Source organism: Conger conger, chromosome 5 (genome assembly GCF_963514075.1).
Source record: "Conger conger chromosome 5, fConCon1.1, whole genome shotgun sequence".
In the NCBI taxonomy this organism is placed as follows: Eukaryota; Metazoa; Chordata; class Actinopteri; order Anguilliformes; family Congridae; genus Conger; species Conger conger.
Genome location: NC_083764.1, coordinates 62,394,151 through 62,529,150, shown reverse-complemented (window position 1 = coordinate 62,529,150; position 135,000 = coordinate 62,394,151). Strand labels below are relative to the sequence as shown.

At 44.7% G+C, this 135,000-nt stretch overlaps 5 protein-coding genes and 2 long non-coding RNA genes across 15 annotated transcripts in view; 1 reads left to right on the top strand and 6 right to left on the bottom strand.

Annotated features, from left to right (window-relative positions):
- The window catches only part of LOC133129121 (cullin-3), a 20,969-nt gene extending 8,634 nt beyond the window's left edge, over positions 1 to 12,335 (bottom strand). The window contains exons 1-7 of the mRNA XM_061242966.1: positions 12,060 to 12,335; positions 5,542 to 5,739; positions 5,092 to 5,205; positions 3,841 to 4,001; positions 2,336 to 2,450; positions 1,068 to 1,296; positions 294 to 439 (exon numbers count right to left, since the gene is read on the bottom strand). Coding sequence (XP_061098950.1) covers positions 294 to 439; positions 1,068 to 1,296; positions 2,336 to 2,450; positions 3,841 to 4,001; positions 5,092 to 5,205; positions 5,542 to 5,739; positions 12,060 to 12,122 — 1,026 coding nt within the window. The 5' untranslated portion in view covers positions 12,123 to 12,335. The remainder of the gene's footprint in view (positions 1 to 293; positions 440 to 1,067; positions 1,297 to 2,335; positions 2,451 to 3,840; positions 4,002 to 5,091; positions 5,206 to 5,541; positions 5,740 to 12,059) is intronic.
- Positions 12,336 to 16,849: 4,514 nt separating this feature from the next.
- LOC133129641 (major histocompatibility complex class I-related gene protein-like) lies at positions 16,850 to 20,018 on the bottom strand. Its single transcript, XM_061243865.1, has 5 exons — positions 19,944 to 20,018; positions 18,717 to 18,956; positions 18,235 to 18,519; positions 17,565 to 17,837; positions 16,850 to 17,124 (listed from the first exon to the last, which is right to left on the bottom strand). The coding sequence occupies exons 2-5, from the start codon at positions 18,841 to 18,843 to the stop codon at positions 17,027 to 17,029; spliced, it is 783 nt and encodes a 260-aa protein (XP_061099849.1). The 5' UTR covers positions 18,844 to 18,956; positions 19,944 to 20,018; the 3' UTR covers positions 16,850 to 17,026.
- Positions 20,019 to 47,392: 27,374 nt separating this feature from the next.
- LOC133129773 (zinc-alpha-2-glycoprotein-like) lies at positions 47,393 to 100,531 on the bottom strand. 2 transcript variants are annotated; one of them, XM_061244061.1, is made up of 6 exons: positions 100,387 to 100,523; positions 49,964 to 50,203; positions 49,491 to 49,775; positions 48,782 to 49,054; positions 48,214 to 48,337; positions 47,393 to 47,863 (listed from the first exon to the last, which is right to left on the bottom strand). In XM_061244061.1, the coding sequence occupies exons 1-6, from the start codon at positions 100,493 to 100,495 to the stop codon at positions 47,794 to 47,796; spliced, it is 1,101 nt and encodes a 366-aa protein (XP_061100045.1). In that variant the 5' UTR covers positions 100,496 to 100,523; the 3' UTR covers positions 47,393 to 47,793. The 2 variants fall into 2 exon arrangements, with proteins under 2 accessions (XP_061100045.1, XP_061100046.1); XM_061244062.1 differs by lacking the exons at positions 47,393 to 47,863; positions 48,214 to 48,337 and adding an exon at positions 48,346 to 48,614 and having other exon boundaries at positions 100,387 to 100,531.
- Positions 68,549 to 85,553, bottom strand: LOC133129643 (major histocompatibility complex class I-related gene protein-like). 3 transcript variants are annotated; one of them, XM_061243869.1, is made up of 6 exons: positions 85,244 to 85,553; positions 71,196 to 71,435; positions 70,732 to 71,016; positions 70,013 to 70,285; positions 69,447 to 69,570; positions 68,549 to 69,096 (listed from the first exon to the last, which is right to left on the bottom strand). In XM_061243869.1, exons 2-6 carry the CDS (start codon positions 71,320 to 71,322, stop codon positions 69,051 to 69,053), a joined length of 855 nt encoding a protein of 284 aa, XP_061099853.1. In that variant the 5' UTR covers positions 71,323 to 71,435; positions 85,244 to 85,553; the 3' UTR covers positions 68,549 to 69,050. The 3 variants fall into 3 exon arrangements, with proteins under 3 accessions (XP_061099853.1, XP_061099851.1, XP_061099852.1); XM_061243867.1 differs by lacking the exon at positions 85,244 to 85,553 and adding an exon at positions 73,582 to 73,828; XM_061243868.1 differs by lacking the exon at positions 85,244 to 85,553 and adding an exon at positions 73,470 to 73,572.
- LOC133129772 (major histocompatibility complex class I-related gene protein-like) lies at positions 90,029 to 115,144 on the bottom strand. 4 transcript variants are annotated; one of them, XM_061244058.1, is made up of 7 exons: positions 114,779 to 114,889; positions 112,220 to 112,465; positions 105,458 to 105,697; positions 105,003 to 105,287; positions 104,279 to 104,551; positions 90,908 to 91,031; positions 90,029 to 90,557 (listed from the first exon to the last, which is right to left on the bottom strand). In XM_061244058.1, exons 2-7 carry the CDS (start codon positions 112,461 to 112,463, stop codon positions 90,512 to 90,514), a joined length of 1,212 nt encoding a protein of 403 aa, XP_061100042.1. In that variant the 5' UTR covers positions 112,464 to 112,465; positions 114,779 to 114,889; the 3' UTR covers positions 90,029 to 90,511. The 4 variants fall into 4 exon arrangements, with proteins under 4 accessions (XP_061100042.1, XP_061100041.1, XP_061100044.1 ...); XM_061244057.1 differs by lacking the exons at positions 90,029 to 90,557; positions 90,908 to 91,031 and adding exons at positions 102,457 to 103,362; positions 103,713 to 103,836 and having other exon boundaries at positions 114,779 to 114,888; XM_061244060.1 differs by lacking the exons at positions 90,029 to 90,557; positions 90,908 to 91,031; positions 112,220 to 112,465; positions 114,779 to 114,889 and adding exons at positions 102,457 to 103,362; positions 103,713 to 103,836; positions 115,092 to 115,144.
- On the bottom strand, positions 91,607 to 98,897 carry LOC133129774 (uncharacterized). 2 transcript variants are annotated; one of them, XR_009708851.1, is made up of 4 exons: positions 98,710 to 98,897; positions 92,657 to 92,896; positions 92,193 to 92,477; positions 91,607 to 91,746 (listed from the first exon to the last, which is right to left on the bottom strand). It is a non-coding gene; the product is annotated as an uncharacterized LOC133129774 (long non-coding RNA). The 2 variants fall into 2 exon arrangements; XR_009708852.1 differs by lacking the exon at positions 98,710 to 98,897 and adding an exon at positions 95,243 to 95,353.
- On the top strand, positions 96,997 to 98,140 carry LOC133128046 (uncharacterized). Of its 2 annotated transcripts, none has more exons than XR_009708705.1 (4): positions 96,997 to 97,133; positions 97,417 to 97,446; positions 97,745 to 97,911; positions 98,010 to 98,140. It is a non-coding gene; the product is annotated as an uncharacterized LOC133128046 (long non-coding RNA). The 2 variants fall into 2 exon arrangements; XR_009708706.1 differs by having other exon boundaries at positions 97,417 to 97,456.
- Positions 115,145 to 135,000: the final 19,856 nt, after the last annotated feature.

Sequence of the window (135,000 nt, the reverse complement as noted above, 5' to 3'; positions counted from 1 at the left end):
GACAGGTGACGGCACCAACGATCACTGCAAAGACCAACACTGACCGCCTGCATGCATTGCTTCTCTCTCACCGCCACGAAGCATCCTGTACGGTGAACTGCCCTGCCGAGGCGACCCAAACACCAGGTGGGGTATCTGGACTGAGGACGAGCCCAGAGACCATTCTTTCAACGCGCTTAGAGAGCGCGTGCGTACGCCAGCTCATCAAAACGGACAGACCGCATTTACAGCGGCATTAGGACGCGACCGGGCGAAGCTGAATCGAGAGAGGCGACTTCCTGCGGGGGCGTTACCTGGATGTAGTCGACGGGGTTCTTGCCCTCGCCCTCCTCGGACACCAGAGCCTTGCCCTGCTCCCGCAGGTACGAGCTCATGCACTCGCACATGGTCTTCAGCCCGTTAGGGACACGGCTGAACAGCTTGTACATGCAGGCCAGGTCTGCAACACACACACAGACACACACAGACACACACAGACACACACAGACACACACAGACACACACAGACACACACAGCTGAAGAGCTTAGAAATGCAGAGCGTAATTACAAAAATGCAATCAAACAAACATGATTTACATGTTTGGTTAAGTGAGGTGCTTAAACTGTTGACACACTTGTGTTCAGGATTCAGAGTGCTGGACATTTAAACCAGGGTGTTGACCGTTAAAACGACCGGATTCAGCAATTGCGGTTTTAAACGCATGGTACATTAACCCCTCTTCCCAGCCAATTGTTTTGGAAAAAACCTGTCATTTTCAGACGATTAAAAAAAAATTATATTTAATATAGCATTTTTTATGCTGATTATGAAAAAGAACTTGCATTTCATTTTTTTCCCATTTTTGTAGTTGAAATTTTGTTTTGAAAATAAAAGTGTTTAGACGGGAAGGGGTTAACCCTGGCTTCCCCGAACGCGAGACCCCTCCAGCAGCATAAAGACGAGCGGAAGAGAAGTTCCACCGCAGTCGTCTTGCATTGACAGCAACTTCACAACCACGGGCGTAAGTACCAGCAGAGAAGTGACCGAGGAAAGGAAACCGCATCGGGAGGGGGGGGGGAGAGTTACCCTCCGTCTTGCCGTTCTTCAGCATGTGCACGAGGCCCGAGTTCTCCATCTCCACGATGGTCTTCATGTGCTTGGAGATGAGCTCCCGCTCCACCACCTTCACGATGGGCTCCTCCGTGGACTTGTCCAGGCAGTGCATCACGCGCTCGATCTCCTCGTTGATCCGCGCCTCCACCTTCTTGATGTACACGCTCGCGCTGTTCTCCGCCAAGAACTTCTGGCTCTCCATCTGCGGGCCAAACGGCGCCGGAGCGGGTCTTTGAGAGGCGACGCATTCTTTCAGCGCCCGTGCACGACCGCTGTATTACTCATTCACAAGCACTGCATAGGCGCAGACGTCAAAAAACCTCAAATTGGCATATTTGGCGTTATGCCAACATTGATGACGTGCATCGTGTCATTTCACTCGATATGACATGCTAATGTCACTTGCTGCCATAGTTGACACTCCATATGCCCATTTGCGGTTATTGATACAAGTGCTTATGAATGCTTATGCAGTGCTTATGAATGTGCTATGTCGTGCTTATGAAGGACAATAGCGCTTACGTAGGACCCTTCAAATTCAACAATGATGACAATGAAAACATGATTTCTTCATGTAACACCATAGAGCAGGGGTGTCAAACCCCAGTCCTGGAGAGCCGCAGTGTCTGCTGGATTTCAGTGCGTCCAATACAGGCCTGCTTCTTCTCCCCTCACACCTGACTCCCAGGTAAAGGGAGGGTGGTCACACCTGACTCCCAGGTAAAGGGAGGGTGAAAACACCTGACTCCCAGGTAAAGGGAGGGTGAACACACCTGACTCCCAGGTAAAGGGAGGGTGGTCACACCTGACTCCCAGGTAAAGGGAGGGTGGTCACACCTGACTCCCAGGTAAAGGGAGGGTGAACACACCTGACTCCCAGGTAAAGGGAGGGTGGTCACACCTGACTCCCAGGTAAAGGGAGGGTGGTCACACCTGACTCCCAGGTAAAGGGAGGGTGGTCACACCTGACTCCCAGGTAAAGGGAGGGTGGTCACACCTGACTCCCAGGTAAAGGGAGGGTGGTTACACCTGACTCCCAGGTAAAGGGAGGGTGGACACGCCTGACTCCGAGGTAGAGGGAGGGGGAGCACACCAGACTCCCAGGTAAAGGAGTAAGTTCTCAGCCCTTGAGGATCATGAGTTGCTGATCCCTGCCATAGAGTGTATAATGTGTAATAATACATAAGGGCGTATGATCGCTATTGACGGCGGACAAATCCGGGCATTTATCTTGAACAAACCTGGAAGAATTCCGCAGACATCTCTAGAAAAGGGGCCTCGAAGTCCTCCTCGTAAACGGAGCGGCCCTCCAGCCCCAGGATCATCAGCATCTGACAGGCGTTCCGGATCGCACCCCTGGGAGGGGACAGAACTTAAACTCATTTTTCTGCTCCAATGAGAAAGACGTTCAGGTTTCGCTGACCAATCGGGGGGTCTTTCTCTGAAAACGCCTGGATTAGCGGCATCAACTTGCATTACATTATTGGCATTTGGCAGACGCTCTTATCCAGAGCGACGTACAGTTGATTAGACTAAGCAGGAGACAGTCCTCCCCTGGAGCAATGCAGGGTTAAGGGCCTTGCTCAAGGGCCCAACGGCTGGGCGGATCTTATTGTGGCTACACTGGGATTAGAATCACCGACCTTGTGTGTCCCAGTAATTTACCTTAACCACTACGCTACAGGCCGCCCACTTACCCGGGGCAGCCACGATAAGACCCCCACCATTGCCCCCTGCTTCGTCTAATCAACTATAAAGTCACTTTTGGATGAAAGTGTCAGCTAAATAATGGTAATGTAGAATGTCCAACGCTGCACTGCAAACTCTGCCTAGACGGCTGCCACTCATACCATTAATCGATCAGTGCACTGTAGGTCAAATCAAAAACAAACCAGATGAATTAATTAGCTGCAATCAACCTTTTCAGTTTGCGAAACATGTTACTGACAGCGCCTTTAGCCATGAGTCTAAGGCGAGTAACATGTAAACGCGTCCAGAAATCATTGCCAAATGAGTTTGTTACAGTTAATCAGGAACATTAAAAGCCACCAGAGTGCGATCAGAAAACGTATTTCCTGGGTGATTTTACTTGAGCGCTGCCATGCTGCCAGAACAGCAGCCGGACAAGGCAACATGTGTGGGTCGCATCCCGAGCAGCATCACAAAGACATATACTGGGGAGCAAACGTACAGGTCAGATCGCAGGCTGCAGGACAAATATGGACCAAGCACCCGTTACGTCACCCACTGAGTGCCCATGGGCTGGCGACAACCAAGGAAGCGCAGAGAAACGTCAGGTTTCTGGGGTTCATGAGCACATTCATGCCTTTATGATTCATATCCATATCCACGGGTAGTATCGGTGAAACTACTAAGATTGCGTGGCGACATCCGCGTACTGCATCTTCAAAACCGGCAAGTTACTCAGAACAGCAGTGACAACGGTGAACCACATTCAACTTCCTGTGAAGACAAAACGGCGGATATCAAACAAGTGGTATTATTCACATCTACAACGGTGCGTGCGGAGCTCCTTTAAAAAGGAGTGAGGTCACAAACACGCAATTAGAATGTTCTCAACCGAACATTCCAACGCCGGGGTAACGGCCAAAGCGACGGGTGTTCTAGAACACTGGCTTCTAGAACACTCCAGAAAGGCCTACTCTTCAGAAGTGCCACGAGGAGACGGGCGAGAGGAGGGAACAGGAGAACGCGGAACCGCGGCCTCCTTCGAAGACCCTTTTACCTGTCCACCACCTCTCCCTTGCGCTCCCGCGCGATCATGTCAAGCAGTGTCTGCCGGAGGTGGTCCCGGATGCAGCCGTACCGGACCACCTGGTCCCTGAAGATGATGAGACCCAGGTTGTACACATTCTCCACGTTGTTCTGCTGCACGTAGACGCGGTCCTGCGGAGGAAGAGGAAGATGAAGGCGACCAGACACACCACTCAATATGGTGTTACCAGACCGACGACACCTTTTTGCTGTCCACAACTTTAATAGATGCATTCCACTCAAATATTTACCAAAAAAGTAGTATTACCTTTGATCAGACTAGTCGCACGCACGCATGCAGACACACAGAGATGGAGGCACCGTGTCTGTGCACGTCTGTGCCAGTTGGAAAGGCGAGGAGCTGCACCCTCAGTATACTTGGGGGGTCATTATGGGTACAACCCCCTCCCCCCCACACAAATGTTCTGTGTAGAGTACCAATTAGGCAAGGCTCTCTAGACCAGACGCACCTCAGCGCCGATGCCAACCAGCCAGTTACCACACACGACACCACCCCACATCACATCACATGACCACACCTCATTCGGGTGAATGGCGGGTATTGGGAAGGAGCACTCAGCGGCTCACGATAAGTCCATCAGTCCATCACAGCTCGTTCTCCCCACGACCACAGACCGCGTTCACAACGCGGGACCGGTTACAGCGTTTCGCAAGGCGCTCTCGGCGACGAGGCGATGGCCCAGTTCGCCCAGGAGTGCTGAAGGCCAAGGCTGCACGTTCTCCACGAGACTAACACTCATAGCCCTCGCCATTTTAAAGTGTCATTTTAACAGCAATTTAAAGGTTGCACTTCCGATTCCCACGTCAAGACACTGCCAGTGCACCTTTCAGTAAGGTACCTGCATAGCTTCAGAATGCATCCAGCTGTAAAAACGCACCATGTATAAATAAAACGCACGCACGCACGCACGCACGCACGCACGCGCGCACACGCGCACACGCGCACACGCGCACACGCGCACACACGCACACACGCACACACGCACACACACAAACACACACACACACACACACACACACACACACACACACACACACACACACACAAACACACACAAACACAGACAAACACAGACAAACACAGACACACACACACAAACACACACACACACACACACACACACACACACACACACACACACACACACACACACACACACACACACACACAAGGTATGTAGGGAGGAACAGACAGACATACCATGTACATTAAGATGTCTCTGATCATGACCATGGCTGTCTGGTGGTCATTCCAGGCTTGATTCAAGGTCTGCAGAAAGTTGTTATTTAATGAGTTGAGGACATCTTCTCGTACCTGTGAGGAGAGGGGAAAGAGGAGCCCGGTCATTGGCTGGAGGGTGTCGCCACACACAGGAAGCCATCACTAATCCCAACGAGCGATGCTGTGGAACTAAGCACCGGATTGGCCGTTCGGGCCCGTCATTCAAAGTAAATTACGGTATCGATTTCCACCGGAGAACACCATTCCCACTGCACAACACACTAGCCCTAATCAGGGCGTTTAATTCAGCTTCATCACACGGGCCACTCCATGAGCCAACCTGGAGTCCACATCAGCTACGGGACAGCCTAAAACGGTCTACAGTCCCCTCTCGACAGGGTTAAAGCCCCGGGGCGGGCGCTCCCTCACTTTGTTGATGAGGTGCTCGGTGACCACTTCCCGTAGGCCCGTGTACAGCTTCTCCCCGTGCTTGTGCAGCACCATGGTGTAGGCGTTTCTGTACAGCTCCTCGAAGCTCAGGCCACTGTTGTTCTTGCGCTGGATTTCCTGGATGGCGTTCTTCAGGAGGTCCCATATGTTGTTGACATATTTTTCGTCCATCGTCATCTGCGTGGGGAAAATAAAGAAATTAATTCATTTAAAAATTTCATTTAAAAAAAAAAAAAAAGGAAAAGTTTGCAAACCCTTGGCCTTCTGAATCATGACGATGTTCCACCCTGAGACTCAGGTCATTACATTACATTACATTATTGGCATTTTGGCAGAAATATCCAGAGCGACATACAGTTGATTAAACTAAGCAGGAGACAATCCTCCCCTGGAGCAATGCAGGGTTAAGGGCCTTGCTCAAGGGCCCAACGGCTATGCGGATCTTATTGTTGCTACACCGGGATTAGAACCACCGACCACCCCAGGTCATCCGTTAGAACATTTATCAACGCTCATATGAAATGGAATAACGCAAGCAGCAAAGTTTGCACCAACATATTTATGGAAGACCACGCACAAGAAAGCTTGAGGGATCGTCTTACGCATGGATCCACATCCACAAGTAATTTCCAGAACTTTCTCCCCAATTTACCTACTACCTAATGCAGCAGTGGTTGTCACGGCAACGGGATGACTAGCCACTGGTCTTGACATGGCATCATGACGTTCAAAGCATAAGCTTTTTTAAACCAAACTATTTCACTTTTCAGAAGTCAGATTTTGAGGGAAAAGATATTTTCTTTCTCTCATAAAGTGAGAGTAAAGGGTTAATTATGAATGATGAATTTCAGTGATGGGCTACACCAATATTTCACACCCTCCGCCTGGCAACAGGAAGCCCCAAAGAACCGTCTTTTGCGACTGTGTGATGTGAGGTCACAGAGAGGCCGCAATGAAACTCGTGCTGAAACATGTCCCATCACAGTGCACATGCCCAGCTAGCGCAAAATGTTCTCACAACGTTGCTACCATGGAGTGGCGACGCTGTAACGTTGACAAAACATCCCAGTAACGCTGCAAGAACATTTTGTGTTCCCAGGGTATCGTCACTGATACCATTGCAATACAAGGGAAAAGCCAAATCATCTCTCAACCTAACAACTTGATGGAACTGGTTATAAAAGTCATATGCACTGGAGGCAGAAACACTGGGGGCTTTCAAGACGAGGCTTCATACGGTGCTAGGCACCACCGAGCTGGCCTGTTAGTCATTATGTTATGTTAAAATAAAACTGGGTGTGTGTTCGCTAAAAAGTACCTCTTAAAATGACCTAGATCCATAACTGTAGGTCAGGGCTGCCCAACCCTGTTCCTAGAGATCTACCGTCCCCTTGTAGGGTTTCACTCCAACCCTAACAAAGCACACCTCACTCAACAGCCAGAGCAGGGCTGCCCAACCCTGTTCCTGGAGACTTTCATTCCTGTCGGTTTTGGTTAAAAAAATCTGAAATGACTCAGCAAAGTCAACAGACAAACAGACCCTTCCTCCCGGCAGAATCTCCTTAAACGGGGATCTAATTAGTTTACAGCTGTGTGAAAGGCCACTGAGCAGGGGACAGGCTGAGGCACTGGCATCCGAACTGACGAGAAGACTCGACACCAGCATGCTCACAGAGACCAGCAGAGCTGGGCTCAAACACCATCTGCTTTGGACTACTTCTCTGTGCTCTACTGATCTTGCCTGGTGCATTTGTGCCTGGAAGGAGGAGCGGATGGGCGGGGTTTACACTTTTGGGATCACTTAACTTTGTTCCACCACACCAGGCGAGCTTAGTCAAATGCCGAGAAGCATTTGAAGCCGGGTCTGGTGCGAGCGACTGTGCTCCAGGAGGAAGAGAACTCTGGCAGCGCCGCACTGAGCAAGCGGGATGCACTGAAGAGGAAACTGCAGCTAAATCTCCAAAAATGCCACAACCGAGGCGCTGCCGGCAGCAGAACGATGAGAAAGACGAACCGAGAGGAAGAGACTCGGTTTCAACCTCCCGAAAAGAGAAGCGAAGGTTGTATTAAATTTTAAAACGTTTTTTTTTGTTCAGCTCAAAAAGTGTTTGGTCGACAGTGCTCCGGCTGGGAATTACACCTGCAACCCGGTAGTCGGGAGTTCCCGGAGTTCCCAGAGTTCCCAGAGTTCCCAGAGTTCCTATTCAAAAGACACTTTTGTGGAGTTTTCAGAAAGAAAGACCTGCGCATGGCCACACATCATAACCATGGAGGTTCCAACAAGTTCTGGGTCAGTGTGCGATTATAACCCTGGTGGAGCAACAGACCGAGGAAGAGGAAAAACGCGCAACAACATACATTTCTGCCTCTCAGCACAAAGCACTCCGCGGCGGCAGGCAGCTGGATTACGCGCCTGATTGGTTAAATAAGGACCTGGTCTGGAAGGCCAGGACGCCAACATGAATGACCGTATAGAGGGCCCGCTTCTCGACCGCCGCACTCGAAGAACAACGATATCCCAGCCGCAAGGCTCAAGCCAAAAAGCTGAAGCAACTCAAGACAATGGGTGGAACAGCAGCGGAAAAAAAAGCGACTCGTTTTAAGCTCTAGACTGCTACGAGGATCAGGGAACCAAACCCAATGTCTCGGTACGGGCTTTCTAAAGAGAGAGTGGAACGGGCAGAGAAGGGGCTGTATATTTCAATCTACTCTCATCAGGTTCTGGAAAGGATTTAGGCGACACACACTTCACTCATTACATCAGTCATGTCTTTACATTCCACGCTGGGGGCACCACTCCACCTTTTACAATGCTCCACTTTGCACTAGCCGTAATTGTACACAAAGAAACAAATTCTTACAACGCCAAAAGTAAAACAGTCCTTCAGACCTAGGGATCACAGTCCACATTGCATCCCTAAACAATGCTTTCCACAATACCGGGCCTACATCATATGGTACATGCTCCACTATTGAAACAATCAATGCAATTGTATAGTAACTTTGCCATCTACCATCCAGCACAGTGGAGTAAAATATGGGCAAGGCAATATTCCTTAATATACGTACCATCGAAAAATAATTATGCGGTACTCCTTTGAATAACTAGCTTGTCAAAAGCCCGTTCAGGAGGAAGAGTTAAAGTCTGAGTGATCACACTGAAGCTCTCTCCCATGCTACTGACTTCAGGGAAGAGATTTGTCAACATCAGTCAGACCGCGAGAAGAGGACAACACCAACAGTCGTCCAAGCTACTGGATTAATAATGCCAAACCAATAAGGTTAAGTGGCCAAGACCACACGTTTGACTAAAGTGGGCCACTTCCTTTCCCGACATGCATGAAAACGATATTCCAGTTCTATCTATAGCTAACAGACAGTTTGTAAAAGTAATGGATAGTGGAGAGGTGCGATAGTTTGGAAGGGGCAGTAACAAAATATGACTGTCAACAAATGTCAACCACCATGTAAACTACCTCAGAGGAAAAATGACAAGATAGATAGATCTTTATTGTCTACAGAGAGCAAAAATTAATTCCACGAACTTCTCCTGAAAACCAGTGCAGTGCAAGTGAGGCTTTTTTTTTTTTTTTTTGACAAACACGGTCACCGTTCACAACCGTACAGTTGAGGAAGACATCCTGAATGCTGAATGTGTCAGTAATTCCCTCTCCCATTCATCAAACGTGCAAATGGCCCAAAAGCCTGTGTACGCTATAACTCTGGTGAACTGGTTACCTCTAGTGAATTCGCTTCAAATCATCTCGCTACATGAGCGCTGCTCGACTCCACGTCCTACGGGCCGCAGTGTCTGCAGGCGTTTGCTACGACCGTGCGCTACACCACCTGATCGAACCAACTCGCTTATCTGAACGAAGCAAGGCAAAATAACGAATAATTTGTGAAATCAAAGATACCTGCACACCGCGGCCCGTAGGGCGTGGAGTCCAGTAGCACCGCTCTATATCCAGACACAGAGGTCAACCGCAGACCCGATGAACACACTTCTTTCCCTTCACACATGGTCAGACCGGTCCATCCGTGCCTCTGCAGCTAAAGCGGCCTCTGGCCCTGAATAGACAGAGCAGATTTGCCTGTGCTTGTCATTTCAGGCTTGCAGGCAGCTCCAGCTTTTCGTGGTGACACTGGTCTGGGTCAGAGCCACCGCCACTGGCACGGACCCCAGAATGACTGTGGGGGGTGGGCGGGCACAAATGGGGGACTCAAACAAGACTCCAGCAATGGCTGAGCGAACAAGAAACGGGTTCAAACGTAACGGCACTGAACGTGCCGTTAAACAAACACCCGCAAAAGGCTTCCCAGTATTCCAAGCAGACCCAAAACCATGGAAACGCGAAGCCGTGTTTGGGGCTCTGTAAAGGCCAAACACTGATTGGCGATCTGAATCAATGCCAGCGTAATTATGGATTCCTTTTGCCACAGTGCAACTAAACCGGTCAACCCATCGGTCAACCCATCGCTCGTTTCACCCAAACCTACTGAACCCAAGACAAACATGTCAATGGTTGTCACCGTATCATGCAAGACACACACACACGAGTTCATTCGCTCATTGCTAAACGAAAGAAATCCTCAAAATCATAGAAACAAGATGTTTGTTTTACCTGCCATCTCTTGCGAAAAGGATAACGTGCAATTCTCCAGTCGGTGTTAAGACACATTATTTACACTAAGAACTAGCATGTAATGTTGGACGTTCAGTAGTCGAAATATATGTGTAACGCGTAATGGTAAAAAATAAATAAATAAAAAATAGAAACACTGGTCAATTCATAGCAGATTCTGGTAAAATATGGGCGAGAGAAAAAAAACGTACTGAAATCATAAATGTGTTGTCTAGCCTGCTCCAGCGTATCAACGCGCAAGAGATAACGGTCAGTTATTAACTCCCCGTTTTGACTCAATATCGAATTGCCTATTTATTTATGTAATGTTTCTACGTTACAGTGCAGGTTCATTCAAGCCCATCATAGATTTTAAGTAATAATAAAGTTACGCCTATATAACGAGCTCCGTTTCAAAGAGTGCAAAGCTGACAGCATTTCAAGAAAACCTTTATCTCACCGACGGTTTTAGAAATCGTTATCTTTTTCGGTACTGTGCTACGATTTACAGTCGTGCAATCACCAGCTCATACGCGTTTTAAAACATCACACCACATGCATGAGCTGACGTTACTGTAATACGTTAGCTGGCTGAGTAAATAGAAAAGTTCATGTTGTGTCCATTTTCTCATTATCTTTTCGGTAAATGACTGGCATATGTCATATTTAGATTCAGTTTGCATGTCAGTAAACCAATCTGTCCGTATATCCTATTAAGTATTGCACTTGAGTTCATGTCTTCAAAAATAAATAAATAGACATACAGTTACACTTCCTACATGGTCACACACTAGCTAGCTGACTGAATGAAACAATGCCGGCACATGAAGCCACAAACTCAGCTGTCCAACCATGGCACTTGCTAACATTGGTATACCTATTTTAGAGGTTAACTTACACAGTAGTACTTATACGTGTGCCGCACCTGGCTAGCGAGTTAGCTCGCAAGCTAATAAATACCCTGCATGCGACAACCATTTTGCGGACATATTCCGGTTAGGCTATGGTGCGTTAGCTTGCTAAATAGACATTAAATGTTTGCTGCTCTTACGAGCAAAACACCCAAAAGTACACATGACAATTACCCAACAATGTAAGTTACCTGGCCTACATCATATGGTACATGCTCCACTATTGAGACAATCTATGGAATTGTATAGTAACCGTCTAACGTTAGCCAATTATATTTATGCACATGACTAACGTTACCCGTTTTCAGACGAGAACAAAAACAACGTTCCGTACTCGGATTCATTGCACACAAACCTTAGCTTAGCTACCGGTAACGTTAATCCTTGCACGGTAGAGGTTGTCACGCAAGCTAGGTAGCCATTTAGCTAGCTAAATAGGGCAACGTTGGCAAATATTATTATGCACTTGGTTGCACTGTGTAGGCATGTGACATGGAACTTCAAAAACAAATAAAGCAGACTATATTACACAACTCCCACTTCCTCGTTTATGCAGCAACTAGCAAGCTAGCTAGCTGACAGATCTATTCATAACAAGTGTCAAAAAGGCCACACGGTCAGGTAACGTTAGAGCTAGCTATCTTAGTCAACAAAGCTATGACCCTGATAGCTACTGTAGTAGCTAGCCACGTTAGCAAACTAGCCAAGTACACTAGCCAGCCAGACTGAGTCAAGCTAGCAAGCTAACAAGCTAAACGTTTGCGTTTTATTCTGACAAATATTTGGTTTGCCAATACATTAGCGTGACTTCATATATAACAAGTGAATTGGTGACTGGAATCTCCGTACGCCATTGTTTACTACGAAACAGGCCTCTGCTTTGGCATAGCCCAATCAAATCCCCGATTATCGAGTCTCCACGCCGACCCGTCTCGGAGCCCTGTCTCCGGCTAGAACTTACAGGAAAGGCTCGTATCCTCATCTTGGTGTCCTTCTTGGTGCCGCCTTTGCTGAGGTTGGACATTTATAGTGATTTATTCGGTCGTCTCTGTGTTTACATGAAAGACTTTGTTTGGGCCGTTGCAGGGAAGCATGCAGGTGGAAAGCTCAACAATTTCCCCCCCTAAACCTTTCCCCAAGTCTGAGTCCCTCTCGCTTGATATTGTCACTTAACCACCACAGAACACACTCAACTCCTGGCTAGTTATCTATGCACAGCGATGGCGGACAGTTCCCACTGCGCAGGACTCGCACACAGAAATTCACGCGAGATCACGGAATCAGAAAAAAGTTGAAAGAGAGGAAAAGTTTGATCTCCCAATTTTAATTTTTTTTTTTTTGTGGTTCGGTGGTGATACGTCTGTTGACAATTATTTGCCTTATATTAATTGAAAAAAATAGTCATACTTATATTTCTCTGCGTCAGGGGTGGTAGTGGTTATAAATTACACATTATAATTGGAGTCACTAGCTCAAATCCGAGAAGGGGATTGTACAGTTGGGCAAAGGCTGTTTGTATTTGTGAGTAGTATAGGCTACTTGCATTTCAGACGCCAAATTGTTGAAGAAGGTAAGTACTCTGCAAAGACTGATAAATGTTTGAATGCTAATATTTTGTATGCATCATGTAAAACAATTACATATGCTCTTTTATTCATTGCACTTAATTGATTCATTTTAAAATGCCTTTTTTCTGCTAACAGAGGGTACGTGTATATGTTACTAGAATTAAAATGAATAAAATGAATGTAAAATGAAAATTGAAAAATAATAGCTTTAGCTGAGCACTGTAAACACAGATTTACTTTACTTAACACAGTCTTTTATGTATGTTTAGCTTACTTCGCTTTCATGCTTGAATATTTATGGATGCATCTGTCAGCATTTTTCGTTATCATAACACGTCTTTACTTCAGATCCTAAATGGAGCACTGTCACGCTTGTTTCAGTTGAGATTATTTTGATTAAATTCTTATGTGTGAATCAGAGCTGTCAGTCATATCGCTCAGGCAAGCCAAGTTAGGTGATCGTGTGATGCCCACTAAAATGTGATCACATTAGTGATGTTGTTTTTGCGAGCTTATAGTTTTGTTTTATAGGTGAAATCTGTCTATTTTTTTCACGATAATGATTTGACCGAAGTTGCCTGTAATTGCAATTATACGACACCAGATGGCACTGTGACATGGTTGAGTCTAGGTATTGGACTTGACGAGGGCTCTCCATAACTTTGAGAGACTTCGTGAAAACAGGTCAAGTCTAACTGACTCTTCGTTTTTGTGACTGTTTTCCAGGTTAGTAAAGTGTCACAAGCACCATGTATTGTGTAATTCAGTTTTATAAAATCAGTATAGAGTTTGATTTACGTTTGTCAGATTGGTGAATGTCCAGTTTGTCTAGTTTAGTGTAAATTAGCTAATGTAGGCTAACTAAGATGTGAGAAGTTAGCTAACGTTCGCCAGTAATGTTATGAATGCTCCGAATGCTAGCTAGCTATATAACTTATTTCAATTCATTTTACCGTTACTAAGCAAAGTTAACGTTAGCAAAAAATTTACGTATTCTCTTCTTCAATTAACGTTATGTGTCGTTGTTGTAGAGACAACAGGATTCAGCACTCGGTGCTGATAGCTTTGTATCTTGTCGTGTAAATGGCTCCATGTATCCCATTCCTTTTAATTTTATATTTTTGGCTGGCTTAATAGTTTCAAGTTTAATGAAGGGTTCAATTGTTTAAACTATAGAATAATATGCAAGTTAATTATTCATCACTGCGATGCATGTCCGAGGATACTGGGAAGTATGTAAAGTGCATTGAGGATGCTGATGCAGAATATAGACACATGTTTAGGAATGACCATTTATTTTGAGTGTCTATAAACAAGATATAAATGTCTAGTGAATAGAGATATGGAAAGTGTATGGGGAAGATATTGTTTTTGATAGTGACCATTTTATTTTGAGTGTTCTATGAACAAGAGATAAATGTCTAGAGACAGAGACAATGGTTATATCTGTACAGCAGTACAAGTAACTCTATTAAAGGGACAGTGCAGGCAGGGGTGATCATTTTAATACTTGTGATAATTTTAATACTTGTGATAATTTTAATACTTGTGATAATTGTAATAATTGTGATAATTGTAAATAAAGATAACTTTGAGAGACTTTGTGAAAACAGGTCAAGTCTAACTGACTCTTCATTTTTGTGACTGTTTTCCAGATATTTAAAAATATCACTGTCTATGCGTACCACGCCCAGTACGTGTAACAATCGCCTGGATGGGTGGCAGTCTATAAACCAGCCTCTGCGTTCAAGGGTGGAGTTTGAGCACCCGTTACCTTCCGGGAAACACAGCCAGGAGATTCAAGCCATTTGCCCTGGGAAGCTTTGCCCCATATTTATGAAACGGCTACACTGATGGTGATTTTAAAAAGGCCCACACACATAATCTAAGCATTTAATCCAAATAAACTCAACTCAAACAACCGTGACAGTGGTCCTTTAACTTCAGGGTGAAAACATTGAAAGACACGAATCCAACAAGTTAGGGAGTAACTGCAGCCCATTAATTCTACAATGCTGATATTATACTTTACCTACATTTAGCAGCGACATTATGATCCAGAGAGACTTTCAGTGTAAACGCCGGTGCAAAGATCAGTCCTCCATTACAGTACAGGGGGACAGTGTGGCCCCCAGAGATCAAGTGCAAGAAGTGCAGACTTGCTGGAAGTGACAACATGATATTCAGGCTGACATGCATGCAGAGACCTATAGGCTTGATGGTGACAGGAAAGAGTAGAGTGTCTCCGGCGTCGCCATTGGTAACACAAGCCACGAGCGCAGATGACAGGAACAAGGAATGTGGTGTGGAGGGATGAGAGGAGGGGACCAAAGACAGAGCCCTGGGGGACACCTGTAAACCAAGACGCCAGAGGTAGCTATTCTTTTTGCAAACATTATGGTGTATCCCTTCACTTGTCATTTCCCTCTTTGTAAATAGAGTAACTACTGTTTCCCAGCATTTCTAAACAGCCTTTTTCTTGTTAATACACAGGAAGATAATAAATTGCCAAATGCATATATTGCTGAAATGAATAAGAGAAATGGATAAAACAGCAAGAGAAAAAAAGGCTAAAGCAAATGGTAATTCAGGATCAAACTATCATAATTGCCCTTGATTTCACAGTGAGCAAAAGCTGGAATCTAGACCTCTAGATTGTGGAAACATTTTAGGGACATTTTAACAGAAAAACTACGTAGCTGGATTTTCACTTGAATGACGAGATTCATTTCATGAAGGCATTTCACCTATTTTTAATGAATAAATGTTCACAGGGATGTTCCAACCCTCAGGTTGAAATCAGTCCATGCATGGTTGCATGGTTGCATGGAGGAAAACAAGTTATCTGGACGACTTAGATTAGATTAGTAACAGTACTTAAATATTGTAAACAATGGTCCGTTATAAAAATATATATAAAACTAGGCCTACTTTAGTAAATGTACTTAATGTAAAATAATGTGACTGTAAAGTGTCTTGTGTGACTGTAAAATGTCTTGTGTGACTGTAAAGTGTCTGGTGTGACTGTAAAGTGTCTGGTGTGACTGTAAAGTGTCTTGTGTGACTGTAAAGTGTCTTTTGTGACAGGCTTCTGTGAAAAGCGCGTATAAAATAAATTGAATTGAATCAATACTTTAACCCGTATAACCTGTATGGATTGAGGGCGTGTAGCAGGCCAGTGTCTTTAGGCATTTCTCCAGGCCTGGAGAGTTTAATCGTACTGGCTCTCAGGCAGTGTTGGAGCTGAGCCAGGAGAGAGGCAGTGTCTGCAGAGTCACAGAGTGGCCCATCCTCCTGTACATGGTACAGTGTAGAGATCCTGCCCTCAGGTTCTGAGATCCTCTGTGTTAACTGGACACAGTCAGTGCAGTTAGGAAGAGGCCAGGGGGGGTTCTGCGGGGTCTACCCCACCAGATAGCCTTCGGTCGGGGCCATTTTGTTCTCCGTAAAAAGGGCTGCAGGACTTTGCTCCAGGTGCCAGAGGGGCCTCCAGTTAATTTGTCCTCCTGCTCTTCTTCTTGTAGTTTTGAATGGCCACCCAGCTGCACGGTCACCTTGTGGTGTCTGTGGCCCCAGTCGTACCTTCAGGTGCACTGGCATGGTCACTCTTTTGTCACATTTAAGTGAGGGAGCTGGGTTTCATTCAATTCATTCCTCCGTGCCATGATATAGCTGCAGGGGAAAGGAAGTGGAGGTAGACCTTTTAGGAACATTGGCCATTTACGCTTACCCTTCACAAAACTCATTTCTTTAGTACCAACAATATCTTTACAAATGGGGTCTCTTACAATGCACCGATATAGTTTTTTCTTACTTGTGTTTTGGCCAGTACATAATTCATCCATCCATCCATCCATCCATTATCTTAACCTGCTTATCCTGAACAGGGTCGCAGGGGGGCTGGAGCCTATCCCGGCATACATTGGGCGAAAGGCAGGAATACACCCTGGACAGGTCGCCAGTCCATCGCAGGGCACACACGCCATTCACTCACACACTCATACCTAGGGCAATTTAGACTCTCCAAACAGCCTAACCTGCATGTCTTTGGACTGTGGGAGGAAACCGGAGTACCCGGAGGAAACCCACGCAAACACGGGGAGAACATGCAAACTCCACGCAGAGAGGCCCCGGCCGACGGGGATTCGAACCCAGGACCTCCTTGCTGGAGGCAGCAGTGCTACCCACTGCACCATCCGTGCCGCCCAGTACATAATTCAGAAAATCGAAAGTTGCAAAATTTCAATCAGCCATCTCTCCTTTACTGCACATATAATTCATTCAATTGGATAACAGACTAGATAAGATGCTAGGAATGCGACTTTAGGGTCATAACGGCATGGAGAATATCTCCTGTTTCTCACCTGTGTGTGAGTGTCAGTGTGAAAATAAGAAACACTGCAAACGGCACTATAAGGACATCGTGATGTCTAGTGATATGGCCCCATATCACCCCATCTGCAAAGGCAACAAGTAAATGGTAAATGGTTGGCATTTATATCGCGCCTTTATCCAAAGTGCTGTACAATTGATGCTTCTCATTCACCCATTCATACACACACTCACACACCAACAGCGATTGGCTGCCATGCAAGGCGCCGACCAGCTCGTCAGGAGCATTTGGGGGTTAGGTGTCTTGCTCAGGGACACTGACACAACCCGGGCGGGGGATCGAACCGGCAACCCTCCGACTGCCAGACGACTGCTCTTACAGCCTGAGCCATGTCGCCCCTACAAGTACAGCAATATTATCATTTTATATTCACACGAATGGTTCAGGCCACACTTTTGAACAGTGGTCATTAGATGCGGTCACTATTTTGTGCCTACAGCAATAATAATCTGATCTGATTTTGTAAGTGGCATTAGTGGAAACGGGTTACAATAGGTGGCTTTACCCCATTTGACAGTGAGATTTGTGGAGTGGACTCCACAGCTGTATGGTGCCTCAGTGCTGTTAGAGATGTCCAGGCTCTTTCTCAGCTGGCAGGTCCCGTCCCCGTTCGGTCTGATCCCAGAGGACCAGAGGCCGTCGTCTTCAGTCAAGATGTCTTCATCCCGATAAACCTCCACCGTCATGTTCCTGCAGCGAAATCCTGAAACCAGGCAGGTCAGAATAACCTTCCCAGGGTTCCGGGACAGCTTGGCAAACACCGAAGCATTGGGCTGAACTGAAACGAGAAAAAGAAAAAGGCACATTTTTTAACAAAGAAAGGCCCCTTGTCTAATTTCAATCAATGATGTGAGCAGTAACACAGGTCTGTATTTATATTTTCAGGTAGCTTGCATTGAAATGGGAAAAGGAAACTTTATTCTGTTTGTGTCTGTTTTAATGTTGGTCAAACCCCTTGAGGTCACATTTTAAATATACGAGAAGAAACATCATTAAATCTCAAATACACGTCAACAAATGTGCTGGTGAGTACTCCCTGGGGTTTCTTCTGGCTCACTGATCTCACAATACCTAAAAGCGGCACGAACGTGAATAACCCCCATGTACTTCATACTTTGTTCTGTTGTGATAATATTCCATTTCAGTATACTGCAGTAAGGGACCGTGGTACTAACATGTCTTCTGGCTCTCCTTTTCTTCCATGGACAAACTGCGCAAAAGATTAGACACACAGATGTCCTTCATGTATTTCTCAGTTTCCATGATGTTGTCCTGGTCCCTGTTCCACTTCTTTGCAATGGGGAGAGCGGACTCTGCTGAAGCCACCCACTGATGCCTGGTGAGCTGGAAGTACAGGAAGTCTTCTCCGTTCAATCCGTACTGAGCAAAGGCCTCTGTAACGCTCACATGAGGCTCCCGCTCGATTCTACAGCCAAATCTCCCCTGCAGGACCACAGCACCTGAAACATGGATGCACACGATGCTGCAGTTACCTCCATGTACAGCCTGGCACTTTCATGGCACATTAAACATGGCGGACATGGTATGTTTAAATGATGAATAATAATAATTTCACTTAAAAAAAGATCACTCACTCCACTCACTCAACTCACTCACTCACTCCACTCACTCAACTCACTCAACTCACTCAACTCACTCATGTAAGGTCCTGTGTGGTTGAAGATATCCGCCATGCCTCTGTCCCATTGCTGCATATTTAGGCCTTTGGTTGAGTTCCAGATATAACGGCCAGGTCCTTCACGCATCCAGGCTCGACGGGGCATGCTGACCACGCCACTGCTACTGTAGGAGTCCAGTGGCTCGCCGTCAAGGTACAGGACGGCAGTGTACTCACGAGTACTCAGAGCAGTGTAGGTACCAACAAGGGAGTGAGGAACTGAACGACAAGGAGACAAGTCAAAAGGTCAAGGCCAGGAATCCAAGAGACAGGGTTTTTTTTATTTTTTTTATTTTTTTTATTTTTTTAAACCCCATCTGGCTACCACAAAGAAAACCATCACAATCTGTAATATCCCATCTTCTCTCTGAGTTGATCAAGGGCCCTGTCTGAAATGGCTTCATTTCCTACTGTTGAGAATACAAGCTGTATACAGCGTGAATGTAACTTCTATACTCAGTAGTAGGTAATGTAACATACCGAGCCAACCATGTGTAATCAAAGAAAGTTACGTTTAATTTCTTAATTATTAAATGTGGGCAATATTTCCACAATGAACCCGTCTTAATTTTCCAAAAGCATTTTCCATAAAATAAAATAAAATAAAATAAAACACCTGACCTACTCACCGGTGAGTTCTTTAACTAACTGAAAATTGAGCACTTCAACCAAGGAATTTACCTTACTTCTATATAAACTCAAACAGCACGTGCCCTGCATTCACATATTTCAGAATACACCATGTCTTAATGACACCAAAACATCCATCCATCCATCCATTATCTGAACCCGCTTATCCTGAACAGGGTCGCAGCGCAGAGGGCTGGAGCCTATCCCAGCATACATTGGGCGAAAGGCAGGAATACACCCTGGACAGGTCGCCAGTCCATCGCAGGGCACACACATCATAGAATATATGTTCTTCACAGTCAGTTTGTCAGTGTCCAGAATTGTCCCGTCACTTTCCTCAAAGTGTAGCCTATTTAATCTGTGGCAGGGTAATACTCACGAACCACACCGTCAGTGCAGGGAGGGAGGGGGAGGGGGAGAGGGAGAGAGAGAGAGAGACTTTACTTATGAGCTGGCGTGGTGAAGCCTCCAATGTCAATCTCAGAAGGCGACGAGACAATAATGCTTTTTCAGTTTCTAATCTCATTGAACAGTTCGCTAATTAGTGAGGATATTTCACCTCACGAAACGACGTACTTTTCTCGACGGCAGCAAAGAAGTCTTCAAAGTTGATTGAAGTGTAGTCTCCTCTTCGAGACGGCGACTCTAACCGTAATTCTTCCGGAAAACAGAAAACAACGAACCTCACTTTCTAAACTTCCTCTCCGTCTCTCCTAGTCCCACCCTCTCCGTACTCCCGATTGGGCAGAGCACCAACTTTGCAATCACTGATTGGCTGGCCTATTGCCTTGTCCTGTGGCGCTATTGGGTGTTGGTTTTAAAGAGGAGATTTCGCAAAACTGTTATTTCATGACTGATTTCAACCTGAGGGTAGGAACTTCCCTGTGAACATTTATTCTTTAAAAATAGGTGAAATGCCTTCATGAAATGAATCTAGTCATTCAAGTGAAAATCCAGCTACATTTGGTAAAACCGGAGCTATAGCGTGCTCAACGTAGTCTGTTTCTGTTAAAATGTCCCTGAAATGTTTCCACAATCTAGAGGTCTAGATTCCAGAAACATAGGCGGCACGGATGGTGCAGTGGGTAGCACTGCCGCCTCACAGCAAGGAGGTCCTGAATTCGAATCCCCGTCGGCCGGGGCCTGTAGGTGCGGAGTTTGCATGTTCTCCCTGTGTTTGCGTGGGTTTCCTCCCACCGTCCAAAGACATGCATGTTAGGCTGATTGGAGAGTCTAAATATAAGGTATAAGTGTGTGAGTGAATGGTGAGTGAATGGTGTGTGTGCCCTGCGATGGACTGGCGACCAGGGTGTATTCCTGCCTTTCGCCCAATGTATGATGGGATAGGCTCCAGCCCCCCTGCAACCCTGTTCAGGATAAGCGGGTTCAGACAATGGATGGATGGATTTCACAAAAGTCATTGCATATAAAGAAATATGTCCACACTCTAGGTGTCTAGGTGTACCACTACAGTAAGTAAGCTGATTTGGAAAGTCTGCGAAAATTACCTAGCATTAAATCTTTTGAGACAGCCAGCTTCACAGACACAGATTAAGGCTAGTCTGAGATTCTCCATGCAAAACTGCTTAGTCCAGGACTAAACTTAATCTGTGTCTATTAACTGGCACTTACAATGTTACATGTTTTTGTATGATATCCATTAGAACACAAGAATGTGTTCAGTCGAAATGGAGGACTACTTCAAAGATTTGCATATACTGTACCTCTGCCCAACATGTAAAATATGAGAATCTGCACTTTGACCACATATGAATTGCTTGATTACAACAGTGGAAATAAAACATTCATCAGAAAAGGCAGAAAAGGCAAGGGTGTCCAAACCTCTGACTGGTACTGTGTATCAATAACAATTTAAAAAAATAGTAATAATAACGAACAAACCCCTCCTCACGTGATCTCTCAAAATGCATTCATGTTAATTCTGATGTTATTACCAACAAGGATGAAATGCTAAACTGTTTTAACCAACATTTTCTCTCATCTGGAACTTTATTTCAGTACCTAACTCGTCTATCCATGGTGTGTTTGACGTACAAGCATCATACTCCACGTGATCCTACTAACTTTACAGTAGCTAGCAGAGAAATTCACTTCACGGAGCATTTACGCCAGTTGGTTTAGCTTACTATTGTGAGCGCTGTGACTGACGAAAATATTGTCACACGTGCAATGTCTGTTTGTATTTTGGAGAAATGTAACTAAAGGAAAATAATTCAAATTCAGCACAAATTTATCAATTCAAGTGTGCAACATATCTACACGAATTATACACAAGACACGGAGCAAGCTAGCTATCATTTGATTCTGTCAGACGTGATTTAACTTAACGTCAGTGTACCGCTGGTGACTTGGCGACACGACCCAGGTACACATGCAGACTGGCGCTGGTGCCAAAGCTCTCGTTCTCAAAAACTGCTCAGCGTAAAAATGTGAACTTCGTACGGAAAAGCTAAAAAAAAACCCTTCAGCTAGTCGGAAATATAATGACATATCAGGTATTGTTGTCAAAAGATATAGCTAATGAAAGTTAAATACCATATTCCCGCTGTGTTTTGCTTACTTCCGAGAACAGCGAACGTTACAGTCCAGCCGACACATCGCAGATCGAATTTTCAGAGGCTACATTCAGAGTAGCTCATTGATGAGTAAGACAATACTTGCCAGTTTCAATGCAGCAAATAGCGTAGATACCGAAGAAAACTGTAGAAATATCCCCCAACATGTTACACAAATTAATCCACGGCCGTCTCATCAGAGACCCGACTTGGCCACAAAGTCCATTTGATCCAAGATTGGACTGAATAAACAACGCGTGCAGCTTTTAAAGTATACGCGGACAAAAAGGTTGGCATGAATGCCCCCTCGCTGCCATCCGGTCTGTAGCGAGGGGGGTATATACTGTAAAAGCTGCACGCGTTGCTTATTCAGCGATTGGCTGCCATGCAAGGCGCCGACCGGCTCGTCAGGAGCATTTGGGGGATCCGACAACGTCATCAAAAAGATTTGTCATGTCATTTGCCTCTTGGTAAATAGCTTTGGAAATGCCCAGTATGATACGGAGGAAAAAAAGGGGGGTTGTTTTGTCTATTTGGTACTTGAGTTGAAAAAGGAGTTTGAGTTTGTGTTTCATATCAATATTTGATTTGAGAAGAGAAAAAAAAGGAGGAAATGTTTTATGGGTCAATCATATTTCTGTTGGAAATGATATGTTGTATAACATGTTATATTGCTGTACCTGGTTTATGGATACATGCACAGTATGTTGGTAACATTCTAAATGTACCATTTAGCTAAAAGGGGAGGGTGTGTAATGTACTTGCAAAGAGCAGGAACTATTTTATGCTGCACTGATACACGGCTATAATGTAGGCACGTATGCTGCGCAGTGATATGTTTTTACAGTTCGCCCAGTAAACGTGAAAGTGAAACGTTATCTTTGCTCCGTGCTTTATTATTTTATGTAGTTGTGTTGCAAAGGCCAGACACAACAGAAACATTTTAGGGACATTTTAACAGAAACAGACTACGTTAAGCACGCTATAGCTCCGGTTTTACCAAATGTAGCTGGATTTTCACTTGAATGACTTGATTCATTTCATGAAGGCATTTCACCTATCTTTACTGAACAAATGTTCACAGGGATGTTCCTACCCTCAGGTTGAAATCAGTCATGAAATAACAGCAGCTTTCAAGTTTATTAAACTCAGTTCAGAAAAAGGAGATGCAGGTAAAGGAGGAGGATATACAGTGGTGTGAAAAAGTGTTTGCCCCCTTCCTGATTTCTTATTTTTTTGCATGTTTGTCCCACTTAAATGTTTCAGATCATCAAACAAATTAAGTTCAATTTCTCTAGCCTCACCCAGGCCTGATTACTGCCACACCTGTTCTCAATCAAGAAATCACTTAAATAGGACCTGCCTGACAAAGTGAAGTTGACCAAATGATCCTCAAAAGCTAGACATCATGCCGAGATCTAAAGAAATGCAGGAAAAAGAAAGAAAGAAAGAAAGAAAGAAAGAAAGAAAGAAAGAAAGAAAGAAAGAAAGAAAGAAAGAAAGATCGATCGATCGATCGATCGATCTATCAGTCTGGAAAAGGTTATAAAGCCATTTCTAAAGCTTTGGGACTCCAGCGAACCACAGTGAGAGCCATTATCCACAAATGGCGAAAACATGGAACAGTGGTGAACCTTCCCAGGAGTGGCCGGCTGACCAAAATTATCCCAAGAGCACAGCGACGACTCATCCAAGAGGTCACAAAAGACCCCACAACAACATCCGAAGAACTGCAGGCCTCACTTGCCTCAGTTAAGGTCAGTGTTTATGACTCCACCATAAGAAAGAGACTGGGCAAAAATGGCCTGCATGGCAGAGTTCCAAGACGAAAACCACTGCTGAGCAAAAAGAACATTAAGGCCCGTCTCAATTTTGCCAGAAAACATCTTGATGATCCCCAAGACTTTTGGGAAAATACTCTGTGGTCTGACAGGACAAAAGTTGAACTTTTTGGAAGGTGTGTGTCCCATTACATCTGGCGTAAAAGTAACACCGCATTTCAGAAAAAGAACATCATACCAACAGTAAAATATGGTGGTGGTAGTGTGATGGTCTGGGGCTGTTTTGCTGCTTCAGGACCTGGAAGACTTGCTGTGATAAATGGAACCATGAATTCTGCTGTCTACCAAAAAATCCTGAAGGAGAATGTCCGGCCATCTGTTCGTGACCTCAAGCTGAAACGAACTTGGGTTCTGCAGCAGGACAATGATCCAAAACACACCAGCAAGTCCACCTCTGAATGGCTGAAGAAAAACAAAATGAAGACTTTGGAGTGGCCTAGTCAAAGTCCTGACCTGAATCCTATTGAGATGCTGTGGCATGACCTTAAAAAGGCGGTTCATGCTGGAAAACCCTCCAATGTGGCTGAATGACACAATTCTGCAAAGATGAGTGGGCCAAAATTCCTCCACAGTGCTGTAAGAGACTCATTGCAAGTTATTGCAAACACTTGATTGCAGTTGTTGCTGCTAAGGGTGGCCCAACCAGTTATTAGGTTTAGGGGGCAATCACTTTTTCACACAGGGCCATGTAGGTTTGGATTTTTTTCTCCCTTAATAATAAAAACCTTCATTTAAAAACTGCATTTTGTGTTTACTTGTGTTGTCTTTGACTAATATTTAAATTTGTTTGATCTGAAACATTTAAGTGTGACAAACATGCAAAAAAGAAATCTGGAAGGGGGCAAACACTTTTTCACACCGCTGTATATGTTGCACACTTGCAAGGACGACGCTTACAAGGGTGTTGTGTAGTTCATTTTATTCTCCATCTGTTAGAAATAAAATCGTTGTACAGAGACGCTGTATCAGTGTGGTTTACATTCTGCTCAACTTTCATCTGCCAACCAATAAAAACAAGAGCGCCAATAAGTCCATTCATTCCGAACACGCTTAGCCTAGCTCACAGCTAACATAGCTACATATAGAAATCCATTAACGGGGGTGGGTGTATCAAAAATAAAACATACATACCTCTCATATTTACAGAGTGCTATCACACTACAAACATAGCTAGTAAAAGGGGTTAAACAGACTGTATTACGCATAGAGACAAGTAACGTCACCGTTAGCTACAGACTGAAATTATTTCCGCGGGAGTTCAGGTAGTAACAGTTGGCAACTAGCGAACTAACCGTCACTTTGCTAACGTCAGTTATAACGTTACCGTACTTTTATGAATCAAAATAAATAGGCGATTCGCTTCGTGGATACTTCTAATAGGCCACGTTATCCCACATACAAATCCTATTTCAAGTTCATACCTTTCTATAAGCCTAAACAGTCTGCATACCTGTTAGAAATAACATCATTGTACAGAGACGCTGTATCAGTGGGGGTCGTACTTCCCTCTAGGGTCTTCCAGCGAACTTATCCCTGGTTATGGGTATGCACTTTGTTGTACGTATGCCAATAATGTAATGTTCACATTCTGCTCAACTGTCATCAGACGACTCCGACCGAGCGCAGTGGAGTCAAGCCGAGCGTCCGAACCCGAATGTCCTAGCAATCCTATAGCGCCCTCCTGTGACAAGAACTAGTATCGCTATAAATAAATAGTTCTCCTTTACTGCTATGCTGCCTGTACAATGAAGGTATTAAATAAATTTTAAACATTCATTACATTTGTAAAATAAAAAATTAGATGGGGGGCCACTTAATCCCAGGTTCCCCACATATAGCATACATTTATATAAATTTTCTAATTATTTTCCCAAACCTTGCTTCCTTCCGCATAACCAGCGGCAATACCCTCCCCCTCTTGGTAGTATTAGATCAGTCAAAGACAAATAAGTACATAAATAAACAAATACATAAAACTACAATCATATGGACATTACAGAACTTTCATCATCTGATGAGGCAGCAGAGGTTTGTTTAGCACCAGAAGATTGCAGGACATGATCGCCATCTACTGGGCGCCGAGAGACTTACATTACCTGGAATTTGGCTGACTGACGATGCCAGTGACACTGGTGAACGGGTTTGGTTGCAAGGAGGAAAACAAGGTAACTGGACGACTTCGATTAGATTAGTAACAGTACTTAAATATTGTAAACAATGCACCGTTATAAAAATGATTTAAAAAACCTCTCATCATTAGGCCTACTTTAGTAAAAGTACTTCATGTAAAACAATGTGACAGTAAAGCATCTTTGTGACTGTAACGTGTCTTTTGTGACAGGCTTCTGTGAAAAGCGCGCTACAAAATACAGTCAGGTCCATAAATATTGGGACATCGACACAATTCTCATCTTTTTGGCTCTATACACCACCACAATGGATTTGAAATGAAACGAACAAGATATGCTTTAACTGCAGACTTTCAGCTTTAATTTGAGGGTATTTACATCCAAATCAGGTGAACGGTGTAGGAATTACAACAGTTTCTATATGTGCCTCCCACTTTTTAAGGGACCAAAAGTAATGGGACAAACTAACAATCATAAATCAAACTTTCACTTTTTAATACTTGGTTGCAAATCCTTTGCAGTCAATTACAGCCTGAAGTCGCATAGACATCACCAGACAAAAAGATGAGAATTGTGTCGATGTCCCAATATTTCTGACTGTAAATTGAATTGAATCAATACCTTAACCTGTATGGATTGAGGGCGTGTAGCAGGCCAGTGTCTTAGGCATTTCTCCAGGCCTGGAGAGTTTAATCGTACTGGCTCTCAGGCGGTGTTGGAGCTGAGCCAGGAGAGAGAGGCAGTGTCTGCAGAGTCACAGAGTGACCCATCCTCCTGTACATGGTACAGCGTAGAGATCCTGCCCTCAGGTTCTGAGATCCTCTGTGTTAACTGGACACAGTCAGTGCAGTTAGGAAGAGGCCAGGGGGGGTTCTGCGGGGTCTACCCCACCAGATAGCATTCGGTCGGGGCCATTTTGTTCTCCGTAAAAAGGGCTGCAGGACTTTGCTCCAGGTGCCAGAGGGGCCTCCAGTTAATTTGTCCTCCTGCTCTTCTTCTTGTAGTTTTGAATGGCCACCCAGCTGCATGGTCTCCTTGTGGTGTCTGTGGCCCCAGTCGTACCTTCAGGTGCACTGCCATGGTCACTCTTTTGTCACATTTAAGTGAGGGAGCTGAGTTTCATTCAATCTGGGTTTCATTCAATTCATTCCTCCGTGCCATGATATAGCTGCAGGGGAAAGGAAGTGGAGGTAGACCTTTTAGGAACCAGCAAGTGGCCATTTACGCTTACCCTTTACAAAACTCATTTCTTTAGTACCAACAATATCTTTACAAATGGGGTCTCTTACAATGCACCAATATAGTTTTTTCTTACTTGTGTTTTGGCCAGTACATAATTCAGAAAATCTAAAGTTGTAAAATTTCAATCAGCCATCTCTCCTTTACTGCACATATAATTCATTCAATTGGATATAATATAAATGTATAAACTTATTATTTGGTCTAACAGACTAGATAAGATGCTCGGAATGTGACTTTAGGGTCATAACGGCATGGAGAATATCTCCTGTTTCTCACCTGTGTGTGAGTGTCAGTGTGAAAATAAGAAACACTGCAAACGGCACTATAAGGACATTGTGATGTCTAGTGATATGGTCTTGTCTTGTTTCAGCCAGGCCCCATATCACCCCATCTGCAAAGGCAACAAGTACAGCAATATTATCGTTTTACATCCACACAAATGGTTCAGGCCACACTTTTGAACAGTGGTCACTATTTTGTGCCTACAGCAATAATAATCTGATCTGATTTTGTAAGTGGCATTAGTGGAAACGGGTTACAATAGGTGGCTTTACCCCATTTGACAGTGAGATTTGTGGAGTGGACTCCACAGCTGTATGGTGCCTCAGTGCTGTTTGAGATGTCCAGGCTCCTTCTCAGCTGGCAGGTCCCGTCCCCGTTCGGTCTGATCCCAGAGGACCAGAGGCCGTCGTCTTCAGTCAAGATGTCTTCATCCCGATAAACCTCCACCGTCATGTTCCTGCAGCGAAATCCTGAAACCAGGCAGGTCAGAATAAGGTTCCGGGACAGCTTGGCAAACACCGAAGCATTGGGCTGAACTGAAACGAGAAAAAGGAAAAGGCACATTTTTTAACAAAGAAAGGCCCCTTGTCTAATTTCAATCAATGATGTGAGCAGTAACACAGGTCTGTATTTATATTTTCAGGTAGCTTGCATTGAAATAGGAAAAGGAAACTTTATTCTGTTTGTGTCTGTTTTGAAAATGTTGGTAAAACCCCTTGAGGTCACATTTTAAATAAAACACCATTCTTACTTTTAAGAGCACTAAGCGAGAAGAAACATCATTGACAGCTTAAATCTCAAATACACGTCAACAAATTTGCTGGTGTACTCCCTGGGGTTTCTTCTGGCTCACTGATCTCACAATACCTAAAAGCGGCACGAACGTGAATAACCCCCATATACTTCATACTTTGTGAAGTTCTGTTGTGATATTGTGATAATATTCCATTTCAGTATACTGCAGTAAGGGACCGTGGTACTAACATGTCTTCTGGCTCTCCTTTTCTTCCATGAACAAACTGCGCAAAAGACTAGACACACAGATGTGCTTCATGTATTTCTCAGTTTCCATGGTGTTGTTCTGGTCCCTGTTCCACTTCTTTGCAATGGGGAGAGCAGACTCTGCTGAAGCCACCCACTGAAGCCTGGTGAGCTGGAAGTACAGGAAGTCTTCTCCGTTCAATCCGTACTGAGCAAAGGCCTCTGTAACGCTGACATGAGGCTCCCGCTCGATTCTACAGCCAAATCTCCCCTGCAGGACCACAGCACCTGAAACATGGATGCACACGATGCAGCAGTTACCTCCATGTACAGCCTGGCACTTTCATGGAACATTAAACATGGTGGACATGGTATGTTTAAATGATGAATAATAATAATTTCACTCAAAAAAGATCACTCACTCACTCACTCCACTCACTCCACTCACTCAACTCACTCCACTCACTCCACTCACTCAACTCACTCAACTCACTCAACTCACTCAACTCACTCAACTCACTCATGTAAGGTCCTGTGTGGTTGAAGATATCCGCCATGCCTCTGTCCCATTGCTGCATATTTAGGCCTTTGGTTGAGTTCCAGATATAACGGCCAGGTACTTCACGCATCCAGGCTTGACGGGGCATGCTGACCGCGCCACTGCTACTGTAGGAGTCCAGTGGCTCGCCATCAAGGTACAGAACGGCAGTGTACTCACGAGTACTCAGAGCAGTGTAGGTACCAACAAGGGAGTGACGAACTGAACGACAAGGAGACAAGTCAAAAGGTCAAGGCCAGGAGTCCAAGAGACAGGGTTTTTTTTTTTTTTAAACCCCATCTGGCTACCACAAAGAAATCCATCACAATCTGTAATATCCCATCTTCTCTCTGAGTTGATCAAGGGCCGTGTCTGAAATGGCTTCATTTCCTACTGTTGAGAATACAAGCTGTATACAACGTGTATGTAACTTGTATACTCAGTCGGAGGTAAGTAAGCTGATTTGGGAAGTCTGTGAAAATGACCTAGCATTACATCTTTTGAGACAGCCAGCCTCACAGACACAGATTAAGGCTAGTCTGAGATTCTCCATGCAAAACCGTTGAGTCCAGGACTAAACTTAATCTGTGTCTTTTAACTGGCACTTACAATTTAAAAACAACATTAGTTTATTGTTCATGTCAAATTTAAAAAATTGCAGTATACAACATATTGCACCACTTTACTGCCTTGGAGATGAGTTAGTCCCCTGCAAATATGTTAATTGATGATAATGTTTTTGTATGATATCCATTAGAACACAAGAATGGCCTTGTTCAATCGAAATGGAGGACTACTTCAAAGATTTGCGTATACTGTACCTCTGCCCAACATGTAAAATATGAGAATCTGCACTGTGTGACCACATACGAATTGCTTGATTACAACAGTGGAAATAAAACATTCATCAAAAAAGGGAGAAAAAGGCAAAGGTGTACAAACCTCTGACTGGTACTGTGTATCAATAACAATAAATAAAAAAATTAGGAATAATAACTAACCAACCCCTCCTCAAGTGATCTCTCAAAATGCAGTAATGTTAATTCTGATGTTATTACCAACAAGGATGAAATGGTAAACTGTTTTAACCAACATTTTCTCTCATCTGGCACTTTATTTCAGTATCTAACTCATCCATCCATGGTGTGTCTAACGTACACGCATCATATACGCGATCCTACCTCCTAAATTTTGCAGAAATGCAACTAAAGGAAAATAATTCAAATTCAACACGCCCGAGTTTTTATCAATTCAAGTGTGCAACAGGTCTACACAAATTATATACAAGACACGGAGCAAGCTAGTGTAGGAAAAATTCACAGAACAAGATGTTCTTCCCCCGTTTTATGACAATCGATCACAAGTCAAAATCAGACTAAAACATCAAACCGTTAGAGTTCAGCATGCTGGTTCCTCCAAAACTCTCAAAGCTAAATGCCAAAAAGTATACCATAATAGAATATAAACTCCGCATCAGCGACCATTATATAATATCAGCTCCGCATCAATCAGCGACCATGCTATAATATCAATATATAATAAAGCCAAACAAACAAATAAACAAACAAACAACAAAGCAAAGGTGACGAAACTTAACTATCCAAACACTGCTTACCTAGCCAACTAAAAATACCGATACACAAAGTATGCGGACTGGCGCTGGTGTCGAAGCTCTCGTTCTCAAATACATTTTTAAAAAATCGTAAAAATGTGAACTTGGTAAGGAAATGCTCAAAAAACCTTCAGCTTGTCGGAAATATAATGACATATCAGGTATTGTTGTCAAAAGATATAGCTAATGAAGGTTAAATACCCTATTCCCGCTGTGTTTTGCTTACCCCCGACAACAGCGAACGTTACGCTCCAGTCGACAGAGGTAATAAAGTAGGCACATCGAATTTTCAAACGCTACATTCAGAGTAGCTCATTCATGAGTAAGACAATACTTGCCTGCTTCAATGCAGCAAACAGCGTAGATACCGAAGAAAACTGTAGACACACAACTAAACATGTTACACAAATTAATCCACGGCCTACTCATCAGAGACGACTCGCTGTCATCCAGTCTGTAGCGAGGGGGCGTGTATACTAAAAAAGCTAGGCAGGCAATCGCTATGAATTGCTTTGGAAAAACCACACATACAAAAGTCAGTTCAAATGTAACACTGTATCGGTCAATGATTTCTCTTCTTTTGAAGTGCTCATGTTTACTCTGTATTGCAATGCTCCTGTTCCGTGTGTGGTGGTTTATCGCCCCCCCAAACCAAACAAGGATTTTATTTTAGAATTCTCATTTCTTTTATCTTTTTTGGTGTTAAAATATGACAAATTGATTATTGCTGGAGATTTCAATCTTCACGTGGATGACGTATCAGATTCGGCTTCCACCGAATTCTTGGTGGAATAACCTAGTGCAACATGCGTCAGGTGCAACGCACAATAAAGGGCACAAGCTATATTTAGTGTTTACGCTTGGTCTCGAACTAAATAGCCTTGAGAAGAAAGACATTTGTGTCTCAGATCATCTCAGCATTTTATTTGATGTCCAACTTCCAGTTATATGTACAAATGATAAATGTGTTTTTCGTTCTCGATTCATCAACATACAAACAGCTGAAATGTTTTCTTCAGCATTTGAAAACCGTATAGTTAATTGTACCCCGCTATTAGACACAGAGGAATTAGTAAAACATTTTAATAGTGTATGCTTGGGCATACTAGATGATATCTCTCCTTTTAAAATTCAACCGTAAAGAGACTCCCTTGGCTTTTCGATAATGATTTACAAAATTTAAAGAAAGAACGAAGGCAAGCTGAACAAAAATCTAATTTACTTCCTGACTATCTTCAAATGAAAGATTTGTTTACAAAATTCAACCAGGCAGTTAAAAATGCAAGGGAGAAGTATTTTTCGAACTTGATATCTGTCAATAGTCGTAAGCCAAGATGTTTGTTTCAAACTATCGACTACATTTTAAATCCCTCTCCGAATGTTTTTTCTGAATCCTTATCTGAGCTCTGCCAGAGGTTTTTAACATTTTGTATTGAAAAGATCGATAATATCAGAATTAGAATCACTCCCTCTGCTCACATTATGAATGTTTCTTGCCATACCTCTGCTACATTTAGCTCATTTGAATCCACTGCAATGGTAGACCTTAATGATATTATTTCTGATATATCCTCCAGTCCTATGGATGTCATCCCGGCTAAACTCCTGAAGGATGTTCTAGGAACGATAGGTCCAGACATTGTTTTGATTATAAATAGCTCATTGGCCTCAGGGTGTGTACCCTCTCATTTTAAATGTGCTTCAATCCAGCCTCTTCTTAAAAAAACAAATTTAGATGCTTCACTTTTAAATAATTTTAGGCCTCATTCAAAGCTTCCTTTTATTTAAAAAATTCTAGAAAAGGTGGTCTCTAAACAATTGATAGCATTTATGAACAAAAATAGCCTGTTCGAAAAATTCCAGTCAGGTTTTCAGGCATGTCACAGCACAGAGACTGCCCTTTTAAAGGTAGTTAATGATCTACTGCTGAATGCAGACTCTGGTGAAACATCCATTTTAGTTCTTCTTGATCTTAGTGCAGCGTTCGATGGGGTTGAAAATCTAAAGTTGTAAAATTTCAATCAGCCATCTCTCCTTTACTGCACATATAATTAATTCAATTGGATATAATAAAAATGTATAAACTTATTATTTGGTCTAACAGACTAGATAAGATGTTAGGAATGTGACTTTAGGGTCATAATGGCATGGAGAATATCTCCTGTTTCTCACCTGTGTGTCAGTGTGAAAATAGGAAACACTGCGAACGGCACTATAAGGACATAGTGATGTCTAGTTTCAGCCAGGCCCCATATCACCCCGTCTGCAAAGGCAACAAGTAAATGGTAAATGGTTGGAATTTATATAGCACCTTTATCCAAAGCGCTGTACAATTGAGGCTTCTCATTCACCCATTCAGGAGCATTTGGGGGTTAGGCGTCTTGCTCAGGGACACTTCGACACCGCCCGGGCGTGGGATCGAACCGGCAACCCTCTGACTGCCAGACGACTGCTCTTACTGCCTGAGTCAAAGTAATTGGGGGAAAAAGGTCATAGGAATTACCAAAAAAAAAAAAAACAGCGGAGGTGTGCAAAACTGCTCATAGAAATGTGCACATATAAAAGGCATAACGCCCTCCTGTGTGGCTTCGTTTCAGCCCTGGCCAAACCGCCAGCCCGTGAGAGGAAGCAGATTTTTTATTGCCGCCCAGCTGTGAAACCGCAGTAGTAGCAAACGCCTCGTCTTGGGTTGATGGGTTTCAGTGCCGGGGTTAAAACTCTCCGTGTTTGTAATGTGACTCACAAATACTCAAAGTATTTGTCTGCTGGTCTTAGTGAGTCAGACCTGCGTCCAACCGCCACTACAAAGACAATAACTATTTAGTCACCAGTAAATTTCCTTCAGGTTGCTAGTATACGTATGTCAAGAAATATTCAGTATTCTCACCCATGTTTAGAACAAAAATTCTGTTTCTTTTTGATGTTGTACATTCTTGTTATCCTTACGGAGGTGAAATACTCAAAAAATGTATCGATGTGAAATTTTGAATCAAGGTATTAACCTGCAGCACTTCTCAGTATATACAGGCATGAGGATTAAGTTTAGTCCTGGATGGAATTCAGTTTTGTGTGGAGAATAACCATTCAAAATGGTTATTTTGTTATTTAGCTGACGTTTTATCCAAGCGACTTACAGTTGATTAGACTAAGCAGGGTACAATCTTCCCCTGAAGCAATGTGGGGTTAAGGGTCTTGCTCAAGGGCCCAACGGCTGTGCAGATCTTACCATGGCTGCACCGGGGCTTGAACCAGCAACTTTCCAAGTCCTACTCATGTACCTTAGCTGCTAGGCTACAGGCTGCCCCAAATTTAATATACTACAGTTTTACAGTCACTTTAGTGCTGATCCCACAAGTTTGTGTACAATTTGACACAAGACTCAAAACAGTCAGCACTTGTAACACAGCCCGTTTGCCTGTTCAAAGCATGCATTGTGCATTCATATCTTTTAAGACATCTACTATAATGCCACTGGTTGTTAGTGTTTTTCAGATCATTGTTCTTTGACTGACAGAAAAATCTTGTTGGAAGAAAACTAGTGCTGATGTTTTGATGCTGTGTTTAATACTTGCGCATGTGTGCAGTGTTTTGGTAGTTTTGGTGCATTGTGTGCATGAAATTAACTATTGTGCCAAGCTGAAGGAATTGTAGTCACAGAAATCCTCACCTGCAGTGAAAGACATTGACATTTTATTGACCTCCTCCTCTTCCCCCTCCTCTCACTGCTTGATCTCTATTCTAACATGGATCACCTGCCAACTCGGGTCAAATAGCCCTGTCGTCAAGGATGATGATGAAATATCACATCCACAGATAAAGCAGTAAAGTCGATCATGTCCCAAAGTAATTGCCGTCAATCAATTTCTTTATCCTAGAGCAGGGGTCACCAACCTTTTTGAAACTGAGAGCTACTTCATGGGTACTGAGTCATACTAATGGCTACCAGTTTGATACACTCTCAAATAACAAATTTGCTCAGTTTGCCTTTAGTTATACATTATTAATAATGATTAATGATACTCATCTACGTGAAGACACTGATCACGTTAACGGTTTCTCACAATAATTATCAACAATGACAACAAGGTGGGAAACAGATATCAATATTCAGCACTTTATTTCTATTAATCTCAGCAATTGTTAATGATCACTTACATCACTACATTTCATAGGTAAATGTCCCATTTTCACTAGCCACTGACAAACCCTTTTAACAAATCATGAACTATGTTGCCCCATGTTTCAAAAAGTCATCAATTATGTAATGTTAAAGAAAAATCAACTTACAAATTTTTAAATAAATCTTGTCACATTTTGAACTAATTACCAAATCTACGGCATTTTTAACAAAATTATAACTGTTACATGTCATGAACACACTTTTAAATTGAACACAATTCTTCAATATTTTAATTCAACTTTGCCATGGCACTGCCATGTTGCCACTGACAACATCTCGTATCTGTTTCTTTGTTAGTGGGAAGACTGGCATTGCATGCTGTTCACCAGTGTACTGTAATCTGGTGTGTAACTTGACACTGCAACTGTGAGTGAGTCTTTAAGATGTGCATCAGTGAGGCGTGTTCTGTGTTTGTTCTTGATGAAGTTCATGTCAGAAAACGCTGATTCACAGAGATAGGTTGAACCAAACAGGCTTCATAGCTGCTGTGCATACACTACTGTACTTCTCTGTGTCAACAAGGCACCAAAAGTTTGGTGCAGCCTGGTAGGCTTTGAGGTGGAGGTCATTTTGCAATGTTATGATTTCAATCTCCACCTGTCCAGCATCCAAACTGAATGTTGCACTTAGTTGCTCAGCAAAGCATGTTGTGTTCACATTCATGAAAGGATTGTAATGTTGGGGGTGACGGAGAGCCAGTTGCGACTAGGAGAAAACCCCTTCCAAAAGCGCACACGCGAACGTGTTCGCCACTAATACTCCCAAAACACAACGGAACTGAATACTTTCCTTCTCCCGAGACAGAGGGAGGAACAAAAACAAACCCGAAGGCGACTCAGAATAACTAAACAGAAAAGAAGCCCAAAAACTGGCTGAGGAGAAAATAAAACAACCCTTTAAAACTGGGCGAAATAACAAACCAAACTTGGTGCTTGTGAACCCTCAGTGATGTAGTGGACTGAGGAAATCCCGAAAAGAAAATACAACCTAGCGAAAAAAATGCTAGGCACAATAAAATAAAACCCACGAGACGCAGCTCGGGAATAAAAGACAAACAAAAATACAGTTACCGGGGACACCGTCCCTCTACCCACGACTCACACGAGTCTCAAATAAAAAGAACAAAGAACCTTAAAGGAAGGCGCCAGTGAACAAGAGCGACCAACTGTACGCCAACCTTACCCGTAATAGCAATCACAATACTACCAGCACAATACCGGACTCATAGAGCAAGAGTCTACCCTGTGCTTTTACCGGCTTGGTATAAGAGCAAACAGTTAAATACACAAGCACTGAACGGAAGGCAGGACTGGGTTTAAATAGTCTCCCGGGAGGTAATTCCCCTGAAGTAAATGAGGATCAGGTGAAATCAATGATCCTCAGCCCTCAGGTGGTGACCAGGGGTATTACCTCCCACCCTGACAAGGATTGGAAATGAATGACACACATAGCTCAAGCTGATCAAGGTCACAAAACCTATTCTCAAACTCTTGCCCAAGTCTGTTTATGACTTCACAGTACTTTTCTGCAACTTTGTCAAATGTCTCAGATGCAGAAGCATTGTCTTTCAGCACCGACTGCACAGAGGGAAAGTGCAGCACCTTTTTTCTCTGTAAATCCACAGAGAAAATGTTCATCTTGGCTTTAAATGCATTTAAAGCACTTATCATATCAACAACAGTCTTACCTTTGCCTTGCAGCTCGCAGTTCAAGTGGTTTAGTTTCCCAGTAATGTCCGTCAAAAATGCAAGGTCAAGTGTCCACTCTGCAGTGAGACGTCTTCGCCTTTGGACTGCATGAACTCGAACAAAAAACGAAGTAAAACTCGTCCTCTGCTGAGCCAACGGATCTCTGTGTGTAGCATCAGGTCACCATATTCAGCTGACATCTCCTCCAATGGCGCCTTGAAAATCCTGTGCTGTTTTGCTTTGGAGCGGATGTTGTTTATGATTTTCACAACGGGAGTCATCACGTGCCCAAAGCCGATCACTTTTGCACATAACGCCTGCTGGTGAATGATGCAGTGGTAATGCAGAAATTTTGGGAAGTCTGGGTCACCTTAACAGTGAGCGATGAAACCTGTATGTCGGCCGATCATAGCAGGAGCCCCGTCTGTAGTCACCGCTACCAGCTTTTCCAATGGTACCTTTTTCTGCACAAAAACTCCTTCACCGAGTTATAAATGTCAACTCCCCTCGTAGTTGTCTTTAAGGGCAGTAGTGTCAGGAGTTCTTCTCTTGTGGAGAAATCTTCAAACACCATCCGGATAAAAACCAACAGCTGCGCTGTACTGCTGCTGTCCACGGACTCCTCGCACTGGATGCTAAACCACCTGCACTTCGCCAGATCCCGGTCCAGCTGATCGGCCAAGTTACCAGACATAGCTGACACTTGTCTAGCCATCGTAGATGCCCCTAGTTGGACGTCGGAGAGAGTGGAGATTAGATTGGTTCCATTTTTCACATCTTTAAGTACAGTGTTAGCAATTATCATCATTGCTTCTTTGACAACTTCTCCGTCTGAAAATCCCTTCTTCTTGATCAGAAAATGTGTAGCTCTAAACGAGGCTTCGGTTGCTTTTTGTGACTTTTTCGCCGGCCTCGTGAAAAAAGACTGTTGCTTACCCAAAGTTGCCTTTAGCTCACAGGCTTTTTCTGCCCGTAGTGTGCTTCCCAGTGGGTAGTTAGCATGTTGGCTTTTGTGACACGTAGTGAAGTGTCTCTCCACATTGTGCCGCTTTGCCGTCGCCACAGTCGCCCCGCAAATGAGACACACGCAAGTTTCTTTCACAGTCGTAAAAAAGAACTCCTCCTCCCATTCGTTGTGAAAGTGATAATTTTTCTTTCTTTTTTCTGCCATGTTTTTGCGGTAAGAAACTGCATTCAGCGCCCATCTAAGCTGACAGTATTGTATATCTAAACTTCATGTATAATAAACATATTTTTAAGATATTGTCATTTTTAAATCTATATAAATGCAAGTGTGATAAAAAAAAAAAATAGCAACAGAATAAAATTAAATTTTAGATGCGGCTCACTAGTGAGTTGTGCTATTTTTAGAACAGGCCTGCGGGCGACTCATGTGGTCCTTGGGGGCGACCTGGTGCCCGCGGGCACCGTGTTGGTGACCCCTGCCCTAGACCCTCTTGTGACACATCGCAGTGGAGGATAAAGGGCTTTTCAACGTCTGGGTAGCCCAACACTGGTGGCTGAGAGAGGAAGTCAATCAGCTGGCAGAGGACCTGTTGATGTTCAGCTGTCCACTTCACTGGATGAGAGGAGGGCAGGTGGGAGCCCCTTCTTCCCTTGTCCTTTCTCTTTTGTTTGGGCTTTCCCTCCGCTGTCTTCTCCGGAGTGAGGAGATCATAGAGAGGCCTTGGAATTCGGGAAAAGTTAGGGATGTAGGGCCGGTAATATGATATAAATCCCAACATTTTCCTGAGCTCTCCGATGGCCGTTGGTTTCCTATCCTTCAGTGCGTGGACAGGGGCCACATCATCGAGGTCCATTGTGTAGCCAACCTTTCTCACAAGCCTTCCTAAGAACCTCACTTGGGTTCTGAAGAGTTCACATTTTCTTGCCGTCAGCTTGATCCCATGGCTCTTGTAGCGATGTAAGACTCTCCTTAGGTCCCGAAGGTGATCATCGAATGTGCTTGAGTGGACCAGATTGTCATCTAGATAGGGCTGACAAATTTCATCCCTCAGCCCTGTCAAGACATTCCTCCATGGACCTCTGGAACTCTGCTGGTGCTGAAGATAGTCCGAATGGGATCCTCACCCATTCATATAATGCAGCGAGTGGGCGGCTAGACTCTTCAAGGAACCCCTGGAGATATGCCTTCCCCTGATCCAAGACAGAAAACCAGGCGCTCTCCTTCAGACTGTCGAGCGTGTCTTGGATGCATGGTATCGGATGGCGGTCAGGGATGGACTTCTTGTTCAACTCCCGATAGTCACAGCAGAGGCGGAGGCTTCCATCCTTTTTCCGCACACACACGATTGGGCTTGAGTAGGGTGACTTTGACTTTGTTATCCAGCCTCTGTTCAGCAAATCCTCGAGGTACTCCTTCACTTCTTTGTGAAGCGGCTTTGGAACGGATGTGTATGTCCGTCTCACTGGTGTTGAATCACTCAGGCGGATTTTGAGCTGGAGTGATGGAATAGTCCCCACGTCATGGTCATCCCGTGCAAACACACTGCTCTCCTCCCGCAGAAGCTCTCTCACCTTTCTCTGTTGTTCTGGTGTTCGATGGTCCAGAGGGACAGGCGGGTCCCATAGTAGCCCTGTTGCATTTCTGTTTACAGGTCTGAGTTCTGCACTTGTTGTGGAGGAGGTCTCGGGGTTTGCTGGGTCCATTGCAATAGCTCCATCCACTTCCAGTGGCTTCACGGCTGCAGGGTAGACGGCTTTTATCCTTTGGGTCTGCCCCAAGAGAGTCCGTGGCGGGAGTGTGACGTCATGAGCCGTGTTGTTGGTCACTGGGACAGTGATGCGTTCCCTTCTGTAAACATACAATGTTTTCATCTACCTTCAGGCCCTCTGGCCACTTTGGGTTTACATTAGGCTCAAAAAGAACACTGATCTGTTTGGAGGGGCCCTGCTCTCACACCACATTTCACCGTTTTTGTCTGGCCCGCAGGAATAGTCATACTCTCTCGCCCCACTTTAACCATCCCCTCACCTTCCATATCATCTCTGCTCTTGATCAGCTTTACGAAGACTTCTGCCTTCTTGCAGTCAATAGAGAATGTGACGCTCGGTGCCTTTGTGATTACACTTGGCGGCTGTCCAGCTCCAGACTCTAGCAGCTGTTTGTGGGGACTCCTGACTGTCCTGTTTGATGTTAATTAGTTGGTGGTATTGTGGCACCCCTGCTCCTGCATGTTGTGCCACGTGGAGAACCCTGGAGGGACCCGCGCAGAGCAACCGCGCAGACGTCACGCATTAGGAGAGGTCTGGGAAGGAGTGTATCTTCCTAGAGAGGTGATGGGAAGATCAGCACCTTGGAGAGAGATCCCTCTACCTGCAGTCCAGGACCCCGGACAGTGCACATGAGTGAGCAGAATGGAAAGGTACTGACTCAGCTACAGCCTGTTTCCTAACGAGCAGGGAATGGTATTTAAGGCGCGGTCGAGGCTGCAAACAGGTTCAGTCAGCACCCTTCCTGAGCGTGTGAGAGTGTGAAAGGCAGAGAGAGGAAGGACCGTCTATGCCCTGCTGTACTGACCCTGAAGGAGACCCCACTTTTACGAACGGCAACCCCAAAGACCCGGAACGGACGCCGGACACGTGAGCCAAATAAAATCCCATTCTACTTACCCTATATCTTTGTGTTTCCCCCACCCAGCCCGGACGCGGCTGAAGAGGGAAGGAGGGAGGAGGCCCTGGAGCATACCCCGGTCTGGGAAGAACCTTAGTTTATTTTTGCCTGAACGGCCCCTTTTATTTCTCCAGTTTTCCCCTACCCTTGCCCTGAGGGGGGGGCGCTATCACCAATACCCCGGAAAAAAAAACACAGAAAAAATAAAAAGAATAATTTTTTCTGATATCTGCTATCTCCTGTGTCTGGTTTCCAGCTGCGCCCACCCACTGCACCTCAGGATCCACCCCGAGGCACCACAGTATATGTCCACAGAGCTATCCTCTTTGAAATTGCCCTTCAGAATGGTCCTCAGTTGAGGGAGGGCGAGTTCAGTTTTGATCTCAAGCATATCACGGAGATTCAACCCAGGGCTGATGGCTCGGATTACAGCCTCCATTATCTCCAATTCACTGTGGCCTTTTCTCACCCCCATGTCAATTTGGTGCATCAGATTTGTGTAAGACAACTTGTCTTTCTGCCCCCGTTCTCCTATTTGGCCATTTATCTTAAAGTCTCGGCGTATGGTCACTTCAGGGGGTTGGATTACTGATGGGGTTGGGTTTAAAGGTTGTCTAGGTCTACTGGGTTCTTTAAGACTTATTTTTGCACTGAGGCGTGTGATCTCTTCCCCCAGCACTTTTGTGGATGCAGTAAAGTTGGAATGTAAGGCCTGGTATTGTTCCTGTAAACTCGCCAGTTACCGCAGCATCCTTACTAGTACTGTCTGTGCCAGCCTGTGACTCTGCCTCTCTCTTTAATTTCACTAGAGAGGCCCACCAGTTTGGACAGGAACCGGCGTGCTACTTCCTCCTCCTCAATTGCTGTATCCACTGCTTTACTTATAAGTCGGATCAGTGCATGCCTCCTTACCTGGTCTTCAGTGGGGATTTTTACAAAAACACACACCTCTCTTAACTGGTCCAGCCCTAACTGCAGGAGGGTCTCACTCAGCCCGTCTTGCAGCTGCTCCAGTTCTATGGTCACGTGTTCTCACTCTGCTCCCCCGCGAATCTTCGGTTAGATGGCGACAGCGGCACTGATCCCGGGTTTCGGCACCAAGATTTGTTGCACACTTGCAAGGACGACGCTTACAAGGGTGTTGTGTAGTTCATTTTATTCTCCATCTGTTAGAAATAACATCATTGTAGAGACGCTGTATCAGTGTGGTTCACATTCTGCTCAACTGCCTTCTGACCACCAATAAAAACAAGAGCGCCAATAAGTACATTCATTCAGAACATGCGTAGCCTAGCTCACAGCTAACATAGCGACATATAGAAATCCATTAACGGGGGTGGATGTATCAAAAATAAAACATACATACCTCTCATATTTACAGAGTGCTATCACACTACAAACATAGCCAGGGCTGGACTGGGGCAAAAAATAGGCCCTGCCATTTGGCTCAGAGCGGCCCACCACAATCGGTCGGACACCGCCCATCACTACAACATAGTAGTTGAGGTCCTGCTTGCTCTCTCTTTCCTGTTCCTGGCTTACCTCTCTCTCCCTGACAGTCTCGTTTTCTGGGGAGGGCAGCTCAACCTGGTTCAACAACAAGACATGTTTTGATCTTGAAATTCAATCTATGCTTTCTCAAGTTCAATTTGTTTATTTATATAGATATAGCCCCTATATCACACTTGTTTCAAAGGGCTTCTTCACCGAGAAGGCAAAGCCCTTTTTAATACACAGGTCAATGGAAAATAATTTTCCAAATATGGCACCACAATTCTACAAAATCACTACAGTAGTAGCATGATGATAGCCAGTAGCCACATTCCAAAAAATGATAGCCATATTAAAAATAACAGAGCTAGTTTGCTACAACAACAACTATTACTACTACTACTAGCCTACTACTACTACTACTACAATTAGTCTGCTACGGGGTATAGTCTAATGACCCGGCGTTAGCCTACGTCAGTTGCATCAGACGCTCAAGCTTCCAGGCTAGTTAGCTACATTTTACATCAGTCTAGTCGCTTTAATTCCTCGATCGCGTCGACAATAGTTAATAATAACAGCACATAATATTGTTCCTGAAACCCCCTGCGATAACGTACGATACTGTACTAAATAAATCTGTGAAGGGACCGGTTTGAAAAGAACGCTCAAATGGTCTGTCAAAATCAGCGCGCTCGCGCTGTTGTTGGACTAGGCTCATCTTGAGTTAGCAATAGCATTAGCCATTAGCCAAAAAATTATGCTTACGTAACGTTGCTTAGTGAGACCGAGTGACTGACTGACCGAGTGACTGCTTAGCTTACCTCTTTAGTGCTAGCTATATCCTCCACTGTCACAACTGACTCCGAGTCTGTGTCACTGTCCGACTCGCGTTGCTGCTGACTAACGTTAACGTTAACGTTACTGCTACTGTTACTGCTACTAGCAGCAGTTGCAGAGAACATTTGTGTAATCTTTCTACATTTTGAGGCATCCTCTGCCAACTTTTGGACTTTCTTGTCTCTAATTTTCTGGGCACCTTCTTTGCGCTTTCGATCCATTTCGATCCATTTCTCAACTGACAACAACTTGACAACAGGGAGGAGGGGTCAGGGTTGAGCCTACCAGACGGGAGGGGTTGGGCTTAAGCATGTGATTGGGCCAGCCCACTGTCAGTATAGACAATAAAAAAGATTTTGGGGGCCGCTCGATAACAAAAACATTTAAAAAATTTTTTAGACCGGCCCACATGCCCGCGGGCATGTAGACTATATAGCCAGTCCAGCCCTGAACATAGCTAGTAAAAGGGGTTAAACTGGGTGTCTCGGTGGCGCAGCCTGTAGAGCACTGACCGCATGCTCACCGTCTGACATTTGTCGCATGTCTTTCCCTCTCTCTCTCTCCCATTCTTCCTGTGTCTCTATACTATACTGTCCAATAAAGCCTAAAAAATATCTTTAAAAAGAAAAAGAAAAAAAAGGGGTTAAACAGACTGTATTACGCATATAGACAAGTAACGTCACCGTTAGCTACAGACTGAAATTATTTCCGCGGGATTCAGTTAGAAACTAGCGAACTAACCGTCACTTTGCTAACGTCAGTTATAAGCGGAGTCAAGCCGAGCGTCCGAACCCGAATGTCCTAGCAATCCTATAGCGCCCTCCTGTGACAAGAACTAGTATCGCTATAAATAAATAGTTCTCCTTTACTGCTATGCTGGCTGTACAATGAAGGTATTAAATAAATGATAAACATTCATTACATTTGTAAAATAAAAAATTAGATGGGGGGCCACTTAATCCCAGGTTCCCCACATATAGCATACATTTATGTAAATTTTCATATTAGTTTCCCAAACCTTGCTTCCTCCCGCATAACCAGCGGCAATACCCTCCCCCTCTTGGTAGTATTAGATCAGTCAAAGACAAATAAGTACATAAATAAACAAATACATAAAACTACAATCATATGGACATTACAGAACTTTCATCATCTGATGAGGCAGCAGAGGTTTGTTGAGCACCAGAAGATTGCAGGACATGATCGCCATCTACTGGGCGCCGAGAGACTTACATTACATGTAATTTGGCTGACTGGAAGGAGGAGGAAAACAAGTGAACTGGACGACTTCGATTAGATTAGTAACAGTACTTAAATATTGTAAACAATGCACCGTTATAAAAATGATTTCAAAAACCTCTCATCATTAGGCCTACTTTAGTAAATGTACTTCATGTAAAATAATGTGACAGTAAAGCATCTTTGTGACTGTAAAGTGTCTTTTGTGATAGGCTTCTGTGAAAAGCGTGCTACAAAATACAGTCAGGTCCATAAATATTGGGACATTGACACAATTCTCATCTTTTTGGCTCTATACACCACCACAATGGATTTGAAATGAAATGAACAAGATATGCTTTAACTGCAGACTTTCAGCTTTAATTTGAGGGTATTTACATCCAAATCAGGTGAACGGTGTAGGAATTACAACAGTTTCTATATGTGCCTCCCACTTTTTAAGGGACCAAAAGTAATGGGACAATTGGCTGCTCAGCTGTTCCACGGCCAGGTGTGTGTTATTCCTTCATTATCTCATTTACAAGGAGCAGATAAAAGGTCTAGAGTTCATTTCAAGTGTGCTATTTGCATTTGGAATCTGTTGCTGTGCGGCACGGATGGTGCAGTGGGTAGCACTGCCGCCTCACAGCAAGGAGGTCCTGGGTTCGAATCCCCATCAACCGGGGCCTCTCTGTGCGGAGTTTGCATGTTCTCCCCGTGTCTGCGTGGGTTTCCTCCGGGTACTCCGGTTTCTTCCCACAGTCCAAAGAGGCTGATTGGAGAGTCTAAATTGCCCATAGGTTTGAGTGTGTGAGTGTGTGAGTGAATGGTGTGTGTGCCCTGTGATGGACTGGCGACCTGTCCAGGGTGTATTCCTGACTTTCGCCCAATGTATGCTGGGATAGGCTCCAGCCTCCCTGCGACCCTGTTCAGGATAAGCGGGTTAAGATAATGGATGGATGGATGGGATCTGTTGCTGTCAACTCTCAATATGAGATCCAAAGAGCTGTCACTATCAATGAAGCAAGCCATCAATCATTAGGCTGAAAGAGAGATAGCAAAAACATTAGGTGTGGCCAAATCAACTGTTTGGAACATTCTTAAAAAGAAAGAACGCATCGGTGAGCTCAGCAACACCAAAAGACCCGGAAGACCACGGAAAACAACTGTGGTGGATGACAGAAGAATTCTTTCCCTGGTGAAGAAAAACCCCTTCACAACAGTTGGCCAGATCAAGAACACTCTCCAGGATGTAGGTGTATGTGTGTTTTCGAAGTCAACAATCAAGAGAAGACTTCACCATTTATATTATATGAAGACTCACAAGAGTATGGAGAAGGAAAGGAAATGCTCATGATCCAAAACATACCACCTCATCAGTGAAGCATGGTGGTGGTAGTGTGATGGCGTGGGCATGTATGGCTGCCAATGGAACTGGTTCCCTTATATTTATTGATGATGTGATTGCTGACAAAAGCAGCAGGATGAATTCTGAAGTATTTCAGGCAATATTATCTGCTCATATTCAGCCAAATGCTTCAGAACTCATTGGACGGCGCTTCACAGTGCAGATGGACAATGACCCGAAGCATACTGCGAAAGCAACCAAAGACTTTTTTAAGGCAAAGAAGTGGAATGTTATGCAATGGCCAAGTCAATCACCTGACCTGAATCCGATTGAACATGCATTTCACTTGCTGAAGACAAAACTGAAGGGAAAATGCCCCAAGAACAAGCAGGAACTGAAGACAGTTGCAGTAGAGGCCTGGCAGAGCATCACCAGGGATGAAACCCAGCGTCTGGTGATGTCTATGCGACTTCAGGTTGTAACTGACTGCAAAGGATTTGCAACCAAGTATTAAAAAGTGAAAGTTTGATTTATGATTGTCCCATTACTTTTGGTCCCTTAAAAAGTGGGAGGCACATATACAAAGTGTTGTAATCCCTACACCGTTCACCTGATTTGGATGTAAATACCCTCAAATTAAAGCTGAAAGTCTGCAGTTAAAGGACATCTTGTTCGTTTCATTTCAAATCCATTGTGGTGGTGTATAGAGCCAAAAAGATGAGAATTGTGTCAATGTCCCAATATTTATGGACCTGACTGTAAATTGAATTGAATCAGTACTTTAACCCGTATAACCTGTATGGATTGAGGGCGTGTAGCAGGCCAGTGTCTCATTTCTCCAGGCCTGGAGAGTTTAATCGTTCTGAATCTCAGGCGGTGTTGGAGCTGAGCCAGGAGAGAGAGGCAGTGTCCGCAGAGTCACAGAGTGGCCCATCCTCCTGTACATGGTACAGCGTAGAGATCCTGCCCTCAGGTTCTGAGATCCTCTGTGTTAACTGGACACAGTCAGTGCAGTTAGGAAGAGGCCAGGGGGGGTTCTGCGGGGTCTACCCCACCAGATAGCCTTCGGTCGGGGCCATTTTGTTCTCCGTAAAAAGGGCTGCAGGACTTTGCTCCAGGTGCCAGAGGGGCCTCCAGTTAATTTGTCCTCCTGCTCTTCTTCTTGTAGTTTTGGATGGCCACCCAGCTGCATGGTCTCCTTGTGGTGTCTCCACTCCACTCCTCTGTCCCATTGCTGCATATTTAGGCCTTTGGTTGAGTTCCAGATAGAACGGCCAGGTCCTTCACGCATCCAGGCTTGACGGGGCATGCTGACCACGCCAATGCTACTGTAGGAGTCCAGTGGCTCGCCATCAAGGTACAGAACGGCAGTGTACTCACGAGTACTCAGAGCAGTGTACAAATGATAGCTAGTGTCGTGTCTAGGAAATGACAGAATTCTAAATCCAATCTCTAATTTGTCGAAAAACACAAAGACACCACGACAGTAAGCTCTTCAGGGAAATTCCCCCTCTCGCTTTCTGAAGAAAACATCCATTTTAGTTCTTCTTGATCTTAGTGCAGCGTTCGATACGGTTGACCACTCAATCCTCATCTGAAGAAAGCGAGAGGGGGAATTTCCCTGAAGAGCTTACTGCTTTGGCAAGCCAGATACCAACCGTGCCGGAATCAGTGTGTGACAGTAGAATCTGTGTGTAACTGTACGAGTAATGTTTTGACTCCCCAGTGTAATAATTTATTTTGAAATGTTTAAGAAATGTTTTGTCAAAAACAACAACAATGCACATGGCTAGCTGGGAGTCAGTAATGTGATCTCAGTCGCTTATTTAAAATATATTACAATTTAAAGCATACATCATGTAACTTCCCATATTCTCAAACCTTGCGATTTGGTTGCATCTTTATTTTGACTGTGTTTTATAAAGTATTGTCAGTTTGGTATAATACAATTTGAATTAACTGTTGTTTCATAATAATATTTATCAGAGAAAGAAGGATCTCCTTGAAATAGGAATTGTAGGTTTGGGTAAGAGATTCAATGTGTTTATGCATGCTTTGTAGCTTTGTCCTGTCATCCATCCATCGCTGCCTAGCTGTGGCTTTCATCCTGCACCCCCTGGTGTACTGGCACTGGGCAAATTAATGGCATTACTGGAGATGCACTTTCTAATGTACATCACTAACAACCATAATAACTATGGCACCTATTTGGGCTGGGCTGCTTGTAATCGTAGTTAAACAGCATCTCATTTCAATGCTTGATTGACACAAACACTGAGGTTTTTTTAAGTTGACTTTATTTTAGGTACGTCTCTGCAAAGGTCCCACCACCGCCTCCCCCCGCCTCCACCTCCAGCCACCGCCGGCGGAGAAGAGGAGGGACAGGCCCAAGCCACAGCCTCCTTGAGCTGAACCAGCGCACTCTCTCCCAGGGTTAAGTGGTGGCACGATGCAGAGCTTGTATGCCGTAATCCTGTGATGTGAAACTTTCTGCTGACTGACATGCTAACATGTGGTGTTTATCGCTCTCAGGTTCTCCCCGGAGGCCGAAGGCGTGGGAGAGAGCTGTGCTTCAGCAGGACGTGGTGGGTACCCGCGTCCCTGCCATTGCGTACCAGCAGCTGCCTCCACCACGGCGGCTCCTTCAGGGTGACGAGGCGACCGGACAAGCGGCCTTTGTCTTTGTCACCCCAGAAAACCGATCGCGCGTAGCCACCCAGCGAGGAAGGTGCACGGTCTCCTTGTGGTGTCTGTGGCCCCAGTCGTACCTTCAGGTGCACTGCCATGGTCACTCTTTTGTCACATTTCAGTGAGGGAGCTGGGTTTCATTCAATCTGGGTTACATCTGTGCATCAATGAATTCCAGAGGCATCCCCGACTCTTCCATGCCATGATATAGCTGCAGGGGAAAGGAAGTGGAGGTAGACCTTTTAGGAACCAGCAAGTGGCCATTTACGCTTACCCTTCACAAAACTCATTTCTTTAGTACCAACAATATCTTTACAAATGGGGTCTCTTACAATGCACCGATATAGTTTTTTCTTACTTGTGTTTTGGCCAGTACATAATCCAGAAAATCTAAAGTTGTTGAATTTCTATCAGCCATCTCTCCTTTACTGCACATATAATTTATTCAATTGGATATAATATAAATGTATGAACTTATTCTATGGTCTAACAGACTAGATAAGATGTTAGGAATGCAACTTTAGGGTCATAATGGCATGGAGAATATCTCCTGTTTCTCACCTGTGCCTTCTGCACCTTAGTGTCAGTGTGAAAATAAGAAACACTGCAAACGGCACTATAAGAACATCGTGATGTCTAGTGATATGGTCTTGTCTAGTTTCAGCCAGGCCCCATATCACCCCATCTGCAAAGGCAACAAGTAAATGGTAAATGGTTGGCATTCATATCGCGCCTTTATCCAAAGCGCTGTACAATTGATGCTTCTCATTCACCCATTTATACACGCACTCACACACACCAATGGCGATTCGCTGCCATGCAAGGCGCCGACCAGCTTGTCAGGAGCATTTGGGGGTTAGGTGTCTTGCTCAGGGACACTTTGACACAACCCGGGCGGGGGATCGAACTGGCAACCCTCCGACTGCCAGACGACTGCTCTTACAACCTGAGCCATGTCGCCCCTACAAGTACAGCAATATTATCATTTTACATCCACACGAATGGTTCAGGCCACACTTTTGAACAGTGGTCATTAGATGTTGTCACTATTTTGTACCTACAGCAATAATAATCTGATCTGATTTTGTAAGCGGCATTAGTGGAAACGGGTTACAATAGGTGGCTTTACCCCATTTGACAGTGAGATTTGTGGAGTGGACTCCACAGCTGTATGGTGCCTCAGTGCTGTTAGAGATGTCCAGGCTCCTTCTCAGCTGGCAGGTCCCGTCCCCGTTCGGTCTGATCCCAGAGGACCAGAGGCCGTTGTCTTCAGTCAAGATGTCTTCATCCCGATAAACCTCCACCGTCGTGTTCCCGCAGCGAAATCCTGAAACCAGGCAGGTCAGAATAACCTTCCCAGAGTTCCGGGACAGCTTGGCAAACACCGAAGCATTGGGCTGAACTGAAACGAGAAAAAGGAAAAGGCACATTTTTTTAACAAAGAAAGGCCCCTTGTCAAATTTCAATCAATGATGTGAGCAGTAACACAGGTCTGTATTTATATTTTCAGGTAGCTTGCATTGAAATGGGAAAAGGAAACTTTATTCTGTTTGTGTCTGTTTTGAAAATGTTGGCCAAACCCCTTGAGGTCACATTTTAAATAAAACACCATTCTTTCTTTTAAGAGCACGAGAAGAAACATCATTAAATCTCAAATACACGTCAACAAATTTGCTGGTGTACTCTATGGGGTTTCTTCTGGCTCACTGATCTCACAATACCTAAAAGCGGCACGAACGTGAATAACCCCCATATACTTCATACTTTGTGAAGTTCTGTTGTGATATTGTGATAATATTCCATTTCAGTATACTGCAGTAAGGGACCGTGGTACTAACATGTCTTCTGGCTCTCCTTTTCTTCCATGGACAAACTGTCCAAAAGACTAGACATACAGATGTGCTTCATGTTTTTCTCAGTTTCCATGATGTTGTTCTGGTCCCTGTTCCACTTCTTTGCAATGGGGAGAGCAGACTCTGCTGAAGCCACCCACTGATGCCTGGTGAGCTCGAAGTACAGGAAGTCTTCTCCGTTCAATCCGTACTGAGCAAAGGCCTCTGTAACGCTGACATGAGGCTCCCGCTCGATTCTACAGCCAAATCTCCCCTGCAGGACCACAGCACCTGAAACATGGATGCACACGATGCTGCAGTTACCTCCATGTACAGCCTGGCACTTTCATGGAACATTAAACATGGCGGACATGGTATGTTTAAATGATGAATAATAATAATTTCACTCAAAAAAGATCACTCACTCCACTCACTCAACTCACTCAATTCACTCAACTCACTCAACTCACTCAACTCACTCATGTAAGGTCCTGTGTGGTTGAAGATGTCCGCCATGCCTCTGCCCCATTGCTGCATATTTAGGCCTTTGGTTGAGTTCCAGATATAACGGCCAGGTCCTTCACGCATCCAGGCTCGACGGGGCATGCTGACCACGCCACTGCTACTGTAGGAGTCCAGTGGCTCGCCATCAAGGTACAGAACGGCAGTGTACTCACGAGTACTCAGAGCAGTGTAGGTACCAACAAGGGAGTGACAAACTGAACGACAAGGAGACAAGTCAAAAGGTCAAGGCCAGGAGTCCAAGAGACAGGGTTTTTGAAGAATTTTTTTTAATTTTTTTTTTTAAACCCCATCTGGCGACCACAAAGAAATCCAGCACAATCTGTAATATCCCATCTTCTCTCTGAGTTGATCAAGGGCCGTATCTGAAATGGCTTCATTTCCTACTGTTGAGAATACAAGCTGTACACAACGTGTATGTAACTTGTATACTCAGTAGGAGGTAAGTAAGCTGATTTGGAAAATCTGTGAAAATGACCTAGCATTACATCTTTTGAGACAGCCAGCTTCACAGACACAGATTAAGGCTTGTAGGAATTTGGTCCTTTGTGAAGTAAAACAAGTAGTCCGATATTTAGGTAAAAGCAAGGCAGTTCAATTACAAACTCATGTTAGAAAGGAATGAGCTTTTATGCCCCAAGCCTCCTGATGTAAAATACAGGTAGTTGTCCCTGATTGGGTGACAGGCAGACGAATACACATTATTTTGTCTGCATATCATGTGAGCAAGGAACCCAAATGGTCATTGTCAGCAAAGCAGACAGTGAACCCCCCTTGATCATTCAGTATGGGCTTCCTAACCCCCCTTGATCATTCAGTACGATTGAGGTGTTAGGTGACCATCCAAGAACGATGAAGCAGGAAATGTATTCTTCCCTCCAGGATAGTCTGAGATTCTCCATGCAAAACTGTTTAGTCCAGGACTAAACTCAATCTGTGTCTATTAACTGGCACTTACAATTTAAAAACAATGTTTGTTTATTGTTCATGTCAAATTTTAAAAATTGCAGTATACAACATATTGCACCACATCACTGCCTTGGAGATGAGTTAGTCCCCTGCAAATATGTTAATTGATGATAATGTTTTTGTATGATATCCATTACAACACAAGAATGGCCTTGTTCAATCGAAATGGAGGACTACTTCAAAGATTTGCGTATACTGTACCTCTGCCCAACATGCAAAATATGAGAATCTGCACTGTGTGACCACATACGAATTGCTTGATTACAACAGTGGAAATAAAACATTCATCAAAAAAGGGAGAAAAAGGAAAAGGTGTACAAACCTCTGACTGGTACTGTGTATCAATAACAATAAATGAAAAAATTAGGAATAATAACTAACCAACCCCTCCTCAAGTGATCTCTCAAAATGCAGTAATGTTAATTCTGATGTTATTACCAACAAGGATGAAATGGTAAACTGTTTTAACCAACATTTTCTCTCATCTGGCACTTTATTTCAGTATCTAACTCATCCATCCATGGTGTGTCTAACGTACACGCATCATATACGCGATCCTACCTCCTAAATTTTGCAGAAATGTAACTAAAGGAAAATAATTCAAATTCAACACGCCTGAGTTTTTATCAATTCAAGTGTGCAACAGCTCTACACAAATTATATACAAGACACGGAGCAAGCTAGTGTAGGAAAAATTCACAGAACAAGATGTTCTTCCCCCGTTTTATGACAATCGATCACAAGTCAAAATCAGACTAAAACATCAAACCGTTAGAGTTGAGCATGCTGGTTCCTCCAAAACTCTCAAAGCTTCATGCCAAAAAGTATACCATAATAGAATATAAGCTCCGCATCAATCAGCGACCATGATATAATATCAATATATAATAAAGCCAAACAAACAACAAAGCAAAAGTGACCAAACTTAACTATCCAAACACTGCTTACCTAGCCAACTGAAAATATCGATACACATGGTATGCGGACTGGCGCTAGTGTCAAAGCTCTCGTTCTCAAATAATTTTTTTTTTAATCGTAGAAATGTGAACTTGGAAAGGAAATGCTCCAAAACAAAACCTTCAGCTTGTCGGAAATATAATGACATCAGGTATTGTTGTCAAAAGATATAGCTAATGAAGGTTAAATACCCTATTCCCGCTGTGTTTTGCTTACCCCCGACAACAGCGAACGTTACGCTCCAGTCGACAGAGGTAGTAAAGTCGGCACATCGAATTTTCAAACGCTACATTCAGAGTAGCTCATTCATGAGTAAGACAATACTTGCCTGCTTCAATGCAGCAAACAGCGTAGATACCGAAGAAAACTGTAGACACACAACTAAACATGTTACACAAATTAATCCACGGCCTACTCATCAGAGACGACTCGCTGTCATCCAGTCTGTAGCGAGGGGGCGTGTTTACTAAAAAAGCTAGGCAGGCAATCGCTATGAATTGCTTTGGAAAAACCACACATACAAAAGTCAGTTCAAATGTAACACTGTATCGGTCAATGATTTCTCTTCTTTTGAAGTGCTCATGTTTACTCTGTATTGCAATGCTCCTGTTCCGTGTGTGGTGGTTTATCGCCCCTCCCCCCCAAACCAAACAAGGATTTTATTTTAGAATTCTCATTTCTTTTATCTTTTTTGGTGTTAAAATATGACAAATTGATTATTGCTGGAGATTTCAATCTTCACGTGGATGACGTATCAGATTCGGCTTCCACCGAATTCTTGGAACTAACAGATTCTTTTAACCTAGTGCAACACGTGTCAGGTGCAACGCACAATAAAGGGCACACGCTAGATTTAGTGTTTACGCTTGGTCTCGAACTAAATAGCCTTGAGAAGAAAGACATTTGTGTGTCAGATCATCTCAGCATTTTATTTGATGTCCAACTTCCAGCTATATGTACAAATGATAAATGTGTTTTTCGTTCTCGATTCATCAACATACAAACAGCTGAAATGTTTTCTTCAGCATTTGAAAACCGTATAGTTAATTGTACCCCGCTATTAGACACAGAGGAATTAGTAAAACATTTTAATAGTGTATGCTTGGGCATACTAGATGATATCTCTCCTTTTAAAATTAGGTCAAAGTCAACCGTAAAGAGACTCCCTTGGCTTTACGATAATGATTTACAAAATTTAAAGAAAGAACAAAGGCAAGCTGAACGAAAATCTAATTTACTTGCTGACTATCTTCAAATGAAAGATTTGTTTACAAAATTCAACCAGGCAGTTAAAAATTCAAGGGAGAAGTATTTTTCGAACTTGATATCTGTCAATAGTCGTAAGCCAAGATGTTTGTTTCAAACTATCGACTACATTTTAAATCCCTCTCCGAATGTTTTTTCTGAATCCTTATCTGAGCTCTGCCAGAGGTTTTAAACATTTTGTATTGAAAAGATCGATAATATCAGAATTAGAATCACTCCCTCTGCTCACATTATGAATGTTTCTTGCCATACCTCTGCTACATTTAGCTCATTTGAATCCATTGCAATGGTAGACCTAAATGATATTATTTCTGATATATCCTCCACTCCTATGGATGTCATCCCGGCTAAATTCCTGAAGGATGTTCTAGGTCCAGACATTGTTTTGATTATAAATAGCTCATTGGCCTCAGGGTGTGTACCCTCTCATTTTAAATGTGCTTCAATCCAGCCTCTTCTTAAAAAAACAAATTTAGATGCTTCACTTTTAAATAATTTTAGGCCTCATTCAAACCTTTTATTTCAAAAATTCTAGAAAAGGTGGTCTCTAAACAATTGATAGCATTTATGAACAAAAATAGCCTGTTCGAAAAATTCCAGTCAGGTTTTCGGGCATGTCACAGCACAGAGACTGCCCTGTTAAAGGTAGTTAATGATCTACTGCTGAATGCAGACTCTGGTGAAACATCCATTTTAGTTCTTCTTGATCTTAGTGCAGCGTTCGATGGGGTTGAAAATCTAAAGTTGTAAAATTTCAATCAGCCATCTCTCCTTTACTGCACATATAATTAATTCAATTGGATATAATAAAAATGTATAAACTTATTATTTGGTCTAACAGACTAGATAAGATGTTAGGAATGTGACTTTAGGGTCATAATGGCATGGAGAATATCTCCTGTTTCTCACCTGTGTGTGAGTGTCAGTGTGAAAATAAGAAACACTGCGAACGGCACTATAAGGTCATAGTGATGTCTAGTTTCAGCCAGGCCCCATATCACCCCATCTGCAAAGGCAACAAGTAAATGGTAAATGGTTGGAATTTATATAGCACCTTTATCCAAAGCGCTGTACAATTGAGGCTTCTCATTCACCCATTCAGGAGCATTTGGGGGTTAGGTGTCTTGCTCAGGGACACTTCGACACTGCCCGGGCGTGGGATCGAACCAGCAACCCTCTGACTGCCAGACGACTGCTCTTACTGCCTGATTCAAAGTAATTGGGGGAAAAAGGTCAAAAGAATTACCAACAAAAAAAAAAAACAGCAGAGGTGTGCAAAACTGCTCATGGAAATGTGCACATATAAAAGGCATAACGCCCTCCTGTGTGGCTTCGTTTCAGCCCTGGCCAAACCGCCAGCCCGTGAGAGGAAGCAGATGTTTTATTGCCCCTCAGCTGTGAAGCCGCAGTGGTAGCAAACGCCTCGTCTCTCACTGTCCCAACCGCTCTGTTACCCCACCCCCATATCTATCTTTCCATCTATCTATCTTTCACTTTAGCTTTTTTTATTTCTTTTGGGGGGGGGGGGTGTGAAATCTTTCTTGCAGCTTCTATCGTCTTTTTCCCTCTCTTTCTCTCTCACCCTCGCTCTTCTCCTTTTTCTGTCTCCCTGTTTGATTAGTGCCGGGGTTGATGGGTTTCACTGCCGGGGTTGATGGGTTTCAGTGCCGGGGTTAAAACTCTCCGTGTTTGTAATGTGACTCACAAATACTCAAAGTATTTGTCTGCTGGTCTTAGTGAGTCAGACCTGCGTCCAACCGCCACTACAAAGACAATAACTATTTAGTCACCAGTAAATTTCCTTCAGGTTGCTAGTATACGTATGTCAAGAAATATTCAGTATTCTCACCCATGTTTAGAACAAAAATTCTGTTTCTTTTTGATGTTGTACATTCTTGTTATCCTTACGGAGGTGAAATACTCAAAAAATGTATCGATGTGAAATTTTGAATCAAGGTATTAACCTGCAGCACTTCTCAGTATATACAGGCATGAGGATTAAGTTTAGTCCTGGATGGAATTCAGTTTTGTGTGGAGAATAACCATTCAAAATGGTTATTTTGTTATTTAGCTGACGTTTTATCCAAGCGACTTACAGTTGATTAGACTAAGCAGGGTACAATCTTCCCCTGAAGCAATGTGGGGTTAAGGGTCTTGCTCAAGGGCCCAACGGCTGTGCAGATCTTACCATGGCTGCACCGGGGCTTGAACCAGCAACTTTCCAAGTCCTACTCATGTACCTTAGCTGCTAGGCTACAGGCTGCCCCAAATTTAATATACTACAGTTTTACAGTCACTTTAGTGCTGATCCCACAAGTTTGTGTACAATTTGACACAAGACTCAAAACAGTCAGCACTTGTAACACAGCCCGTTTGCCTGTTCAAAGCATGCATTGTGCATTCATATCTTTTAAGACATCTACTATAATGCCACTGGTTGTTAGTGTTTTTCAGATCATTGTTCTTTGACTGACAGAAAAATCTTGTTGGAAGAAAACTAGTGCTGATGTTTTGATGCTGTGTTTAATACTTGCGCATGTGTGCAGTGTTTTGGTAGTTTTGGTGCATTGTGTGCATGAAATTAACTATTGTGCCAAGCTGAAGGAATTGTAGTCACAGAAATCCTCACCTGCAGTGAAAGACATTGACATTTTATTGACCTCCTCCTCTTCCCCCTCCTCTCACTGCTTGATCTCTATTCTAACATGGATCACCTGCCAACTCGGGTCAAATAGCCCTGTCGTCAAGGATGATGATGAAATATCACATCCACAGATAAAGCAGTAAAGTCGGTCATGTCCCAAAGTAATTGCCGTCAATCAATTTCTTTATCCTAGAGCAGGGGTCACCAACCTTTTTGAAACTGAGAGCTACTTCATGGGTACTGAGTCATACTAAGGGCTACCAGTTTGATACACTCTTCTCAAATAACAAATTTGCTCAGTTTGCCTTTAGTTATACATTATTAATAATGATTAATGATACTCATCTATGTGAAGACACTGATCACGTTAACAATTTCTCACAATAATTATCAACAATGACAACAAGGTGGGAAACAGATATCAATATTCAGCACTTTATTTCTATTAATCTCAGCAATTGTTAATGATCACTTACATCACTACATTTCATAGGTAAATGTCCCATTTTCACTAGCCACTGACAAACCCTTTTAACAAATCATGAACTATGTTGCCCCATGTTTCAAAAAGTCATCAATTATGTAATGTTAAAGAAAAATCAACTTACAAATTTTTAAATAAATCTTGTCACATTTTGAACTAATTACCAAATCTACGGCATTTTTAACAAAATTATAACTGTTACATGTCATGAACACACTTTTAAATTGAACACAATTCTTCAATATTTTAATTCAACTTTGCCATGGCACTGCCATGTTGCCACTGACAACATCTCGTATCTGTTTCTTTGTTAGTGGGAAGACTGGCATTGCATGCTGTTCACCAGTGTACTGTAATCTGGTGTGTAACTTGACACTGCAACTGTGAGTGAGTCTTTAAGATGTGCATCAGTGAGGCGTGTTCTGTGTTTGTTCTTGATGAAGTTCATGTCAGAAAACGCTGATTCACAGAGATAGGTTGAACCAAACAGGCTTCATAGCTGCTGTGCATACACTACTGTACTTCTCTGTGTCAACAAGGCACCAAAAGTTTGGTGCAGCCTGGTAGGCTTTGAGGTGGAGGTCATTTTGCAATGTTATGATTTCAATCTCCACCTGTCCAGCATCCAAACTGAATGTTGCACTTAGTTGCTCAGCAAAGCATGTTGTGTTCACATTCATGAAAGGATTGTAATGTTGGGGGTGACGGAGAGCCAGTTGCGACTAGGAGAAAACCCCTTCCAAAAGCGCACACGCGAACGTGTTCGCCACTAATACTCCCAAAACACAACGGAACTGAATACTTTCCTTCTCCCGAGACAGAGGGAGGAACAAAAACAAACCCGAAGGCGACTCAGAATAACTAAACAGAAAAGAAGCCCAAAAACTGGCTGAGGAGAAAATAAAACAACCCTTTAAAACTGGGCGAAATAACAAACCAAACTTGGTGCTTGTGAACCCTCAGTGATGTAGTGGACTGAGGAAATCCCGAAAAGAAAATACAACCTAGCGAAAAAAATGCTAGGCACAATAAAATAAAACCCACGAGACGCAGCTCGGGAATAAAAGACAAACAAAAATACAGTTACCGGGGACACCGTCCCTCTACCCACGACTCACACGAGTCTCAAATAAAAAGAACAAAGAACCTTAAAGGAAGGCGCCAGTGAACAAGAGCGACCAACTGTACGCCAACCTTACCCGTAATAGCAATCACAATACTACCAGCACAATACCGGACTCATAGAGCAAGAGTCTACCCTGTGCTTTTACCGGCTTGGTATAAGAGCAAACAGTTAAATACACAAGCACTGAACGGAAGGCAGGACTGGGTTTAAATAGTCTCCCGGGAGGTAATTCCCCTGAAGTAAATGAGGATCAGGTGAAATCAATGATCCTCAGCCCTCAGGTGGTGACCAGGGGTATTACCTCCCACCCTGACAAGGATTGGAAATGAATGACACACATGGCTCAAGCTGATCAAGGTCACAAAACCTATTCTCAAACTCTTGCCCAAGTCTGTTTATGACTTCACAGTACTTTTCTGCAACTTTGTCAAATGTCTCAGATGCAGAAGCATTGTCTTTCAGCACCGACTGCACAGAGGGAAAGTGCAGCACCTTTTTTCTCTGTAAATCCACAGAGAAAATGTTCATCTTGGCTTTAAATGCATTTAAAGCACTTATCATATCAACAACAGTCTTGCCTTTGCCTTGCAGCTCGCAGTTCAAGTGGTTTAGTTTCCCAGTAATGTCCGTCAAAAATGCAAGGTCAAGTGTCCACTCTGCAGTGAGACGTCTTCGCCTTTGGACTGCATGAACTCAAACAAAAAACGAAGTAAAACTCGTCCTCTGCTGAGCCAACGGATCTCTGTGTGTAGCATCAGGTCACCATATTCAGCTGACATCTCCTCCAATGGCGCCTTGAAAATCCTGTGCTGTTTTGCTTTGGAGCGGATGTTGTTTATGATTTTCACAACGGGAGTCATCACGTGCCCAAAGCCGATCACTTTTGCACATAACGCCTGCTGGTGAATGATGCAGTGGTAATGCAGAAATTTTGGGAAGTCTGGGTCACCTTTACAGTGAGCGATGAAACCTGTATGTCGGCCGATCATAGCAGGAGCTCCGTCTGTAGTCACCGCTACCAGCTTTTCCAATGGTACCCTTTTCTGCACAAAAACTCCTTCACCGAGTTATAAATGTCAACTCCCCTCGTAGTTGTCTTTAAGGGCAGTAGTGTCAGGAGTTCTTCTCTTGTGGAGAAATCTTCAAACACCATCCGGATAAAAACCAACAGCTGCGCTGTACTGCTGCTGTCCGCGGACTCCTCGCACTGGATGCTAAACCACCTGCACTTCGCCAGATCCCGGTCCAGCTGATCGGCCAAGTTACCGGACATAGCTGACACTTGTCTAGCCATCGTAGATGCCCCTAGTTGGACGTCGGAGAGAGTGGAGATTAGATCGGTTCCATTTTTCACATCTTTAAGTACAGTGTTAGCAATTATCATCATTGCTTCTTTGACAACTTCTCCGTCTGAAAATCCCTTCTTCTTGATCAGAAAATGTGTAGCTCTAAACGAGGCTTCGGTTGCTTTTTGTGACTTTTTCGCCGGCCTCGTGAAAAAAGACTGTTGCTTACCCAAAGTTGCCTTTAGCTCACAGGCTTTTTCTGCCCGTAGTGCGCTTCCCAGTGGGTAGTTAGCATGTTGGATTTTGTGACACGTAGTGAAGTGTCTCTCCACATTGTGCCGCTTTGCCGTCGCCACAGTCGCCCCGCAAATGAGACACACGCAAGTTTCTTTCACAGTCGTAAAAAAGAACTCCTCCTCCCATTCGTTGTGAAAGTGATAATTTTTCTTTCTTTTTTCTGCCATGTTTTTGTGGTAAGAAACTGCATTCAGCGCCCATCTAAGCTGACAGTATTGTATATCTAAACTTCATGTATAATAAACATATTTTTAAGATATTGTCATTTTTAAATCTATATAAATGCAAGTGTGATAAAAAAAAAAAAAGCAACAGAATAAAATTCAATTTTAGATGCGGCTCACTAGTGAGTTGTGCTATTTTTAGAACAGGCCTGCGGGCGACTCATGTGGTCCTTGGGGGCGACCTGGTGCCCGCGGGCACCGTGTTGGTGACCCCTGCCCTAGACCCTCTTGTGACACATCGCAGTGGAGGATAAAGGGCTTTTCAACGTCTGGGTAGCCCAACACTGGTGGCTGAGAGAGGAAGTCAATCAGCTGGCAGAGGACCTGTTGATGTTCAGCTGTCCACTTGACTGGATGAGAGGAGGGCAGGTGGGAGCCCCTTCTTCCCTTGTCCTTTCTCTTTTGTTTGGGCTTTCCCTCCGCTGTCTTCTCCGGAGTGAGGAGATCATAGAGAGGCCTTGGAATTCGGGAAAAGTTAGGGATGTAGGGCCGGTAATATGATATAAATCCCAACATTTTCCTGAGCTCTCCGATGGCCGTTGGTTTCCTATCCTTCAGTGCGTGGACAGGGGCCACATCATCGAGGTCCATTGTGTAGCCAACCTTTCTCACAAGCCTTCCTAAGAACCTCACTTGGGTTCTGAAGAGTTCACATTTTCTTGCCGTCAGCTTGATCCCATGGCTCTTGTAGCGATGTAAGACTCTCCTTAGGTCCCGAAGGTGATCATCGAATGTGCTTGAGTGGACCAGATTGTCATCTAGATAGGGCTGACAAATTTCATCCCTCAGCCCTGTCAGACATTCCTCCATGGACCTCTGGAACTCTGCTGGTGCTGAAGATAGTCCGAATGGGATCCTCACCCATTCATATAATCCCCACGGGGTGATGAATGCAGCGAGTGGGCGGCTGGACTCTTCCAAGGAACCCCTGGTGATATGCCTTCCCCTGATCCAAGACAGAAAACCAGGCGCTCCCCTTCAGACTGTCGAGCATGTCTTGGATGCGTGGTATCGGATGGCGGTCAGGGATGGACTACTTGTTCAACTCCCGATAGTCACAGCAGAGGCGGAGGCTTCCATCCTTTTTCCACACACACACGATTGGGCTTGAGTAGGGTGACTTTGACTTTGTTATCCAGCCTCTGTTCAGCAAATCCTCAAGGTACTCCTGCACTTCTTTGTGAAGCGGCTTTGAAACGGATGTGTTTGTCCGTCTCACTGGTGTTGAATCACTCAGGCGGATTTTGAGCTGGAGTGATGGAATAGTCCCCACGTCATGGTCATACCGTGCAAACACACTGCTCTCCTCCCGCAGAAGCTCTCACAAGTTCTGCACTTGTTGTGGAGGAGGTCTCGGGGTTTGCTGGGTCCATTGCAATAGCTCCATCCACTTCCAGTGGCTTCACGGCTGCAGGGTAGATGGCTTTTATCCTTAGGGTCTGCCCCAAGAGAGTCCGTGGCGGGAGTGTGACGTCATGAGCCGTGTTGTTGGTCACTGCGACAGTGATGCGTTCCCTTCTGTAAACATACAATGTTTTCATCTACCTTCAGGCCCTCTGGCCACTTTGGGTTGCAAACAGGTTCAGTTGGCATCCTTCCTGAGCGTGTGAGAGTGTGAAAGGCAGAGAGAGGAAGGACCTTCTATGCCCTGCTGTACTGACCCTGAAGGAGACCCCACCTTTACGAACGGCAACCCCAAAGACCCGGAACGGACGCCGGACACGTGAGCCAAATAAAATCCCATCCTACTTACCCTATATCTTTGTGTTTCCCCCACCCAGCCCGGACGCGGCTGAAGAGGGAAGGAGGGAGGAGGCCCTGGAGCATACCCCGGTCTGGGAAGAACCTTAGTTTATTTTTGCCTGAACGGCCCCTTTTATTTCTCCAGTTTTCCCCTACCCTTGCCCTGAGGGGGGGCGCTATCACCAATACCCCGGAAAAAAAAAACACAGAAAAAATAAAAAGAATATTTTTTTCTGATATCTGCTATCTCCTGTGTCTGGTTTCCAGCTGCGCCCACCCACTGCACCTCAGGATCCACCCCGAGGCACCACAGTATATGTCCACAGAGCTATCCTCTTTGAAATTGCCCTTCAGAATGGTCCTCAGTTGAGGGAGGGCGAGTTCAGTTTTGATCTCAAGCATATCACGGAGATTCAACCCAGGGCTGATGGCTCGGATTACAGCCTCCATTATCTCCAATTCACTGTGGCCTTTTCTCACCCCCATGTCAATTTGGTGCATCAGATTTGTGTAAGACAACTTGTCTTTCTGCCCCCGTTCTCCTATTTGGCCATTTATCTTAAAGTCTCGGCGTATGGTCACTTCAGGGGGTTGGATTACTGATGGGGTTGGGTTTAAAGGTTGTCTAGGTCTACTGGGTTCTTTAAGACTTATTTTTGCACTGAGGCGTGTGATCTCTTCCCCCAGCACTTTTGTGGATGCAGTAAAGTTGGAATGTAAGGCCTGGTATTGTTCCTGTAAACTCGCCAGTTCCACAGCATCCTTACTAGTACTGTCTGTGCCAGCCTGTGACTCTGCCTCTCTCTTTAATTTCACTAGAGAGGCCCACCAGTTTGGACAGGAACCGGCGTGCTACTTCCTCCTCCTCATCCTCAATTGCTGTATCCACTGCTTTACTTATAAGTCGGATCAGTGCATGCCTCCTTACCTGGTCTTCAGTGGGGATTTTTACAAAAACACACACCTCTCTTAACTGGTCCAGCCCTAACTGCAGGAGGGTCTCACTCAGCCCGTCTTGCAGCTGCTCCAGTTCTATGGTCACGTGTTCTCACTCTGCTCCCCCGCGAATCTTCGGTTAGATGGCGACAGCGGCACTGATCCCGGGTTTCGGCACCAAGATTTGTTGCACACTTGCAAGGACGACGCTTACAAGGGTGTTGTGTAGTTCATTTTATTCTCCATCTGTTAGAAATAACATCATTGTAGAGACGCTGTATCAGTGTGGTTCACATTCTGCTCAACTGCCTTCTGACCACCAATAAAAACAAGAGCGCCAATAAGTACATTCATTCAGAACATGCGTAGCCTAGCTCACAGCTAACATAGCGACATATAGAAATCCATTAACGGGGGTGGATGTATCAAAAATAAAACATACATACCTCTCATATTTACAGAGTGCTATCACACTACAAACATAGCCAGGGCTGGACTGGGGCAAAAAATAGGCCCTGCCATTTGGCTCAGACCGGCCCACCACAATCGGTCGGACACCGCCCATCACTACAACATAGTAGTTGAGGTCCTGCTTGCTCTCTCTTTCCTGTTCCTGGCTTACCTCTCTCTCCCTGACAGTGACAGTCTCGTTTTCTGGGGAGGGCAGCTCAACCTGGTTCAACAACAAGACATGTTTTGATCTTGAAATTCAATCTATGCTTTCTCAAGTTCAATTTGTTTATTTATATAGATATAGCCCCTATATCACAGGCAAAGCCCTTTTTAATACACAGGTCAATGGAAAATAATTTTCCAAATATGGCACCACAATTCTACAAAATCACTACAGTAGTAGCATGATGATAGCCAGTAGCCACATTCCAAAAAATGATAGCCATATTCAAAATAACAGAGCTAGTTTGCTACAACAACAACTATTACTACTACTACTAGCCTACTACTACTACTACAATTAGTCTGCTACGGGGTATAGTCTAATGACCCGGCGTTAGCCTACGTCAGTTGCATCAGACGCTCAAGCTGCCAGGCTAGTTAGCTACATTTTACATCAGTCTAGTCGCTTTAAATCCTCAATCGCGTCGACAATAGTTAATAATAACAGCACATAATATTGTTCCTGAAACCCCCTGCGATAACGTACGATACTGTACTAAATAAATCTGTGAAGGGACCGGTTTGAAAAGAGCGCTCAAATGGTCTGTCAAAATCAGCGCGCTCGCGCTGTTGTTGGACTTGGCTCATCTAGAGTTAGCAATAGCATTAGCCATTCTGTGCTAACATTCATAAGACCTAGCCCAAAAAATTATGCTTACGTAACGTTGCTTAGTGAGACCGAGTGACTGACTGACCGAGTGACTGCTTAGCTTACCTCTTTAGTGCTAGCTATATCCTCCACTGTCACAACTGACTCTGAGTCTGTCACTGTCCGACTCGCGTTGCTGCTGACTAACGTTAACGTTAACGTTACTGCTACTGTTACTGCTACTAGCAGCAGTTGCAGAGAACATTTGTGTAATCTTTCTACATTTTGAGGCATCCTCTGCCAACTTTTGGACTTTCTTGTCTCTAATTTTCTGGGCACCTTCTTTGCGCTTTCGATCCATTTCGATCCATTTCTCAACTGACAACAACTTGACAACAGGGAGGAGGGGTCAGGGTTGAGCCTACCAGACGGGAGGGGTTGGGCTTAAGCATGTGATTGGGCCAGCCCACTGTCAGTATAGACAATAAAAAAGATTTTGGGGGCCGCTCGATAACAAAAACATTAAAAATGTTTTTTTTTTTTTTTTTTTATAAATAAATAAATCATACCGGCCCAAAACTAGACCGGCCCACATGCCCGCGGGCATGTAGACTATATAGCCAGTCCAGCCCTGAACATAGCTAGTAAAAGGGCTTAAACTGGGTGTCTCGGTGGCGCAGCCTGTAGAGCACTGACCGCATGCTCACCGTCTGACATTTGTAGCATGTCTTTCCCTCTCTCTCGCTCCCATTCTTCCTGTGTCTCAATACTATACTGTCCAATAAAGCCTAAAAAATATCTTTAAAAAAAAAAGGAAAAAAAGGGGTTAAACAGACTGTATTACGCATATAGACAAGTAACGTCACCGTTAGCTACAGACTGAAATTATTTCCGCGGGATTCAGTTAGAAACTAGCGAACTAACCGTCACTTTGCTAACGTCAGTTATAACGTTACCGTACTTTTATGAATCAAAATAAATAGGCGATTCGCTTCGTGGATACTTCTAATAGGCCACGTTATCCCACATACAAATCCTATTTCACTTTCCTACCTTTCTATAAGCCTAAACAGTCTGCATACCTGTTAGAAATAACATCATTGTATAGAGACGCTGTATCAGTGGGGGTCGTACTTCCCTCTAGGGTCTTCCAGCGAACTTATCCCTGGTTATGGGTATGCACTTTGTTGTACGTATGCCAATAATGTAATGTTCACATTCTGCTCAACTGTCATCAGACGACTCCGACCGAGCGCAGTGGAGTCAAGCCGAGCGTCCGAACCCGAATGTCCTAGCAATCCTATAGCGCCCTCCTGTGACAAGAACTAGTATCGCTATAAATAAATAGTTCTCCTTTACTGCTATGCTGCCTGTACAATGAAGGTATTAAATACATTTTAAACATTCATTACATTTGTAAAATAAAAAATTAATCACTTAATCCCAGGTTCCCCACATATAGCATACATTTATATCAATTTTCTAATTATTTTCCCAAACCTTGCTTCCTTCCGCATAACCAGCGGCAATACCCTCCCCCTCTTGGTAGTATTAGATCAGTCAAAGACAAATAAGTACATAAATAAACAAATACATAAAACTACAATCATATGGACATTACAGAACTTTCATCATCTGATGAGGCAGCAGAGGTTTGTTTAGCACCAGAAGATTGCAGGACATGATCGCCATCTACTGGGCGCCGAGAGACTTACATTACCTGGAATTTGGCTGACTGACGATGCCAGTGACACTGGTGAACGGGTTTGGTTGCAAGGAGGAAAACAAGGTAACTGGACGACTTCGATTAGATTAGTAACAGTACTTAAATATTGTAAACAATGCACCGTTATAAAAATGATTTAAAAAACCTCTCATCATTAGGCCTACTTTAGTAAAAGTACTTCATGTAAAACAATGTGACAGTAAAGCATCTTTGTGACTGTAACGTGTCTTTTGTGACAGGCTTCTGTGAAAAGCGCGCTACAAAATACAGTCAGGTCCATAAATATTGGGACATCGACACAATTCTCATCTTTTTGGCTCTATACACCACCACAATGGATTTGAAATGAAACGAACAAGATATGCTTTAACTGCAGACTTTCAGCTTTAATTTGAGGGTATTTACATCCAAATCAGGTGAACGGTGTAGGAATTACAACAGTTTCTATATGTGCCTCCCACTTTTTAAGGGACCAAAAGTAATGGGACAATTGGCTGCTCAGCTGTTCCACGGCCAGGTGTGTGTTATTCCCTCATTATCTCATTTACAAGGAGCAGATAAAAGGTCTAGAGTTCATTTCAAGTGTGCTATTTGCATTTGGAATCTGTTGCTGTCAACTCTCAATATGAGATCCAAAGAGCTGTCACTATCAATGAAGCAAGCCATCAATCATTAGGCTGAAAAATCAAAACAAACCCATCAGAGAGATAGCAAAAACATTAGGTGTGGCCAAATCAACTGTTTGGAACATTCTTAAAAAGAAAGAACGCACCGGTGAGCTCAGCAACACCAAAAGACCCGGAAGACCACGGAAAACAACTGTGGTGGATGACAGAAGAATTCTTTCCCTGGTGAAGAAAAATTCCTTCACAACAGTTGGCCAGATCAAGAACACTCTCCAGGATGTAGGTGTATGTGTGTTTTCAAAGTCAACAATCAAGAGAAGACTTGACCAGAGTGAATACAGAGGGTTCACCACAAGATGTAAACCATTGGTGAGCCTCAAAAACAGGAAGACCAGATTAGAGTTTGCCAAACTAAAAAAGCTTTTACAGTTCTGGCACAACATCCTATAGACAGATGAGACAAAGAACAACTTGTACCAGAATGATGGGAAGAGAAGAGTATGGAGAAGGAAAGGAAATGCTCATGATCCAAAACATACCACCTCATCAGTGAAGCATGGTGGTGGTAGTGTGATGGCGTGGGCATGTATGGCTGCCAATGGAACTGGTTCCCTTATATTTATTGATGATGTGATTGCTGACAAAAGCAGCAGGATGAATTCTGAAGTATTTCAGGCAATATTATCTGCTCATATTCAGCCAAATGCTTCAGAACTCATTGGACGGCGCTTCACAGTGCAGATGGACAATGACCCGAAGCATACTGCGAAAGCAACCAAAGACTTTTTTAAGGCAAAGAAGTGGAATGTTATGCAATGGCCAAGTCAATCACCTGACCTGAATCCGATTGAACATGCATTTCACTTGCTGAAGACAAAACTGAAGGGAAAATGCCCCAAGAACAAGCAGGAACTGAAGACAGTTGCAGTAGAGGCCTGGCAGAGCATCACCAGGGATGAAACCCAGCGTCTGGTGATGTCTATGCGACTTCAGGTTGTAACGGACTGCAAAGGATTTGCAACCAAGTATTAAAAAGTGAAAGTTTGATTTATGATTGTCCCATTACTTTTGGTCCCTTAAAAAGTGGGAGGCACATATACAAAGTGTTGTAATCCCTACACCGTTCACCTGATTTGGATGTAAATACCCTCAAATTAAAGCTGAAAGTCTGCAGTTAAAGGACATCTTGTTCGTTTCATTTCAAATCCATTGTGGTGGTGTATAGAGCCAAAAAGATGATAATTGTGTCAATGTCCCAATATTTATGGACCTGACTGTAAATTGAATTAATTCAATACTTTAACCCGTATAACCTGTATGGATTGAGGGTGTGTAGCAGGCCAGTGTCTTAGGCATTTCTCCAGGCCTGGAGAGTTTAATTGTACTGGCTCTCAGGCGGTGTTGGAGCTGAGCCAGGAGAGAGAGGCAGTGTCTGCAGAGTCACAGAGTGGCCCATCCTCCTGTACATGGTACAGCGTAGAGATCCTGCCCTCAGGTTCTGAGATCCTCTGTGTTAACTGGACACAGTCAGTGCAGTTAGGAAGAGGCCAGGGGGGGTTCTGCGGGGTCTACCTCACCAGATAGCCTTCGGTCGGGGCCATTTTGTTCTCCGTAAAAAGGGCTGCAGGACTTTGCTCCAGGTGCCAGAGGGGCCTCCAGTTAATTTGTCCTCCTGCTCTTCTTCTTGTAGTTTTGAATGGCCACCCAGCTGCATGATCTCCTTGTGGTGTCTCCACTCCACTCCACTCCTCTGTCCCATTGCTGCATATTTAGGCCTTTGGTTGAGTTCCAGATATAACGGCCAGGTACTTCACGCATCCAGGCTTGACGGGGCATGCTGACCATGCCACTGCTACTGTAGGAGTCCAGTGGCTCGCCATCAAGGTACAGAACGGCAGTGTACTCACGAGTACTCAGAGCAGTGTACAAATGATAGCTAGTGTCGTGTCTACGAAACGACACAATTCTAAATCCAATCTCTAATTTGTCGAAAAATTACTTCACGAGGGAAATTACTTCTTCAGGGAAATCCCCCTCTCGCTTTCAGCGCGAGGGGGATTTCCGCCGTGGTGTCTTTTCCCTCGTGAAGTTGTTTTTCGACAAATTAATGAAATGAATGGACGGACTAATAACTTTCCAGGTGTATAAACACATTATGCATGTATTTTTCCACTAGACATATATCGTAAGACAAAGCTGGCATGTCGCACATTTCGTTTTAATTGTAAAACGTAATATTATTTTGCTTGCAAGGTGGATAGCTGCTTTGGCAAGCTAGCTACCGACCGAGCCGGAATCATCGGTGTGTGACAGTAGAATCGGTGTGTAACAGTACGAGTAATGTTTTGACTCCCCAGTGTAATAATTTAAGAAATGTTTTGGCATAAACGACAATGCACATGGCTAGCTGGGAGTCAGCAATGGCATCTCAGTCGCTTATTTAAAATATATTACAATTTAAAGCATACTTTATGTAACTTCCCATATTCTCAAACCTTGTGATTTGTTGTGTATTGTCAGTTTGGTATAATACAATTTGAATTAACTGTTGTTTCATTGTAATATTTATCAGAGAAAGAAGGATCTCCTTGAAATAGGAATGGTAGGTTTGGGTAAGAGATTCAATGTGTTTATGCATGCTTTGTAGCTTTGTCCTGTCATCCATCCATCGCTGCCTAGCTGTGGCTTTCATCCTGCACCCCCTGGTGTACTGGCACTGGGCAAATTAATGGCATTACTGTAGATGCACTTTCTAATGTACATCACTAACAACCATAATAACTATGGCACCTATTTGGGCTGGGCTGCTTGTAATCGTAGTTAAACAGCATCTCATTTCAATGCTTGATTGACACAAACACTGAGGTTTTTTTAAGTTTACTTTATTTTAGGTAATCTAATCTCTGCAAAGGCGATCCTGCTGTCGTAGAGGTCCCACGCCCACTCCGCCCGCCTCCACCTCCACCTCCCACCACCGCCTCCCCCCGCCTCCACCTCCAGCCACCGCCGGCAGAGAAGAGGAGGGACAGGCCCAAGCCACAGCCTCTTTGAGCTGAACCAGCGCACTCTCTCCCAGTGGTAAGTGGTGGCACGATGCAGAACTTGTATGCCGTAACCCTGCGATGTGTAACTTTCTGCTGACTGACATGCTAACATGTGGTGTTTATCGCTCTCAGGTTCTCCCCGGAGGCCGAAGGCGTGGGAGAGAGCTGTGCTTCAGCAGGACGTGGTGGGTACCCGCGTCCCTGCCATTGCGTACCAGCAGCTGCCTCCACCACGGCGGCTCCTTCAGGGTGACGAGGCGACCGGACAAGCGGCCTTTGTCTTTGTCACCCCAGAAGACCGATCGCGCGTAGCCACCCAGCGAGGAAGGTGCACGGTCTCCTTGTGGTGTCTGTGGCCCCAGTCGTACCTTCAGGTGCACTGCCATGGTCACTCTTTTGTCACATTTCAGTGAGGGAGCTGAGTTTCATTCAATCTGGGTTACATCTGTGCATCAATGAATTCCAGAGGCATCCCGACTCTTCCGTCCCATGATATAGCTGCAGGGGAAAGGAAGTGGAGGTAGACCTTTTAGGAACCAGCAAGTGGCCATTTACGCTTAGCCTTCACAAAACTCATTTCTTTAGTACCAACAGTATCTTTACAAATGGGGTCTCTTACAATGCACCGATATAGTTTTTTCTTACTTGTGTTTTGGCCAGTACATAATCCAGAAAATCTAAAGTTGTTGAATTTCTATCAGCCATCTCTCCTTTACTGCACATATAATTTATTCAATTGGATATAATATAAATGTATAAACTTATTCTATGGTCTAACAGACTAGATAAGATGTTAGGAATGCGACTTTAGGGTCATAATGGCATGGAGAATATCTCCTGTTTCTCACCTGTGCCTTCTGCACCTTAGTGTCAGTGTGAAAATAAGAAACACTGCAAACGGCACTATAAGAACATCGTGACGTCTAGTGATATGGTCTTGTCTAGTTTCAGCCAGGCCCCATATCACCCCATCTGCAAAGGCAACAAGTAAATGGTAAATGGTTGGCATTCATATCGCGCCTTTATCCAAAGCGCTGTACAATTGATGCTTCTCATTCACCCATTCATACACACTCACACACACCAATGGCGATTGGCTGCCAAGCAAGGCGCCGACCAGCTTGTCAGGAGCATTTGGGGGTTAGGTGTCTTGCTCAGGGACACTTTGACACAACCCGGGCGGGGGATCGAACTGGCAACCCTCCGACTGCCAGACGACTGCTCTTACAACCTGAGCCATGTCGCCCCTACAAGTACAGCAATATTATCATTTTACATCCACACGAATGGTTCAGGCCACACTTTTGAACAGTGGTCATTAGATGCGGTCACTATTTTGTACCTACAGCAATAATAATCTGATCTGATTTTGTAAGCGGCATTAGTGGAAACGGGTTACAATAGGTGGCTTTACCCCATTTGACAGTGAGATTTGTGGAGAGGACTCCACAGCTGTATGGTGCCTCAGTGCTGTTAGAGATGTCCAGGCTCTTTCTCAGCTGGCAGGTCCCGTCCTCGTTCGGTCTGATCCCAGAGGACCAGAGGCCGTCGTCTTCAGTCAAGATGTCTTCATCCCGATAAAGCTCCACCGTCGTGTTCCCGCAGCGAAATCCTGAAACCAGGCAGGTCAGAATAACCTTCCCAGGGTTCCGGGACAGCTTGGCAAACACCGAAGCATTGGGCTGAACTGAAACGAGAAAAAGGAAAAGGCACATTTTTTAACAAAGAAAGGCCCCTTGTCTAATTTCAATCAATGATGTGAGCAGTAACACAGGTCTGTATTTATATTTTCAGGTAGCTTGCATTGAAATGGGAAAAGGAAACTTTATTCTGTTTGTGTCTGTTTTGAAAATGTTGGTAAAACCCCTTGAGGTCACATTTTAAATAAAACCATTCTTACTTTTAAGAGCACTAAGCGAGAAGAAACATCACTGACAGCTTAAATCTCAAATACACGTCAACAAATTTGCTGGTGTACTCTATGGGGTTTCTTCTGGCTAACTGATCTCACAATACCTAAAAGCGGCAGGAACGTGAATAACCCCCATATACTTCATACTTTGTGAAGTTCTGTTGTGATATTGTGATAATATTCCATTTCAGTATACTGCAGTAAGGGACTGTGGTACTAACATGTCTTCTGGCTCTCCTTTTCTTCCATGAACAAACTGCGCAAAAGACTAGACACACAGATGTGCTTCATGTATTTCTCAGTTTCCATGGTGTTGTTCTGGTCCCTGTTCCACTTCTTTGCAATGGGGAGAGCGGACTCTGCTGAAGCCACCCACTGAAGCCTGGTGAGCTGGAAGTACAGGAAGTCTTCTCCGTTCAATCCGTACTGAGCAAAGGCCTCTGTAACGCTCACATGAGGCTCCCGCTCGATTCTACAGCCAAATCTCCCCTGCAGGACCACAGCACCTGAAACATGGATGTAAACGATGCAGCAGTTACCTCCATGTACAGCCTGGCACTTTCATGGAACATTAAACATGGCGGACATGGTATGTTTAAATGATGAATAATAATAATTTCACTCAAAAAAGATCACTCACTCCACTCACTCAACTCACTCAACTCACTCAACTCACTCAACTCACTCATGTAAGGTCCTGTGTGGTTGAAGATGTCCGCCATGCCTCTGTCCCATTGCTGCATATTTAGGCCTTTGGTTGAGTTCCAGATATAACGGCCAGGTACTTCACGCATCCAGGCTCGACGGGGCATGCTGACCACGCCACTGCTACTGTAGGAGTCCAGTGGCTCGCCGTCAAGGTACAGGACGGCAGTGTACTCACGAGTACTCAGAGCAGTGTAGGTACCAACAAGGGAGTGAGGAACTGAACGACAAGGAGACAAGTCAAAAGGTCAAGGCCAGGAGTCCAAGAGACAGGGTTTTTTTTTTTTTTTTTTTAAACCCCATCTGGCGACCACAAAGAAATCCATCACAATCTGTAATATCCCATCTTCTCTCTGAGTTGATCAAGGGCCGTGTCTGAAATGGCTTCATTTCCTACTGTTGAGAATACAAGCTGTACACAACGTGTATGTAACTTGTTTACTCAGTAGGAGGTAAGTAAGCTGATTTGGAAAGTCTGTGAAAATGACCTAGCATTACATCTTTTGAGACAGCCAGCTTCACAGACACAGATTAAGGCTTGTAGGAATTTGGTCCTTTGTGAAGTAAAACAAGTAGTCCGATATTCAGGTTAGCAACAATGTATTAAGATAGCAAAAATAGTCTTTAATTACAGTATGAAGCATACCGGGTAAAAGCAAGGCAGTTCAATTACAAACTCATGTTAGAAAGGAATGAGCTTTTATGCCCCAAACCTCCTGATGTAAAATACAGGTAGTTGTCCCTGATTGGGTGACAGGCAGACGAATACACATTATTTTGTCTGCATATCATGTGAGCAAGGAACCCAAATGGTCATTGTCAGCAAAGCAGACGGTGAACCCCCCTTGATCATTCAGTATGGGCTTTCTAACCCCCCTTGATCATTCAGTACGATTGAGGTGTTAGGTGACCATCCAAGAACGATGAAGCAGGAAATGTATTCTTCCCTCCAGGCTAGTCTGAGATTCTCCATGCAAAACTGTTTAGTCCAGGACTAAACTCAATTTGTGTCTATTAACTGGCACTTACAATTTAAAAACAACGTTTGTTTATTGTTCATGTCAAATTTTAAAAATTGCAGTATACAACATATTGCACCACATCACTGCCTTGGAGATGAGTTAGTCCCCTGCAAATATGTTAATTGATGATAATGTTTTTGTATGATATCCATTAGAACACAAGAATGGCCTTGTTCAATCGAAATGGAGGACTACTTCAAAGATTTGCGTATACTGTACCTCTGCCCAACAAGTAAAATATGAGAATCAGCACTGTGTGACCACATACGAATTGCTTGATTACAACAGTGGAAATAAAACATTCATCACAAAAGGGAGAAAAAGGCAAAGGTGTACAAACCTCTGACTGGTACTGTGTATCAATAACAATAAATAAAAAAATTAGGAATAATAACTAACCAACCCCTCCTCAAGTGATCTCTCAAAATGCAGTAATGTTAATTCTGATGTTATTACCAACAAGGATGAAATGGTAAACTGTTTTAACCAACAATTTCTCTCATCTGGCACTTTATTTCAGTATCTAACTCATCCATCCATGGTGTGTCTAACGTACACGCATCATATACGCGATCCTACCTCCTAAATTTTGCAGAAATGCAACTAAAGGAAAATAATTCAAATTCAACACGCCCGAGTTTTTATCAATTCAAGTGTGCAACAGGTCTACACAAATTATATACAAGGCACGGATCAAGCTAGTGTAGGAAAAATTCACAGAACAAGATGTTCTTCCCCCGTTTTATGACAATCGATCACAAGTCAAAATCAGACTAAAACATCAAACCGTTAGAGTTCAGCATGCTGGTTCCTCCAAAACTCTCAAAGCTTCATGCCAAAAAGTATACCATAATAGAATATAAGCTCCGCATCAGCGACCATTATATAATATCAGCTCCGCATCAATCAGCGACCATGATATAATATCAATATATAATAAAGCCAAACAAACAAATAAACAAACAACAAAGCAAAGGTGACGAAACTTAACTATCCAAACACTGCTTACCTAGCCAACTAAAAATACCGATACACAAAGTATGCGGACTGGCGCTGGTGTCGAAGCTCTCGTTCTCAAATACATTTTTAAAAAATCGTAAAAATGTGAACTTGGTAAGGAAATGCTCAAAAAACCTTCAGCTTGTCGGAAATATAATGACATATCAGGTATTGTTGTCAAAAGATATAGCTAATGAAGGTTAAATACCCTATTCCCGCTGTGTTTTGCTTACCCCCGACAACAGCGAACGTTACGCTCCAGTCGACAGAGGTAATAAAGTCGGCACATCGAATTTTCAAACGCTACATTCAGAGTAGCTCATTCATGAGTAAGACAATACTTGCCTGCTTCAATGCAGCAAACAGCGTAGATACCGAAGAAAACTGTAGACACACAACTAAACATGTTACACAAATTAATCCACGGCCTACTCATCAGAGACGACTCGCTGTCATTCAGTCTGTAGCGAGGGGGCGTGTATACTAAAAAAGATAGGCAGGCAATCGCTAAGAATTGCTTTGGAAAAACCACACATACAAAAGTCAGTTCAAATGTAACACTGTATCGGTCAATGATTTCTCTTCTTTTGAAGTGCTCATGTTTACTCTGTATTGCAATGCTCCTGTTCCGTGTGTGGTGGTTTATCGCCCCTCCCCCCCAAACCAAACAAGGATTTTATTTTAGAATTCTCATTTCTTTTATCTTTTTTGGTGTTAAAATATGACAAATTGATTATTGCTGGAGATTTCAATCTTCACGTGGATGACGTATCAGATTCGGCTTCCACCGAATTCTTGGAACTAACAGATTATTTTAACCTAGTGCAACACGTGTCAGGTGCAACGCACAATAAAGGGCACACGCTAGATTTAGTGTTTACGCTTGGTCTCGAACTAAATAGCCTTGAGAAGAAAGACATTTGTGTCTCAGATCATCTCAGCATTTTATTTGATGTCCAACTTCCAGTTATATGTACAAATGATAAATGTGTTTTTCGTTCTCGATTCATCAACATACAAACAGCTGAAATGTTTTCTTCAGCATTTGAAAACCGTATAGTTAATTGTACCCCGCTATTAGACACAGAGGAATTAGTAAAACATTTGAATAGTGTATGCTTGGACATCTCTCCTTTTAAAATTAGGTCAAAGTCAACCGTAAAGAGACTCCCTGGGCTTTACGATAATGATTTACAAAATTTAAAGAAAGAACAAAGGCAAGCTGAACGAAAATCTAATTTACTTGCTGACTATCTTCAAATGAAAGATTTGTTTACAAAATTCAACCAGGCAGTTAAAAATTCAAGGGAGAAGTATTTTTCGAACTTGATATCTGTCAATAGTCGTAAGCCAAGATGTTTGTTTCAAACTATCGACTACATTTTAAATCCCTCTCCGAATGTTTTTTCTGAATCCTTATCTGAGCTCTGCCAGAGGTTTTAAACATTTTGTATTGAAAAGATCGATAATATCAGAATTAGAATCACTCCCTCTGCTCACATTATGAATGTTTCTTGCCATACCTCTGCTACATTTAGCTCATTTGAATCCATTGCAATGGTAGACCTAAATGATATTATTTCTGATATATCCTCCAGTCCTATGGATGTCATCCCGGCTAAATTCCTGAAGGATGTTCTAGGTCCAGACATTGTTTTGATTATAAATAGCTCATTGGCCTCAGGGTGTGCACCCTCTCATTTTAAATGTGCTTCAATCCAGCCTCTTCTTAAAAAAACAAATTTAGATGCTTCACTTTTAAATAATTTTAGGCCTCATTCAAAGCTTCCTTTTATTTCAAAAATTCTAGAAAAGGTGGTCTCTAAACAATTGATAGCATTTATGAACAAAAATAGCCTGTTCGAAAAATTCCAGTCAGGTTTTCGGGCATGTCACAGCACAGAGACTGCCCTGTTAAAGGTAGTTAATGATCTACTGCTGAATGCAGACTCTGGTGAAACATCCATTTTAGTTCTTCTTGATCTTAGTGCAGCGTTCGATGGGGTTGAAAATCTAAAGTTGTAAAATTTCAATCAGCCATCTCTCCTTTACTGCACATATAATTAATTCAATTGGATATAATAAAAATGTATAAACTTATTATTTGGTCTAACAGACTAGATAAGATGTTAGGAATGTGACTTTAGGGTCATAATGGCATGGAGAATATCTCCTGTTTCTCACCTGTGTGTGAGTGTCAGTGTGAAAATAAGAAACACTGCGAACGGCACTATAAGGTCATAGTGATGTCTAGTTTCAGCCAGGCCCCATATCACCCCATCTGCAAAGGCAACAAGTAAATGGTAAATGGTTGGAATTTATATAGCACCTTTATCCAAAGCGCTGTACAATTGAGGCTTCTCATTCACCCATTCAGGAGCATTTGGGGGTTAGGTGTCTTGCTCAGGGACACTTCGACACTGCCCGGGCGTGGGATCGAACCAGCAACCCTCTGACTGCCAGACGACTGCTCTTACTGCCTGATTCAAAGTAATTGGGGGAAAAAGGTCAAAAGAATTACCAACAAAAAAAAAAAACAGCAGAGGTGTGCAAAACTGCTCATGGAAATGTGCACATATAAAAGGCATAACGCCCTCCTGTGTGGCTTCGTTTCAGCCCTGGCCAAACCGCCAGCCCGTGAGAGGAAGCAGATGTTTTATTGCCCCTCAGCTGTGAAGCCGCAGTGGTAGCAAACGCCTCGTCTCTCACTGTCCCAACCGCTCTGTTACCCCACCCCCATATCTATCTTTCCATCTATCTATCTTTCACTTTAGCTTTTTTTATTTCTTTTGGGGGGGGGGGGTGTGAAATCTTTCTTGCAGCTTCTATCGTCTTTTTCCCTCTCTTTCTCTCTCACCCTCGCTCTTCTCCTTTTTCTGTCTCCCTGTTTGATTAGTGCCGGGGTTGATGGGTTTCACTGCCGGGGTTGATGGGTTTCAGTGCCGGGGTTAAAACTCTCCGTGTTTGTAATGTGACTCACAAATACTCAAAGTATTTGTCTGCTGGTCTTAGTGAGTCAGACCTGCGTCCAACCGCCACTACAAAGACAATAACTATTTAGTCACCAGTAAATTTCCTTCAGGTTGCTAGTATACGTATGTCAAGAAATATTCAGTATTCTCACCCATGTTTAGAACAAAAATTCTGTTTCTTTTTGATGTTGTACATTCTTGTTATCCTTACGGAGGTGAAATACTCAAAAAATGTATCGATGTGAAATTTTGAATCAAGGTATTAACCTGCAGCACTTCTCAGTATATACAGGCATGAGGATTAAGTTTAGTCCTGGATGGAATTCAGTTTTGTGTGGAGAATAACCATTCAAAATGGTTATTTTGTTATTTAGCTGACGTTTTATCCAAGCGACTTACAGTTGATTAGACTAAGCAGGGTACAATCTTCCCCTGAAGCAATGTGGGGTTAAGGGTCTTGCTCAAGGGCCCAACGGCTGTGCGGATCTTACCATGGCTGCACCGGGGCTTGAACCAGCAACTTTCCAAGTCCTACTCATGTACCTTAGCTGCTAGGCTACAGGCTGCCCCAAATTTAATATACTACAGTTTTACAGTCACTTTAGTGCTGATCCCACAAGTTTGTGTACAATTTGACACAAGACTCAAAACAGTCAGCACTTGTAACACAGCCCGTTTGCCTGTTCAAAGCATGCATTGTGCATTCATATCTTTTAAGACATCTTGCACTTCCAAAGTTATTGGTTCAAATACCTAATTTTTTTTTAAACATAATTTCTCAGTCAGGCCGAGCCACCAAAAAACTATACATTTCTACCGCCCAATTGCCTGACTCAAAAGACTGCATCTACTATAATGCCACTGGTTGTTAGTGTTTTTCAGATCATTGTTCTTTGACTGACAGAAAAATCTTGTTGGAAGAAAACTAGTGCTGATGTTTTGATGCTGTGTTTAATACTTGCGCATGTGTGCAGTGTTTTGGTAGTTTTGGTGCATTGTGTGCATGAAATTAACTATTGTGCCAAGCTGAAGGAATTATAGTCACAGAAATCCTCACCTGCAGTGAAAGACATTGACATTTTATTGACCTCCTCCTCTTCCCCCTCCTCTCACTGCTTGATCTCTATTCTAACATGGATCACCTGCCAACTCGGGTCAAATAGCCCTGTTGTCAAGGATGATGATGAAATATCACATCCACAGATAAAGCAGTAAAGTCGATCATGTCCCAAAGTAATTGCCGTCAATCAATTTCTTTATCCTAGAGCAGGGGTCACCAACCTTTTTGAAACTGAGAGCTACTTCATGGGTACTGAGTCATACTAATGGCTACCAGTTTGATACACTCTCAAATAACAAATTTGCTCAGTTTGCCTTTAGTTATACATTATTAATAATGATTAATGATACTCATCTATGTGAAGACACTGATCACGTTAACGGTTTCTCACAATAATTATCAACAATGACAACAAGGTGGGAAACAGATATCAATATTCAGCACTTTATTTCTATTAATCTCAGCAATTGTTAATGATCACTTACATCACTACATTTCATAGGTAAATGTCCCATTTTCACTAGCCACTGACAAACCCTTTTAACAAATCATGAACTATGTTGCCCCATGTTTCAAAAAGTCATCAATTATGTAATGTTAAAGAAAAATCAACTTACAAATTTTTAAATAAATCTTGTCACATTTTGAACTAATTACCAAATCTACGGCATTTTTAACAAAATTATAACTGTTACATGTCATGAACACACTTTTAAATTGAACACAATTCTTCAATATTTTAATTCAACTTTGCCATGGCACTGCCATGTTGCCACTGACAACATCTCGTATCTGTTTCTTTGTTAGTGGGAAGACTGGCATTGCATGCTGTTCACCAGTGTACTGTAATCTGGTGTGTAACTTGACACTGCAACTGTGAGTGAGTCTTTAAGATGTGCATCAGTGAGGCGTGTTCTGTGTTTGTTCTTGATGAAGTTCATGTCAGAAAACGCTGATTCACAGAGATAGGTTGAACCAAACAGGCTTCATAGCTGCTGTGCATACACTACTGTACTTCTCTGTGTCAACAAGGCACCAAAAGTTTGGTGCAGCCTGGTAGGCTTTGAGGTGGAGGTCATTTTGCAATGTTATGATTTCAATCTCCACCTGTCCAGCATCCAAACTGAATGTTGCACTTAGTTGCTCAGCAAAGCATGTTGTGTTCACATTCATGAAAGGATTGTAATGTTGGGGGTGACGGAGAGCCAGTTGCGACTAGGAGAAAACCCCTTCCAAAAGCGCACACGCGAACGTGTTCGCCACTAATACTCCCAAAACACAACGGAACTGAATACTTTCCTTCTCCCGAGACAGAGGGAGGAACAAAAACAAACCCGAAGGCGACTCAGAATAACTAAACAGAAAAGAAGCCCAAAAACTGGCTGAGGAGAAAATAAAACAACCTTTAAAACTGGGCGAAATAACAAACCAAACTTGGTGCTTGTGAACCCTCAGTGATGTAGTGGACTGAGGAAATCCCAAAAAGAAAATACAACCTAGCGAAAAAAATGCTAGGCACAATAAAATAAAACCCACGAGACGCAGCTCGGGAATAAAAGACAAACAAAAATACAGTTACCGGGGACACCGTCCCTCTACCCACGACTCACACGAGTCTCAAATAAAAAGAACAAAGAACCTTAAAGGAAGGCGCCAGTGAACAAGAGCGACCAACTGTACGCCAACCTTACCCGTAATAGCAATCACAATACTACCAGCACAATACCGGACTCATAGAGCAAGAGTCTACCCTGTGCTTTTACCGGCTTGGTATAAGAGCAAACAGTTAAATACACAAGCACTGAACGGAAGGCAGGACTGGGTTTAAATAGTCTCCCGGGAGGTAATTCCCCTGAAGTAAATGAGGATCAGGTGAAATCAATGATCCTCAGCCCTCAGGTGGTGACCAGGGGTATTACCTCCCACCCTGACAAGGATTGGAAATGAATGACACACATGGCTCAAGCTGATCAAGGTCACAAAACCTATTCTCAAACTCTTGCCCAAGTCTGTTTATGACTTCACAGTACTTTTCTGCAACTTTGTCAAATGTCTCAGATGCAGAAGCATTGTCTTTCAGCACCGACTGCACAGAGGGAAAGTGCAGCACCTTTTTTCTCTGTAAATCCACAGAGAAAATGTTCATCTTGGCTTTAAATGCATTTAAAGCACTTATCATATCAACAACAGTCTTGCCTTTGCCTTGCAGCTCGCAGTTCAAGTGGTTTAGTTTCCCAGTAATGTCCGTCAAAAATGCAAGGTCAAGTGTCCACTCTGCAGTGAGACGTCTTCGCCTTTGGACTGCGTGAACTCGAACAAAAAACGAAGTAAAACTCGTCCTCTGCTGAGCCATCGGTTCTCTGTGTGTAGCATCAGGTCACCATATTCAGCTGACCTCTCCTCCAATGGCGCCTTGAAAATCCTGTGCTGTTTTGCTTTGGAGCGGATGTTGTTTATGATTTTCACAACGGGAGTCATCGCGTGCCCAAAGCCGATCACTTTTGCACATAACGCCTGCTGGTGAATGATGCAGTGGTAATGCAGAAATTTTGGGAAGTCTGGGTCACCTTTACAGTGAGCGATGAAACCTGTATGTCGGCCGATCATAGCAGGAGCCCCGTCTGTAGTCACCGCTACCAGCTTTTCCAATGGTACCTTTTTCTGCACAAAAACTCCTTCACCGAGTTATAAATGTCAACTCCCCTCGTAGTTGTCTTTAAGGGCAGTAGTGTCAGGAGTTCTTCTCTTGTGGAGAAATCTTCAAACACCATCCGGATAAAAACCAACAGCTGCGCTGTACTGCTGCTGTCCACGGACTCCTCACACTGGATGCTAAACCACCTGCACTTCGCCAGATCCCGGTCCAGCTGATCGGCCAAGTTACCGGACATAGCTGACACTCGTCTAGCCATCGTAGATGCCCCCAGTTGGACGTCGGAGAGAGTGGAGATTAGATCGGTTCCATTTTTCTCATCTTTAAGTACAGTGTTAGCAATTATCATCATTGCTTCTTTGACAACTTCTCCGTCTGAAAATCCCTTCTTCTTGATCAGAAAATGTGTAGCTCTAAACGAGGCTTCGGTTGCTTTTTGTGACTTTTTCGCCGGCCTCGTGAAAAAAGACTGTTTACCCAAAGTTGCCTTTAGCTCACAGGCTTTTTCTGCCCGTAGTGCGCTTCCCAGTGGGTAGTTAGCATGTTGGCTTTTGTGACACGTAGTGAAGTGTCTCTCCACATTGTGCCGCTTTGCCGTCGCCACAGTCGCCCCGCAAATGAGACACACGCAAGTTTCTTTCACAGTCGTAAAAAAGAACTCCTCCTCCCATTCGTTGTGAAAGTGATAATTTTTCTTTCTTTTTTCTGCCATGTTTTTGCGGTAAGATACTGCATTCAGCGCCCATCTAAGCTGACAGTATTGTATATCTAAACTTCATGTATAATAAACATATTTTTAAGGTATTGTCATTTTTAAATCTATATAAATGCAAGTGTGATAAAAAAAAAAATAGCAACAGAATAAAATTAAATTTTAGATGCGGCTCACTAGTGAGTTGTGCTATTTTTAGAACAGGCCTGCGGGCGACTCATGTGGTCCTTGGGGGCGACCTGGTGCCCGCGGGCACCGTGTTGGTGACCCCTGCCCTAGACCCTCTTGTGACACATCGCAGTGGAGGATAAAGGGCTTTTCAACGTCTGGGTAGCCCAACACTGGTGGCTGAGAGAGGAAGTCAATCAGCTGGCAGAGGACCTGTTGATGTTCAGCTGTCCACTTGACTGGATGAGAGGAGGGCAGGTGGGAGCCCCTTCTTCCCTTGTCCTTTCTCTTTTGTTTGGGCTTTCCCTCCGCTGTCTTCTCCGGAGTGAGGAGATCATAGAGAGGCCTTGGAATTCGGGAAAAGTTAGGGATGTAGGGCCGGTAATATGATATAAATCCCAACATTTTCCTGAGCTCTCCGATGGCCGTTGGTTTCCTATCCTTCAGTGCGTGGACAGGGGCCACATCATCGAGGTCCATTGTGTAGCCATCCTTTCTCACAAGCCTTCCTAAGAACCTCACTTGGGTTCTGAAGAGTTCACATTTTCTTGCCGTCAGCTTGATCCCATGGCTCTTGTAGCGATGTAAGACTCTCCTTAGGTCTCGAAGGTGATCATCGAATGTGCTTGAGTGGACCAGATTGTCATCTAGTAGGGCTGACAAATTTCATCCCTCAGCCCTGTCAGACATTCCTCCATGGACCTCTGGAACGCTGCTGGTGCTGAAGATAGTCCGAATGGGATCCTCACCCATTCATATAATCCCCACGGGGTGATGAATGCAGCGAGTGGGCGGCTGGACTCTTCAAGGGACCCCTGGTGATATGCCTTCCCCTGATCCAAGACAGAAAACCAGGCGCTCCCCTTCAGACTGTCGAGCATGTCTTGGATGCGTGGTATCGGATGGCGGTCAGGGATGGACTTCTTGTTCAACTCCCGATAGTCACAGCAGAGGCGGAGGCTTCCATCCTTTTTCCACACACACACGATTGGGCTTGAGTAGGGTGACTTTGACTTTGTTATCCAGCCTCTGTTCAGCAAATCCTCAAGGTACTCCTGCACTTCTTTGTGAAGCGGCTTTGGAACGGATGTGTATGTCCGTCTCACTGGTGTTGAATCACTCAGGCGGATTTTGAGCTGGAGTGATGGAATAGTCCCCACGTCATGGTCATCCCGTGCAAACACACTGCTCTCCTCCCGCAGAAGCTCTCTCACCTTTCTCTGTTGTTCTGGTGTTCGATGGTCCAGAGGGACAGGCGGGTCCCATAGTAGCCCTGTTGCATTTCTGTTTACAGGTCTGAGTTCTGCACTTGTTGTGGAGGAGGTCTCGGGGTTTGCTGGGTCCATTGCAATAGCTCCATCCACTTCCATTGGCTTCACGGCTGCAGGGTAGATGGCTTTTATCCTTTGGGTCTGCCCCAAGAGAGTCCGTGGCGGGACTGTGACGTCATGAGCCGTGTTGTTGGTCACTGGGACAGTGATGCGTTCCCTTCTGTAAACATACAATGTTTTCATCTACCTTCAGGCCCTCTGGCCACTTTGGGTTTACATTAGGCTCAAAAAGAACACTGATCTGCTTGGAGGGGCCCTGCTCTCACACCACATTTCACCGTTTTTGTCTGGCCCGCAGGAATAGTCATACTCTCTCGCCCCACTTTAACCATCCCCTCACCTTCCATATCATCTCTGCTCTTGATCAGCTTTACGAGGACTTCTGCCTTCTTGCAGTCAATAGAGAATGCGACGCTCAGTGCCTTTGTGATTACACTTGGCGGCTGTCCAGCTCCAGACTCTAGCAGCTGTTCGTGGGGACTCCTGACTGTCCTGTTTGATGTTAATTAGTTGGTGGTATTGTGGCACCCCTGCTCCTGCATGTTGTGCCACGTGGGTGGAGAACCCTGGAGGGACCCACGCAGAGCAACCGCACAGACGTCACGCATTAGGAGAGGTCTGGGAAGGAGTGTATCTTCCTAGAGAGGTGATGGGAAGATCAGCACCTTGGAGAGAGATCCCTCTACCTGCAGTCCAGGACCCCGGACAGCAACCCCAAAGACCCGGAACGGACGGCGGACACGTGAGCCAAATAAAATCCCATCCTACTTACCCTATATCTTTGTGTTTCCCCCACCCAGCCCGGACGCGGCTGAAGAGGGAAGGAGGGAGAAGGCCCTGGAGCATACCCCGGTCTGGGAAGAACCTTAGTTTATTTTTGCCTGAACGGCCCCTTTTATTTCTCCAGTTTTCCCCTCCCCTTGCCCTGAGGGGGGGCGCTATCACCAATACCCCGGGAAAAAAAAAACACAGAAAAAATAAAAAGAATAATTTTTTCTGATATCTGCTATCTCCTGTGTCTGGTTTCCAGCTGCGCCCACCCACTGCACCTCAGGATCCACCCCGAGGCACCACAGTATATGTCCACAGAGCTATCCTCTTTGAAATTGCCCTTCAGAACGGTCCTCAGTTGAGGGAGGGCGAGTTCAGTTTTGATCTCAAGCATATCACGGAGATTCAACCCAGGGCTGATGGCTCGGATTACAGCCTCCATTATCTCCAATTCACTGTGGCCTTTTCTCACCCCCATGTCAATTTGGTGCATCAGATTTGTGTAAGACAACTTGTCTTTCTGCCCCCGTTCTCCTATTTGGCCATTTATCTTAAAGTCTCGGCGTATGGTCACTTCAGGGGGTTGGATTACTGATGGGGTTGGGTTTAAAGGTTGTCTAGGTCTACTGGGTTCTTTAAGACTTATTTTTGCACTGAGGCGTGTGATCTCTTCCCCCAGCACTTGTGTGGATGCAGTAAAGTTGGAATGTAAGGCCTGGTATTGTTCCTGTAAACTCGCCAGTTCCGCAGCATCCTTACTAGTACTGTCTGTGCCAGCCTGTGACTCTGCCTCTCTCTTTAATTTCACTAGAGAGGCCCACCAGTTTGGACAGGAACCGGCGTGCTACTTCCTCCTCCTCATCCTCAATTGCTGTATCCTCTGCTTTACTTATAAGTCGGATCAGTGCATGCCTCCTTACCTGGTCTTCAGTGGGGATTTTTACAAAAACACACACCTCTCTTAACTGGTCCAGCCCTAACTGCAGGAGGGTCTCACTCAGCCCGTCTTGCAGCTGCTCCAGTTCTATGGTCACGTGTTCTCACTCTGCTCCCCCGCGAATCATCGGTTAGATGGCGGCACTGATCCCGGGTTTCGGCACCAAGATTTGTTGCACACTTGCAAGGACGACGCTTACAAGGGTGTTGTGTAGTTCATTTTATTCTCCATCTGTTAGAAATAACATCATTGTAGAGACGCTGTATCAGTGTGGTTCACATTCTGCTCAACTGCCTTCTGACCACCAATCAAAACAAGAGCGCCAATAAGTACATTCATTCAGAACATGCGTAGCCTAGCTCACAGCTAACATAGCTACATATAGAAATCCATTAACGGGGGTGGATGTATCAAAAATAAAACATACATACCTCTCATATTTACAGAGTGCTATCACACTACAAACATAGCCAGGGCTGGACTGGGGCAAAAAATAGGCCCTGCCATTTGGCTCAGACCGGCCCACCACAATCGGTCGGACACCGCCCATCACTACAACATAGTAGTTGAGGTCCTGCTTGCTCTCTCTTTCCTGTTCCTGGCTTACCTCTCTCTCCCTGACAGTCTCGTTTTCTGGGGAGGGCAGCTCAACCTGGTTCAACAACAAGATATGTTTTGATCTTGAAATTCAATCTATGCTTTCTCAAGTTCAATTTGTTTATTTATATAGATATAGCCCCTATATCACACTTGTTTCAAAGGGCTTCTTCACCGAGAAGGCAAAGCCCTTTTTAATACACAGGTCAATGGAAAATAATTTTCCAAATATGGCACCACAATTCTACAAAATCACTACAGTAGTAGCATGATGATAGCCAGTAGCCACATTCCAAAAATGATAGCCATATTCAAAATAACAGAGCTAGTTTGCTACAACAACAACTATTACTACTACTACTAGCCTACTACTACTACTACTACTACAATTAGTCTGCTACGGGGTATAGTCTAATGACCCGGCGTTAGCCTACGTCAGTTGCATCAGACGCTCAAGCTGCCAGGCTAGTTAGCTACATTTTACATCAGTCTAGTCGCTTTAAATCCTCAATCGCGTCGACAATAGTTAATAATAACAGCACATAATATTGTTCCTGAAACCCCCTGCGATAACGTACGATACTGTACTAAATAAATCTGTGAAGGGACCGGTTTGAAAAGAGCGCTCAAATGGTCTGTCAAAATCAGCGCGCTCGCGCTGTTGTTGGACTAGGCTCATCTAGAGTTAGCAATAGCATTAGCCATTCTGTGCTAACATTCATAAGACCTAGCCCAAAAAATTATGGTTACGTAACGTTGCTTAGTGAGACCGAGTGACTGACTGACCGAGTGACTGCTTAGCTTACCTCTTTAGTGCTAGCTATATCCTCCACTGTCACAACTGACTCTGAGTCTGTGTCACTGTCCGACTCGCGTTGCTGCTGACTAACGTTAACGTTAACGTTACTGCTACTGTTACTGCTACTAGCAGCAGTTGCAGAGAACATTTGTGTAATCTTTCTACATTTTGAGGCATCCTCTGCCAACTTTTGGACTTTCTTGTCTCTAATTTTCTGGGCACCTTCTTTGCGCTTTCGATCCATTTCGATCCATTTCTCAACTGACAACAACTTGACAACAGGGAGGAGGGGTCAGGGTTGAGCCTACCAGACGGGAGGGGTTGGGCTGCATGTGATTGGGCCAGCCCACTGTCAGTACAGACAATAAAAAAGATTTTGGGGGCCGCTCGATAACAAAAACATAAAAATTTTTTTTTAAATATAAATAAATAAATCATACCGGCCCAAAACTAGACCGGCCCACATGCCCGCGGGCATGTAGACTATATAGCCAGTCCAGCCCTGAACATAGCTAGTAAAAGGGGTTAAACTGGGTGTCTCGGTGGCGCAGCCTGTAGAGCACTGACCGCATGCTCACCGTCTGACATTTGTCGCATGTCTTTCCCTCTCTCTCGCTCCCATTCTTCCTGTGTCTCTATACTATACTGTCCAATAAAGCCTAAAAAATATCTTTGAAAAAAAAAGAAAAAAAAGGGGTTAAACAGACTGTATTACGCATATAGACAAGTAACGTCACCGTTAGCTACAGACTGAAATTATTTCCGCGGGATTCAGTTAGAAACTAGCGAACTAACCGTCACTTTGCTAACGTCAGTTATAAGCGGAGTCAAGCCGAGCGTCCGAACCCGAATGTCCTAGCAATCCTATAGCGCCCTCTTGTGACAAGAACTAGTATCGCTATAAATAAATAGTTCTCCTTTACTGCTATGCTGGCTGTACAATGAAGGTATTAAATAAATGATAAACATTCATTACATTTGTAAAATAAAAAATTAGATGGGGGGCCACTTAATCCCAGGTTCCCCACATATAGCATACATTTATGTAAATTTTCATATTAGTTTCCCAAACCTTGCTTCCTCCCGCATAACCAGCGGCAATACCCTCCCCCTCTTGGTAGTATTAGATCAGTCAAAGACAAATAAGTACATAAATAAACAAATACATAAAACTACAATCATATGGACATTACAGAACTTTCATCATCTGATGAGGCAGCAGAGGTTTGTTGAGCACCAGAAGATTGCAGGACATGATCGCCATCTACTGGGCGCCGAGAGACTTACATTACATGTAATTTGGCTGACTGGAAGGAGGAGGAAAACAAGTGAACTGGACGACTTCGATTAGATTAGTAACAGTACTTAAATATTGTAAACAATGCACCGTTATAAAAATGATTTCAAAAACCTCTCATCATTAGGCCTACTTTAGTAAATGTACTTCATGTAAAATAATGTGACAGTAAAGCATCTTTGTGACTGTAAAGTGTCTTTTGTGACAGGCTTCTGTGAAAAGCGTGCTACAAAATACAGTCAGGTCGATAAATATTGGGACATTGACACAATTCTCATCTTTTTGGCTCTATACACCACCACAATGGATTTGAAATTAAACGAACACGATATGCTTTAACTGCAGACTTTCAGCTTTAATTTGAGGGTATTTACATCCAAATCAGGTGAACGGTGTAGGAATTACAACAGTTTCTATATGTGCCTCCCACTTTTTAAGGGACCAAAAGTAATGGGACAATTGGCTGCTCAGCTGTTCCACGGCCAGGTGTGTGTTATTCCTTCATTATCTCATTTACAAGGAGCAGATAAAAGGTCTAGAGTTCATTTCAAGTGTGCTATTTGCATTTGGAATCTGTTGCTGTGCGGCACGGATGGTGCAGTGGGTAGCACTGCCGCCTCACAGCAAGGAGGTCCTGGGTTCGAATCCCCATCAGCCGGGGCCTCTCTGTGCGGAGTTTGCATGTTCTCCCCGTGTCTGCGTGGGTTTCCTCCGGGTACTCCGGTTTCCTCCCACAGTCCAAAGAGGCTGATTGGAGAGTCTAAATTGCCCATAGGTTTGAGTGTGTGAGTGTGTGAGTGAATGGTGTGTGTGCCCTGTGATGGACTGGCGACCTGTCCAGGGTGTATTCCTGACTTTCGCCCAATGTATGCTGGGATAGGCTCCAGCCCCCATGCGACCCTGTTCAGGATAAGCGGGTTAAGATAATGGATGGATGGATGGGATCTGTTGCTGTCAACTCTCAATATGAGATCCAAAGAGCTGTCACTATCAATGAAGCAAGCCATCAATCATTAGGCTGAAAAATCAAAACAAACCCATCAGAGAGATAGCAAAAACATTAGGTGTGGCCAAATCAACTGTTTGGAACATTCTTAAAAAGAAAGAACGCACCGGTGAGCTCAGCAACACCAAAAGACCCGGAAGACCACGGAAAACAACTGTGGTGGATGACAGAAGAATTCTTTCCCTGGTGAAGAAAAATTCCTTCACAACAGTTGGCCAGATCAAGAACACTCTCCAGGATGTAGGTGTATGTGTGTTTTCAAAGTCAACAATCAAGAGAAGACTTGACCAGAGTGAATACAGAGGGTTCACCACAAGATGTAAACCATTGGTGAGCCTCAAAAACAGGAAGACCAGATTAGAGTTTGCCAAACTAAAAAAGCTTTTACAGTTCTGGCACAACATCCTATAGACAGATGAGACAAAGAACAACTTGTACCAGAATGATGGGAAGAGAAGAGTATGGAGAAGGAAAGGAAATGCTCATGATCCAAAACATACCACCTCATCAGTGAAGCATGGTGGTGGTAGTGTGATGGCGTGGGCATGTATGGCTGCCAATGGAACTGGTTCCCTTATATTTATTGATGATGTGATTGCTGACAAAAGCAGCAGGATGAATTCTGAAGTATTTCAGGCAATATTATCTGCTCATATTCAGCCAAATGCTTCAGAACTCATTGGACGGCGCTTCACAGTGCAGATGGACAATGACCCGAAGCATACTGCGAAAGCAACCAAAGACTTTTTTAAGGCAAAGAAGTGGAATGTTATGCAATGGCCAAGTCAATCACCTGACCTGAATCCGATTGAACATGCATTTCACTTGCTGAAGACAAAACTGAAGGGAAAATGCCCCAAGAACAAGCAGGAACTGAAGACAGTTGCAGTAGAGGCCTGGCAGAGCATCACCAGGGATGAAACCCAGCGTCTGGTGATGTCTATGCGACTTCAGGTTGTAACTGACTGCAAAGGATTTGCAACCAAGTATTAAAAAGTGAAAGTTTGATTTATGATTGTCCCATTACTTTTGGTCCCTTAAAAAGTGGGAGGCACATATACAAACTGTTGTAATCCCTACACCGTTCACCTGATTTGGATGTAAATACCCTCAAATTAAAGCTGAAAGTCTGCAGTTAAAGGACATCTTGTTCGTTTCATTTCAAATCCATTGTGGTGGTGTATAGAGCCAAAAAGATGAGAATTTTGTCAATGTCCCAATATTTATGGACCTGACTGTAAATTGAATTGAATCAATACTTTAACCCGTATAACCTGTATGGATTGAGGGTGTGTAGCAGGCCAGTGTCTTAGGCATTTCTCCAGGCCTGGAGAGTTTAATCGTACTGGCTCTCAGGCGGTGTTGGAGCTGAGCCAGGAGAGAGAGGCAGTGTCTGCAGAGACACAGAGTGACCCATCCTCCTATACATGGTACAGTGTAAAGATCCTGCCCTCAGGTTCTGAGATCCTCTGTGTTAACTGGACACAGTCAGTGCAGTTAGGAAGAGGCCAGGGGGGGTTCTGCGGAGTCTACCCCACCAGATAGCATTCGGTCGGGGCCATTTTGTTCTCCGTAAAAAAGGCTGCAGGACTTTGCTCCAGGTGCCAGAGGGGCCTCCAGTTAATTTGTCCTCCCGCTCTTCTTCTTGTAGTTTTGAATGGCCACCCAGCTGCATGGTCTCCTTGTGGTGTCTCCACTCCACTCCTCCCAGTGTACAAATGATAGCTAGTGTCGTGTCTAGGAAACGACAGAATTCTAAATCCAATCTCTAATTTGTTGAAAAATAACTTCACGAGGGAAAAGACACCACGACAGTAAGCTCTTCTGAAGAAAGCGAGAGGGGGAATTTCCCTGAAGAGCTTACTGCTTTGGCAAGCTAGATACCGACGGAGCCGGAATCATCGGTGTGTGACAGTAGAATCGGTGTGTAACAATACGAGTAATGTTTTGACTCCCCAGTGTAATAATTTCCTTCGAAATGTTTAAGAAATGTTTTGGCATAAACGACAACAATGCACATGGCTAGCTGGGAGTCAGTAATGGCATCTCAGTCGCTTATTTAAAATATATTACCATTTAAAGCATACTTTATGTAACTTCTCATATTCTCAAACCTTGTGATTTGGTTGCATCTTTATTTTGACTGTGTTTTATGAAGTATTGTCAGTTTGGTATAATAAAATTTGAATTAACTGTTGTTTCATTGTAATTGTACTGTTACTGTAGATGCACTTTCTAATATACATCACTGACAACCATAATAACTATGGCACCTATTTGGGCTGGGCTGCTTGTAATCGTAGTTAAACAGCATCTCATTTCAATGCTTGATTGACACAAACACTGAGGTTTTTTTAAGTTGACTTTATTTTAGGTACGTCTCTGCAAAGGCGATCCTGCGGTCGTAGAGGTCCCACGCCCACTCCGCCCGCCTCCACCTCCACCTCCCACCGCCTCCCCCCGCCTCCACCTCCAGCCACCGCCGGCAGAGAAGAGGAGGGACAGGCCCAAGCCACAGCCTCCTTGAGCTGAACCAGCGCACTCTCTCCCAGTGGTAAGTGGTGGCACGATGCAGAGCTTGTATGCCGTAATCCTGTGATGTGTAACTTTCTGCTGACTGACATGCTAACCTGTGGCGTTTATCGCTCTCAGGTTCTCCCCGGAGGCCGAAGGCGTAGGAGAGAGCTGTGCTTCAGCAGGACGTGGTGGGTACCCGCGTCCCTGCCATTGGGTACCAGCAGCTGCCTCCACCACGGCGGCTCCTTCAGGGTGACGAGGCGACCGGACAAGCGGCCTTTGTCTTTGTCACCCCAGAAGACCGATCGCGCGTAGCCACCCAGCGAGGAAGGTGCACGGTCTCCTTGTGGTGTCTGTGGCCCCAGTCGTACCTTCAGGTGCACTGCCATGGTCACTCTTTTGTCACATTTCAGTGAGGGAGCTGGGTTTCATTCAATCTGGGTTACATCTGTGCATCAACGAATTCCAGAGGCATCCCGACTCTTCCGTCCCATGATATAGCTGCAGGGGAAAGGAAGTGGAGGTAGACCTTTTAGGAACCAGCAAGTGGCCATTTACGCTTAGCCTTCACAAAACTCATTTCTTTAGTACCAACAGTATCTTTACAAATGGGGTCTCTTACAATGCACCGATATAGTTTTTTCTTACTTGTGTTTTGGCCAGTACATAATCCAGAAAATCTAAAGTTGTTGAATTTCTATCAGCCATCTCTCCTTTACTGCACATATAATTTATTCAATTGGATATAATATAAATGTATAAACTTATTCTATGGTCTAACAGACTAGATAAGATGTTAGGAATGCGACTTTAGGGTCATAATGGCATGGAGAATATCTCCTGTTTCTCACCTGTGCCTTCTGCACCTTAGTGTCAGTGTGAAAATAAGAAACACTGCAAACGGCACTATAAGAACATCGTGACGTCTAGTGATATGGTCTTGTCTAGTTTCAGCCAGGCCCCATATCACCCCATCTGCAAAGGCAACAAGTAAATGGTAAATGGTTGGCATTCATATCGCGCCTTTATCCAAAGCGCTGTACAATTGATGCTTCTCATTCACCCATTCATACACACTCACACACACCAATGGCGATTGGCTGCCAAGCAAGGCGCCGACCAGCTTGTCAGGAGCATTTGGGGGTTAGGTGTCTTGCTCAGGGACACTTTGACACAACCCGGGCGGGGGATCGAACTGGCAACCCTCCGACTGCCAGACGACTGCTCTTACAACCTGAGCCATGTCGCCCCTACAAGTACAGCAATATTATCATTTTACATCCACACGAATGGTTCAGGCCACACTTTTGAACAGTGGTCATTAGATGCGGTCACTATTTTGTACCTACAGCAATAATAATCTGATCTGATTTTGTAAGCGGCATTAGTGGAAACGGGTTACAATAGGTGGCTTTACCCCATTTGACAGTGAGATTTGTGGAGAGGACTCCACAGCTGTATGGTGCCTCAGTGCTGTTAGAGATGTCCAGGCTCTTTCTCAGCTGGCAGGTCCCGTCCTCGTTCGGTCTGATCCCAGAGGACCAGAGGCCGTCGTCTTCAGTCAAGATGTCTTCATCCCGATAAAGCTCCACCGTCGTGTTCCCGCAGCGAAATCCTGAAACCAGGCAGGTCAGAATAACCTTCCCAGGGTTCCGGGACAGCTTGGCAAACACCGAAGCATTGGGCTGAACTGAAACGAGAAAAAGGAAAAGGCACATTTTTTAACAAAGAAAGGCCCCTTGTCTAATTTCAATCAATGATGTGAGCAGTAACACAGGTCTGTATTTATATTTTCAGGTAGCTTGCATTGAAATGGGAAAAGGAAACTTTATTCTGTTTGTGTCTGTTTTGAAAATGTTGGTAAAACCCCTTGAGGTCACATTTTAAATAAAACCATTCTTACTTTTAAGAGCACTAAGCGAGAAGAAACATCACTGACAGCTTAAATCTCAAATACACGTCAACAAATTTGCTGGTGTACTCTATGGGGTTTCTTCTGGCTAACTGATCTCACAATACCTAAAAGCGGCAGGAACGTGAATAACCCCCATATACTTCATACTTTGTGAAGTTCTGTTGTGATATTGTGATAATATTCCATTTCAGTATACTGCAGTAAGGGACTGTGGTACTAACATGTCTTCTGGCTCTCCTTTTCTTCCATGAACAAACTGCGCAAAAGACTAGACACACAGATGTGCTTCATGTATTTCTCAGTTTCCATGGTGTTGTTCTAGTCCCTGTTCCACTTCTTTGCAATGGGGAGAGCGGACTCTGCTGAAGCCACCCACTGAAGCCTGGTGAGCTGGAAGTACAGGAAGTCTTCTCCGTTCAATCCGTACTGAGCAAAGGCCTCTGTAACGCTCACATGAGGCTCCCGCTCGATTCTACAGCCAAATCTCCCCTGCAGGACCACAGCACCTGAAACATGGATGTAAACGATGCAGCAGTTACCTCCATGTACAGCCTGGCACTTTCATGGAACATTAAACATGGCGGACATGGTATGTTTAAATGATGAATAATAATAATTTCACTCAAAAAAGATCACTCACTCCACTCACTCAACTCACTCAACTCACTCAACTCACTCAACTCACTCATGTAAGGTCCTGTGTGGTTGAAGATGTCCGCCATGCCTCTGTCCCATTGCTGCATATTTCGGCCTTTGGTTGAGTTCCAGATATAACGGCCAGGTACTTCACGCATCCAGGCTCGACGGGGCATGCTGACCACGCCACTGCTACTGTAGGAGTCCAGTGGCTCGCCGTCAAGGTACAGGACGGCAGTGTACTCACGAGTACTCAGAGCAGTGTAGGTACCAACAAGGGAGTGAGGAACTGAACGACAAGGAGACAAGTCAAAAGGTCAAGGCCAGGAGTCCAAGAGACAGGGTTTTTTTTTTTTTTTTTTTAAACCCCATCTGGCGACCACAAAGAAATCCATCACAATCTGTAATATCCCATCTTCTCTCTGAGTTGATCAAGGGCCGTGTCTGAAATGGCTTCATTTCCTACTGTTGAGAATACAAGCTGTACACAACGTGTATGTAACTTGTTTACTCAGTAGGAGGTAAGTAAGCTGATTTGGAAAGTCTGTGAAAATGACCTAGCATTACATCTTTTGAGACAGCCAGCTTCACAGACACAGATTAAGGCTTGTAGGAATTTGGTCCTTTGTGAAGTAAAACAAGTAGTCCGATATTCAGGTTAGCAACAATGTATTAAGATAGCAAAAATAGTCTTTAATTACAGTATGAAGCATACCGGGTAAAAGCAAGGCAGTTCAATTACAAACTCATGTTAGAAAGGAATGAGCTTTTATGCCCCAAACCTCCTGATGTAAAATACAGGTAGTTGTCCCTGATTGGGTGACAGGCAGACGAATACACATTATTTTGTCTGCATATCATGTGAGCAAGGAAGCCAAATGGTCATTGTCAGCAAAGCAGACAGTGAACCCCCCTTGATCATTCAGTATGGGCTTTCTAACCCCCCTTGATCATTCAGTACGATTGAGGTGTTAGGTGACCATCCAAGAACGATGAAGCAGGAAATGTATTCTTCCCTCCAGGCTAGTCTGAGATTCTCCATGCAAAACTGTTTAGTCCAGGACTAAACTCAATTTGTGTCTATTAACTGGCACTTACAATTTAAAAACAACGTTTGTTTATTGTTCATGTCAAATTTAAAAAATAGCAGTATACCATATTGCACCACTTTACTGCCTTGGAGATGAGTTAGTCCCCTGCAAATATGTTAATTGATGATAATGTTTTTGTATGATATCCATTAGAACACAAGAATGGCCTTGTTCAATCGAAATGGAGGACTACTTCAAAGATTTGCGTATACTGTACCTCTGCCCAACATGTAAAATATGAGAATCTGCACTGTGTGACCACATACAAATTGCTTGATTACAACAGTGGAAATAAAACATTCATCAAAAAAGGAAGAAAAAGGCAAAGGTGTACAAACCTCTGACTGGTACTGTGTATCAATAACAATAAATAAAAAAATTAGTAATAATAACTAACCAACCCCTCCTCAAGTGATCTCTCAAAATGCAATAATGTTAATTCTGATGTTATTACCAACAAGGATGAAATGGTAAACTGTTTTAACCAACATTTTCTCTCATCTGGCATTTTATTTCAGTATCTAACTCATCCATCCATGGTGTGTCTAACGTACACGCATCATATACGCGATCCTACCTCCTAAATTTTGCAGAAATGTAACTAAAGGAAAATAATTCAAATTCAACACGCCTGAGTTTTTATCAATTCAAGTGTGCAACAGGTCTACACAAATTATATACAAGACACGGAGCAAGCTAGTGTAGGAAAAATTCACAGAACAAGATGTTCTTCCCCCGTTTTATGACAATCGATCACAAGTCAAAATCAGACTAAAACATCAAACCGTTAGAGTTGAGCATGCTGGTTCCTCCAAAACTCTCAAAGCTTCATGCCCAAAAGTATACCATCATAGAATATAAGCTTCGCATCAGCGACCATGATATAATGTTAGCTCCGCATCAATCAGCGACCATGATATATTATCAATATATAATAAAGCCAAACAAACAAATAAACAAACAACAAAGCAAAGGTGACCAAACTTAACTGTCCAAACACTGCTTACCTAGCCAACTAAAAATACCGATACACGAAGTATGCGGACTGGCGCTGGTGTCAAAGCTCTCGTTCTCAAATACAGAGAACAACGAGAACAACCGTTCGAGTTGAGCATGCTGGTTCCTCCAAAACTCTCAAAGCTTCATGCCAAAAAGTATACCATAATAGAATATAATCTCCGCATCAGCGACCATGATATAATATCAGCTCCGCATCAATCAGCGACCATGATATAATATCAATATATAATAAAGCCAAACAAACAAATAAACAAACAACAAAGCAAAGGTGACGAAACGTAACTATCCAAACACTGCTTACCTAGCCAACTAAAAATACCGATACACAAAGTATGCGGACTGGCGCTGGTGTCGAAGCTCTCGTTCTCAAATACATTTTTAAAAAATCGTAAAAATGTGAACTTGGTAAGGAAATGCTCAAAAAACCTTCAGCTTGTCGGAAATATAATGACATATCAGGTATTGTTGTCAAAAGATATAGCTAATGAAGGTTAAATACCCTATTCCCGCTGTGTTTTGCTTACCCCCGACAACAGCGAACGTTACGCTCCAGTCGACAGAGGTAATAAAGTCGGCACATCGAATTTTCAAACGCTACATTCAGAGTAGCTCATTCATGAGTAAGACAATACTTGCCTGCTTCAATGCAGCAAACAGCGTAGATACCGAAGAAAACTGTAGACACACAACTAAACATGTTACACAAATTAATCCACGGCCTACTCATCAGAGACGACTCGCTGTCATTCAGTCTGTAGCGAGGGGGCGTGTATACTAAAAAAGCTAGGCAGGCAATCGCTATGAATTGCTTTGGAAAAACCACACATACAAAGGTCAGTTCAAATGTAACACTGTATCGGTCAATGATTTCTCTTCTTTTGAAGTGCTCATGTTTACTCTGTATTGCAATGCTCCTGTTCCGTGTGTGGTGGTTTATGCCCCCCCCCCCAAACCAAACAAGGATTTTATTTTAGAATTCTCATTTCTTTTATCTTTTTTGGTGTTAAAATATGACAAATTGATTATTGCTGGAGATTTCAATCTTCACGTGGATGACGTATCAGATTCGGCTTCCACCGAATTCTTGGTGGAATAACCTAGTGCAACATGCGTCAGGTGCAACGCACAATAAAGGGCACAAGCTATATTTAGTGTTTACGCTTGGTCTCGAACTAAATAGCCTTGAGAAGAAAGACATTTGTGTCTCAGATCATCTCAGCATTTTATTTGATGTCCAACTTCCAGTTATATGTACAAATGATAAATGTGTTTTTCGTTCTCGATTCATCAACATACAAACAGCTGAAATGTTTTCTTCAGCATTTGAAAACCGTATAGTTAATTGTACACCGCTATTAGACACAGAGGAATTAGTAAAACATTTTAATAGTGTATGCTTGGGCATACTAGATGATATCTCTCCTTTTAAAATTAGGTCAAAGTCAACCGTAAAGAGACTCCCTTGGCCTTACGATAATGATTTACAAAATTTAAAGAAAGAACGAAGGCAAGCTGAACGAAAATGGAAGACATCTAATTTACATGCTGACTATCTTCATATGAAAGATTTGTTTACAAAATTCAACCAGGCAGTTAAAAATGCAAGGAGAAGTATTTTTCTAACTTGATATCTGTCAATAGCCGTAAGCCAAGATGTTTGTTTCAAACTATCGACTACATTTTAAATCCCTCTCCGAATGTTTTTTCTGAATCCTCATCTGAGCTCTGCCAGAGGTTTTAAACATTTTGTATTGAAAAGATCGATAATATCAGAATTAGAATCACTCCCTCTGCTCACATTATGAATGTTTCTTGGCATACCTCTGCTACATTTAGCTCATTTGAATCCATTGCAATGGTAGACCTTAATGATATTATTTCTGATATATCCTCCAGTCCTATGGATGTCATCCCGGCTAAACTCCTGAAGGATGTTCTAGGAACTATAGGTCCAGACATTGTTTTGATTATAAATAGCTCATTGGCCTCAGGGTGTGTACCCTCTCATTTTAAATGCGCTTCAATCCAGCCTCTTCCCAAAAAAACAAATTTAGATGCTTCACTTTTAAATAATTTTAGGCCTATTTCAAAGCTTCCTTTTATTTAAAAAATTCTAGAAAAGGTGGTCTCTAAACAATTGATAGCATTTATGAACAAAAATAGCCAGTCAGGTTTTCAGGCATATCACAGCACAGAGACTGCCCTTTTAAAGGTAGTTCATGATCTACTGCTAAATGCAGACTCAGGTGAAACATCCATTTTAGTTCTTCTTGATCTTAGTGCAGCGGTCGATACGGTTGACCACTCAATCCTCATCTGAAGAAAGCGAGAGGTGGAATTTCCCTGAAGAGCTTACAGCTTTGGCAAGCTAGCTACCGACCGAGCCGGAATCATCGGTGTGTGACAGTAGAATCGGTGTGTAACAGTACGAGTAATGTTTTGACTCCCCCGTGTAATAATTTCTTTCGAAATGTTTAAGAAATGTTTTGGCATAAACGACAACAATGCACATGGCTAGCTGGGAGTCAGTAATGGCATCTCAGTCGCTTATTTAAAATATTACAATTTAAAGCATACATCATGCAACTTCCCATATTCTCAAACCTTGTGATTTTATTTTGACTGTGTTTTATAAAGTATTGTCAGTTTGGTATAATACAATTTGAATTAACTGTTGTTTCATTGTAATATTTATCAGAGAAAGAAGGATCTCCTTGAAATAGGAATGGTAGGTTTGGGTAAGAGATTCAATGTGTTTATGCATGCTTTGTAGCTTTGTCCTGTCATCCATCCATCGCTGCCTAGCTGTGGCTTTCATCCTGCACCCCCTGGTGTACTGGCACTGGGCAAATTAATGGCATTACTGTAGAGGCACTTTCTAATGTACATCACTAACAACCATAATAACTATGGCACCTATTTGGGCTGGGCTGCTTGTAATCGTAGTTAAACAGCATCTCATTTCAATGCTTGATTCACACAAACACTGAGGTTTAAAAAAAAAAAAATGTTAAGCTTTATTTTAGGTACGTCTCTGCAAAGGCGACCCTGCTGTCGTAGAGGTCCCACGCCCGCTCCGCCCGCCTCCACCTCCCACCACCGCTTCCACCTCCAGCCACCGCCGGCGGAGAAGAGGAGGGACAGGCCCAAGCCACAGCCTCTTTGAGCTGAACCAGCGCACTCTCTCCCAGTGGTAAGCGGTGGCACGATGCAGAACTTGTATGCCGTAATCCTGCGATGTGCAACTTTATGCTGACTGACATGCTAACATGTGGCGTTTATCGCTCTCAGGTTCGCCCCGGAGGCCGAAGGCGTAGGAGAGCTGTGCTTCAGTGGTGTGTCTAACGTACACGCATCATATACGCGATCCTACCTCCTAAATTTTGCAGAAATGTAACTAAAGGAAAATAATTCAAATTCAACACGCCTGAGTTTTTATCAATTCAAGTGTGCAACAGGTCTACACAAATTATATACAAGACACGGAGCAAGCTAGTGTAGGAAAAATTCACAGAACAAGATGTTCTTCCCCCGTTTTATGACAATCGATCACAAGTCAAAATCAGACTAAAATATCAAACCGTTAGAGTTCAGCATGCTGGTTCTTCCAAAACTCTCAAAGCTTCATGCCAAAAAGTATACCATCATAGAATATAAGCTTCGCATCAGCGACCATGATATAATGTCAATATATAATAAAGCCAAACAAACAAATAAACAAACAACAAAGCAAAGGTGACCGAACTTAACTATCCAAACACTGCTTACCTAGCCAACTAAAAATACCGATACACAAAGTATGCGGACTGGCGCTGGTGTCGAAGCTCTCGTTCTCAAATACATTTTTAAAAAATCGTAAAAATGTGAACTTGGTAAGGAAATGCTCAAAAAACCTTCAGCTTGTCGGAAATATAATGACATATCAGGTATTGTTGTCAAAAGATATAGCTAATGAAGGTTAAATACCCTATTCCCGCTGTGTTTTGCTTACCCCCGACAACAGCGAACGTTACGCTCCAGTCGACAGAGGTAGTAAAGTCGGCACATCGAATTTTCAAACGCTACATTCAGAGTAGCTCATTCATGAGTAAGACAATACTTGCCTGCTTCAATGCAGCAAACAGCGTAGATACCGAAGAAAACTGTAGACACACAACTAAACATGTTACACAAATTAATCCACGGCCTACTCATCAGAGACGACTCGCTGTCATCCAGTCTGTAGCGAGGGGGCGTGTTTACTAAAAAAGCTAGGCAGCCAATCGCTATAAATTGCTTTGGAAAAACCACACATACAAAAGTCAGTTCAAATGTAACACTGTATCGGTCAATGATTTCTCTTCTTTTGAAGTGCTCATGTTTACTCTGTATTGCAATGCTCCTGTTCCGTGTGTGGTGGTTTATCGCCCCTCCCCCCCAAACCAAACAAGGATTTTATTTTAGAATTCTCATTTCTTTTATCTTTTTTGGTGTTAAAATATGACAAATTGATTATTGCGAATCTTCACGTGGATGACGTATCAGATTCGGCTTCCACCGAATTCTTGGAACTAACAGATTATTTTAACCTAGTGCAACACGTGTCAGGTGCAACGCACAATAAAGGGCACACGCTAGATTTAGTGTTTACGCTTGGTCTCGAACTAAATAGCCTCGAGAAGAAAGACATTTGTGTTTCAGATCATCTCAGCATTTTATTTGATGTCCAACTTCCAGTTATACAAATGATAAATGTGTTTTTCGTTCTCGATTCATCAACATACTAATTTACATGCTGACTATCTTCATATGAAAGATTTGTTTACAAAATTCAACCAGGCAGTTAAAAATGCAAGGGAGAAGTATTTTTCGAACTTGATATCTGTCAATAGCCGTAAGCCAAGATGTTTGATGTAAAATATGAAAATCTGCACTTTGACCACATATGAATTGCTTGATTACAACAGTGGAAATAAAACATCAAAAAAGGGAGAAAAAGGCAAGGGTGTCCAAACCTCTGACTGGTACTGTGTATCAATAACAATAAAAAATAGGAATAATAACTAACCAACCCCTCCTCATGTGATCTCTCAAAATGCATTAATGTTAATTCTGATGTCATTACCAACAAGGATGAAATGCTAAACTGTTTTAACCAACATTTTCTCTCATCTGCCACTTTATTTCAGTATCTAACTCATCCATCCATGGTGCGTCTAACGTACAAGCATCATATAAGTGATCCTACCTACTAAATTTTGCAATAATGTAACTAAAGGAAAATAATTCTAATTCAACACGCCTGAGTTTTTATCAATTCAAGTGTGCAACATATCTACACAAATTATATAAGACACGGAATCATTTGATTCGGTCAGACGTGATTTTTTCATTTTTTTATTATATATTTATATATATATTCCCCATACACACACCGATGGCGAATCGTAAAAATGTTAAAAATGTTAAACAGATCCGCGTTAGCCTGTGCGCTACAAATCAACGTTATACTGTGCTGAAAATGTGAACTTAGTATGGAAATGCTCAAAGAACCTTCAGCATGTCGGACATATAATGACATATCAGGTACTGTTGTCAAAAGATATAGCTAATGAAGGTAAAATACCCTATTCCCGCTGTGTTTTGCTTACCCCCGATAACAGCGAACGATGAGTAAGACAATACTTGCCTGCTTCAATCCAGCAAATAGCGCAGATACCGAAGAAAACTGTGGACATATCCCTAAACATGTTATACAAATGAATCCACGACCGACTCATCACAGACCCGTTGCCCATAGACTTGATCCAAGATTGTACTGAACAGACAACGTACTGCAACTGTACACCATAGCCTGTCCCGCCCCGCTGTTTTTTTATTTCGCGGAAATTCCTGGTCCCACCCCCTTTGGCGAATTTGCGTGCGGTGGCTTTAGAAGCGACATTGTAGGCGTCGAACGACGGCGGAGAGCTCCCACTGCGCAGGACTCGCATAAAGAAATTCACGCGAGAAAATAGTCATACTTATATTTCTCTGCATCAGTGGTGGTAGTGGTTATAAATTACACATTATAATTGGAGTCACTAGCTCAAATCCGAGAGGGGGATTGTACAGTTGGGCAAAGGCTGTTTGTATTTGTGAGTAGTATAGGCTACTTGCATTTCAGACGCCAAATTGTTGAAGAAGATAATTACTCTGCAAAGACTGATAAATGTTTGAATGCTAATATTTTGTATGCGTCATGTAAAACAATTATATATGCTCTTTTATTCATTGCACTTAATTGATTCATTTTAAAATGCCATTTTTTTCTGCTAACAGAGGGTAGGTGTATATGTTACTAGAATTAAAATGAATAAAATGAATGTAAAATGATAATATAATAGCTTTAGCTGAGCACTGTAAACACAGATTTACTTTACTTAACAGTCTTTTATGTATGTTTAGCTTACTTCGCTTTCATGCTTGAATATTTATGGATGCATCTGTCAGCATTTTTCATTATCATAACACGTCTTTACTTCAGATCCTAAATGGAGCACTGTCACGCTTGTTTCAGTTGAGATTATTTTGATTAAATTCTTATGTGTGAATCAGAGCTGTCAGTCATATCGCTCAGGCAAGCCAAGTTAGGCTCCGTGATATTTGTATGCCAATGTTACCGTATTTTCGTGGGGGTGTCATGTGATCGCCTGGATGGGTGGCAGTCTATAAACCAGCCTCTGCGATCAAGGGTGGAGTTTGAGCGCCCGTTACCTTCCGGGAAACACAGGCTGGAGATTCAAGCCATTTGCCCTGGGAAGTTTTGCCCCATATTTATGAAACGACTACACTGAGGGTGATTTTAAAAAGGCCCACACACATAATCTAAGCATTTAATCCAAATAAACTCAACTCAAACAACCGTGACAGTGGTCCTTTAACTTCAGGGTGAAAACATTGAAAGACACGAATCCAACAAGTTAGGGAGTAACTGCAGCCCATTAATTCTACAATGCTGATATTATACTTTACCTACATTTAGCAGCGACATTATGATCCAGAGAGACTTTCAGTGTAAACGCCGGTGCAAAGATCAGTCCTCCATTACAGTACAGGGGAACAGTGTGGCCCCCAGAGATCAAGTGCAAGAAGTGCAGACTTGCTGGAAGTGACAACATGATATTCAGGCTGACATGCATGCAGAGACCTATAGGCTTGATGGTGACAGTGACTATAGGCTCGATGGTGGAGTGTCTCCGGCGTCGCCATTGGTAACACAAGCCACGAGCGCAGATGACAGGAACAAGGAATGTGGTGTGGAGGGATGAGAGGAGGGGACCAAAGACAGAGCCCTGGGGGACACCTGTAAACCAAGACACCAGAGGTAGCTATTCTTTTTGCAAACATTATGGTGTATCCCTTCACTTGTCATTTCCCTCTTTGTAAATAGAGTAACTAATGTTTCCCAGCATTTCTAAACAGCCTTTTTCTTGTCAACACACAGGAAGATAATAAATTGCCAAATGCATATATTGCTGAAATGAATAAGAGAAATGGATAAAACAGCAAAGGCTAAAGCAAATGGTAATTCAGGATCAAACTATTATAATTGCCCTTGATTTCACAGTGAGCAAAAGCTGGAATCTAGACCTCTAGATTGTGGAAACATTTTAGGGACATTTTAACAGAAAAACTACGTAGCTGGATTTTCACTTGAATGACGAGATTCATTTCATGAAGGCATTTCACCTATTTTTAATGAATAAATGTTCACAGGGATGTTCCAACCCCCAGGTTGAAATCAGTCCATGCATGGTTGCATGGTTGCATGGAGGAAAACAAGTTATCTGGACGACTTAGATTAGATTAGTAACAGTACTTAAATATTGTAAACAATGGTCCGTTATAAAAATATATATAAAACTAGGCCTACTTTAGTAAATGTAAATGTACTTAATGTAAAATAATGTGACTGTAAAGTGTCTTGTGTGACTGTAAAATGTCTTGTGTGACTGTAAAGTGTCTGGTGTGACTGTGAAGTGTCTTTTGTGACAGGCTTCTGTGAAAAGCGCGCTATAAAATAAATTGAATTGAATCAATACTTTAACCCGTATAACCTGTATGGATTGAGGGTGTGTAGCAGGCCAGTGTCTTAGGCATTTCTCCAGGCCTGGAGAGTTTAATCGTACAGGCTCTCAGGCGGTGTTGGAGCTGAGCCAGGAGAGAGAGGCAGTGTCTGCAGAGTCACAGAGTGACCCATCCTCCTGTACATGGTGCAGCGTAGAGATCCTGCCCTCAGGTTCTGAGATCCTCTGTGTTAACTGGACACAGTCAGTGCAGTTAGGAAGAGGCCAGGGGGGGTTCTGCGGGGTCTACCCCACCAGATAGCATTCGGTCGGGGCCATTTTGTTCTCCGTAAAAAGGGCTGCAGGACTTTGCTCCAGGTGCCAGAGGGGCCTCCAGTTAATTTGTCCCCTTGCTCTTCTTCTTGTAGTTTTGAATGGCCACCCAGCTGCACGGTCTCCTTGTGGTGTTTGTGGCCCCAGTCGTACCTTCAGGTGCACTGCCATGGTCACTCTTTTGTCACATTTCAGTGAGGGAGCTGGGTTTCATTCAAACTGGGTTACATCTGTGCATCAACGAATTCCAGAGGCATCCCCGACTCTTCCATGCCATGATATAGCTGCAGGGGAAAGGAAGTGGAGGTAGACCTTTTAGGAACCAGCAAGTGGCCATTTACGCTTACCCTTCACAAAACTCATTTCTTTAGTACCAACAATATCTTTACAAATGGGGTCTCTTACAATGCACCGATATAGTTTTTTCTTACTTGTGTTTTGGCCAGTACATAATTCAGAAAATCTAAAGTTGTTGAATTTCCATCAGCCATCTCTCCTTTGCTGCACATATAATTCATTCAATTGGATATAATATAAATGTATGAACTTATTCTATGGTCTAACAGACTAGATAAGATGTTAGGAATGTGACTTTAGGGTCATAATGGCATGGAGAGTATCTCCTGTTTCTCACCTGTGCCTTCTGCACCTTAGTGTCAGTGTGAAAATAAGAAACACTGCAAACGGCACTATAAGAACATCGTGATGTCTAGTGATATGGTCTTGTCTGGTTTCAGCCAGGCCCCATATCACCCCATCTGCAAAGGCAACAAGTAAATGGTAAATGGTTGGCATTTATATAGTGCCTTTATCCAAAGCGCTGTACAATTGATGCTTCTCATTCACCCATTCATACACACACTCACACACCAACAGCGATTGGCTGCCATGCAAGGCGCCAACCAGCTCGTCAGGAGCATTTGGGGGTTAGGTGTCTTGCTCAGGGACACTTTGACACAACCCGGGCGGGAGATCGAACCGGCAACCCTCCGACTGCCAGACGACTGCTCTTACAGCCTGAGCCATGTCGCCCCTACAAGTACAGCAATATTATCGTTTTATATCCACACGAATGGTTCAGGTCACACTTTTGAACAGTGGTCATTAGATGCGGTCACTATTTTGTGCCTACAGCAATAATAATCTGATCTGATTTTGTAAGCGGCATTAGTGGAAACGGGTTACAATAGGTGGCTTTACCCCATTTGACAGTGAGATTTGTGGAGTGGACTCCACAGCTGTATAGTGCCTCAGTGCTGTTAGAGATGTCCAGGCTCCTTCTCAGCTGGCAGGTCCCGTCCCCGTTCGGTCTGATCCCAGAGGACCAGAGGCCGTCGTCTTCAGTCAAGATGTCTTCATCCCGATAAAGCTCCACCGTCGTGTTCCCGCAGCGAAATCCTGAAACCAGGCAGGTCAGAATAACCTTCCCAGGGTTCCAGGACAGCTTGGCAAACACCGAAGCATTGGGCTGAACTGAAACGAGAAAAAGGAAAAGGCACATTTTTATTTATTTTTACAAAAAAAGGCCCCTTGTCTAATTTCAATCAATGATGTGAGCAGTAACACAGGTCTGTATTTATTTTTTCAGGTAGCTTGCATTGAAATGGGAAAAGGAAACTTTATTCTGTTTGTTTTGATAAATGTTGGTAAAACCCCTTGAGGTCACATTTTAAATAAAACACCATTCTTACTTTTAAGAGCACTAAGCGAGAAGAAACATCATTGACAGCTTAAATTTCAAATACACGTCAACAAATTTGCTGGTGTACTCTATGGGGTTTCTTCTGGCTCACTGATCTCACAAGACCTAAAAGCGGCACGAACGTGAATAACCCCCATATACTTCATACTTTGTGAAGTTCTGTTGTGATATTGTGATAATATTCCATTTCAGTATACTGCAGTAAGGGACTGTGGTACTAACATGTCTTCTGGCTCTCCTTTTCTTCCATGGACAAACTGTCCAAAAGACTAGACATACAGATGTGCTTCATGTATTTCTCAGTTTTCATGATGTTGTCCTGGTCCCTGTTCCACTTCTTTGCAATGGGGAGAGCAGACTCTGCTGAAGCCACCCACTGATGCCTGGTGAGCTCGAAGTACAGGAAGTCTTCTCCGTTCAATCCGTACTGAGCAAAGGCCTCTGTAACACTCACATGAGGCTCCCGCTCGATTCTACAGCCAAATCTCCCCTGCAGGACCACAGCACCTGAAACATGGATGCACACGATGCAGCAGTTACCTCCATGTACAGCCTGGCACTTTCATGGAACATTAAACATGGTGGAGATGGTATGTTTAAATGATGAATAATAATAATTTCACTCAAAAAAGATCACTCACTCCACTCACTCAACTCACTCAACTCACTCAACTCACTCATGTAAGGTCCTGTGTGGTTGAAGATATCCGCCATGCCTCTGTCCCATTGCTGCATATTTAGGCCTTTGGTTGAGTTCCAGATATAACGGCCAGGTCCTTCACGCATCCAGGCTTGACGGGGCATGCTGACCACGCCACTGCTACTGTAGGAGTCCAGTGGCTCGCCATCAAGGTACAGAACGGCAGTGTACTCACGAGTACTCAGAGCAGTGTAGGTACCAACAAGGGAGTGACGAACTGAACGACAAGGAGACAAGTCAAAAGGTGAAGGCCAGGAATCCAAGAGACGGGGTTTTTGAAAAAAAAGTTTTTTGTTTTTTTTAAACCCCATCTGGCGACCCCAAAGAAATCCATCACAATCTGTAATATCCCATCTTCTCTCTGAGTTGATCAAGGGCCATATCTGAAATGGCTTAATTTCCTACTGTTGAGAATACAAGCTGTATACAACGTGTATGTAACTTGTATACTCAGTAGGAGGAAGTAAACTGATTTGGAAAGTCTGTGAAAATGACCTAGCATTACATCTTTTGAGACAGCCAGCCTCACAGACACAGATTAAGGCTAGTCTGAGATTCTCCATGCAAAACCGTTTAGTCCAGGACTAAACTTAATCTGTGTCTTTTAACTGGCACTTACAATTTAAAAACAACGTTAGTTTATTGTTCATGTCAAATTAAAAAAATTGCAGTATACAACATATTGCACCACTTCACTGCCTTGGAGATGAGTTAATCCCCTGCACATGTTAATTGATAATTGGTGATACTGTTGTATGATATCCATTAGAACACAAGAATGGCCTTGTTCAATCGAAATGGAGGACTACTTCTAAGATTGGCGTATACTGTACCTCTGCCCAAGTAAAATGTGAGAATCTGCACTTGAATATGTGACATATGAATTGCTTGATTACAACAGTGGAAATAAAACATTCATCAAAAAATTGAGAAAAAGGCAAAGGTGTCCAAACCTCTGACTGATACTGTGTATCAATAACAATAAAAAATAGTAATAACGAACCTGGGTAGTAATAGTAATAACGAAAAATAGTAATAACGAACAACGTAAGGTGTTGTGTGCGTACTCCACCCAGGTGAACATCTTGCTCCATGCGGCAGGATTCTTTGCCGATACGCAGCGTAGGGCGGCCCCCAGGTCCTGATCGGCCCTCTCAGTTTGGCCGTTGGACTGCGGGTGGTAGCCCGAAGAGAGGCTAGCTGTAGCCCCGAGGGCCACGCAGAACGCTTTCCAAACCTGGGAGATGAATTGAGGACCGCGGTCTGAAACAATGTCCGAGGGAAGTCCGTGGATGCGGAAAACCTCCCTCACCAGAACATCCGCGGTCTCTTGGGCGGTGGGCAATCCAGCCAGGGGGATGAAGTGTGCCGCTTTGCTGAATCGGTCCACCACCGTCAGGATGGTGGTGTTACCCTCAGAAAGTGGAAGTCCGGTCACGAAGTCCACTCCGATGTGGCTCCAGTGTCGGCTGGGCACCGGCAATAGTTGGAGCAGTCCAGCAGGGGCCTGGTGAGATGCCTTGCTTCTGGCGCATGTGGTGCAAGCCTTGATGAATCGTCTGGTGTTGGGGATCATGGCACCCCACCAGAATCTCCGCTTCAGCACCGCGAAGGTGCGGGTAAAGCCGGGATGGCAGGAAAGGAGGGATGAATGGGCCCATTGCAGCACCTGTGTCCGAGCGGCTGAGGGAACGTATAGGCGTAATCCGGGGTTGGACCTGGGATCGGGATCCTCCCGTAGAGCCCTCTGGATCACCGCCTCGATCTTCCACGTGACAGATCCGATAGTGCAGGAGGCAGGAAGGATGTTCTCGGGAACCTCACGCTCAGAACAGGTGTTGAATTGACGGGACAGGGCGTCGGGCTTAACGTTCTTCGAACCCGGGCGGTAGGTCAGAGAAAAGTTGAACCTCCCGAAGAACAGCGCCCATCTAGCCTGTCGAGAGTTCAGCCTCTTGGCTGTCTGGAGGTATGCCAGGTTCTTGTGGTCGGTCCAAACGATGAACGGCTTCTCGGCCCCCTCCAGCCAATGTCTCCACTCCTCCAGCGCCAGTTTGACTGCCAGCAGCTCTCGGTTTCCAACGTCATAGTTCCTCTCTGCAGGGGACAGCTTCTTGGAGAAGAAGGCGCAGGGGTGTAGTCGGTTGTCAGCGGCCGCCACCTGAGAGAGCACTGCTCCCACCCCTGTGTCGGAAGCATCCGTCTCGACCACAAACTGGCGGGTAGGGTCGGGGTGTACCAGGATGGGAGCGGAAGAGAACAGTCTCTTGACCTTGGTGAAGGCCGTCTCAGCTTCGGGGCTCCACCGGAATGGCACCGCAGGGGACGTGAGCTTGGTTAGGGGGGAGACCACTTGACTATTGGATCTGATGAACCTTCGGTAGAAGTTGGCGAATCCCAAGAAGCGTTGGAGCTGCTTACGTGAGGTGGGTGTGGGACAGTCGGTAACTGCCAGAATCTTCTTGGGATCCGCCCTGATCCGTCCCCTCTCAAGGATAAACCCCAGGAACTCAACTGTGTCGGAGTGGAAGACGCACTTCTCCGCCTTGACGAATAATCTGTTCTCAAGGAGTCTCTGTAGAACTTGCCTGACGTGGTGCTCATGATCCTTGGCATTGGTGGAGTAGATCAAGATGTCATCCAGGTAGACGAACACATGGCGACCCAACAAGTCCCGAAGAACATCATTCACCAGGGTCTGGAACACAGCAGGAGCATTGGTGAGGCCGAATGGCATGACCAGGTATTCGAAGTGTCCGAGGGAGGTGTTAAAGGCGGTCTTCCATTCATCGCCCTCACGGATACGGACCAGGTGGTAAGCGTTGCGGAGATCCAACTTGGTGAAGATGGTGGCCTCGTGAAGTGGGTGGAACGCGGAGTCCATCAGGGGCAGAGGATACTTGTTCCTCACCGTTCAGCTCCCTGTAGTCGATGCACGGGCGTAGGGGGCGTTCTGGACGAAGAAGAATCCCGCACCAACGGGAGAGGAAGATGGGCGAATTAGTCCGTTAGCCAGGCAGTCACGGATGTATTTCTCCATAGCCTCCCTTTCAGGTCTGGAGACGTTGTATAGGCGACTTGAGGGGAGTGACGAACCGGGAAGGAGCTCGATGGCGCAGTCGTAGGGTCGATGAGGCGGCAGTGACTGAGCTTGAGTCTTGGAGAACACTGTGCCCAGGTCATGGTAAGGAGAGGGGACCCTCTCCAGGGAGGGTTTGGGAGTCTGTGGTAGAGCTGGCACTCCCTCTGCTGGTGGTGGGGCGGAACGCAAGCAGGACAGATGGCACTTAGGATCCCATGCTTGCACTTGGTTAGAACTCCAGTTGATCGTGGGGTTGTGTTTCTGGAGCCAGGGTAATCCCAAGATGAGTTGGTCATTAGGGGACTGGATGACGCGGAACTGGATCATCTCCCGATGGTTCCCAGAAATTATCAGTTGTAAGGGAATAGTGATTACATTATTGGCATTTGGCAGACGCTCTTATCCAGAGCGACGTACAACAAAGTGCATATCCATAACCAGGGATAAGTTCGCTGAAAGACCCTAGAGGGAAGTACAATTTGAACTGCTACCTGTACAACCAAGATAAGGACGAGGGCAAATTATTATTATTTTTTTTTTAAACAAGAAACAAACAAACAGAGCAAAAGTGACCAAAGTTAACTATCCAAACACTGCTTACCTAGCCAACTAAAAAATACCGATACACAAAGCAAGTCACAGAGACAACAATTAAGGTTCACAGGGAGGTAGGGAGGGATGGGGAGAGGTGCTGCTTGAAGAGGTGTGTCTTCAGCTTGCGTTTGAAGGTGGGGAGAGATTCTACAGTTCTGACCTCAACGGGGAGTTCGTTCCACCACCGTGGAGCCAGAACAGACAGCAGTCGTGAGCGTGAGGTGGAGGTTCGGAGAGGGGGAGGTGCCAAGCGGCCTGTGGAGGCTGAACGAAGAGGTCTGGCAGGGGTGTAGGGTCTGATGATTTTTTGTAGATAAGCGTCATGCGGCAGAAAGTCCTTCCATCCAGCGACCGCGCGTTCTCAGGGTGGGGTAGAGGGAGGGTGGGGATGTTCAGTTCAGACACCAACACTTTGTCGATGAGATTGGCGTCCGCTCCAGAATCCACCAACGCGTTAATCCGGGTTGTTCTGTCGGGGAGAATTAACAGCGTGGTGAGCGTGGGACGATGGTTGTCTCTGTCAGAACCCTCATGCCTGTCGACTGCTCTCACCTCTACTGGTCGCCTGGTCCTGAAGGGGCACCGAGCCTGGGTGTGAGACCCGGCCTCCCACAGTAGAAGCACGAGCCAGTGATTCTGCGGCGTGCTCGTTCCTCGGTAGAGATCCTGGTACCGGCCCGGAACAGGTCCATGGGTTCGGGGCCCTCCGACTGCTGCTCCTTTAGTCGAGGACCCCTGCCTGGGGTACGGGTTGCCAGGAAGGATCGGTCTCTCCGGCCGGCGTTGTCTGGCACGGTTGTCCAGGCGGATCGTGGTGCGCACGAGTTGGTCGAGCTGGGTGATGGGGTCCAGTCGTGCCAACTCGTCCTGAAGCGTCTCGCTCAGGCTGGCCAGGAAGAGATTCGCCAATGCTGCATCGTTCCAACTAGTAGCCACCGCGAGGGTGCGGAAGTCGATGGAGTGATCTGCCGCGGTCTTCCGTCCCTGGCGCAGAGTATTCAGTCTCTGGGATGGCTCCTGGTCGCTGGATGCGTGTTGGAACACCTTCCGAATCTCATCGGCGAAGACTGGGTAACGAGGAGGGAAAGAATCCCCGGACCACACCGCCGTAGCCCAATCCAACGCCCTCCCCTTGAGCAGTCCCATCACATAGCCTATCCGACGGTCGTCGCTGTTGTAGGTCTGGGGCTGTGGCTTGAATACAAACTCGCATTGGAGTAGGAACGCCTTGCACCTCTCAGGTTCTCCACCGAACCTCTCTGGAGGGGGTTGTTGAGGCTCCCGGAATTGCCAGGCTCCCGAGGGGTTGACCGCCGGGGAAGTGGGTGGGTGGGTGGGTTCCTCCCGTGGTTGTGGCAGGACCGCGACGGCGATCCTCCTCATCTCTGCACACAGTTCACAAATCTCCAGGTGAAGCTCGGAGATTCCTTGTGAATGCTGCCGGACGATGGCTCCTTGTTCCTGGAGGGCGTGGAACATGGCAGTTGAGTCAGCAGGGTCCATAGTGGTGAAATTGTTCTGAGACGGGTGCGTGGGGGTTGGACCCAAAATGCACGACTCAGAAACAATAGTTATATAAAGACCCCTCAGGGCTTTATTCGGGACGAATCCCAGGAGCGTAGTCAAAACAAGCAAAGTCCGTACACGTAGATCCAGCCAAACAAATAGTAAACAAACAAAAAGCACGGTGCCGAGGGAAGAGGCAAACTCGTAGTCGGTAGACGTGCAGGGAGGTCCGGTAGCAGGAGAGCTGTCAGCGAGGCAGATGAACAGACGGACGGCAGGCAGAGGCGTAGTGGTGGGCGAAGCGGGAGTCGAAACCATGAAACAATCAGCGAAGCAAAAGTACAAAACGGTTGGCGAGGACGTGGTCAAAAACAAACAGTGGTCAACAAAACAGAAATCAATAAACAATGGTCGGTAACAGGCTTGGATCGTAACGTGAAATCAAACAGGAAATAATGCTCAAGAGTTGCGTGGTAAACAGAGGCAGACAATTTCGTGAAGAACAGTTGCGCGACTTAGCTATAAATGCGGGTGTAGACAGGTGTAGACAATTAGTTAGAGCGTAGCAAGGAAATGGAAAACAGGTGCGATGGATGACAAATTTAACAAGGAGATTAGTAATCGTTAGTAATAAACCTATCCTGCCCTAGCATTAGTAAATTAGTAAATGACATCCACGAGAAACGTAAGGTAACATGAACACATGATTAGTTTGTTAGTTTCTACCCAATCCTGATCTAGCGTTAGTAGTTTTAGTAAATAGACAAATGGAAACAATTAGGGAGTGAATGACAGAGAGAGAGAGAAAAGGCGGAACGCAAGGTTTGCGGAAAGACATGTAAAAGTGTATGCATAAACAACGACCAGTTAACATAACAATAAACATAAATCAAAACATAACACAAAGTGAAACTAAGACGATAACCACTCAACATAACAAGGTAATATAATCGTACGAAACATAACTAGACATGACAAGAAAATAAATCGTAACGAAACATAACTAAACAACATGACGAACCTAGACTAACATAATACATGATAAGACACTACGTGACTAAGACAACATGAATAAACATAAAACATGGCAAGACAGACCTGAAGGGCCCCCCCCTTAACGACCGACTCCTGGCGGTCCTTGGAGTTTATCAGGGTGGTCACAATGGAAGTCCTTGATGAGCGATTTGTCCAGAATGAGACTGGGAGCGACCCAGGAACGCTCCTCCGGGCCATAGCCCTCCCAGTCTACCAAGTATTGCACCCCACGGCCCCTCTTACGAATGTTCAAGAGTTTTTTAACAGTGAATGCAGCGTGGTTGTCAATAATGCGGGGGGGAGGTGGTGGGGGATCCGGGGGACATATGGGGTGAGAGGATACAGGCTTAATACAAGAGACATGGAATGTGGGGTGAATCTTAAGGGAAGCAGGGAGTGACAATTTTACAGAGGAAGGATTGATGATTCTGTGGATTTTAAAGGGACCAATAAAGCGGGGTTGCAGTTTGTGGGAAGTGGCTTGGAGGGGAATGTCCTTAGTGGACAGCCAGACGGAGTCACCTGGTTTGTAGGCCGGAGCCGGAGTGCGGTGGCGATCAGCAGAACGTCGATTACGGTCTGCCGTGCTTAGCAGCGTGGCCCTCCAAACCTTGGCACACCGTTTCATGTGGATGGCGAGGGAGGGAACAGCGATCTCGGCCTCCTGGTCAGGGAACAGTGGAGGTTGGTAGCCCAGGGAGACCTCAAACGGCGATTTCCCGGTGGCGGCGCAGGGTAAGGTGTTGTGAAACACCGTACGAAACATAACTAGACATGACAAGAAAATAAATTGTAACGAAACATAACTAAACAACATGACGAACCTAGACTAACATAATACATGATAAGACACTACGTGATTAAGACAACATGAATAAACATAAAACATGGCAAGACAGACCTGAAACGTGACAGAACCAACCCCGCCTCACGTGAGCTCTCAAAATGCAGTAATGTTAATTCTGATGTCATTACCAACAAGGATGAAATGCCAAACTGTTTTAACCAACATTTTTATCTCATCTGGAACTTTATTTCAGTATCTAACTCGTCTATCCATGGTGTGTCTAACGTACAAGCAGACTGGCGCTGGTGTCAAAGCTCTCGTTCTCAAAAACTACTCAGCGTAAAAGTGTGAACTTAGTATGGAAATGCTCAAAAAACCTTCGGCTCCACTCCTCTGTCCCATTGCTGCATATTTAGGCCTTTGGTTGAGTTCCAGATATAACGGCCAGGTCCTTCACGCATCCAGGCTTGACGGGGCATGCTGACCACGCCACTGCTACTGTAGGAGTCCAGTGGCTCGCCGTCAAGGTACAGAACGGCAGTGTACTCACGAGTACTCAGAGCAGTGTACAAATTATAGCTAGTGTCGTGTCTAGGAAACGACAGAATTCTAAATCCAATCTCTAATTTGTCGAAAAATACAAAGACACCACGACAGTGAGCTCTTCAGGGAAATCCCCCTCTCGCTTTCTTCGAAAGCGAGAGGGGGAATTTCCCTGAAGAGCTTACTGCTTTGGCAAGCTAGCTACCGACCGAGCCGGAATCATCGGTGTGTAACAGTACGAGTAATGTTTTCACTCCCCTGTGTAATAATTTCCTTCGAAATGTTTAAGAAATGTTTTGGCATAAACGACAACAATGCACATGGCTAGCTGGGAGTCAGTAATGGCATCTCAGTCGCTTATTTAAAATATATTACAATTTAAAGCATACTTCATGTAACTTCCCATATTCTCAAACCTTGTGATTTGGATGTGTTTATGCATGCTTTGTAGCTTTGTCCTGTCATCCATCCATCGCTGCCTAGCTGTGGCTTTCATCCTGCACCCCCTGGTGTACTGGCACTGGGCAAATTAATGGCATTACTGTAGATGCACTTTCTAATGTACATCACTAACAACCATAATAACTATGGCACCTATTTGGGCTGGGCTACTTGTAATCGTAGTTAAACAGCATCTCATCTCAATGCTTGATTCACACAAACACTGAGGTTTAAAAAAAAAAAAAAAGTAAACTTCATTTTAGGTACTTCTCTGCAAAGGCGACCCTGCTGTCGTAGAGGTCCCACGCCCGCTCCGCCCGCCTCCGCCTCCCCCCGCCTCCACCTCCAGCCACCGCCGGCGGAGAAGAGGAGGGACAGGCCCAAGCCACAGCCTCTTTGAGCTGAACCAGCGCACTCTCTCCCAGTGGTAAGTGGTGGCACGATGCAGAACTTGTATGCCGTAATCCTGTGATGTGTAACTTTCTGCTGACTGACATGCTAACATGTGGCGTTTATCGCTCTCAGGTTCACCCCGGAGGCCGAAGGCGTAGGAGAGAGCTGTGCTTCAGTGGTGTGTCTAACGTACACGCATCATATACGCGATTCTACCTCCTAAATTTTGCAGAAATGTAACAAAAGGAAAATAATTCAAATTCAACACGCCTGAGTTTTTATCAATTCAAGTGTGCAACAGGTCTACACAAATTATATACAAGACACGGAGCAAGCTAGTGTAGGAAAAATTCACAGAACAAGATGTTCTTCCCCCGTTTTATGACAATCGATCACAAGTCAAAATCAGACTAAAACATCAAACCGTTAGAGTTGAGCATGCTGGTTCCTCCAAAACTCTCAAAGCTTCATGCCCAAAAGTATACCATCATAGAATATAAGCTTCGCATCAGCGACCATGATATAATGTTAGCTCCGCATCAATCAGCGACCATGATATATTATCAATATATAATAAAGCCAAACAAACAAATAAACAAACAACAAAGCAAAGGTGACCAAACTTAACTGTCCAAACACTGCTTACCTAGCCAACTAAAAATACCGATACACGAAGTATGCGGACTGGCGCTGGTGTCAAAGCTCTCGTTCTCAAATACAGAGAACAACGAGAACAACCGTTCGAGTTGAGCATGCTGGTTCCTCCAAAACTCTCAAAGCTTCATGCCAAAAAGTATACCATAATAGAATATAAGCTCCGCATCAATCAGCGACCATGATATAATATCAATCTATAGTAAAGCCAAACAAACAACAAAGCAAAAGTGACCAAACTTAACTATCCAAACACTGCTTACCTAGCCAACTGAAAATACCGATACACAAGGTATGCGGACTGGCGCTGGTGTCAAAGCTCTCGTTCTCAAATACATTTTTCAAAAATCGTAGAAATGTGAACTTGGTAAGGAAATGCTCCAAAAAAAAACTATATAACGACATCAGGTATTGTTGTCAAAAGATATAGCTTATGAAGATTAAATACCCTATTCCCGCTGTGTTTTACTTACCCCCGAGAACAGCGAACGTTACGCCCTAGTCGACAGATGTAGTAAAGTCGGCACATCGAATTTTCAAACGCTACATTCAGAGTATGAGTAAGACCATACTTGCCTGCTTCAATGCAGCAAACAGCGCAGATACCGAAGAAAACTGTAGACATATCCCTGAACATGTTATACAAATTAATCCACGGCCCATCAGAGACCCAGACTTTGCCCATAAAGTCCATGCCCCCTCGCTGCCAACCAACAAGCCCCCCAGCAAACCGCGCCAACCAACAAGCCCCCCGGCAAAGTGCGCCAACCAACAAGCCCCGCCCCCTCGCTGTCATCCGGTCTGCGAGGGGGAAGGCTAGGTTGAGTTTACAACTGTGAGAGCTGTGACTGTGGCGAGAAAGTCACAAAGCCAGATTGCACAGAAAGTCACATGTACAATGTCTGTTTGTATTTTGTAGAAATGTAACTAAAGGAAAATAATTCAACATGCCTGGGGCCAGGAGTTAATTTGTCCTCCTGCTCTTCTTCTTGTAGTTTTGAATGGCCACCCAGCTGCATGGTCTCCTTGTGGTGCCTGTGGCCCCAGTCGTACCTCCAGGTGCACTGCCATGGTCACTCTTTTGTCACATTTAAGTGAGGGAGCTGGGTTTCATTCAATCTGGGTTTCATCTGTGCTTCAATGAATTCCTGCACAGCTGCAGGGGAAAGGAAGTGAAGGTAGACCTTTTAGGAACCAGCAAGCGGCCATTTACGCTTACCCTTCACAAAACTCATTTCTTTAGTCCCAACATTTCTTTAGTATCTTTACAAATGGGGTCTCTTACAATGCACCGATATAGTTTTTTCTTACTTGTGTTTTGGCGAGTACATAATTCAGAAAATCTAAAGTTGTTGAATTTCCATCAGCCATCTCTCCTTTACTGCACATATAATTCATTCAATTGGATATAATAAAAATGTATGAACTTATTATTTGGTCTAACAGACTAGATAAGATGCTAGGTGTCACGTTTCAGGTCTGTCTCACCATGTTTTATGTTGATTTATGTTTATTCATGTTGTCTTAGTCACGTAGTGTCTTATCATGTATTATGTTAGTCTAGGTTCGTCATGTTGTTTAGTTTATTTCTTGTTACGATTTATTTTCTCGTCATGTCTAGTTATGTTTCGTTACGATTATATTACCTGGTTATGTTGAGTGATTATCGTCTTAGTTTCGCTTTGTGTTATGTTTCGATGCATGTTTATTGTTACGTTAACTGGTCGTTGTTATGCATACACTTTTACATGTTTTTCCGCAAACCTTGCGTTCCGCCTTTTCTCTCTCTCTCTCTCTCTCTCTCTCTCTCTCGTTCTGTCCTTCACTCCCCTAGTGTTTCTATTTGTCTATTTACTAAAACTACTAACGCTAGATCAGGATTGGGTAGAAACTAACAAGACTAATCATGTGTTCATGTTACCTTACGTTTCTCGTGCATGTCATTTACTAATTTACTAATGCTAGGGCAGGATAGGTTTATTACTAACGATTACTAATCTCCTTGTTAAACTTGTCATCCATCGCACCTGTTTTCCATTTCCTTGCTACGCTCTAACTAATTGTCTACACCTGTCTACACCTGCATTTATAGCCCAGTCGCGCAACTGTTCACTGCGAAATTGTCTGCCTCTGTTTACCACGCAACTCTTGAGCATTATTTACTGTTTGATTACACGCTACGATCCACGCCTGTTTACCGACCATTGTTTATTGATTTCTGTTTTGTGACCATCGTTTGTTTTTTGACTTCGTCCTTGCCTACCGTTTTTGTACTTTTGCTTCGCTGATTGTTTCATGGTTTCGACTCCCGCTTCGTCCACGACTACGCCTCTGCCTGCCGTCCGTCTGTTCATCTGCCCCGCTGACAGCTCTCCTGCTACCGGACCTCCCTGCACGTCTACCGACTACGAGTTTGCCTCTTCCCTCGGCACCGTGCTTTTTGTTTGTTTACTTTTTGTTTGGCTGGATCTACGTGTATGGACTTTGCTTGTGTTGACTACTCTCCTGGGATTCGTCCCGAATAAATCCCTGAGGGGTCTTTATATTACTATTGTTTCTGAGTCGTGCATTTTGGGTCCAACCCCCACGCACCCGTCTCAGAACAATTTCGCCACAATGGACCCTGCTGACTCTACTGCCATGTTCCACGCCCTCCAGGAACAAGGAGCCATCGTCCAGCAGCATTCACAAGGAATCTCCGAGCTTCACCTGGAGATTCGTGAACTGTGTGCGGAGATGAAGAAGCTCGCTGTCGCGGTCCTGCTACAACCACGGGAGGAGCCTACCCACCCACCCACATCCCCAGCGTTCAACCCCATGCAAACCTGGCAATTCCGGGAGCCTCAACAACCCCCCCCGGAGAGGTTCGGTGGAGAACCTGAGAGGTGCAAGGCTTTCCTACTCCAATGTGACTTCGTATTCAGGCAACAGCCCCAGACCTACAACAGCGACGACCGTTGGATAGGCTATGTGATGGGACTGCTGAAGGGGAAGGCATTGGACTGGGCTACTGCAGTGTGGACCGGGGGTTCATCTCCTCCTCATTACCCGGCCTTCGTCGAGGAGATTCGGAAGGTTTTCCAACACGCATCCAGCGACCAGGAGCCATCCCAGAGACTGATTGCTCTGCGCCAGGGACGGAAGACCGCGGCAGACCACTCCATCGACTTCCGCACCCTCGCGGCGGCCACTAGTTGGAACGATGCGGCGTTGGCGAATCTCTTCCTGGCCAGCCTGAGTGAGACGCTCCAGGACGAGTTGGCGCGACTGGACCCCATCACCCAGCTCGACCAACTCGTGCGCACCACGATCCGCCTGGACAACCGTGCCAGACTACGCCGGTCGGAGAGACCGATCCTTCCCGGCAACCCGTACCCCAGGCAGGGGCCAAATCCTCGACATGAGGAGCAGCAGTTGGAGGGACCCGAACCCATGGACCTGTCCCGGGCCAGTACCAAGATCTCTACCGAGGAACGAGCACGCCGCAGAACCACCGGCTCTTGCTTCTACTGTGGGAGGCCGGGTCACACCCAGGCTCGGTGCTCCTTCAGGACCAGGCGACCAGTAGAGGTGAGAGCAGTCGACAGGCATGAGGGTTCTGACAAGAGACAACCATCGTCCCACGCTCACCACCCTGCTGATTCTTCCCGACGGAACAACCCGGGTTAACGCATTGGTGGATTCTGGAGCAGACGCCAACCTCATCGACGAAGTTCTGGTGTCTGAACTGAACATTCCCACCCTCCCTCTACCCCACCCTGAGAATGCGCGGTCACTGGATGGAAGGACGTTCTGCCGCATGACGCACATCACTATTCCCGTACAACTGATCATTTCTGTGAACCATCGGGAGATGATCCAGTTACGCGTCATCCAGTCCCCTAATGACCAACTCATCTTGGGATTACCCTGGCTCCAGAAACACAACCCCACGATCAACTGGAGTTCTAACCAAGTGCAAGCATGGGATCCTAAGTGCCATCTGTCCTGCTTGCGTTCCGCCCCACCACCAGCAGAGGGAGTGCCAGCTCTACCACCGACTCCCAAACCCTCCCTGGAGAGGGTCCCCTCTCCTTACCATGACCTGGGCACAGTGTTCTCCAAGACACAAGCTCAGTCTTTGCCGCCTCATCGGCCCTACGACTGCGCCATCGAGCTCCTTCCCGGTTCGTCACTCCCCTCTAGTCGCCTATACAACGTCTCCAGACCAGAAAGGGAGGCTATGGAGAAATACATCCGTGACTGCCTGGCTAACGGACTAATTCGCCCATCTTCCTCTCCCGTCGGTGCGGGATTCTTCTTCGTTCAGAAGAAAGATGGCTCCCTACGCCCGTGCATCGACTACAGGGAGCTGAACAACATCACGGTGAGGAACAAGTATCCTCTGCCCCTGATGGACTCCGCGTTCCACCCACTTCACGAGGCCACCATCTTCACCAAGTTGGATCTCCGCAACGCTTACCACCTGGTCCGTATCCGTGAGGGCGATGAATGGAAGACCGCCTTCAACACCTCTCTCGGACACTTTGAATACCTGGTCATGCCATTCGGCCTCACCAACGCTCCTGCTGTCTTCCAGGCCCTGGTTAATGACGTTCTTCGGGACTGAACTCCCGACAGGCCAGATGGGTACTGTTCTTCGGGAGGTTCAACTTCTCACTCACCTACCGCCCGGGTTCTAAGAACGTTAAGCCTGATGCCCTTTCTCGCCAATTTAACACCTGTCCTGAGCGTGAGGTTCCTGAGAACATCCTTCCGGCCTCCTGCACCGTGGGGTCCGTCACCTGGAAGATCGAGTCAGTGATCCAGAGGGCTCTACGGGAGGAACCCGATCCTAGGCCCAACCCCGGATTACGCCTATACGTTCCCGCAGCCGCTCGGACACAGGTGCTGCAATGGGCCCATTCATCCCTCCTTTCCTGCCACCCTGGCTTTACCCGCACCTTGGCGGTGCTGAAGAGGAGATTCTGGTGGAGTTCCATGATCCCCGACACCAGACGCTTCATCAAGGCATGTACCACCTGTGCCAGAAGTAAGGCCTCCCACCAAGCCCCGGCTGGTCTACTCCAACCTCTGCCTGTGCCCAGCCGACCCTGGAGCCACATCGGCGTGGACTTCGTTACCGGACTTCCCCCTTCCGAAGGTAACACCACCATCCTCACTGTGGTGGACCGATTCAGTAAGGCGGCCCACTTCATCCCCCTGCCAGGGTTACCCACTGCCCAAGAGACTGCAGAGGTACTTATCAAGGAAGTGTTCCGCATCCATGGAATCCCCTCAGACATTGTATCCGACCGGGGCCCACAATTCATTTCTCAAGTGTGGAAAGCTTTCTGCCTGGCCCTCGGTGCCACAGCCAGCCTCTCATCCGGCTACCACCCTCAATCCAATGGGCAGACCGAGAGGGCCAACCAGGATTTGGGAGCTGCGCTACGTTGTGTCTCTGCCCAGAATCCGGCCTCATGGAGCAAGATGCTCACCTGGGTTGAGTATGCGCACAACACCCTTCCATGCGCCGCCACCGGAAAGTCTCCGTTCGAGATCTCTCTAGGCTACCAACCTCCGTTGTTTCCCGACCAAGAAGCTGAGATCGCTGTTCCCTCCCTCGCCACCCACATGAAACGATGTGCCAAGATTTGGAGGGACGCCAAGGCCGCGCTCTTACGCACGGCAGATCGTAATCGGCGTTTTGCTGATCGCCACCGCACTCCAGCTCCGGCCTACAAACCAGGTGACTCCGTCTGGCTGTCCACTAAGGACATTCCCCTCCAAGCCACTTCCCACAAATTGCAACCCCGCTTTATTGGTCCCTTTAAGATCCACAGAATCATCAACCCTTCCTCTGTTAAACTGTCACTCCCTGCTTCCCTTAAGATTCACCCCACATTCCATGTCTCCTGTATTAAGCCTGTATCCTCTCACCCCATATGTCCCCCGGATCCCCCACCACCTCCCCCCCGCATTATTGACAACCACCCTGCTTTTACTGTTAACAAACTCTTGAACATTCGTAAGAGGGGCCGTGGGGTTCAATACTTGTTTGACTGGGAGGGCTATGGCCCTGAGGAGCGTTCCTGGGTCGCTCCCAGTCTCATTCTGGACAAATCGCTCATCAGAGACTTCCATCGTGACCACCCTGATAAATTCCAAGGACCGCCAGGAGTCGGTCGTTAAGGGGGGGGTCCTGTCACGTTTCAGGTCTGTCTCACCATGTTTTATGTTGATTTATGTTTATTCATGTTGTCTTAGTCACGTAGTGTCTTATCATGTATTATGTTAGTCTAGGTTCGTCATGTTGTTTAGTTTATTTCTTGTTACGATTTATTTTCTCGTCATGTCTAGTTATGTTTCGTTACGATTATATTACCTGGTTATGTTGAGTGATTATCGTCTTAGTTTCGCTTTGTGTTATGTTTCGATGCATGTTTATTGTTACGTTAACTGGTCGTTGTTATGCATACACTTTTACATGTTTTTCCGCAAACCTTGCGTTCCGCCTTTTCTCTCTCTCTCTCTCTCTCTCGTTCTGTCCTTCACTCCCCTAGTGTTTCTATTTGTCTATTTACTAAAACTACTAACGCTAGATCAGGATTGGATAGAAACTAACAAGACTAATCATGTGTTCATGTTACCTTACGTTTCTCGTGCATGTCATTTACTAATTTACTAATGCTAGGGCAGGATAGGTTTATTACTAACGATTACTAATCTCCTTGTTAAACTTGTCATCCATCGCACCTGTTTTCCATTTCCTTGCTACGCTCTAACTAATTGTCTACACCTGTCTACACCTGCATTTATAGCCCAGTCGCGCAACTGTTCACTGCGAAATTGTCTGCCTCTGTTTACCACGCAACTCTTGAGCATTATTTACTGTTTGATTACACGTTACGATCCACGCCTGTTTACCGACCATTGTTTATTGATTTCTGTTTTGTGACCATCGTTTGTTTTTTGACTTCGTCCTTGCCTACCGTTTTTGTACTTTTGCTTCGCTGATTGTTTCATGGTTTCGACTCCCGCTTCGTCCACGACTACGCCTCTGCCTGCCGTCCGTCTGTTCATCTGCCCCGCTGACAGCTCTCCTGCTACCGGACCTCCCTGCACGTCTACCGACTACGAGTTTGCCTCTTCCCTCGGCACCGTGCTTTTTGTTTGTTTACTTTTTGTTTGGCTGGATCTACGTGTATGGACTTTGCTTGTGTTGACTACTCTCCTGGGATTCGTCCCGAATAAAGCCCTGAGGGGTCTTTATATTACTATTGTTTCTGAGTCGTGCATTTTGGGTCCAACCCCCACGCACCCGTCTCACTAGGAATGCGACTTTAGGGTCATAATGGCATGGAGAATATCTCCTGTTTCTCACCTGTGTGTGAGTGTCAGTGTGAAAATAAGAAACACTGCAAACGGCACTATAAGGACATCGTTGATGTCTAGTGATATGGTCTTGTCTTGTTTCATCCCGATAAACCTCCACCGTCGTGTTCCCGCAGCAAAATCCTGAAACCAGGCAGGTCAGAATAACCTGCATTGGGCTGAACTGAAACGAGAAAAAGGAAAAGGCACATTTTTTAACAAAGAAAGGCCCCTTTCTTGTTTAATTTCAATCGATGATGTTGTATAATTTTTAAAGAGTTAAATACATTCCTCCATATGATTGTCAGTCGAAAAATAAATGCAGGTACGTCTTTGTTTCAAATAGATAGTTTAATATAGTAGAGGAACTAGTGGTTCTGTTCCCTGAGTACAGATCAAGAAGAACCAGCAAATGAGGGAGAATGTCACATATTATAGAGGTTATACCCTGTCCTTCAACGGAGACAGTGGAACAAACGGCCGTTGTCATACATTAAAACACATCACAGGAGTGGGGAGGGGGGTGATTAGATCTGGTGAGGGGGTAAAGTGATTAGGTCTGGTGAGTAAAAATTTAAAAAATTCTGCATGAACTGAAGTCACTGGACGTGTTTGCCCTTAGAAGTTTTGCCCCATATTTAGGGAACGGCTACACACATAATTTAAGCATGTAATCCAAATAAACTCGACTGAGACAAGCGTGACAGTGCTCCTTTAAGCGTTTAGATGTCAAAGATGTCAAAAGTGAAAGTAACACACGAGCCAGCTTCACCGTTCGGCTGTCACAAACAACCGCATCCGCTGTGTTTGTGATGTTTCTTGGAAAGTGTAAGGCGGAAATGAGTAAAATCTGGCATTGTCATTCAGTGCGCTAGCCAGCTTGCTGGCTTCCTCTGGTACTGTGGCAATATGTAGCTGTAAAGTAATTTAACCCCAGGAGCATACACCATTAACCCCCACCATCTCCGCACCCATACGGGCAGGAGCCTGCGGGGGAAGACTCAAGCATCCGTTTTCTTGAGAAGCTCTCTTGTCCCAGGGTTTACTCAGGCCTCCAGCCATAAAACTTGTTACGACAGGGGAAACATCCTTTACGGCACAGGAAGGTTTCGGAGGGCACGGCCTGTTGGGCCCATTAGTCCCTTCGACTCCCCTTTCTTACTCCCTCCCACTCAGATCTCCCTCTTGCTCAGTCACTAAATGATATGTACAGCACTGGATGTTTCATGACAAAGTCAGTTTAGATAATATTCATGTTTGGTATTATTCTGATTGTTTCAGTGCGACTGGTGCAATGGTTTCATTTCTGCAACAGCAAACCCTGGACATCATAACCAACCAGGAACCAGGGAGAAACTGTGTGGAGCTCTGCCCCAGTGAAAGCCATGTGCCTCAACCCCCCCCTGCTTTCCTGGGGAGGCGTGGCTCCAAATTCCAGATAGGTGACCCATTTTTAGGGTTAACATCAAAGGCCAGATTTTGGATTTAAGGACAGTAAACTAAGCAATCTGGGAGGATGCAATCAGACTCCCGTTGCACACCGTGCACGTAATTTCTATGTACAGGGTTTCTGTAGCCAGACTAGCTTTTATTACCAGGTATGACTTTTAAGACTCCGTAATTTGGTTCTAATGCTTTCATATTGTATTTGGGACTAGTGTGTAATTACTTATGTAACCTGCCCGGTAAAATAAATTGTTAAAACTTGATCTGTGTGGTTTCGCTTACTGACACTCAATGTTATACAGGGAACGCTTGTTTTACCCCCTCGAACAGGTCTAGGGAGGATGAATATTTATGCTTAATGTATCACGGCGTATTGCACCCGTAGACCTATGATGGTAAATCTATGATGGCATTTGTCATGGATGCAATCCCTTCTGGGGTCATAACGCGTCTAAAAGATGTAACGGAACTAGGATCTGTATTACCGGTTCCGAATCCAGTCAATACTCCTGTGGGTCAGATGTGCTTCTCGTCTCCTAAAAACAACAACAAAGGTATACGTAGTTTATTTCAAAATGATGTTTTTTCCATTCCCTATGTTGTTACATGCAGGAACAGCTTTGTAAATGACCTCAACAGGAAAAGTATTTGGAATTTGCCCTTTAAGTATTTATTGATGGCGGCACGGATGGTGCAGTGGGTAGCACTGCTGCCTCACAGCAAGGAGGTCCTGGGTTCAAATCCCCCGGCCAGGGCCTCTCTGTGTGGAGTTTGCATGTTCTCCCCTTGTCTGTGTGGGTTTCCTCCAGGTACTCCGGTTTCCTCCCACAGTCCAAAGACATGCAGGTTAGGCTGATTGGAGAGTCTAAATTGCCCATAGGTATGAGTGTGTGAGTGAATGGTGTGTGTGCCCTGTGATGGACTGGCGACCTGTCCAGGGTGTATTCCTGCCTTTCGCCCAATGTATGCTGGGATAGGCTCCAGCCCCCTGCGACCCTGTTCAGGATAAGCGGGTTCAGATAATGGATGGATGGAAGTATTTATTGACGAATAAAATAAGGGAAGTCTCCTTTAAAATTATACACAGTTATTACCCAGCAAATCACTATCTTGTTAAGATAGGCCTATATCATTCTTGATTTGGCTACACCGCCCGACACACCTACGAAACGGGAGAAAACATGCTTCAATACAGAAGAAATACCGTTCAACACTGAAACCGTAGCAAAACGTTTTCAGGAATATGCCCCAAGTGTCTCTATTCACAATAAAAATGCGCGCACGGATTGGTTAATTAATTTATTAACCAGTTACGAACTTATTTTGCTCTCATGCCGTATATCATAATACATTTTAGACCCCACTCGTAGCTTTGGCAGAATAGTTAAAAACTGAATCAAATCAATATTTTTTGTAACCACCCTTTGGCATTAAAACTGCATCGCTTCTCTGAGATATCCAACCAACGCTGTCCTGCAGTTCTATAAGACAATCAGCAGGGAGGTTGTTCCTAGCATGTCGGGAGAACTTGCCACAGTTCTTCTGCAGACTTTCATTGGCTCCTTGCTTCTGATCTCAGACAGCCTTGATCAAGTTTTTATGTAAAAAATGTTAAAAGGAACGAGGAACGTCAGCATTTTATATGGCATAATTAAATGGTTGTACAATGAAAATATTGTGCAAAAATTTCGCCATAGATATGAACACAGGATCTCCACTGTAGGAAATGTGCCGCTTTGGGCAGGTGGAAGGGTTAATTCAACCCTATTAACGTGCTGGTCTAACCAGCTAGTCTTTTAGCTTTTATGGTAATGTGACCTCTCACTGCACTAGGTACTACTGAGGGGGCCATGCAGTCTCACAAGTAACCTTACTCAGCATACATTCCAACTTTTTTTTAGATACTTAAAAACAAACTGTATGCACACATTTGTCAGCAGAAATAGAGGTGCTGGAAAGGGTCCCCCTTGTTTAAGTATGTCTCATCAACAAGGGCAATTTATTTGAGTATGGGAGCGTTTCACACCTACAAGGTTAACTTTATTTCTGGGAGTGCAGATAGTGGTCACTGTGTGGAATTGCCTACCAGGTCATGTAGTGGAGGCAGAAACTTTGAGGGTTTTCAACTAGCTAGCTTTGTCGGTAAGCTAAGCTGAGCAGTAGGTGCACTTTAGTGGTAGGAAAAGGTGAGCATTGCTTTGGCTGAATAGCCTGTCGTTATGCTATGCTAGAGGTCACATTTCCTCAGGAGATAAGGGTGGTTGTTAGGGAGTTGCTGGTTGCCTGGCATCTTGCATGGCAGCCTTTCGCCGTGAATGGGTGAATGAGAGGCTTTAATGGTGAAGTGCTTTGTGTAGCCCTAGTTGCTGAAAAAAAAAAAGCCATATAAATGTTGTCCATTTTACCATTGAAAAAACAAACATCTATGTTATGTTATTGCCGGTTTAAAGGAAAACACCAACATTTTGGGAAACATAGCTTCTTCTTCTTTTTTTTCACTTACCCAGACTTACACGAGATGTTCAATTTCATGAAAATCAAATCAAATCACATCTACGTCTGTGTAAGTTGGGGGGGGGAAAGGTGTATTTCCCGAAATGTTGGTGTATTCCTTTAAGGGGAGAAGGAGGGAGAGGGAGGATATTTCCCACCCCGCTCAGAGCGATGGTCTTTTGTCTGCCTCTTGCCCCTCTACCCCCTCCCACATCTGCCCGCCGGAGTTCCAAGCCAGTGTTCTAGAACTCCATTGCTTTTAATTCGCAGCAGTGATTGTTGCATCGGCACCAAGAGTGTTGAGCTGAGCACATTCTAATCACGCCTTTGTGACCTCACGCCGCAAAAGGGTTAAATCGCTGCCAGAGCGCTCCTCGTTCCGCGCGGCCAGGCGAGGACGGCACTGGAATGTGACGTGCGCGTAAAAATGCAAATGTATTATAAAAGAAGTGGCTGATGAAATATTCACCGTTACTATTTTTAAGTACCGAGTGTGACACAGGATCCGTCCACAGGACCTCTGTGTGATTAATGACTGCATCTTTACAAAAAAACCACAAACCAAAAACCCGTACAGTTAAAGGAAAGAGAATTTAACCAAAAAACATGCCTTTTATTGCTCTTATTATTAAATACATATCTTATGATGATTTGTATACCATGACAACAGCACTAAAATGATTATATGCATAGAATAACAAACTGTGCATTCCCTTTGCCAGCACTAGTTTAAATTGTGACACAGCGAGGGGAGAGAGAGGGATTCTGGACTAAGCTTGAGGGGAAAAGCTTGAGGATTTTCAATCCTCATTTAAAAGATGGAGAAACATCAGACCCAGGGGCAGCAGTCTGCTACCACTCCTCTGCTGAGGGGGATAGAGAGGGGGATGGAGGGTGATAGAGAGGGGGATAGAGAGGGGGATGGAGGGGGATAGAGGGGGGATGGAGGGGATAGAGAGGGGATGGAGGGGATAGAGAGGGGGATAGAGAGGGGGATGGAGGGGATAGAGGGGGGATGGAGGGTGATACAGAGGGGGATGGAGAGGGGATGGAGAGGGATAGAGGGGGATAGAGAGGGGATGGAGGGGATAGAGAGGGGGATGGATGGGATAGAGAGGGGATGGAGAGGGATAGAGAGGGGATGGAGGGGATAGAGAGGGGATGGAGGGGATAGAGGGGGGATGGAGGGGATGGAGGGGGATAGAGGGGGATGGAGGGGATAGAGAGGGGATGGAGGGGGATAGAGGGGGGATGGAGGGGGATAGAGGGGGGATGGAGAGGGGGATAGAGAGGGGGATGGAGGGGGATACAGAGGGGGATGGAGAGGGATAGAGGGGGGATGGAGGGGGATAGAGAGGGGATGGAGGGGATAGAGAGGGGGATGGAGGGGATAGAGAGGGGATGGAGAGGGGTTGGAGAGGGATAGAGAGGGGATGGAGGGGATAGAGGGGGGATGGAGGGGGATAGAGGGGCGATGGAGGGGGATAGAGAGGGGATGGAGGGGATAGAGAGGGGATGGAGGGGATAGAGGGGGGATGGAGGGGGATAGAGGGGGGATGGAGGGGGATAGAGAGGGGATGGAGGGGGACAGAGAGGGGGATAGAGAGGGAGATCACAGTGTGGGCATCACATGCTTCCTGTCCGGCTTCATTAACTGACAGGAAGTTGGGCAAAGAGTGTTTCCTGTTCAGCCTTTCCAGGAAATGTGTGTATTTTTAATGCGGTGCATGTCAGTGTGAGTGTGTGTGTGTGGGGGGAGGGGGGAGTGTGTATGCACATCTGGGTGTGTGTACATGTATGCATGTTGGTGCTGATGCATCTGTGTCTATGTTTGTATTGTATTTGTGAGTGTCAACTTGTGCTTGTATACCTTTGTGTGTCTGTTTGTGTGAATGTGTTTACAATGTTGTGTCAGTGTGTGTACATGCCTTAGGATGACTACACACTTTCAGTAACTGCTAAAGCAATACTACTACTACTAATGCTGCTACTAATCATATAATAATAATAATCATAATAATAATAATAATAATAATAATAATAATAATAATAATAATTCAGAAAAATTAATAAGAATAAGTTTCTGTTGTTTTCTCTGACACCAGAAGTTCAGAAGTAATAGTGCATATTAGTGAAGACACGCCGCTCTCTGCGCGGGGGTCTCAGAGACCAGCGCGTGTGCGTGCGGAGGACAGACAGATCTCCGACCGAAAAGCTCGCAGGGGCGACTCCAAACAAACACAAAATCGACTGTCGCTGACTGGCCGTGCGCGCTGGTGTCTGGTTTTGATATCAGACGGCATGTAAGCGGATATATTGACAATAGTACCGAAAATCTTTTGTTTTATTCTTCTGGTTTTGATATCAGCGTGCGTACCACGGGTGCTATACACACCCATTCTGCACATCCTTCAGCCTTTCTTCTCCATAACTGGGCAGCATATTTTCGTGCACCCAATCACCTCTTAAGTTTTAAATTTATTTTATGTTATTTTATTTTCTATACGAGCAGCCTACTTTTTCGCTAGCACGGAGCGGGAGCAAGAAATGTCTTAATTAGACCGAGCCTGTCTGAAGTGATGACTGTAAGTAGCCTATTATGTTCCGTCGTGTGTTATTTTCATATTTCACGGACACTCTTACTGTTCCGTGCAGTGTGTGCTTTGCGTTGTATGTTTACAGACCCACTAGTCTTCTGCTTAACGATGAATTTTGAGATTTTACTTTCTACTTTGCTCGAGATTATGTCTTATTGTCTTCTTTTCAGCATTAGACAGATGTTCGATATTATCATGATGATTACTGTTGTTAATGGCTACAACAACGACAACAACAACAAATAATAATAATAATAATAATAATAATAATAATAATAATAATAATAGTGATAATAGTAATAATAATTGTGTTGTTGGTGTTATTGTTAGAAAGGCTGTTGTGTTGAGGGCATTGAGTTTCATGCTGGACTTTGTTTTTTGGACCGAGACCGATACGTCATTTCGGGATGCAAAGAATGACTGTGCAATATAGCCTATGCACACGAAGTACGCTCCACTCCAACATGTCCCAGTGCAGAACATATACATTTTATTTTTTTCTTGCACCAGTTAATTTTGCATCAGCAATTGGTAATGCTGCTTTATTTCGTAGGGGTGATTCAAAATTCCGAGGGCACACTGAGGACAGAGAGGGAGATCGTTTAAAGGCGTTATTGGTCACTGAAGAAAATCTTCTGACGATCAAAACATTCTTCCTGTATCATCATATAACAGGCCAAAAGCACTAGGTGTGCAGTCGGGGAATATCGAAAGGCTATGCCTTGAACACACTGGTGCAAACTAATGCGGGTCCAACCTCAGAATCCTGAATACGCGTCCATATCCAAAACAAAAATGCGGACACAATACTTAAGGCGGTTGCCTCAGTGATGGTGCGGACATGAAATCTCGTGACCAATTCGTTCCCAAGGAGTTGTTGCCCTTTTAAGAGTGAAGCAAACGTCACGCAGGCGATTCAAAACGGATTCCCTGGGCTTTTCCTTTTGGGATGTAGTCTCTCTGCAGTTGGGTGCGGAGGTATGATTACTTTTACGATGTCGTATTTATTGTTTCAATAGTCAACCATCACGTAATGGTCACTTTGTTTTTTCACAACAAATAAACAGCCTCCATCCCAGAATCAACGAAAAGAACGCTTCTTAAGATGATTAATTCGGTAAGATACAACGTATATTTAAATATTTAAAACGCATTTCTTTACATTATGGAAAGTAGCGGTATCAGGAAAACGTGTCAAACCCAGCAAACGCATGCGCAGTGACTTCGTCTGACGTGTTAAAAGCGTTATGCTACTTGACAGCTGTTGTGATTTGTTTTATTGTCCATTTAAAACTGTGCATTCGGTCTGCTGGAACAAAGTTTTGAGAGCCTGGGTCTGAATGATGGTGAATGGACGGATGATGGATCCTGCGTAATATTCCCTTCCGTTTTGCACGGGTAACATGACCGAAGCTGATACATTTCCTCCACCAAAGGATCACATTTCGGGGAAAAAAACACACTAAACCCAATAATAATAATAATAATAATAAAAAAAAAAATAATAATAATAAGCCTCCAATCGCTATGACAATAACACATATATTTCAACTGCGCCAGGCAAAATATCCACAAAGAAACGCGGCGCCTGCCGAACTGGCACAAACTCGAACTCGGCAGCGGTTCCTGCCTCGCAGTCGGCCTACAGCTGTGGAGTCGAGCCCGGATGAGTTCTGTGACGGCGTAACTGGGAGCAGCGGAGATTCGCTCTTCGCTTCTCTGCAGGGAAATGTAGGCCACGTCGGTGGTAACGGCGAGCCCATTCTGCTGCTTTTTGGTTGTCTGAAAAATAGTGCGCTCTTGCGTATATCAGGTCATTTTTCTTCCGATATTTATTTTCAGTGTCCGCTAAATAGTTGCCAAAGTAACTGTGTCAAGACCCAGCGAGTAAAAAACCAAATCTGGACGAATCTAGACGTCTAGACGGCTGGAGATCTAGGACACATAGATGTAGGCGTCTCTAGACCTACATATCTAGCCAAGTGAAAACCCAGCTATGTTTAGTTGAATAGTGAAAGGTGTCTAGCCGAGGAGGATGTACGCAGGCTATATCCACGTAAACCCGGGCTAAATTGGGGGCTACATTAGTCTGGTTTCGTGTCAAAACATCTCTCAGTCCCTTTTTTCCAGCCCTCTGGACGTCTATGTTCCGTCTGTCGCTCACTGGGGAGAATCGGTGGGCCAGCTGCATCCCAATCTGACGCGATGACATGATGTGGGAGCTGGTTCTGATCCCGTGTGAATGCTGTCCGTGCCCCACCCTGCCCCCTTCAGTGTCCCGCGTGAATGCTGTCCGTGCCCCACCCTGCCCCCTTCAGTGTCCCGCGTGAATGCTGTCCGTGCCCCACCCTGCCCCCTTCAGTGTCCCGCGTGAATACTGTTCCGTGCCCCACCCTGCCCCCTTCAGTGTCCCGCGTGAATGCTGTCCGTGCCTCGTGTCCCACAGGACTCCCGGGAGGACAGGATGGACTGTGCCAGCGACCCGTCCAGTCGGTCGTGCTCGGAGGCCAGCTCCAGCGTGGCCACGCCGTCGTCCCCCAGAATGCACCTGGCGGCTCTGGAGGACGGCGAGGACGACGAGGACTACGGGGACTACAGGAGGCGGCCGACGGAGGACTGGGGCGGCAGGTACGGGCCCCGCGGCGATCGCCGCGGCGACGGCGGGGCGGAGCGGGAGCCGGTGAACAGCCGCAGCCTGGCGGAGGAGTTCCGGGACGTTCCGCTCGCCCCCGGCGGGCCGGACGAGCTCAAGCGGAACGGGAACGTTGCGGCGCCCCCGCCCGCAGCCCCGCTCCCCCGCGCTCCCCCCCTCGACTGGGCCGCCCTGGAGAGGCGCCTGGCCCAGCTCCCCGGCCGGGCCTGGGACGGACGCGTCCAGAACCAGAGCCCGCGCAGAACCGGGTCCACCTCGGTGAGTGTGTCCGCTGCCCATCTCCCCACCTTCGAGCGCAAACCGAAGACGCACCTCTTCAAGCAGCACCTCTCCCCGTCCCTCCCTACCTCCCTGTGAACCTTAATTGTTGTCTTTCTGTGATTTACTTTCTGTGTGTCAGTATTTTTAGTTTGGCTAGTTAATACAGTTTGTTCATACATTTGCATGTTGCGGTTTGAAGAAGAAAAAAAAAAAAAAAAATCTAATAGGCCCTGGTCCTTATCTTTGTTGTGCAGGTAGCAGTTGAAATTGTACTTCCCTCTAGGGTCTTTCAGCGCACTTATCCCTGGTTATGGGTATGCACTTTGCTGGATAAGAGCGTCTGCCAAATGCCATTAATGTAATGTAATGTAATGCCTCCTAACCGCTTCGGCTGGTCGTTGCAGATACACTTTTAAGTCAGCGGATACCGACGTGTACACGGATTGAGCTCAGTCCTCATTTCCTAAACTTGCTGTGTGTCAACGTCACTTCAGAGTTCTGAAAAGTCCAGTCTTCCCAATGACCTTCATCTGTTTCAGTCTCTGAGGTTCCACTGTATCCAGTTTTAATTCAGCTGGTGGTTACATCTTCAGTCTTAGATAAGCTGACGGTGACGTATTTAGTTTTAAATCGGCTGATTGTGTGTGACTTCTATTTGACTGGCACAAACTTGAATAGAGCTAAATGAACACTGAGCTGTTTACTGTGTGGCCTGTCTGTGTTTGTCTGAAGGCTATAGAGTGCGTGTGGCGATAGTCAAAATCCTGAGCTTACCTGGGGATTCAGTTGGAATGAGCCATGGTGCATTATGGGAGTGAACTTTGTGGCGGTGAGAGGCTATGATGCTCATTGTGATGACATCAGTGCACACATGTGACTTGTGCTTTCAGTGGTTTTGTGTTTGCGGAGGGCTATGTCATACTGTCATATCTCGGTGGTGTTGTGTTTTTTTCCTCCAATATTATAGACGTGGGCGGCCTGTAGCGTAGTGGTGAAGGTAAATGACTGGGACCCGCAAGGTTGGCGGCTCGATCCCCGGTGTAGCTGCAATAAGATCCGCACAGCCGTTGGGCCCTTGAGCAAGGCCCTTAACCCTGCATTGCTCCAGGTGAGGATTGTCTCCTGTTTAGTCTAATCAACTGTAAGTCGCTTTGGATAAAAGCATCAGGCAAAATTTCATGAATGTAATGTAATATTCAGACAGAAAGTGGGGGATATTTGCTGGAGAAGAGTACATTTAGATCCTGGGTAATGGAGCACTGTTGGCTCATGGGTAATGGAGTACTGCTGACTCATGGGTAATGGAGCACTGTTGGCTCATGGGTAATGGAGTACTGCTGACTCATGGGTAATGGAACACTGATGGCTCATGGGTAATGGAGCACTGCTGACTCATGGGTAATGGGACACTGATGGCTCATGGGTAATGGAACACTGATGGCTCATGGGTAATGGAACACTGATGGCTCATGGGTAATGGGACACTGATGGCTCATGGGTAATAGAACACTGATGGCTCATGGGTAATGGAACACTGATGGCTCATGGGTAATGGAACACTGATGGCTCATGGGTAATAGAGCACTGATGGCTCATGGGTAATGGAGCACTGATGGCTCATGGGTAATGGAGCACTGCTGACTCATGGGTAATGGGACACTGATGGCTCATGGGTAATGGGACACTGATTGCTCATGGGTAATGGGACACTGATTGCTCATGGGTAATGGGACATTGATGGCTCATGGGTAATGGGACACTGATGGCTCATGGGTAATGGGACATTGATGGCTCATGGGTAATGGGACACTGATGGCTCATGGGTAATGGGACATTGATGGCTCATGGGTAATGGGACACTGATGGCTCATGGGTAATGGAGCACTGATGGCTCATGGGTAATGGGACACTGATGGCTCATGGGTAATGGGACACTGATGGCTCATGGGTAATGGAGCACTGATGGCTCATGGGTAATGGAACACTGATGGCTCATGGAGCACTGCTGACTCATGGGTAATGGAGTGTGCGGTTCTTGCAGTCCTTGCTCCATTGTTCCAGAGTTCACTGGTTTAGCTGGCCTAAACGCAACCCTGCTAAGGTCAGTGTGACTGGTCCTTGTTTAATCTGGACCTTGTTTAAATTGGGAGGAAGGGGCAGAGGAACTGCTGACACTGTTCTGCAAAGTATTGATCTGGAGACTCTCTGGCCTAGTTTACTGTCCGGAAGGCATCGTCAGCTCAAAACTGAATATTTACTGGCTGAGCATTGTTTTTTAAACTGTGCATTGTCTTCCTACATTGTTTCAAAATGAACATGTTTTACTGAAAAAATATTCTTTTAGAAATGAAACGGGCAGATGCTGAGCTCTGAATGGCTGCGATTGTAAGCGCGTAGGGACTCCAGCAGGTGGCACTGTTGTATCGCCAAACCCTGTTATTTTTATTTATTCATTTATTTTATTTAATGTTTACGTGAGTAGGGACAATGCCGAGAGACATTGGATCATTACTGCCAATTTACTCCAGGTTCATGTAGCTGATGTTCTGCACACAGAGATTATAGCAATTGCTAGTTTCCAGTCGGGTCGCGGGGGCAGTAGGCAAAGCCGGGTATTCCAGGCGTCCCTCTCCCCAGCAACGCATTCTAGCTCCTCCTGGGGGATCCCGAGGCGTTCCCTGGCCAGGAGAGATATATAATCTCTCCAGCGGGCTCTGGGTCTCCCTCGGGGTCTCCGCCCAGTTGGACGAGCCCGGAAAACCTCCAAAGGGAGGCGCCCGGGAGGCATCCTGATCAGATGCCCGAACCACCTCAATTGGCTCCTTTCGACGCGAAGGAGCAGCGGCTCTACTCCGAGCTCCCTCCGGATGTCCGAGCTCCTCACCCTATCTCTAAGGCTGAGCCCGGCCACCCTACGGAGGAAGCTCATTTCGGCCGCTTGTATACGCGATCTCGTTCTTTCGGTCACTACCCAACGCTCGTGACCATAGGTGAGGGTTGGGACGTAGATCGACCAGTAAATCTTCACCACAACGGTCCGGTGCAACGCCCGCATTACTGCTGACGCTGCACCGATCCGCCTGTCGGTCTCACGCTCCCTTCTACCCTCACTCGTGAACAAGACCCCGAGATACTTGAACTCCTTCACTTGGGGCAAAGACTCGTTCCCAACCCGGAGGGAGCAATCCACCGGCAGAGAACTCCTTTATGAAAAGAAAAGAAAAATATTAGAAATAAGACAGAAAGTGCTAAATGGAAGATGTTAAGAAATATACAAACTTAAAATACAAACATTCAATAGATGTTAAATACATACACACATATCACAATGTTACAAAACAAAAGGATACATGTGTGTTATATATTACAAATAAAAGGTAGTAGAAAAGTATTTAATAATAAGCTGACTTCATATGAAAAATGTGAGCAGCTCTGTTTTTGTTTCAGCCAACATTTGACCTTCACACTAAAATCCTTTATATTAGTGATTGTTTTTATTTATTTTTTCTTGGAGATCTTCTGTCGGTTTTAATTTCAACCCTAATTTGGCACACCTGATTTTACCAAATTACAATTGCTCAACGAGATCTCTAGAATGTTTTTTGTCAGGGTTGGAGTGTAAACCTACAGGACGGTAGATCTCCAGGAACAGGGTTGGGCAGCCCTGCTCTAGCTGTTG

What these genes read in the sequence shown, in the direction of transcription:
- LOC133129643 (XM_061243867.1), bottom strand. Translation starts at nt 73,672, where the DNA reads ATGAGTAGGCCGTGGATTAATTTGTGTAACATGTTTAGTTGTGTGTCT. An exon ending in CCACACAGGACCTTACATGA is followed by an intron (nt 71,017 to 71,195) that starts GTGAGTTGAGTG and finishes TCCATGTTTCAG; the next exon opens with GTGCTGTGGTCCTGCAGGGG. An exon ending in AAAGGAGAGCCAGAAGACAT is followed by an intron (nt 70,286 to 70,731) that starts GTTAGTACCACA and finishes TTCTCGTTTCAG; the next exon opens with TTCAGCCCAATGCTTCGGTG.
- LOC133129773 (XM_061244061.1), bottom strand. Translation starts at nt 100,495, where the DNA reads ATGGGCAACGGGTCTGTGATGAGTCGGTCGTGGATTCATTTGTATAAC. An exon ending in TATTTGCTGGATTGAAGCAG is followed by an intron (nt 50,204 to 100,386) that starts GCAAGTATTGTC and finishes CTTGTCGTTCAG; the next exon opens with TTTGTCACTCCCTTGTTGGT. An exon ending in CTAAGGTGCAGAAGGCACAG is followed by an intron (nt 47,864 to 48,213) that starts GTGAGAAACAGG and finishes TTTCCCCTGCAG; the next exon opens with CTATATCATGGCATGGAAGA.
- LOC133129641 (XM_061243865.1), bottom strand. Translation starts at nt 18,843, where the DNA reads ATGCCCCGTCGAGCCTGGATGCGTGAAGGACCTGGCCGTTATATCTGG. An exon ending in CCACACAGGACCTTACATGA is followed by an intron (nt 18,520 to 18,716) that starts GTGAGTTGAGTG and finishes TCCATGTTTCAG; the next exon opens with GTGCTGTGGTCCTGCAGGGG. An exon ending in AAAGGAGAGCCAGAAGACAT is followed by an intron (nt 17,838 to 18,234) that starts GTTAGTACCACG and finishes TTCTCGTTTCAG; the next exon opens with TTCAGCCCAATGCTTCGGTG.
- LOC133129772 (XM_061244057.1), bottom strand. Translation starts at nt 112,463, where the DNA reads ATGTTTCGTACGGTGTTTCACAACACCTTACCCTGCGCCGCCACCGGG. An exon ending in AAAGGAGAGCCAGAAGACAT is followed by an intron (nt 104,552 to 105,002) that starts GTTAGTACCACA and finishes TTCTCGTTTCAG; the next exon opens with TTCAGCCCAATGCTTCGGTG. An exon ending in AAATCTCACTGTCAAATGGG is followed by an intron (nt 103,837 to 104,278) that starts GTAAAGCCACCT and finishes TTGCCTTTGCAG; the next exon opens with ATGGGGTGATATGGGGCCTG.